General features: G+C 49.3%; 4 protein-coding genes across 13 annotated transcripts in view; 3 read left to right on the top strand and 1 right to left on the bottom strand.

Annotated features, from left to right (window-relative positions):
* The first annotated feature begins 6,533 nt into the window (after positions 1 to 6,533).
* On the top strand, positions 6,534 to 74,269 carry MICU3 (mitochondrial calcium uptake family member 3). The gene is made up of 16 exons (XM_029076679.1): positions 6,534 to 6,572; positions 6,621 to 6,830; positions 20,942 to 21,095; positions 22,638 to 22,669; positions 28,549 to 28,627; positions 31,762 to 31,809; positions 35,531 to 35,613; positions 40,284 to 40,355; positions 43,657 to 43,695; positions 50,162 to 50,257; positions 57,419 to 57,519; positions 57,939 to 58,110; positions 66,223 to 66,331; positions 67,173 to 67,330; positions 68,981 to 69,049; positions 72,136 to 74,269. Exons 1-15 carry the CDS (start codon positions 6,534 to 6,536, stop codon positions 69,047 to 69,049), a joined length of 1,461 nt encoding a protein of 486 aa, XP_028932512.1. The 3' UTR covers positions 72,136 to 74,269.
* A 3,440-nt stretch (positions 74,270 to 77,709) lies between these two features.
* ZDHHC2 (zinc finger DHHC-type palmitoyltransferase 2) lies at positions 77,710 to 113,390 on the top strand. 5 transcript variants are annotated; one of them, XM_039913710.1, is made up of 14 exons: positions 77,710 to 77,955; positions 90,502 to 90,528; positions 91,516 to 91,610; positions 93,368 to 93,488; positions 93,960 to 94,029; positions 95,311 to 95,343; positions 97,750 to 97,870; positions 100,297 to 100,429; positions 100,753 to 100,879; positions 101,302 to 101,394; positions 103,365 to 103,463; positions 104,030 to 104,142; positions 106,846 to 106,919; positions 110,716 to 113,390. In XM_039913710.1, the coding sequence occupies exons 1-13, from the start codon at positions 77,775 to 77,777 to the stop codon at positions 106,884 to 106,886; spliced, it is 1,254 nt and encodes a 417-aa protein (XP_039769644.1). In that variant the 5' UTR covers positions 77,710 to 77,774; the 3' UTR covers positions 106,887 to 106,919; positions 110,716 to 113,390. The 5 variants fall into 5 exon arrangements, with proteins under 5 accessions (XP_039769644.1, XP_039769645.1, XP_028932699.1 ...); XM_039913711.1 differs by having other exon boundaries at positions 112,829 to 113,390; XM_029076866.1 differs by lacking the exon at positions 110,716 to 113,390 and adding an exon at positions 109,061 to 109,239.
* Positions 113,391 to 114,684: 1,294 nt separating this feature from the next.
* CNOT7 (CCR4-NOT transcription complex subunit 7) lies at positions 114,685 to 129,846 on the bottom strand. Of its 4 annotated transcripts, none has more exons than XM_029076991.2 (7): positions 129,763 to 129,846; positions 121,631 to 121,833; positions 119,990 to 120,183; positions 119,323 to 119,484; positions 117,535 to 117,679; positions 116,806 to 116,931; positions 114,685 to 116,355 (listed from the first exon to the last, which is right to left on the bottom strand). In XM_029076991.2, the coding sequence occupies exons 2-7, from the start codon at positions 121,745 to 121,747 to the stop codon at positions 116,227 to 116,229; spliced, it is 873 nt and encodes a 290-aa protein (XP_028932824.1). In that variant the 5' UTR covers positions 121,748 to 121,833; positions 129,763 to 129,846; the 3' UTR covers positions 114,685 to 116,226. The 4 variants fall into 4 exon arrangements, with proteins under 4 accessions (XP_028932824.1, XP_028932823.1, XP_028932826.1 ...); XM_029076990.2 differs by having other exon boundaries at positions 129,710 to 129,837; XM_029076993.2 differs by having other exon boundaries at positions 116,806 to 116,916; positions 129,710 to 129,835.
* Positions 129,847 to 129,937: 91 nt separating this feature from the next.
* VPS37A (VPS37A subunit of ESCRT-I) overlaps positions 129,938 to 141,577 on the top strand; it is a 24,629-nt gene continuing 12,989 nt past the window's right edge. For 2 of the 3 annotated variants that reach the window (XM_029077067.2, XM_029077068.2), the window contains exon 1: positions 129,939 to 130,159. In XM_029077067.2, coding sequence (XP_028932900.1) covers positions 130,044 to 130,159 — 116 coding nt within the window. In that variant the 5' untranslated portion in view covers positions 129,939 to 130,043. Of the gene's footprint in view, positions 130,160 to 141,577 lie in introns of all 3 variants that reach the window. The other variant, XR_003763423.2, reaches the window with a different exon arrangement.

Consider the following 141,577-nt stretch of genomic DNA (forward strand, 5'->3'; position numbering starts at 1 on the left):
GATCTCCAAGAACTCTGCAAACATGAGCTCATCAAGCCACTGGATGCTCCCATGGGGAATGGGCACCCTGTCAGAATAGCATCTGCAGGAGACTAACTGTCACCATGGCTAAGCTTATATTGTCATACTGGTCAATCATCCAAGTCCACAGATGTCCTTCCTCCCCACGAAGCCACCTCAACCCTGATTAGCAACAGACAGCATGCCATTTCTTCTCCCAGTCAGTATACCAACTGCAGGGGGGCGGGGAGAAGAGGGAGGAGAGGAGAGAGGTAAGGGAAAGAGAAAGGAGGAGAGGGGATGGGAAGGGAGGAGTGGGAAGGAAAAGGGGAGGGAAGGAAGAGGAAGAGGGGGGTTCAATCCCCCCCAGGTAATGATAATCACAATAAAAATAATAGTATTTGTTAAGCACTTACTAAGTACCAAGCACTGTATTTATTCATTCATTCATTCAATCATATTTATTGGGTGCTTACTGTGTGCAAAGCATGGTTCTACAGCTTGGGAGAGTACAATATAACAATAAACAGACACATTCCCTGCCCACACTAAGTTCAGCAGTTATAAGATATTTAGGCCAGAAAGAATCCCTAATAATAATAATAATAATGATATTTGTTAAGCCCTTACTATGTACCAAGCACTGTTCTAAGTGCTGGGGTAGATACAAGGTAATCAGGTTGTCCCATGTGGGGGTCACAGTCTCAATCCCCATTTTACAGATGAGGTCACTGAGGCACAGAGAAGTTAAGTGACTTGCCCAAAGTCACACAGGTGAAAAGTGGTGGAGCCGGGATTAGAACCCACGACCTCTGACTCCCAAGCCCGTGCTCTTTCCACTAAGCCGCATTGCTTCTCAAGCCCACATGGGGCTCGCAGTTTAAGGGGAATGGAGAAAGGGTATTTCACCCCCATTTTACCAAGGAGGACACTGAAGCATAGAAAAGTCAAGTGACTTGCCCAAGGTCACAGAGCAGGCAAATGCTGGAACAAGAATTAGAACCCAGGTCCACTGACTCCCAGGCCTGTGGCAGCTGTGTGATTTTGGGCAAATCACTTAACTTCTCTGGGCCTCAGTGAAAAATGGGGTTGAAGTCTGTGAGCCCCACGTGGGACAACCTGATAACCTGGTATCTACCCTGGTGTTTAGAACAGTGCTCGGCACATAGTAAGCGCTTAACAAATACCATCATTATTAAAATTATTTCCACTAGGCTACCCTACTTCTCAGATAGGAAATGAGGTGGGTCAGTTGGGGTGAACATTAGCAGAGCTGTGTAGGGGGCCTGAAATTGACTCTCCCTGCAGATGCAAGGCCAACCTCTTGCAGAAACCAGTTGGGGCAAGCTGGCTGGAAGTTCAGGATTTCCACAGTGAGTGCCAGCTTTGGGAAGCCAGAGGAGAGCCCCATAAATGTCCCACGAGGGAAGACTTTCCTCGACTGGGTCGACAGCAAGGCCAGGGCCCTGCCAGTTCTGTCTGGCTGCCCATCGTGGACCAGGACTGGCCCGGTGGGTCAGTGGCACACACTCACTCCCTGCCCACGGAGTCTGAGAGAATATCCCCAAGACACCTAGGGAAGCCAGAAAGGGTTCAGGGGGTCAGGGCTTGGGAAAGAGGGCTCCTCAGGTCCTTTTCTGGGCAGAGCACTCTGCGGAATCACTAGAGAGTTCTCACTGAAACTGCGCAGTGGACAATGATTTTGGAGAGAGACAGAGCGAGAGCTGGTGAGGAAGGGTGTGTGTGGAGGAGGAGGAGGAGGAGCAGGAAGACTGCTCTGCAAACAGTAAGTACTCAAAAAATTTGATTGACTGAAGAGGGAAGAAACAGCCCAAGAGTGAGGGGAAGATACCAAATCACACGGTCCGTTTTGTGGCATTGTCAGGCAAAGCTAGCTGGGTATGATGCTTTTTCTTACTGAGGCAACCCCTGACTGCCACTCCTTTTCTGACCCTTCTCCTTCCTTGCCTCTGTTCTCCTCACTCCCCTCATCCCCACCCCTCTATCCCCTTTCTGGCTTTACTCTCCCCAACCCCCTCATCCCCACTCTGCCTTCCTCCACTCTTCAAAATTCCATTGATGCTCCTTTCCTGTCCCGAGCTCACTCCCCACCCACACCTGTTCCAGAATCCCCCTTAATCCTCCTCTAAGAACAAGGAAAGTGGGTATAGGGGAGATAGAGGCTGGGCAGGGAGGGGCCGGGGTTGGGAAGGGTGGAGTGGGGGCTCCCTCTGCCTCCAAACATGCTCGTCTCCTCTATATTGAAAAACCCTTTTCTGGATCTCACATTCCCCTCCAACTATCTCCCTCCTCCCTCTCCTTATCTAAAGTCCATGAAAGGGTTGTTGTGTACACCCATTGCCTTCACTTCCTCTCCATCAACTCTCTTCTTGACCTCCTAGAGTCAGGTTTCCGTCCCCTTTCACTCCACTACGACTGCCCTCCCTAAAGTCACCAGTGACCTCCTCATAAACAAACCCAGTGGGCTCCCCTCTGCCCTACTCCTCCTTGGCTTCTCGGCTGCCTTCAATACTGGAGACCACCCCCTTCTCCTTAAAAAGCTATCGGATCTTGGTTGGTCGGCTTGGGATTCTCCTGGTTTTCCTTCTACCTCTCCAACAACTCCCTTTCAGGCTCACCTAACCTCGGTTATCCCTTGAGACTCAGGAATAAGTCCAGTGCTCCTGTCTACACCCACTGTCTTGGGGAACTCACATACTCACGTGTCTCCAGCTACCATCTCTAAGAGGACGACACATTAAGCTACCTCTCTGTCACTGATTTCTGCCCCATTATCCAATTCCACAATTCTTCTTGTCTCCAGGATACCTACATTTGAATGACCGATCAGCACCTCAAACCAAATATATACCAAACTTCCCACTGTCCACTAACCTCCCCCCAGCCCCTGCCTCCCAATTTCCCTATCTCTGTTCACACCACTGTCCTCCCTGTGACCGAAGCCCCCAAACTTGGCATCACCCTTGACTCCTCCTTCTCATTCTGCTCTCATTTCCAGTCAGTTGCTAAATCCTGCTGACTGGTCCTCAAAAACAATTCATGGACCCATCCAAGCTCCTTGAGGGCAGGGACCATGCCTAGTAATTCTGTTATATTCTCCCAATTGCTGACTACAGCACTCTGCACACAGTAGATGCACAATAAATAGTACGGATGGAGGGATTAATTGGTCCCTCTCCACCCATACAGCTACTATCCTGGTTCAAGTGCTTATCCTAACACGATGGGATGGTTGTTTCGGCCTCCTTGCCTCTCTCCCTTCCAGTTTACACTCCATGCTACTGCCAGGATCATCTTCCTGAAGTGTCGGCCAGCAAAACTTATCTCCTCTCTCCTCAAAATGGAAGTTTCGGTAAGAGGTTAGGTTGAAGAGATTGGACTCTGGTCTGAGAGAGGGGATATGACTGAAGTTTATCCAATCCTGAAGGGTGTGGGCAGGACACAAACAGGATTGTTGTCCATCAGATCCCACAACACCGGGGTGCATGTAGTGGGAAGTACCTCTTCTACTAACTTGGAAGGTGATAGGCTCAAGACAAGTAAAAGGAAACAGGTCTTTATGCAGTCCGTGGTAAGTTATTCATTCTTATAGAATGAATTCCATTCAACATGGAGAAGCAGCATGGCTCAGTGGAAAGAGCCCGGGCTTGGGAGTCAGAGGTCATGGGTTCGAATCCCAGATCTGCCATTTGTCAGCTGGGTGGCTGTGGGCAAGTCACTTAACTTCTCTGTGCCTCAGTGACCTCATCTGTAAAATGGGGATTAACTGGGAGCCTCATGTGGGACAACCTGATGACCCTGTATCTACCCCAGCGCTTAAAACAGTGCTCGGCACATAGTAAGCGCTTAACAAATACCAACATTATTATTATTAGAAGGTCAACAAAATCAGGAGGAGCTGGTATCAACTCGAGGATGTGTTATAGTAGGAAAGTAAGGGATGTAGAAAAAATTGCTGTACCGGAAGGTTTGAGAAGCATTTCCACAGATCCAGGGGGGGCACGAAAAAGAAGTATTAGGAACGTTGGAAGGTCCGTCTCTAAAAAATGAGCTGTGTTAGCACGTTTGAGAAACTTTTTCACAGATCCCTGGGGTACCACGGAAAGGAAGTGTTAGGAACACTGGAAGGACCGTCTCTAAACAAGAGGTTGAATGTGAAGGTAGGCAAGCAGCCTTCTGTTCCTCTATGAGCTCCGTGGCCTCTTTGGGGAATAAAAGAACACTAGGCTGGAGGGATCATGGGTTTAACCTCGGATGGCCTGTAGTGCCTGGGTTTTTGCATACGCAGTCCCTAGAGGACTGTTGGGTGGAGATGGGCAAGATTCCTACCACAAGCAGACCTGGTATCCTCCTTCAGAGACATCAATCTCGCTACCTTAATGAGGACCTGGTGTTTGGAAACAGTAACTCCACGGCCTAATCTCCTCTAAGATAACAGATCACGTGGGCTTTTGTCAACATGCTTTCAGATGCATTTTGACATACTTTAGGGCTCACTTCCCATAAACACAATAAAATGTTTCTTTCCTTCTCCTAAAAGGGACAGATACACAGTCTCGCCTTGGGGGAGGAGGAGGAAGGAAGGGTGTGAGGGAGAGATGGTGAGCGGGAGTAGTGAATGGGAGAGAGAGTCTGTGTGTATGTGAGAGACACTAAGGCCTCCTGAAGAGGGAGAGAGTGTGTGCGTGTGTGTCACATTCATTCATTCATTCGATCGTATTTATCGAGCGCTTACTATGTGCAGAGCACTGTACTAAGCGCTTGGAATGTAGAATTCGGCTAAAGATGGAGACAATCCCTGCCCGACAACGGGCTCACAGTCTAAACAGGGGAGACGGACAGTACTAATTGCCTCCTAAAGAGGGGAGGGAGAGAGAGGGAGAGAAAGAGAGAGAGAGAGTGTGTGTGTGGGTGGGGGGGAGAGACAGAGAGAGACAGACAGACCATTCATTCATTCAATAGTATTTATTGAGCGTTTACTATGTGCAGAGCACTGTACTAAGCGCTTGGAATGAACAAGTTGGCAACAGATAGAGACAGTCCCTGCCGTTTGACGGGTTTACAGTCTAATCGGGGGAGACGGACAGACAAGAACGATGGCAATAGAGTCGAGGGGAAGAACATCTCGTAAAAACAATGGCAACTAAATAGAATCAAGGCGATGTACATTTCATTAACAAAATAAATAGGGTAAGGAAAATATATTCAGTTGAGCAAACGAGTACAGTGCCGAGGGGATGGGAAGGGAGAGGGGGAGGAGCAGAGGGAAATGGGGGGAAAAGAGGGTTAAACTGCGGAGAGGTGAATGGCCTCCTGAAGAGGATGGGGCCCGAGAAGCAGCGTGGCTCAGTGGAAAGGGCATAGGCTTGGGAGTCAGAGGACGTGGGTTCTAATTCCGACTCTACCACTGGTCAGCTGGGTGACTTTGGACGAGCCACTTCACTTCTCTGGCCCTCAGTTCTCACATCTGTAAAGTGGGGATGAAGACCGTGAGCCCCACGTGGGGCTGATGACCCTGTCATAATAATAATAATAATAATAATAATAATGTTGGTATCTGTATCTCCCCCAGCGCTTAGAACAGTGCTCTGCACATAGTAAGCGCTTAACAAACACCAACATTATTGTTATTATTATTTCCACTAGGCTACCCTACTTCTCAGGTAGGAAATGAGGGGGGGGTCAGTTGGGGTGAATATTAGCAGAGCTGTGTAGGGGGCCTGAAATGAGGGACAACCCGCCCCCTGGCAGACCCCGCCCCTCTGATTGACAGGTCCCGCCCCCTGACAGACCCCCCGCCGCCTCTATGATTGACAGGTCCCGCCCTCTGGTAGGCCCCGCCCCTCTGATTGACAGGTCCCGAGCCCTGACAGACCCCGCCCCTCCGATTGACAGGCCCAGTCTTCTGACAGGCCCTTTCCTCCGAAAGGCCACGCCCCCTGACAGACCCCCCCCCGCCCCTATGATTGACAGGTCCGGCCCTCTGACAGGCCACGCCCCTGACAGACCCCGCCCCTTTGACGGACAGGCCCCGCCCTGATAGGTCCCGCCCCTCTGATCGACAGACCCCGCCCCTTTGACCGATAGGCCACCGTCCCTATCAGGCCCCGCCCCCGACGGGCCCCGCCCTCTGATAGGCCCCGCCCCTCGGCGCACCCCGCCCTCTGATAGGTCCCATCCCCCGACAGGCCCCGCCCCCTGACGGGCCCCCGCCCTCTGATAGGTCCCGCCCCTCTGATTGACAGATCCCGCCCCGACGGGCCCCGCCCTCTGATAGGTCCCGTCCCCCGGACAGACCCCGCCCCTCTGATGATGGACAGATCCCGGTCCAGATGCGGGGACCGCGCTGGTGGTGGCGGGGTGTCGGGCCCGGCGTTTCTCCCCCTCACGGCCCCCCCCCCAGTTCTCGCGAGGCTTCGTTGGCTCCTCCTTCCCCCCCCTCCCCTCCCTGTCCGCTGTCCGCGGGCCGTGTTTGGCGCGCGTGGGGCGGTCCGGCTGGGCGTCCGCCGGCCATGTCCGGCGTGCGGAGGCTCCTGCGGGCCCGGGTGTCGGTGCCGGCCCGGCCGGGGCCCGGGGCCCGGCTCCTGTCGGGGGGCGAGGAGGCGGCGGGGGCGGCGTGCCGGCGGTGGGGGCGGCTGTGCGCGGCGGCGGCGGCGGCGGCGGGCGGGGCGCTGGTCGGCCTCCTCCTGTCCTACCGCCCGCACGGACCCCCGCGCCCCCCGGACTCCCGCGCCCGCCGCCCCGGACTGCTGCCCCCTGCCGGCCGGGGGCTGCTGCACAGCCCCGTGGCGGCCGCGGCCGAGGAGACGGTACGGGGGCGCGCCCGCGGGGGGGGCGCGCGCGCGCGCGGGGGCGCGGGGGGGCCTCCTCCAGGAATCAAATAATACTAATAATGTTGGTATTTGTGAAGCGCTTACTATGTGCAGAGCACTGTTCTAAGCACTGGGGGAGATCCAGGGGCATCAGATTGTCCCACGTGAGGCTCCCAGTCTTCATCCCCATTTGACAGATGAGGGGACTGAGGCACAGAGAAGTGAATAATAATAATCATACTCATTTTGGTATTTGTTAAGCGCTTACTATGTGCAGAGCACTGTTCCAAGCACTGGGGGAGATCCAGGGGCATCAGATTGTCCCACGGGAGGTTCCCAGTCTTCATCCCCATTTGACAGATGAGGGGACTGAGGCACAGAGAAGTGAATAATAATAATAATGTTGGTATTAGTTAAGCACTTGCTATGTGCAGAGCACTGTTCTAAGCGCTGGGGGAGATCCAGGGTTATCAGGTGGTCCCACGTGAGGCTCCCAGTCTTCATCCCCATTTGACAGATGAGGGGACTGAGGCACAGAGAAGTGAATAATAATAATAATCATACTAATTTTGGTATTTGTTAAGCGCTTACTATGTGCAGAGCACTGTTCTAAGCACTGGGGGAGATCCAGGGGCATCAGGTTGTCCCGCGGGAGGCTCCCAATCTTCATCCCCATTTGACAGATGAGGGGACTGAGGCCCAGAGAAGTGAATAATAATAATAATAATGTTGGTATTAGTTAAGCACTTACTATGTGCAGAGCACTGTTCTAAGCACTGGGGGAGATACAGGCTGATCAGGTTGACCCACGTGGGGCTCACAGTTAATCCCCATTTTACAGATGAGGTCACTGAGGCCCAGAGAAGTGAAGTGACTTGCCCACAGTCCCACAGCTGACAAGTGGCAGAGCTGGGATTCGAACTCATGACCCCCGACTCCAAAGCCCTTGCTCTTTCCACTGAGCCACGCTGACGCTGAAATCAATCAATCAAATCAATCGTGGCCTTTGTTCAGCGCTGTCGCTATGCCGAGCACTGTTCTAAGGGCTGGGGGGCTCCGACGTCATCAGCTCCCAGTGGGGCTCCCAAGCAGCGTGGCTCAGTGGAAGGAGCCCGGGCTGGGGAGTCAGAGGTCGTGGGTTCGAATCCCGGATCCTGCCCCTTGTCAGCTGGGTGACGGTGGGCAAGTCACTTGACTTCTCTGGGCCTCAGTTACCTCATCTGTAAAAATGGGGATTAAAAAATGCGAGCCCCACGTGGGGCAATCTGATGACCTACCCCTAGCACTTGGAACAGTGCTCTGCACATAGTAAGCGCTTTACAAATACCATAATTATTATCATTATTACTAATACTGTACTATCCTCCCTCAGACTTGGAATTCCCTCCCCTTTCATATATGACAGACCACTACCCTCCCCACCATCAAAGCCCTCCTAAAATCCCTTTTCCTCAACGAAGCCTTCCGAGACTAAACCCATCCTTTACCCTTCATTCGTTCATTCATTCATTCACTGAATTCAGTTGTATTTATTGAGTGCTTCCTGTGTGCAAAGCACTGTACTAAGCACTTGGGAGAGTACAGCATAACAACAGACACATTCCTGCTCACAACGAGCTCACAGTCTAGAGGGGGAGACAGACATTAATATAAATAAATAAATAGGTAAATACATTACAGATATTTCCATATGTGCTCTGAGGCTGGGAGGGAGGATTTATTTCGCTAATGAGGTGTCCATCCCCTTGATTCTATTTATCGTGATTATGTTGTCTTGTTTTTGTCCGTCTGTCTCCCCTGATTAGACTGTGAGAAGCAGCGGGGCTCAGTGGAAAGAGCATAGGCTGGGGACTCAGCGGTCATGGGTTCAAATCCCAGCTCCGCTGCTTGTCAGCTGTGTGACTTTGGGCACGTCACTTAACTTCTCTGTGCCTCAGTTCTCTCAACTGTAAAATGGGGATTAAGACTGTGAGCTCCATGTGTCTATTCTTCACTCCGCTGCCCGGCTCATCTCCCTGCAGAAACGCTCTGGGCCTGTCACTTCCCTTCTTAAAAACCTCCAGTGGTTGCCTATCGACCTCCGCACGAAACAAAAACTCCTCACTCTAGGCTTCAAGGCTCTCCATCACCTTGCCCCTTCCTACCTCTCCTCCCTTCTCTCTTTCCACTGCCCCCCCCCCCCCCCCCGCACGCTCCGCTCCTCCGCCGCCCACCTCCTCACCGTCCCTCGGTGTCGCCTATCCCGCCGTCGACCCCTGGGCCACGTCCTCCCGCGGTCCCGGAATGGCCTCCCTCCTCACCTCCTCCAAACTCATTCTCTTCCCCTCTTCAAAACCCTACTTAAAGCTCACCTCCTCCAAGAGGCCTTCCCAGACTGAACTCCCCTTTTCCCTCTGCTCCCTCTCCACCCCCCTTTAGCTCTTCGCAGCTAAATCCTCTTCTCCCCCCTTTTCCTCTGATCCTCCCCCTCTCCTGTCCCCTCCCCTCAGCACTGTACTTGTCCTCTCAACTGTATATATCTTTATCACCCTATTTATTTTGTTAATGAGATGTACATCACCTTGATTCTATTTATTTGCTATTGTTTAATGAGATGTTCTTCCCCTTGATTCTGTTTATCACCATTGTTCTTGTCTGTCCGTCTCCCCTGATTAGACCGTAAGCCCGTCAAAGGGCAGGGACTGTCTCTGTTACCGATTTGTCCATTCCAAGCACTTACAGTGCTCTGCACATAGTAAGCGCTCAATAAATACTATGGAATGAATGAATGAATGACAACCTGATGACCTTGTATCCTCCCCAGTGCTTAGAACAGTGCTTTGCACATAGTAAGCGATTAACAAATGCCATCATTATTATTGGGCAGGGATTGTCTCTATCTGTTGCTGACATGTACATTCCAAGCGCTTAGTACAGTGCTCTGCACATAGAAGTGCTCAATAAATACGATTGAATGAAGGCGGAAGTAAGAGCGGCACAGAAGGGAGTAGGAGAAGAGGAGAGGAAGGCGTAGTCAGGGAAGTCCTCTTGGAGGAGATGGGCCCTGACCACCCTCCCCTTTGCATCTACTACACACTTGGTCGTGTATCCCTTACCTCATCTGTAAAATGGGGATTAACTGTGAGCCTCACGTGGGACAACCTGATGACCCTGTATCTACCCCAGCGCTTAGAACAGTGCTCGGCACATAGTAAGCGCTTAACAAATACCAACTTTATTATTAAGCACTTTGATACTCACCTCCGCACCATAGTACTTATGTCAGTATTCTCATATTCTACTATTTCCCCTATCCATAATCTATTTTAACATCTGTCCCCCCCCTTTGGACTGCAGAGATCACATCTACCGACTCTGTTGCATTGTGCTTTCCCAAGTTTAGTACGGTGTTTTGCATGCAGTAAGTGCTCAGTAAACGTAATTGCTTGATTTGTTGGGGACTTTGGCGGTGGAGTCACTGATTTCAGTGAGATCACAGGTCAGGGCACCGAAGAAGCAGCTGTGACGCTAACAGAAAAAGCAGCCAGGCGAAACACTGTGAGTCTCAGGACAAGGAAGGAACAAGAACAGATATATGGTAGAGTGTAGTCTCCCAAATGTTTAGCGCCGTGCTCTGCACACAGTAGGTGCTCCATAAATACCATCAGGGAAGATTTATTTTGGGGAAGGGGAAGAGGAATGAAATCAGAGTCACTATCACTGTAGTAATCCATGTTTTTAAATCTTTCATTTTCAGACCAATATGTGCTTCATGAGGCTATATTACTTTTACACCTTCTTGAGGTGACCCAGAAAATTCTTTATCCTATTATCAGTTTTCTTTCATTCATTCAATCATATTTATTGAGCGCTTTACTATGTGCAGAGCACTGTATTAAGCATTTGGAATGTCCAATTTGGCAACAGATAGAGACAATCCCTGCCCAACAGCAGGCTCGCAGTATAAACGGGGGAGAAGCAGCAAGGCTCAGTGGAAGGAGCCCGGGCTTGGGCGTCAGAGGTCATGGGTTCTAATCCTGGCTCCGCCACTTGTCAGCTGTGTGACTTTGGACAAGTCACTTCACTTCTCTGCCTCAGTTCCCTCATCTGTAAAATGAGTATTTAGACTATTAGCCCCATGTAGGACAACCTGATCGCCTTGTATCCACCACCCCCAGCGCTTAGATCGGTGCTTGGCACATAGAAAGCACTAAACGAATACCATCATCCTCATCATTAAATACTTTCTATGTGTTAAATGGGAGGGTAAAAAAAAATGAGGAGTACCATGGCCTGGAGGAAAGAGCACAGGCCTGGGATCCAGAGGAACTGGGTTCTAATTTCTGCACTGCCACTTGCCTGCTGAGTGTCCTTGGGCAAGTCACTTAACTTCTCTGTGCCTCAGTGTCCTCATCTGTAAAATGGGGGATTCAATACCTGTTCTGCCTCCTACTTAGACTTTGAGCCCCACCTGGAACAGGGACTCTGCTTGGCCTGATTAACTTGTATCTGTGCCAGTGCGTAAAACAACACTTGACACATAAGTGTTTAACAAATACCGTAATAATAAATATCATAACAAGTAAACAACTTAGATCCACAAGGGACTAGTAATCTAAGAACAGTGAAAATAAACTGCCACCGTAAATTACAAGCAAAAATAAAAGCAAATTTATGATCAAATAATCCAAATTCAAGATGTTAGCAGACATTATAAATTATTTATACATATGGTCTGTCTCCCTCTCTAGATTGTAAAGTCATTATGGGCAAGGATCCTGTGTGGTAATTCTGTTGTGTTCCCCCAAGTGCTTAGTACAGTGCTCTGTACCTCGTAAACGCTCAATAACTGTGATTGATTGATTGGTTAGCTAAGTAGTGAAAACAGTGCTTGGAGAGGTGAGTGCTCAGGCAGTTCCCAAACAGAGTCCAAGTGGCTCCAACTGTCCCATCATCCTGACTGGAGATCCAGGGCTGATTTGACGGGGTCTGAGCGGAAAGACTGCCCGGGCCCCGGGTGGCCTCTGGAAGGCCCAGGCTCCAGGGGACCCGGAATCCCCGGGCTTTCAGATTTCTCGGGGTCAGAGAGAGGAAGCTGCCCCGCATCGGGATGATTGGTGCGTGCAAAGACAGAGAGCCTGATTTTACCCTTTGAAGTGTCACCAAAGCTTATCAGGCCGAAAGAGCTCTTGGAGTCACTTCGGGACCTAAAGGAGGATGACTAGGGCCCAGGCGCGACTCTGGGAGCTCCGGGGACTCCTCTGTCCCTGATTTAGGCCTGGAAGCCCCCACTAAAAGCACACCAGCATTTCAAGTTTGTGTCTTTTGCACGCTAAGTCTTTTCATGAACTGGCTTCTTTATCCATTCTTCTGAGCAAGAAACTGAGTTGACAGGCTATAAGATTTAGCCCAGTGGCCTGTGGAGTCATCAGTAGAATGCCTGAGGTCTGCTGCCCGAATTGGCTTCCGTAGGAGGTTGGGGGCTGGGCTGCAGTGATAGAGAGGAGGAGGAGGAGGAGACGGGGGAAGGAGGAAGAGGAGGACTGGGATCGTTTTTGGTCAGGTCTAAACTTGGTGGGTTGGGTTGTCCTGGGACAATCCAGCCCAGTTTTTTCTGTTTCCATGGTGGGGGGCAGAAAAGATGGGGCGGAATGAGAGGGCAAGGTTGGAGTGGATGGATCACTCACTTGGGACTCGCTCTGTGGCCTTTACAGAAGACACTGCAAGTTTGCAAGAAGTTTTCCCAAATGGTGTCTGAGCCCGCCAAGCTTACCTCTGCTGGTTGGCCATTACCGCTTTCTTCTCAGTGTATCACCAGGATAAGAGAAGACAAGAATTTGCCTGAGGCATGGATGGATTTCCCCAGGAAACCAACCCAAAAGTTGCCGAAGGGAGTGGCCAGCTGCCAGCCCACGTCAGCGGGTTCAGCCTCCTCAGCCAAGTGGGACAGCGTCATTTTTTTCCATCCCTGGGACGTCCCCCTCCCACCCCGGGCCACCGCCCCCTGTCCACGGTTGGAAAACGGCTGGCGATGTCACCCTTGGTTTCCCCACTGCAAATGAGGAAAGTTGTGACAGACTTTAGTTGTGACTGACAGGTTCCTTGAAAAGCGTTGGGAAGAACAAACTGGAACAGGAAGTCGGGGGTCCATGGTCCTCGGGGTGGCAGAGGTGATGTTACTGATGGGGCGACGGGTTAGTCATTCCCTTTTTGTCTCTACCAGAGGAAAACCTCTTGACAATCAGTCAATCAGTGGTATTTACTGAGTGCTTACTGTGTGCAGAGCACTGTACTAAGCACTTGAGAAAGTACAATAATGCAGAGTTCATTCAGTGTCATTTACTTTGTGTGGAGCACTGTACTAAGTGCTTCGGAGAGTACAATATAACCATAAGCAGACACATTCCCTGCCCACAGTGAGCTTACATTCTCGAGTTGGCACACGTAATCGATTGGTTTATCTCCAGTCATGCATTGGGCCCGGCAGGGAAAGAATTGCCAGGCAGCCAAAGAGTTTTGTCTCCAGCGCTCTGGGGTTTTCCCACATTGGGAACTTGATGTTAACCTCTGGACCACCCAGTGTGAAAACAGCATTTTACCACTTTTATCTACTTGGAAGCCAATTTAATAAGCTTGAGGCTAGAGGTCAAAGCCAAGCACAGTACTTTCCTAAACATCTTTCAGCAGTTTGAATCCAGTATCAGGCACTTGTCTAGAAGAAATTCAGTGAAATGGCAGATTTAAAATATACTTTCCTTTGTAAGACTTCTAGTACAGATTCTCGTCCAAGACATTATTCAGGAGCAAATGACCATTGCTGCTCTTCAAATGCTAGGTTCCCCCCACTCTCTTTTCCTCTTGCACTCCCCATGTCTGTTGAAATATAAAATATACAAGGCATAGCTCCGTGGTTTAATATAGAATGCACTGTTCTTTACATTGAAGAGCCATTTAAGCTAGAGGTATAACCTTTTCTTCTTCACTTGACTCCCATTATCACCTAGAAGGTTGCTGGAAGGTTATGTTATCGTAATAATAATGTTGGTATTTGTTAAGCGCTTACTATGTGCAGAGCACTGTTCTAAGCGCTGGGATAGACACAGGGGAATCAGGTTGTCCCACGTAGGGCTCACAGTCTTAATCCCCATTTTACAGATGAGGGAACTGAGGCACAGAGAAGTTAAGTGACTTGCCCACAGTCACACAGCTGACAAGTGGCAGAGCTGGGATTCGAACTCATGAGCCCTGACTCCAAAGCCCGTGCTCTTTCCACTGCGCCACGAATGCGTTATTCAGGAGCAGTGTGGCCTAGTGGAAAGAGCCCGGTCCTGGGAGTAAGGAGACCGGGGTTTTGATCTTCTGGTTCTGTCATTCGCCTGCTGTGTGACCTTGGCCGTGTCACTTCACTTCTCTGGGCCTCAATTTCCTCTTCTGTAAAATGGGATTTCAGTACTTGTTCTCCCTCCCCCTTAGACTGTGAGCCCTCTGTGGGTCAGGGACTATGTCTGACATGATGATCTTGTACTTTCCCCAGTGCTTAGTACTGTGCTGGCACATAGGAAGCACTTAACAAATGCCACAATAATAATAAAAACAATTATTAGGATGTATTAGGCAGGTTTGAGGCCCTTGATAATAGTTTCAGGTTACCTCCTTAGTGCATTACCACCTCCTAGGCCTCCCTTTCCCTATTATTCAACTGGGCAATCCTTTATTTGACACATAACCTTGTCTCCGTGGGAAAACTAGATTTTTGCCACATGGTGAAATTTTTGAATTACTGACCTCGTGTAACCTGAGACAATACCTCAGTGATGAACCTTTGCTTATGTTCTTCTTTGGAAGGCTAATGATGCGTATTGCCTGAGGGCCCTTGTTTCACTAAACTTGAGAGGGCATTTAAATGCTAGTTGCAAATGTCTGAGTTTGGAAATTCCAGAGACAGTAATTGGCATTGTTTGGGTATTTAATTTCTTCTGGCTAGATAAGGCAATTGTATATAGTTGTCTTTCAATCAGTCAGTCAGTGGTATGTATTAACACTTGCTGTGTGCAGAGCTTTGTACTAAGTGCCTGGGACGATACAATACAATAGAGTGGATAGACAGGAACCCTGCCCTCAAGCAGTATACAGTCTAATGGGGGAAGACGGATATTAAAATAAATTACAGAGAGGGGAGGTGGCTGGAGTATAAAGATGTGAACATAGTCTCTGAGGGGCTGGGGTTGGGGTAACAGAGCGCTTAAGGGGTACAGGCTCAAGCACGCAGACTATGTAGAAGGGAGGGCAAATAAGTAATCTCATTGTGGGCAGGGAACATGTCTGTTTATTGTTGTATTGTACTCTCCCAAGCCCTTAGCACAGCGCTCCACACACAGTAAGCGCTCAATAAATACTTTTGAATGAAGGAAAAGGTGGAGAGCGAGAGACCACTCAATGCAGGACCCACAATCAGTCGATTGATCCGTGGTAGGTATTGAGTGCTTATTATGTGAAAGCATTGTACTAAGCCCTGGGGAGAGTTCAGTACCACAGATTAGTGGACACTTTCCATTCCCTACCCATAAGGAGCCTACAGTCTAGAGGGGGAGATGGACCCGACCATCCTGTGCCCTCACCTACAGCCTGTCCTCTGTTGTATTGTGTTTGCTTGTTTGCAGTGCCTGGCACTGTTTTCCCATTTGTCTTTCTAATCCACCATCTAATGCATCTCGAAGCCCCTGCTCAAAAAGAACTGCAGCTTTCTGGATTTCAGTGCATCATCCTGGTCTGTCAGTCATCACTGTCTCCCAGCTTTCAGCAGAGATGCCGCATTGCCCGATGCTTTGTGTGGCCGTATCCTTAAGCAATAATACTATTAATAATAACTGTGGTACTTTTTACGTGCTGTGTGCCAAGCGCTGTGCTAAGAATTGGGGTCGATATACCGTAAGCAGTTTGGACACAGTCGCTGTCCCACATGGGGTTTGGTCCACCTGACTTTGGGTTTCTCAGTCTGTTAGACCCTCATTTCCCCTGTTCACCCTCTGGGTCACCTGCGCACTTGGATCTGTACCCTTCAAGCACTCCACCCCAGCTCCCCAGCACTCTTGCACCTTTTCTGTTCAGTTTCATGTACTTTTTTAGTTAAATGATCCAGACTTTAGTCCAGGTAAAAATAGATTTATAGCACTACATTTGGCCGTATATTTTTATAACATGCACCTACACACATGCTTTTTTTGAAGATTGCAAGATTTGGAAAAGTCACATTTCAGAGTGACCTTCTTCCTATCCATTGTATTTTGATTAACAAGTGCCTGGTACAGTGCTTTCTTCATTGGGGAATCAGTAAAAGTTGACCCCCAGGAAGAATGTGGATTCCTTTATTTGTTTATTTGTGGCTGTTGGGGGAAGTTAAGGATTTTAATGTCAGGGTAGCCATGGTTTTCATGGGAATCTGTTCTCTTCCTCTGAATTTCTGTTGGTGGAACATCAGGGAAGGTTCATGTTCCCAAGTGAAAATGAGCTCACGATGACAGCTTGATTTTGTCCTTGTCAGAGATTCACTGACCCACCAAAAGCCATTCCACTCCTCTACAAGCGCAGTCCCTGACACGTAGGGACAGTTCCCTTTACTTGGCCATTTCCCCTCTCTGTAATTTATATTAATGCCTGTCTCCCCCTCTAGACTGTAAGTTCACTGTGGGCAGGGAATGTATCTACCAACTCTCCCCAAGCACTTAGCGAAGTGACTTGCCCAGCGTCACACAGCAGTCAAGTGGCAAAGCTGAAATTAGAACCCAGGCCTGTGCTCTCTCCACTGTGCCATATTCAGGTCCTTATTCTGATATGTCATCTTTTTATATTTTTGCTATTACCCTAGTCTATTATTTTCTTCCTGCCTCTCTCACCATTTGGAAGTATTTCTTTTTTCTCCCTGTAAAGTCTGTGTGCACAGGGTCCATGCAAGTCTCGCTCCTATTGTACGCTATCAAACACTTAGTTCGGTGTATTGCACATGGTAGGTGCCCAGTAAATACCCTCGAGTGGGTGACTGACTGCCAAACCAGGTTCCTTCCGTCTTCAAAGCGCTCCCCACAGGCCACCTCCTCCATGGGGAATTAGCCAATTTCCTGACCTTCCCTGGGCTGGCTCAGCAGCTGCCCTCACAGCTCTCTCACCCAGGGACTAGCTGCTTAGTTGTTATCTCTTTGCTCAGCTATCTAATTGCTTTTGATTTTTATCTTGGGACTTACTCTTTTATCTTGTGAATTTGGGGCAGTATATGTTCCCCTAATTCCAGCAGATGATAAAGTCTTCTAGAGCAGGACGATGTCTTGCACTTCCCTTGGATTTTTAAAGCCCACCAGGGACAGGCTCTGTTTTTGTGTATGTGTGTGTACATACATATATGTGCCTGTCATTCATTCAAACGCAATTATTGAGCACTCACTGTGTGCTGAGCACTGAGCTAAGCGCTTGGGAGAGTACAAAACAACAACAGACACATTCCCTGCCCATAGCAAGCCTTCAGTCTAGACGGGGAGACAGATATTAATATAATTAAATAAATAAATTACAGATGTGTATATAAGTGGTATGGAGCTCAGAGGGGAGATGAATAAAAGGAGCATTTCAGCATGACTCGGAAGGGAGTGGGAGAAGAGGAAAGGAGAGCTTAGTCAGGGAAGGCCTCTTGGAGGAGATGTGCCCTCAATAAGGCTTTGAACGGGGAAGAGTAACTGTCTGTTGGATTTGAGGCCAGAGGTCATTCCAGGCCAGAGGCAGGACGGCGGCAAGGGCTCAGCAGAAAGATGGATGAAATGGAGGCCCAGTGAGAAGGTTAGCATTTGGAGGAGCAAAGTGTGCGAGCTGGGTTGTAGTAGGAGAGTAGTAGTAGGTGAGATAGGAAGGGGCAAGGTAATTGACTGCTTTGAAGCCGATGGTTAGGCGTTTTTGTTTGATGCCGAGGTGGATGAGGGACCACTGGGGTTTCTTAAGGAGTGGGAAAACATGGACTGAATGTCCTCTCCATCTGTTCATCTGTCTGGATGCATGCAGTGTGGCTTCGACTGTGGGTTCCTGCTTTGGTCTTTTCAACCACACACGCACACCATCTCTGAGCACTTGGAGCTTGCCCGCTGTGTGACTTCGGGCAAGTTGCTTCACTTCTCTGTGCCTCAGTTACCTCATCTGTAAAATGGGAATTAAGATTGAGTCCCATGTGGGACATGGGCTGTGTCCAACCTCGTTTAGTGTATTTCCATACCAGGAGTGTCTGGCACATAGTAAATGCCTAAAAAATACCATTAGAAAAAACACAAAAAACCCAGCTCTGTTGTTCTGACTGTGTATATAAATATATAAAGAGATATATTTACTCTGTACAGATAATGTAGATTAAAAATATGTTATCCCCAAGACCCTAGTACACAAGAATAGTATTTTTCACTTAGTTTTAAAATGTGCTTTTCATACCCTCTAATCATGTGCTTCTGTACAGTCCTAAGCATTTTAAATCAAATCAGTCATCATGCCTATAGTCCAAGTTGAGCACAGTTGTCTAAGTCCAGCCTCTTCCAGATTCCCCTGGACCCCCACTGAGGTTGAACAGGTGTCCCTGGAGAGATAACCCTGGCGAGGTAACGTGCCCAGAAACGATCTGGGCATGTCACTCCCCTTCTTAAACAACTTCAGTGGTTGCCTATCGACCTCCGCTCCAAACAAAAACTCCTCACTCTAGGCTTCAAGGCTCTCCATCACCTTGCCCCTTCCTACCTCTCCTCCCTTCTCTCTTTCTACCGCCCACCCCGCACGCTCCGCTCCTCTGCCGCCCACCTCCTCACCGTCCCTCGGTCTCGCCTATCCCGCCGTCGACCCCCGGGTCACGTCCTCCCGCGGTCCCGGAACGCCCTCCCTCCTCACCTCCGCCACACTGATTCTCTTTCCCTCTTCAAAACCCTACTTAAAAATCACCTCCTCCAAGAGGCGTTCCCAGACTGAGCTCCTCTTCCCCCTCTACTCCCTCTGCCATCCCCCCTTTACCTCTCCGCAGCTAAAGCCTCATTTTCCCCTTTTCCCTCTGCTCCTCCACCTCTCCCTTCCCATCCCCACAGCACTGTACTCGTCCGCTCAACTGTATATATTTTGTTACCCTATTTATTTTGTTAATGAATTGTACATCGCCTCGATTCTATTTAGTTGCCATTGTTTTTACGAGATGTTCTTCCCCTTGACGCTGTTTATTGCCATCGTTCTCGTCTGTCCGTCTCCCGATTAGACTGTAAGCCCGTCAAAGGGCAGGGACCGTCTCTATCTGTTGCTGACTTGTTCATCCCAAGCGCTTAGTACAGTGCTCTGCACATAGTAAGCGCTCAATAAATACTATTGAATGAATGAATGAATGAATAACCTAGCTCCAGCTGCAGGGCGAGTGAGGAGTGAGGAGGTGGGGGCCGGGGAACCCTCCGTCCCGGGGGCTGTGCCTGCTGCGGCCCAGCTCCCCAAGCCTGATCCAAGCAGGACCCGGGCAACCCCCCCGGACACCCCAACCGGCCAGGCTCGGAAGCCAGAACGGCCGACCCCAGGCAGGGCCAGATGCAGATGTTGCCGTCGAGCCCAGGGTTAGGGGCTTGGGGCCCAAAGCAAACAGCCCAAGGAACAATTTCTATTTGAAAATGGCCAAACTGTATGTATTAGAAATTAATTTTCAAAAGACACATTGAACTTGGATGCCTGGATCTGGACATTCTGGGCATCAGTGCTTTTATCTGGAAAACCGTTGGCTGGTGAATGCAGGTGCTCCCTTGTTAATCTGCGGCCCTAGCCCTGGGTGGAGCAGCAGCTGAGATCTGCCCCGGGGAGCCGGAGGGGGAGGAGGAGGAGGAGAAGGAGGTCTTAGCACTCCAGGGAAATGCCAGCTTTGAAGAGCTCAGCCCTAACCTGATACAGGAGCCTTGTATTTACCAGGCAAGTAAGATCGTCAAGGGGATTAGGAAAGGGAAGGCTGAATAGACTTTATATACCCTTCATTTGGTAGGTGTTTTCTGAACATTGGCAATACAGATTTTGAAACTTCAAAGGGCCTAATTTAGGTGAACTTCCTGCAGTTCAAGAGCAAATCGTGTCCCTCCTCCAGACCCACAGTTTCTTCAGACCCCGGAGTAATCAAGTGGTCAAAGTCGCCCCTTATCTTTGAGTTTCAATGAGTCCACTGTCCTAACTGACCCTCAGGCCCGGCTCCAGGTCAGCTTCCCCTGCTTTGAGTCCAGTCTGGAATGAGGAGCACCAGAGATTAAAATAATACAGGCTAGAGCTCCATCACAGGCCCAGAGCCTACAGAGAGAATCCAAAGCTCACAGAGATGCTGGGTCTTTAATTAAAAAAAAAACCGCAAAATTCCCACAAACCTCATTTGAGGTGTGTACAAGTCTCATCCAATGGGAGAAGTATCATAAAGACTGAGTATGTGCCAGTGTCACTCCATGGCAAATTAGGAAGGAGAAGGGAAGGGCATGAAGGAGTCGGGGCAGGGAGTGGGAAGGAAGTGAAGGAGGATTGGGAAGGCTTTAAGACTCTCCTATCATTTCTCTTCCCTCCACTCTGTTCTCTCAGGCTTCTTTCCTCTTAAGCTCACAAATTCCCTGGGCCTCATTGTCGTCTCTCCCACCACTGGCCTCCTGCTCATGTCCTCTCCCAGCCTGCGACTCCCTCCCACTTCACACTCAACAAGCCACTATGATCACAACTCCTCCAGGAGGCCTTCCCCAATTCATTTCTCATCTCCCCACTTCAGCGTTTCTGCACCACCCAAGAACTTTATGTGCACATTTTTGTACTATGTACACTCTTCATAACTGTTCCTCCTATCTGTAATTTATTTTAAGGCCCGCCTTTCCCACTAAATTGCAAGCAGGGACCATGTCTATTAACTCTGTAGGTCATGCAAGCACTCAATACTGTGCCCTTCATGGGGTTTCTTCCGGTGGCCGGTTGCCACTGTCGCTGATGCGGCAGTTATTTTTCTGACCTAGTGGCTTTTCTTATGTCCTTACCTGAAGTCATTTCACTTTCAGGGCATTTAAAAGTTCTGAAGGTGGAAAGGAGCCAAGTGAAGAAATCTGTCCTCATTTTCACTGTCATTTTAGGGGTCTGTGGACAGAGCAGTTCCTGAAGATCTAGACCTCTATGCCACATCTCGAGAGCGGCGGTTCCGTTTATTTGCATCTCTAGAGTTTGAAGGCCAGTTATTTATGACACCATATGACTTCATTCAAGCCGTAACGACTGATGAGCCCAAACGTAAGTAGCCTTTACAGACCTTTAAACCACTCGATAGCTTGCTCTCATTCTCTCCAAAGCATTCATTTTGGGTTTTTTCCATCACTTCCCAGGAAGGACCCTGATTTCCTGGAGAATTATTGGAAAGATTGACTATTTTATATGATTGTGGTGAGAGTGAGGAGGAGTGGAGAAGGGCTGGGGTAAGCATCCAGGGGGCCCACAAGGAAGAGAGGGCCACTGCAGCCCAGGGGATGCTTGACATCTGAAGATCGGCCAGTCGCATCCTGGGATCCGGACTGGCACAGACCAGGCAGCTTTCTGGGAACGGCACAGACCAGGACATTAAAGCTGTCAATGGTTCCTCTCACGGAGAGGAGTGTGAGATTGAGCTGTGGGCAACAGAGAGAGAGAGAGAGAGAAGCCAATTTGGTCGCAGTCACCGGAATGGATGAGGAGGGATGGAAGGGGCAGGCAAAACATGGAAAAAATCCCCTGCTAATTTATGCCATTTATTTCTGCTTCTGGTTTTAGTGCTATTTGATTCTTGATGTTTATAAATGATTTTATTGAGCACACCCGAAAGTCAAGGCTACAAAAAACCCCCAAAGAAATGAGTGGTCTTAAAGAGAAAGCTTCCTCTTATTCACCCCTATTATCCTGTCCAAATTCTAATTTGCAGATAAAAAGGCAAAATTTAAAATTTGTGTATTTCGTTGTTAATTTGAAGCATGGCTTAAAGGAAAAAGCATAGGCTTGGGAGTCAGAGGATCTGAGTTCTAATCCTGGCTCTGTCAGTTCTTTGCTGTGTGACTTTGACAAATCACTTTACTTCTCTATTCCTAAGTTTACTCAACTGTAAAATGGAACTGTGTCCAACCTGGACAACCTTTTTTTGCAGGGGGGGTGTGCATTTGGTGTTGGTTAAAGCACTTATTATATGCCAGTCACTGTACTAAGTGCTGGGGTAAATACAAGGTAATCAAGTTGGAGACAGTCCATGTCCCACATGGGGCTCACAGTCTTAAAAGAAACAGTGGCCTATTGGATAGAGCACGGGCCTGGGAGCCAGAAAAAACCTGAGTTCTAATCTGGTTTTGCTACCTGCCTTCTGTATGATGTTGGGCAAATCACCCAACTTCTTATTGTTATTAGTATTATTATTATAATCCCCACTTTACAGATGAGGTAACTGAGGCACAGAGAAGTTGTGACTTATCTAAGTTTACACAGCAGACCAGTGGCAGAGCCAGGAATTAGAATCCAGGTCCTCTGACCTCTGACTCCCAGACCTTTGCTCTTTCTATCTATGCCAGTGTTTAGAACAGTGCTGGACACAAAGTAAGTTCACAATAAATACCATAATGTTAATAATAATGTTAATTACTAACCTAGAGGAGAATTATTGTGAATATTCTAAACTGAAATAGAAAAAAAGTTTTTATTTTAGATTATGAAAATATTTGTCTTTTGTGCCATAAAAGGTCATAAATGATCACTTATGATTTCTTTACTGTAGCAGGTTTGGTCACCTTTCTTTAATTTTGCATTTTCTTATTTCAGGAGCTAAACAGTGGCGATCTCTTTCAAAACAAGTAAGAAATAATTCCGTTTTATAAATGACTTTGTGAGGAAAATTATGAATAAATGTAAATATGTGTAATTTTAGAGAGGGGAAACCAGGGCTATCAAATCAAATGGGATTGTGGGAGTATTTTAAAACCTTAGGCAAGTAACACATTGAATATTTGAAAATTGTTGTGAAGATGAGCACTAAGATGTATGTGTCAATGGTAGCCCTGTCATCCATTCAGTTGCCAGTGATTGGGGTACATTCATGGTTTCAGAGAAGTGCAGGTGCTCTCCAGGTTCACTGTATTACTGTTAGCAATTAATAATAATTATGGTATTTGTTAAGCACTTACTATATGCCAGGCACTGTTCTAAGCACTGGAGTAGATACAAGGAAATCAGGTTGGACACAGTCCCTGTCCCTCATGGGGCTCACAGTCTCAATCCCCATTTTACAGGTGAGGTAATTGAGGCACAGAGAACTGAAGTGACTTGCCCAGGGTCACACAGCAGACAAGTGGAGGAGCTGGGATTAGAACCCATGACCTCTGACTCCCAAACCCGGGCTTTTGCCACTAGGCCATGCTGCTGCTGTTGAGACAAGGGGCATGAATGGGCACAGTTGTGTTTCTCCCTGACCACGTCAGCAGCAGGATGGGACCAGAAAACAGAACTGGGGGATTTCAGGGTGGTTTGGTCCAGGCACTAATGACCCAATCCAGCATTAATCAGTCAATCAATTAATGGCATTTATTGAGTATTAAGTGCTTGGTACTCACGACCTGCCGGTTTCACCTCTACAATATCGCCAAGACCCGCCCTTTCCTCTCCACCCAAACGGCTACCTTACTATTACGGGCTCTCGTTATATCCCGGCTAGACTACTGTGTCAGCCTTCTCTCTGACCTCCCTTCCTCCTCTCTCGCCCCGCTCCGGTCTATTCTTCACTCCGCTGCCCGGCTCATCTTCCTGCAGAAACGATCTGGACATGTCACTCCCCTTCTTAAACAACTCCAGTGGTTGCCTATCGACCTCCGCTCCAAACGAAAACTCTTCACTCTAGGCTTCAAGGCTCTCCATCACCTTGCCCCTTCCTACCTCTCCTCCCTTCTCTCTTTCTACCGCCCACCCCGCACGCTCCGCTCCTCTGCCGCCCACCTCCTCACCGTCCCACGGTCCTGGAACGCCCTCCCTCCTCACCTCCGCCAAACTGATTCTCTTTCCCTCTTCAAAACCCTACTTAAAATCACCTCCTCCAAGAGGCGTTCCCAGACTGAGCTCCTCTTCCCCCTCTACTCCCTCTGCCATCCCCCCTTTACCTCTCCGCAGCTTAAGCCTCATTTTCCCCTTTTCCCTCTGCTCCTCCACCTCTCCCTTCCCATCCCCACAGCACTGTACTCATCCGCTCAACTGTATATATTTTCGTTACCCTATTTATTTTGTTAATGAATTGTACATCGCCTTGATTCTATTTAGTTGCCATTGTTTTTACGAGATGTTCTTCCCCTTGACGCTGTTTAGTGCCATTGTTCTTGTCTGTCCGTCTCCCCCGATTAGACTGTAAGCCCGTCAAACGGCAGGGACTGTCTCTATCTGTTGCTGACTTGTTCATCCCAAGCGCTTAGTACAGTGCTCTGCACATAGTAAGCGCTCAATAAATACTATTGAATGAATGAATGAATGGTAGAGTACACTACAACAGAATCAGCAGACACGTTCCCTGCCCATAGCAAGCTTGCAGTCTAGGGAGACAGACAATAATATGAATAAGTAATTTATAGTATATAATTAAAAGATATGTGCATAAGTGCTGTGTGTTTGTGGTTGGGGCAAACATCAAATGTCCAAAGGTCACAGAGCCAAGGCCATAGATGACACAGAAGGGAGAGCAAACCGGGGAGAAGAGGGCTTCACTAGGGAAGGCTGGGAGAGTCTCGGTCCCGAGAATGGGAGATGGAGAATCTGCATAAAGGAGTTGATGCCAGCGCTAGAGGCTTGAGCAGTGCCATTCACCCGCTTTTGTCCCTGCCGGTCAGGTTTCTGCTGGTACACAGCGTGCAGGGAGGGCTGGCCCATTGCCAAGTGCACAGGGTGCCACCTGCACCTTCATTAACCAGCTTCAGGCCAAACCAGAACTAGAACCAGAGGTCAGGTCTCCTGATTCCTAGATCCATTGCCCTACCCACTGGACCAACAGGAGCCCTCATGGCGGGCTGGGGGGAGAAACAAAAAAAGCCCCTGATTATGACGGAGAAAGATTTAACAAGTTGAGACTTGGAAGGAAACATAACTACTTCAAGACATAAAAATCCTTCAGTTGTATTGGGGGAAAGGAGGACTGGGAAAACAGCATCTTCCTCCTGACATGGCAAGTAAGGAAGACGCTAGGAAAGGGAGAACTGTGTGACGGTGGGCAAGTCACTTAACTTCTCTGTGCCTCAGGTCCCTCATCTGTAAAATGGGGATTAACTGTGAGCCTCATGTGGGACAACCTGATGACCCTGTATCTACCCCAGCACTTAGAACAGTGCTCTGCACATAGTAAGCGCTTAACAAATACCAACATTATTATTACTTACAGAGGTCAGAAAAAACCAGGACTTTAAATGCTTTTCTTCCTTCTGTTTATACAAAAATGATTAAGGATGAACAACTGTCTGGGACGGGTTGCACTTGGGATGGAAGGCAGGTTGGAAGGCCAAACCAGAATCAGAGAAGTCGGTGAGGGAGTCTCCTGATGGGCCTGGGGGATGAGTCCTGGGGAGATGAGCCAGAGGGCCCCGCGCCCAGGAGGAACCATGGTTAAAGATAATTTCAACAATCAATCCATCAATCAATTGCTGAGCACTGTGCTAAGTGCCTAGAAGAGTATACTATAGTAGAGTTGGTAGACGTGATTCCTGCCCACAAAGACCTTACAGTCTAGAGGGGAAGATGGAAGTAAAAGGGGAAATGGCAGGGCATAAGGCTTTGTAAGTAGGCGCTGTGGGGCTGAGGGTAGGATGGAGATCGAGTCCTTAAAGGGTACAGATCCAAGCGTAAGGGCGATGCAGAAGGAAGATGGAGGAGGTAAAATGAGGGCTTAGTTGGGGTAGGCCTCTTAGAGAAGGTGGGATTTTAAGAGGATTTTGAAAGTAGAGAGTGGTGGTCTGTCAGACATGAATGGGGAGGGAGTTCCCGACCAGGGGACAGGGTTTGTTGAAATCAGCGGGGCCTGCTGCCTCTCCTTCCTGCTTAGGGACCTGCCTTCTTCCCGCTGAGCCAGCAGCTACTGTTTTTGAAGAAGGACGTGAGCAGTCCCTGAGGTTTGAGAAAGGGCAGAAGCTGAGCCCACTTTTAAAAAGTGGGCAAAGGAAATCCCTTGAAATTTCAGGCAAAACAGTACCCTGTTGATTCCTGCAAAGATATTAGAAAAAACAATCCAGTGATGAACCCACAGCAGCCTAAAAGAGTGTAAACTATCAGAAAGCTAGCAGCAGGGCTTTGTGAGGGTCAAGTTGTTCTAAAAAAATCTAAGTGCCTGTAAAAAGTGACAGGCTGCAGACTGCAGGAAGTAGTGTAATGGAGCTGAATATCTGGGTGGTTTTGGATTCATCCTCACGTGGCCTCCTCCTTACTGCTAGTGGGGAGACATTGGACCACATTAAGGGAGGGGAGGAACCAGCTGGCTCAGGAGACGCCTACTCACGGGCGTCATCGACTACCGTCATCACCGTCTCACTGGAGCGGCGTGTCCAGCGTTGTTCTGAGTGGAACAGTTCTGGTACCGTTTCTCTTTGGTCAATTTGTTGGTGATCTGCATGAAAAATTCAAGTGCATTATAAAATCAACTGGCAATTTAAAATGAGGCAGGCCTGCTAGCACTTTGATCGAGTGGAAGCAGACAGTCACAGAGCAGTGCGCTTAGGGACAGGCATGCAGAGCCCACCCATTGATAACTACACTGTCTGTAGGGAATCTTTCAGTCCAAGAATATGGAGGAGTCACGAAGGCAGAAAAGAAGAGACCAAGCAAGAACTTCAGAGGAAGACAGAATAGAGATGTAGAGGCGGAAACAGGCAGAGAGCCAGTGTAGAGGCAAAGACACAGAAGCGTAGGGGACAGACCCTTATATACAGGCTCTCCTAGACACACAGACGCAGGTACACGTACACACACCCCTCACAGAGACACACAGCTGTGCTCAGTGGAGCAGAGCACACTGGCAGGCAGGAGGAGGCAAGAGCAACAACTAGCCAAGCATCACTGCTGCCACTGGCTTCCTCCAATTGCTGCTGTGCTGGGTGAGTGCGGGGCCCAGTGGGTCCTGTGGAGGAGTGAAATCTGGGCCAGCAACATCTGCCGCTGCCCTTGGCGTTGGTCTCTCTTTCCCGATTCTGCTGTTGTACTTGCTCCACTCTGGGTTCCCTGCTACTGCCATGGCTGCAACAGCCTAAAGCTGAATGAATGTTTGGCAGCCCCTGCTGGCCTTCTTTAAGGTGGTGGGACCAGGACGGGGCCAGGATGCGATTGTTGGCTTTTCCAAGCCCCAGGGGGTCTGGTGAAAACGCTTCCAGAATCTGAAGCCGAATCCACCGTGGCCGGAGACTCCGCTTCCAGAGCCTTGGCGCCGCAGCCAAGCTAGGAGGCCTGGATCTGGTTTCGGGCCCTGGTGAGAATTAAGTAGAGGGCAAGGGGAGGTGTTCCCTCAGGTCCGTGGCAAGGTTCAGCCAGGGGTCATAAAGAGGCATGTACAGGCCATGCCAGGGCAGGGGGGCAGGAAGTTGGGGGCTGGGGGAGCGGCACAGGCCCGGCCCCAGCACGGTTCACAGCAGTGTTGGCCTCCAGATACTACCACCCCTCCAGAATTGTAGATAGAAATGGATGTTTTACACATGTTAGAGAAGCAGCATGGCCTAGTGGATAGAGTGTGGGACTGGGAGTCAGAGGTCATGGGTTCTAATCCTGGATCTGCCACTTATCTGCTCTGTGACCTTGGGCAAGTCACTTTACTTCTCTGTGCCGCAGTTCCCTCATCTGTAAAATGGGGATTGAGAGTGTGAGCCTTCTGTGGGAGGGGGACTTTGTCTGACCCCATTTGCTTGTCTCTACCCCAGCGATTAGTACGGTACCTCACGCGTAGTAAGTGCTTAACAAATACCATTATTATTATTATTATTCAGTGGTATTTATCAAGGGCTTACTATAATAATAACAATAATGATGGCATTTGTTAAGCGCTTACCATGTGCCAAGCACTGTTCTAAGCACGGGGTGGGGGACAATACAAGGTAATCAGGTTGTCCCACATGGGACTCACAGTCTTAATCCCAAGCCCGGGCTTGGGAGTCAGAGGTCATGGGTTCGAATTGTGACTCTGTCACTTGCCAGCTGTGTGACTTTGGGCAAGTCACTTAACTTCTCTGTGCCTCAGTTCCCTCATCTGTAAAATGGGGATTAATAACTGTGAGCCCCACGTGGGACAACCTGATCGCTTGTATCCCCCCCAGTGCTTAGAACAATGCTTTGCACATAGTAAGTGCTTAACAAATACCAACATTATTATTAATCCCCATTTTACAGATGAGGTAACTGAGGCTGAGAGAAGTGAAGTGACTTGCCCAAAGTCACACAGTTGACAAGTGGCGGAGTAGGGATTAGAACCCCTGATCTCTGACTCCCAAGTCCGGGCTCTTTCCACTGGGCCACACTGCTTCTCTATATTCAGAGCACTGTTCTAAGGGCTCGGGAGAGTACAATACAACAGAATTAGAACAACGCTTGGCAGATAGTAAGCGCTTAACAAACACCATCATTATTAATTAGCAGGCATTTTTCCTGCCCATAATGAGTTTACAGTCTAGAGGATAATCAGATAATGACTCAACCAAGCATTCAGCCTGTGTGGTCATTTGCTTTACAGGAATTAAATCGAATGCTTATTGAAACACCACCAGCTTGGAAAGGATCCTCCAAACTTTTTCGTAACCTTAAAGAGAGAGGTAAGAATGATTTTTAGCTTACTTTATTAATAGTGTTCTATTTATTCTGATGCTACAGTCCAATATTTTGATTTTGTTGAGGAAACACTATGAGAAAGAGCGGGATACTGACTGTAGGTAGCCAATAACAGGAGCACAGGCACTGCTTACATTCAGCCTCTTTTCTTGCTCCTACTCACATTCCTACAAACCCACAAAACACAGGCACCCAGGATACCGAAACACATATGCGCGTTTACGTACAAAGGATGTGGCTAAGGTGAACACAGAATGGTTGTTCACCAGATTCCACAACACAGCATGAAGGGCACCTGCTGAAACTTGAAAGCGACAAGTTCAAAGCTAACAAGGAAACACTTCTTCACACAGCAAGAGGTGAGCATATCGTCACCACCTTCAGGGTTTATCGAGCATCTACTTGTGCAGAAGAATTCCCCCAAAATGGCAGCAACATTTCAGTATTCTCCTCAACACAACTTTTACTATCGAAAATAAGTCCTTTCACAACATAGGAAACCTTCCAAAATGCAAAACCACAGTACTTATCCCAAATGGGCCATGTTCTCGTCTCTCCTGTCACTCTCAGGCTTCCCCACACATCCCCTACCTCGAATTCCCTCCCCTTTCATATCCATCAGAACACAGCTCTCCCAATCTTCAAAGCCCTGCTGATTTACAGGAGGCCTTTTTTGATCCTTTTCTCATCACTTCACTTCATATGTTCTAACTCCCACATCAGCACTACTGCACCATCTAAGTTAAGCACTCACCACCCCCGTTAGCATTTAGGTACATCTCTTATATACATACTATTACTATATACACTATGTATCATAATTAGTTCAGCACCTATGTCCTCCCTGAGATTATAAGCTTCTAGAGAGGAGGGACCTTGCTGTTAACTGTTGTCCCGTCCCAAGCACTTAGAGTTCTCTGTACACAGTACGTGCTCAAAAAATATGATTGATTGGCTGATTGAGTTGGGACCATAAAAAATGTACTATGTTCTAAGATGGAATTAACTCTGGAAATATGGAAAATTAACATTTTTGAAAGTGTTGTCCTTCTTCCACTCATCACTTACCAAGTTCCCCCCAACCCATTTTTCTTTGCATTTTCCCGAGTGATCCCTGCGACTTCTTGGCAGCCTACATGCTGGATGTTCTTTCTGTGGACCGCCCTTTCAGAGGTTATTTCATGGTATTCTCAGGACAGACAGACAGATGGTCAGGCAGGACTTCGCGTCCAGAGCAGTGTCCCAGGAGTCTCCGTGCTGATGAAGGCGGGAGGGCTTTCACAGCTTAATAATAATAATAATTGTGATATTTGTTAAACACTTACTATGTTCTTGTCTGTCCGTCTCCCCTGATTAGACTGTAAGCCCGTCAAAGGGCAGGGACTGTCTCTATCTGTTACCGATTTGTACATTCCAAGCACTTAGTACAGTGCTCTGCACATAGTAAGCGCTCAATAAATACTATTGAATGAATGAATATGTGCCAAACACTGTTCTAAGCACTGGAGTACATAATAATATTGGTATTTGTTAAGCGCTTACTATGTACAGAGCACTGTTCTAAGCGCTGGGGGAGATACAGGGTAATCAGGTCGTCCCACGTGAAGCTCACAGTTAATCCCCCTTTTACAGATGAGGTAACTGAGACACAGAAAAGTAAAGTGACTTGCCCAGGTTCACACAGCACACAGGTGGCAGAGCCAGCAGTAGAACCCACTCCCAGGCCCGTGCTCTTTCCACTAGGCCACATGACTTCCTTGATTACTCAGCCCTGCATACATGCTGACCCACCCTCACCGACAGAGGCTCTTCCTTCCTTGGCTTTATGACTAAGAACAAAAATATGAAATAGGGATGGAAGATTATAGACTGTTTATTTGGACCCTTTATTCCAGAAACTTTTGGAATATCTGGAATCCAGGCATGTGTCCAAGGCTGGCCCAAGATTTAACTTTGCTCAGCACTCACTTGGGACATCGGTTATGGTATTAATTCTCCATTTCTACCTATTGATTCGCTAAAGGCGGAATCCCCTCACCAATGAGTAGGATTATATTTACAACAAAACTTCTGCTTTCACAGCTCCAGCAGAAGCGGAAGAAGTAAAATGCTGCTTATAATTATTGGCCTGAACTGGGTCCCATTGGAAGTATCCAAAAAGTTAGTTCAAAAATAACCTTTCCTTCAAAATAGGGGACTGTGTGATTTTAGATTACATTTCTTATTTTTCAACTTCAGGAAAAATCAGTGATAATTTAGAAACTGTTGGGTCTGGGGTGATAACTGCACTCAGAAAAATCTTACGTTTTGGTATGCTTGCCACATCAGACTTCTTAAATAAGACATCTAACAAATAAATGTTTCATTTAAGTTCTTTTCATCTTCTCCAGGGTATTTTCCCTGATTAATCTCTTATCACCCCATCCTGTACTCCCCGAAACTTCCACTTCAGCACTTGGTTGCTCACATCCCATCATTGCACTTACGTAGAAATTTTTATACTATTACTTCCCTGTAATGGACTTTGGTGTTTTCCTCCCCTCACCTCCTCAACCCCCACCCCTAGTAGATTTTAAACTCCTAAAACTACTAACTCTGTTGTATGCTCCCAAGTGTTTAGGACTTCAGTGAATACTATTGATTGAATTTCTAAAGGACTCAAACAGCTTTGGACCAAATTATATTTCATTTGTTTCTTTTTAAGTTAGTAGTCTGGAATTGCTAGAATACTAAGAAGTCCTGAAGAAGTTATATGACTGATAAGAGTACATTTCTGTTTTGTTCCTTTGTGTGAGAAATTAAAGATAGCTTGGTGTTTAGGGTTTTCTGGAAGATCAGATTTGAAGGAGAATTCATTTTGTTTTCACTTCTGACACCACCTCTTCTAGCACACATTTTATAACCACTAGGAAATATACACTCCTTGTTTTTCTACTTAGAAATAGTTTTTCACTCTTAGATGCTTTTTAATAGATAATAATAATTGTAATAATGGTATTTGGTAAGTGCTTACTATGTGCCAAGCACTGTACTCATTGCTGGAATTATGAAAATAATTGGAAACAGTTTTCAGTTATGAATCACAGCTCATGTAATTTTGTGTTTGGTTTTCCTCTAGGAGTCATTTCTTATACAGAATACCTATTTCTTTTATGTATTTTAACAAGTAAGTATCTCATTTAAATCTATTTCTATTGGTTATTTTATTTTGAACCTAAGAAAATTTTAAAATTACATCTTAAATTGCTCATCGAGAAGAATCGCCGTCAAACATTTGACCGCGTGACCCAAAGGGACTACTCGAGATGAGGCCATCAAAATCAAATGCTGCTAGGTCAGTAGGATAGAACACTAAGTTGTTTGATGAACTGTTTTACTGTTTTAAATGGTAAATTCAAACTCCTTTATTAAACTTCATTTTTAAGGAACTGTGTTATTTACTCTGTGTTTTGGGGGTAGTGATGAAATATAATCTTCACTGGCCGGGGGTAGTCAGAGTACCTAACAGTCTCAAGCTGGGGTCGGTCTGGAAAGGGAGTAGAGGGAAGAGGGGAGGGATAACAACATTAATTGAGCATTTCTATGCAAAACCCAGAGACTTGAGTAAAGGGAGTAATCAGAAAGGGCAGGCCCTTGGGGGGGGGGGGGCTGGGCTTTGGGGGCCTGAGGCAGTGTGAATATAAAGGACATGGTGAAGGGGTTTGGGGAAGTGAAACCACAGGTGCCAGGGAGCCAGAGAAGGTGGAAAATGGAAGGTAAACTGGGAAGAACGAAGCCAGGTAATAGTAATAATAATGATTATGGTATTTGTTAAGCACTTACTATGTGCAGAGTACTGTTCTAAGCGCTGGGGTAGATACTGGGTAATCAGATTGTCCCACATGGGGCTCACATTTTTTAATCCCCATTTTTATAGATGAGGTCACTGAGGCACAGAGAAGTTAAGTAACTTGCCTAAGGTCACACAGCAGACAAGTGGCGGATTCGGGATTAGAACCTATGACCTCTGACTCCCAAATCCATGCTCTTTCCACCAAGTCATGCTGCTTCTCTAGATAGAGGCCGAGACAGGGCATAAATTGGCAGGGAGTGAGAGAGAGACAGATAGAGCAATCCATAATCTTGAACTTCACACACATTCTCTGCGGGTTTCAGCTGGTTTAGGTATCCTTTAATTTTAGATTTCCAACTTTTGAAGCTGCGAAAGGTTTCAGGCAAATAAGTACTTCAAAGTGTAGTGTGAATGGGAAGACCTCTGTACTTCTCTTGCTACTGTGTCTTTAATTAATAAATAATTATCTTGAGAATTAATCTCCCTTTCTTATTCATTTTCACCTCAGGCTTGACGTTTATTGTTTGTTTTGGGTGTTTTTGTTTTGTTTTGTTTTTTTGCAGCTGGGGTCCAGATATTTTTGCATTTACAAAGGATCTTTTTTCAGAGTTTTAAAAAGAATAATTTGGAGTCATATATTGCAATTTGTCATATATTGCATTTGTCAGTTTGGAGAGTTGTTTCCATAGATTAATTTGAGAGTCAAATCTCAATAATTTGGACAAGTGCACAGTCTAATTTTTTCCTCTCTCAGTATGATTTGTTCTAAATCAGGTATCCCAAATCTTCCAAGAAACCTTGCCCTGTTAGTCCACAACTGCAACCCAACACTACCCTTAGACAATATGTATTTCATCTCTATCCTCAACACTGACATGCATGTGTATGTTTTTATTGATTTATGCATTTTATTCCTATTTTCATCTTGGTAAATTTGTACTATTTGAGGCTATATCCTTAGATTTCCTCATATTTTTCCCTATATTTAAATGATTTTTGCCTCTTTCCCCCATTGTAAATTCCCCAAGGGCTGGGAAAGTTCTCTTGTCACTGGTATACACCCCCAAGCACTTAGTACGGAATTTACAGAAGTGCTCCATAAATACCACTGATTGATTGATGAAGAGTCCATCTTGGGCTCCGGTGGTCACGCCAGTGACGGTAGCAACACTTCTGCAACTTTTTACAGGATTGGACCATCATTCATTCTGTTGTTTTGTACTCTCCCAAGAGCTTTGTACAGTGCTCTGCGCATAGTAAGTGCTTAATAAATGCCACTGATTGATCGATCGATTGGTTCAGTCATTCGTTCATTCAGTGGTATTTCGTGAGCCCCCACTGTGGGTGTGCCGAGGATTGTACTGGGCCCTAAGGAACATACAGGAGAAATCCGAGTCACGTTCCCTGCCCTTGAAGAGTTTACAGTGTAATCTGGGAGCTTTCACCTTCCTCTCCATAGTGTCCTTGTTGCTTTCTCTCCTCTTGTTGTGAGGCAGGGACACTGGGCCTCCCAGAATCACAGAAAGGATCACCTAGTGGCTCTATGAGCCCAGAAGACAGCATTTTAGGGAAAGGGGGCAAAAGGATAGGGGGAGGGGCCATGCCCTGATCAGTGTGGCTACCATTTTGGTTGCCAGTGTTTGTTCCAAGTGTTAAGATTTTCTTGATCAGGATAGCCACTGACTTAACTAAGCATTATTCAAAATCTCTAATATTTGTACTTACTTGATTTAAGAATGCTTTTGTCTAGGAAGGCACTAAAACTGCAGACCATTTTGCTCTTGTGCTGCAAATTTGGAATGGGAAAATTACTTTAAATTTACTTTGAAATTCCATTACCTCACCTTTCTAGGTTGGAGTCAAGCTTCCTAAATAAAGAATATAAAAATTTCACCCTTTAATTTTCACTTCTTTAGTTCATTTTTTCTCTAAAGAAGGATTCTTTTTTACCTAAATTAAAGCAGGTTATGTTTTTCTTTTGCTCTCCTTTCTGCAAGTGTAATAAATATCTCAACCAAACAACCAGTGTTTGGCGGGAAATGCAGTAGCACCTTTCTGTGTACATTTGGGTGACTACACACTCCGGAGAGACTGTGTAGGGCTTTTTCGAAAGTTGGATCTTCAAAATGGAAGTAGGCCCTGCCCTTTGCCTTGAGCTTTTGGTTTTTTATTTCCATTTTCATTATCCTTCTGGGGAAAGAAGTGGAGGCAGGTAGACAAACTGATTCTGACTAGGTTCATTAGCAAGAAAGCCCTTTGAGAAAGTCTGAGCTCAAAAACCTTTAAATCTTGGAAACAGAGCAAGAAGGAGGGATTGGGGATTTGGGAAGCTCTGCTAAGTACTTAGTACAGTTCTCTGCACACAGTGAGCCTTCATCGAATACGTCTGAATGAATGAATGAAGCTGCAAATCCTGTAAGTCTGATTCATATGGGTCATAATTAGAGTTCTGATATTGTTCCTTACCTGCTCATTGAACCCCTTCAGGAATACTGATGGGAGTCTGGCCCCTGGAATCAGTCATAATAATAATATTAATAATGATAATATTTGTTCAGCACTTACGATGTGTCATGCGTCGTGCTAAACTCTGAGGTAGCTAATAATAATGAAGCTATTTATTAACCACTTGCTATGTGTCAAGCACTGTATTAAGCTCTGGTTAGACACAAGGTAGCCAGTCGCTTCCCCACAAGGGGCTCACACTCTAAGGGGAAGACTTCCAGATAAGCAGGCTGATGCACAGAGAAGTCAAGTGAGTTGTCAAGGTCACCCAGCAGGCAAGTGGCAGAGCTCAGATTAAACCCCAGATGTCCTGACTCTTAGTCCCGTGCTCTTTCCACTAGACCACCCCTGAGTCCGTTCCTCAATCCCAGGGGTGGGTCCAGGCACCACCCCGAGTTGCCCTCTTCCAACCCAGGGGTGGGCACAGACTCAGATTCCCCTGGGCTCAGAATTAGGCTGACCTGCCACTTGAGCAGGGACAGAGTTTTTGGTAACTGGTTTTAAAGCACGTTTGTCATTGCATTGACATTTTGCATACTTCTTTGGGCAGAGCCTCATGCAGGTTTTAAAATAGCTTTCAACATGTTCGATACCGATGGCAATGAAATGGTGGACAAAAAGGAGTTTTTGGTGGTATGTATACTAACTATTGCTTTTGACTAGTGATTAAATATTTGAAATTATTTTTCCAGCTGCTCTCTTTCTGTTTTAATATCCAATGAAGACATGTTACTTTTACATTCCCTTTGAAAGAGATCGTTCCAAATTGTGGATAAACTCTACAAAGCAAGTGGTTTAGCTGAGCGAAAACTGTGAAAGTGTGCATTATAGTTTTTTAAAAACTCACCAAAGTCTAGATAAAGAGAGAGGTAGTTCTCACGTAATGTTCCGAAATGTAGAGTAGATGTTATTACACACACCTGTTTACAAACACAACTGACCTGGCTGTCAGCACTGTAAACAGGAGAACTCCATTCAGGTCACAGCCTCCCAGTAATCCAGGTCTCTGGTCAAGCTGGTCCACCTGAGGGATCCAAGTGCATGAAGCCCCTAAATCCCAGTCCTAGCCAATCAGTCAGTCCATGGAATTTATTGAGCACTTACTATGTTAAGAGCACTGTACTAAGTGCTTGGGAGAGTACAAGCAGCGTGGCTCCGTGGAAAGAGCATGGGCTTTGGAGTCAGGGCTCATGAGTTTGAATCCGAGCTCTGCCACTTGTCGGCTGTGTGACTGTGGGCAAGTCACTTAACTTCTCTGTGCCTCAGTTCCCTCATCTGTAAAATGGGGATTAAGACTGTGAGCCCCATGTGGGACGACCTGATTCCCCTATGTGTACCCCAGCGCTTAGAACAGTGCTCGGCACATAGTAAGCGCTTAACAAATACCAACATTATTATTACAATACAACAGAGGTGGGAGATGTTCCCTGTCCCAAATGAGTTTGCAGGCTAGAAGGGGAGACAGACATTAATATAAATCATTTATATAATTTAAAGAAAGGTACATAAGTGCTGTGGGGTTGAGGGTAGGGTGAATATCAAATGCCCAAAGGTCACAGATCCAAGTGCACAGATGACACAGAAGGGAGAAGGAGCTGGGGAAAATAGGGCCAAGGACCCTGGCCTCCACACAAGGTCCACCAGCACCGATCCCAGGCCCCCATGTCCCTTCCCTTTAGTACCAAGTGCTAACTCTTCTAGACTGTGAGCCCACTGTGGGCAGGGATTGTCTGTCTTTATCGCTGAAGTGTACTTTCCAAGCTGTCCCTTCTCTCTTTCTACCACCCACCCCGCACGCTCCGCTCCTCTGCCGCCCACCTCCTCACCGTCCCTCGGTCTCGCCTATCCCGCCGTCGACCCCCGGGCCACGTCCTCCCGCGGTCCTGGAACGCCCTCCCTCCTCACCTCCACCAAACTGATTCTGTTTCCCTCTTCAAAACCCTACTTAAAACTCACCTCCTCCAAGAGGCCTTCCCAGACTGAGCTCCTCTTCTCCCTCTACTCCCTCTGCCACCCCCCCTTTACCTCTCTGCAGCTAAACCCTCTTTTTCCCCTTTTTCCCTCTGCTCCTCCACCTCTCCCTTCCCATCCCCACAGCACTGTACTCATCCGCTCAACTGTATATATTTTCATTACCCTATTTATTTTGTTAATGAATTGTACATCGCCTTGATTCTATTTAGTTGCCATTGTTTTTACGAGATGTTCTTCCCCTTGACTCTATTTATTGCCATCGTTCTTGTCTGTCCATCTCCCCCGATTGGACTGTAAGCCCGTCAAACGGCAGGGACTGTCTCTATCTGTTGCCGACTTGTTCATCCCAAGCGCTTAGTACAGTGCTCTGCACATAGTAAGCGCTCAATAAATACTATTGAATGAATGAATGAATGAAAGTGCGTAGGTCAGTGTTCTGCACACAGTAAGCGCTCAGTAACTATGACTTAATGAACTGAATGCATGAACTCTCAGGTTCAATTTCCTATCCAGGTTCCCTGCTCTGTAATTAATCATAATAATAATAATGTTGGTATTTGTTAAGCGCTTACTATGTGCCGAGCACTGTTCTAAGCGCTGGGGTAGACACAGGGGAATCAGGTTGTCCCACGTGGGGCTCACAGTCTTAATCCCCATTTTACAGATGAGGTAACTGAGGCACCGAGAAGTTAAGTGACTTGCCCAAAGTCACACAGCTGACAAGTGGTAGAGCCGGGGTTCGAACCCATGACCTCTGACTCCAAAGCCCGTGCTCTTTCCAGTGAGCCACGCTGCTTCTCATAAATCATAAAAAGACTGTAGCAACCTCTTTCTGCCAGAAGATACTGAGCGGCTAGCCTTCCGTCAAGGGCTAGCTGTCCATCTCGTAATTACTCCAGGAAACCCATCGCAATGTTTGGGGATAGACCCAAGTCGATTTGGCTCAAAACTGATATTCTCAAGGACTTTTGGTCCTAGTTCAGGGAATTCCCGAGTAGCTGAGCTGCCTTGTTAGGGACCCACTGCTCTCTCTGAATTGGCGAGGGGCTAGAAACGTGTCCTAAACACTGCCATTTTACTGCTAATCCATCAAGTGTACTTTTTGAGCACTTAATCTGTACACAGGACTGAAATAAGAGCATGGAAGAGTACTATACAGCTAGTAGATGGGATCTCTAACCTCAAGGAATGAACAGTCAATTACAGGTAGGAAGAAGCAACAGAGTTTAAAGAGGGGGACATAAGTGCTGGGCTCTGGGGTGGCGACTACTCAGATTATTAGGGGATCCATAAGTGCTGAAGTGGCAGAGGGAGAGAAATAAGGGAGAGATAAGAGATCAATCAGGGAAGACCTCCTGGAGGAGATATCATTTTAGAAGGTCTTTGCAGGTGGATATGGGTTTTGCAGATGGGGAGAGCAGTGGTCTGCCAGAGGTGAGAGGGAATTCCAAGCTGGAGGGAGCGTGCGAGCAAGAGATGAGAAAGAGGTATAGTAAGTAGATTGGCTTGAAGGGAACAAAGTGTGTGAGCTGGGGGGGCAATGGGAGAGGAGCGAGGATAATGGGGAAAGAAAACTGACTAAGTGCCATAAAGCATTAGTCAAGGATTACTACTAGTAATACAACCATCCAGTCCAAACTCCAGTCTCTCCCAGTGAACCCTTTACATTGGCATGTGGATAATAATAATAATAATTGTGGTATTTGTTAAGTGCTTACTATGTGTCAAGCCCCGTTCTAAGCACTGGAGTAGATTCAAGTTAATCGGGTTGGACACAGTCCCTGTCCCATATGGGGCTCGTAGTCTAAGTAGGAGGGAGAACAGGTATTGAATACACATTTAACAGTTGAGGAAACTTTAGGTCCAGAAAAATGAAGTGACTTGCTCAAGGTCACGCAGCAAGCAAGTGGCAGAGCCAAGATTAGAACCCGGGTCCTGCGACTCCCCAGGCCTGTGCTTTTCGACCCTAGACTACACTGCTTCCCGTGGGAGGATCTTACCTTCTTTAGAGGAATGACAGCTAAGATTGGGTGCTTGCAAATGGTGGAGTGGATTTCCTTGGCAACCAGCCTGGAGCCACGGACAGTAGGTAGGGAATGCCTGGTTCAGCTCCTGAAACAACCCATGGAAAGCCCGGGCTCTTTGGGCCTGGACTTGGCTGCAGAACCTGAGTCCGGCCCCCCGGGAGCTGAGTTGAACAACGGAGCCGCCGGTGCTCTGCCAGGTTTGGACACCAGCATTCCCAGCTGTCCTCTACCCAGGTGAAGAGCGAGCTCTCCCTCCTGCAGCCAGCCGTCGGGCAGCTCTCGGGCATGGCGGGCTCGTTCTCCCTTTGCTCCGGGTCAGCCAAGGACCATTTCCCTCTGCATCAGGCAGAAACTCCTTAGCAATTGATTTCAGGACTGCCCACTAGCTTTCCCCATCTCACCTCTCACCTCCCTTTACCCACTCTACCCTGGGTTGCCCTCTTTGCCTCTCCCAAGCTCAGCTTCGACCTGTCCTCTGTTCATGATTCACCTGCCTCTGACCTGATGCTCACACCGTCCCCTCTGCCTAGAACTCCTTCCCCATCCAACTCTGTTAGACAAGAAATATCCACATCTTTAAAGCCTTCCTAAAACCCCACTTCCTCTCAGAAGGTGTGCCTGATTCAGCCCTAGTGCCCCAAGCTGGGTCTTCCAACAGATGCCCTGAACAGTTTGCATGTGTACACAATCTTAGCCCTATTTAAATTGATTTGGAAGTTTATGTCTGTTTTCCCTTTTAGATTTTAATTCCTTGAGGGCAGGGAAATATGTCTTTTATTTCTCTTCAACTCTCCCAAGCATTTAGTAGAGTGTGCTGTTCACAGAAGTGCTCAATAAGTACCACTTTACATTTTGAACATTTTATTCTGAATTCACCTAACATTTTCTTTTCCTCCATCCTAAGAAAATAATTGACTTTGAAGTTGATCATAATCTCATATGTGCCCAAACCACTCCTAAAAACCATAGATGTAATTGAGGTGATGCTTGTGAATGTAAGTCAATTATGGTAGCCAATAGGGGAATCTTGGAGGTCTAAGAAAGAGGGAGAACAGGTATTTTATCCCCATTTAAAGATGAGGAAACTAAGGCACAGGAAAGTTAAATTACTTGCTCAAAGTCCCTCAGCAGCAAAGTGGTGGTCAGGACTAGAAACCAGGAGTCCTGACTTCGTGCCCCAGCTCTGTTTACTAGACCACACTGCCTCCCCGAGCTCCTTCTTTGGGCCATGCCTAAGGACAATTTGTCTCTGATATTTTTATTTCAGATCGACTAACTCAGAAATTATTGCTTATTTTTCAGCTTCAAGAGATATTTAGGAAGAAAAATGAGAAGAGAGAGACAAAAGGAGATGAGGAAAAAAGGGCAAAGCTGGTAAGACTGATTGCAGTTTTTGTGGGGTGGGATGGGATTCTTCCTTTATCAGCCCTTTTAAGCAAGGAGGGGAAGTTCATGCTCCCTCTCTGCCTTCCCAGGTCACTCCCTCATGTCTACTTGCTCCTAACTGTGTCTTAGGAGCAACCGCAGGATTTAATCTATCAGTCAGTGGCACCAATTGACCACTTACTGTGGGCAGAGCACTGAACTAAGCGCTCAGGGACTACAGTACGAAGGAGTTGGTAGACATGATCCCTGGCCACAAGGAGCAGAGAGTAACAGTGCTGAGCACTCACTAAGTGCCCCATAGAATCTATTGATTGATTGGAGTTCCCGGCTCCTCACCACCTTGGGAGGCTTTGTGAAGGCTCTGGCCCAGACCCTCCTCTGCTTCTGGGAGGGAGAGGGGCAAGCCCAGCTCAGCTGGGGACTTTCCTTTTCACCCAGACTTAATTGTCAGAGACAGTGCTGTTATCGTCCACCGATTCATCTTCATCTCCTCCTATGTGGGAATCCGTGGGTGAAGCCTAATACCGTTTTGTGTAAATATGCTGCGTTTTCCTGGAACTGTCCAATTGTTAAGTTTACGCCGTGACCAAATGTAAATACAAGAAGGATAATCGTCTCCCTTCGGAGTCTGGGCTGTGGGGGTTCGAGTCTGGGCTGTGGGGGTTCCTCTGCCAGGGTGAATGTCCTCAGCTGCACGCCACAGATGAAAACTCAACGAGCCATTTCTTTCTAATTTCTTAATTAGCCTCCTTTCAACATACAGAACCTCATTACTGATGTTTATGTTGCCAATCTTCCAAATTGCTCCAAGGAGTCTGTGGAGCTTGTTCCCAAGATACTGATGTGGAAAATGGGCCCGCATCACACCAATTGGAAGGGAATGAAGCTAAAGATGGCTTGCCTTAGTATTTCTAATAACAGTAATAATAAGTTATTCCATTTACCAAGCCCTTACTGTGTGCCAAGCATTAGGGTAGGTGGATTTTCTTATCACAGGGAGTTGTGCAGGCAGAAACGATCGATACATTCAAGAAGGATTAAATTCACTTCATAGATGAGAGGTACATAAAGGGGTTTTTAAAGGGAAAAAGGTCTCTAGGCCCAAGAAGTGGTAAGAGATGAATGGATGCTGTCCATGAAGGGTTAAGGTTCACACACACCTGCCCAGTGCCAAGACCCATGAGGAGGACCAGAGGACAACCATCCCACCCACCGTTCCTCTGAGCTTCCTCAGGGCTCCTGTCAGAGAAGAGATGCTGCTTGGGGCCTTACGGACTTGATCTTATTCAAAACCAGTGGGAGATATAGTAATAATAATAACTATGGTATTCATTAAGCACTTGTTAAGCCAAGCACTTTTCTAAGCACTGGGGTAGATACAGGGTAATCAGGTTGTCCCACATGGGGTTCACACTTTTAATCCCCATTTTCCAGATGAGGTAACTGAGGCCCAGAGAAGTGAAGCCACACTCCTTCTCTGCACATTTAGTCTATCTTCTTTACAAAAGGGTGAAGATGTCAGAAATGTCCAGGTGAATTTAACTCGTGGCATATCCAAGAGTTGCAGAATCATCATTCAGCATTTTAGGTTTTGAGCCCCCGAGGGACAGGAAATGGGCCTAATTCTCAACTGTGTATTTTTTCACAGGGTTTAGTATAGTGCTCTGCCCCATAGTAAGTGCTTAACAAATACTATCGCTACTACTACTACTAATAATGGTGATATCTGTTTACTCTTACTGTGTGCCAAGCACTGCACAAAGCGCTGAGGTAGATACACGGTAATCGGGGCCCAGGTAGGACTCACAGCCTAGACAGGAGGAAGAACAAGTATTGAATCTCTATTTTGCAGCTGAGGGACAGAGAAGTTAAGTGATTTGCCCAAGGTCATTCAGCAGGTATGAGGTGGAGTCGGCTTGATGACTGAGGTCGTCTGAGTGCTGGTCCTGTGCTCTTTTCACTGGGCCCTGTTGCTTCACTATTACTACTACTGCTTTGCATTTTGTGAAAGAACTCTCCCCTTGCAGCTCCAGAAGTCTTCTTGCCCTGCCCTCCCAAGTTGTAAAGGGAGAGCAATCTCCTTCCATCCCTCCGTGGTGTGGGGGAACCAGGATCTTGCCCGGGAATTGTTCCCTATTCCTGCAACACTCCTTCATCTCTCCTAGAGCACAGCCCAGGCAGGGGTCTTGTTCCTGTGATCCCACGTTCAGGAGACCTCAAGCTGTAGCCCTCATCCCTAGTCTGCCGCCACACAAACACACACAACTGTCACGCCGCATAGCATGCATCCAGGCAGATGGGCTGTATTGAAAGAACGCTCCCCAGATGTGTGGTTGATGTTCTACCAGAACCTCTAGAGACACTCCCGCTGAGGTGAAAGTGAGTGTGTTTCCCAAACCACTGGTGTGAGACTTGGTTGGGTGCCATGGCCACAACGTTCCTGGGAGCTGGGCCCTGCTGGCCCTGCCCCACATGATCCGGGCAGGGGAAACCAGGGTTTGTACAACCCCAGGTAGCCGTGGTAGAGTGGGTGTCCGCACGTTGAGGGAAGCGACCATTTCCCCTTCCCCCTCCCCCAGGTCCCAGCCAACCCCACTCGATGAAGCCACTCAAACCTCCTAGGGTTTTCATCAGATCATTCTCTGGTCTGCAGGAAACCTCTGTAAACAAATGAACCAATTTTGCCATGAATTAAATGTGTCTGGATCCATTTATTCCATTTCTCATAACCTGGAAAAATTAGTTGAGTTAAAAAAAGAGTTTCTAGCTAATGTCAACATTAAAGAACCCTACAAAGTCAAATGAAGCATAATCTGGGATTGACAAATTAGGGCACTGGCTACAGCTTGAACTGTAGACACAGTCATCATTGCAGCATCTGCACCGTGAATCTACACTGTAATAGATTTTGCTTCTATTTACCAAGCTTTTTAGGTTTTAAAGGAGGAGCCCCAGCATTTCCTCAAACCGAGGCCCAAACGAGCCACCCCCACATCTTCATGAGTCGGAAGTAACGTCAACCAGAGACCAATGCAAATCGTGCTTTGAATCGGGTCTATCTAGCATGTGCCTATGGAATGGCACTGTTGTTTGTGTAGTCTAGGTGGGAAGCAGAAAACCCTCCGCCACCCATCTTTGCCATTCTCCCCTGTGCTCTGTGACTGCAGAACTGGAGCAATGGTTTGCGCCCCTCTAATCTATTCTTTTGTCATCTCTCTTTTTCCCTTGCTGTTCTGGGCTTCGTTCTGAAATGTGGCACTTCCCTTGGCCCTTTCCCCTGAATTGTCAGCGTCTTCAGCTTTACGGATACCGCGCTCCTCCCGAGAGTGTATGTACAACACCTTACTGTAAGCATGGGGCGGGGGACTCAACTGGGATACCTGGCAATGTTGATTTTGGTGACAACAGTAGCCCCTGGAGCTGTTAAAATATCAAAGGGTTGATTACTGCTAACTAAAGAGCCTACTGAATTAAATCGTTTCCTTCCTTCCGTGCAGTTTTTTGACAACTCTGTAAAGGTAAGGAAGGAACACTCTTTATGCTAACTTCACATCAGGCCAGGGCCAAGGTCAGCTGTTGAGAGAGGCTGTTGGGGGGAAAAAGAAAGCGAAGGATTCACGCACCAGGGATTTCCTGGGCTCTTTTGTACAAGTAGGGAGACTTCCTTCAGTGAGCTCACTGGTGGCCTCTTTGTGTTAAGGCTGGTTCGGGGAAGGGCATTGTTGACTAATCCACTTACCTGATACCCAAGCCTGCCCTGTCCCTGTGGGAAGAGAGTGGGTGGGTGGGTGGGTGCGGGCCGTTCCTCTCAGGTCAGTTAAAGCAAGACATTATCATGTGACTCTCCAGCTGCTCATAAAATAGTAAAATCACCCAGCTTCTCTAGTCAGCTGGCCAACGAATCCCTTCTAAATGGTCTCAGTCTCCATTTTCACATGAACTCCTAGGCAGATATCAATTAAAAGAAATGCCACCATAGAAGCAGTTTCCCCTTCAGCCAGAAAAGTCTTTAAAGGGATGTAAACCTCCTGAAACTGCTGAGCTAAATACGTCTTCTGAAAAGAGCCGCTCCCGGAAAGATCTAGTTTCCCAAAGGCTAACGGTATTATATTAAAGTCATCTTCTTCCACATTGTCAATAGACTGAAAATTTGCAGTGTTCAGTGGGGGTCATTTTTGGCTTTCTTGATATGTGATAAAAATTAGGTTTAATTACGCAGTTTTTGGTTGGAGGATGGGGTCATTTTAGTTTTAAAAGAATTGATTCCCAATTCCAGAAACCCCTGCCAAAAGAACCAAGAGAGGGGGTAGCAGAAATACCAGGTACCCAAGGTGGGAGCAGTTGGGAAGATGCTAGTTGAAATAGAAGCCACAGAACCTTACAGAAGGGCTTTTGGAGGCATGGGAGCCGTATGGGGAAGGAATTGGCTTTCTTTAGCATTAATGCAACTGCCACCCTTCCCGCCTTCCCATCGTGTACTGGTCTTTCTCTGGCTCCCTACCCTGGGGACTTCTTCTATCAGCCACCAAAGTGGAGAGACAGGGAGAAAAAGAAGAGGGGTGGGAGGGGGCCGAGGAGAGGGCAGATAACAGAGAAGAAGTGCTTCATATTTTTTTTTCCACCATTTGGGAAGATTTAAGAATACCAGCCATTTCCAGGGGAAACCAATGGCTTGTCCAGGCTGGGGTTTGCCTCTGAGGGTGGCAATGGGACAAGAGTGTAGAAGTGGCTGGCAAAGAAATTAGCATTCTTTAACTTTTCCCTCTAATATAGTCATCCAGGTACCATTTTAACCCTTCCCTCGCTTTCTAACACCTTTAACTCTTCGCTCTCGAACCCCATTATTGACTTCTTGTCCACGAATCTCTAGTCAAATAGTCTGCTTGACTCTAAGCTCCTTGTGGGCAGGGATTGTCTGTACCTATTCTTCTGTATTGTATTCTTAGTACAGTGCTGTGTGCACAGGAAACACTCAATAAATCCCATTGGTTGAGTGATTGTTTCAGTGTAGAAGACAAGAGTCCTGGAGGTCCAGAGAGCCCAGCCCAGCCCCAGGGTCACCCCTGGAGGATAGAGCTATTCTCAGTCTGTCCCCTCACAGAAAGGTCCACCATCTGGGAGACCCTGAATGGATCCAACAGATTCACTTCCCTGGATCAGCCTTTTTTTTTTTCAAATTTGTTAAGTGCTTACTATGTGCCAGTCACCGTACTAAGCGCTGGAGTAGATACAAGCTAATCAGGTTGGACACAATTCCTGTCCCACATGGGGCTCAAAATTTTAATTCCCATTTTACAGATGAGGTAACTGGGGCACAGAGAAGTTAATTGTCTTGCCCAAGATTACAGAGTAGACAAGCGGAGAACGAGGACTAGAGCCCAGGTCCTTCTGAATCCCAGGCCCAGGCTCTATCCACTAGGCCACACTGTTTAACATTGATCATCTCCCTCTCAGCCAGGAATGACTGCACACTGGAAAGCCTCCTTTCCCCATCTCTTTCCCAAGCCCCCTGAGTCTACTTCGTTCAGGCCTTAGGCTCTTCCCCAATTCCCTAGGCAGGTCAACATCCTGCCCTCCTCACCCCATCACTTCCCCTTCCTTAGCTTTCAGGGAACCAGGATCAAGGAATAGTTTCTCAACCCATTCACCCTGCGGCCATTTCCTTCCTAGGCTGCTTCTCTGTCTAACTAGGAGCCCAAAAGGCTGAGACAGTTGATTCCATTTCCAGGTTTTGCAAATAACTTCACAACTGAGCTTTCCTGCACTGAGAGAATGTGGTTCTGTTCTATGTCCACAAGCCAGTGCATTCGTCTTTTATTTCTTAAGCTACTTCCATTTACTTAGTCTGTATCCCATCCTCTGAGATTCTTATAAATTTTAGGTAAGCAGTTGGCAGCAGGTTTTCCTTTTTACTGAGTACTGACTGTTGTCACAATTTAATGTCCATCGAGGCCCATGGCGACTCTCAGCAGAACAGTTAGTTTCTGTTTGAGTTCAAGTCTAACAGGGTAGCATTTCACCTTAAACTGGAACCTCTCAGCTCTACATTTCTGGAGAGACAGTCAGGTCTCAAGCCCCAAGAAATTTTCCTCTTTTCCTTTTTTTAGATTTTTCATTTGCACTAGGTTGCATGTTTCCATATTTGCCAGTCTGCAGAACATCTTTTAAAAAAGATGGAGAAACGACCTTTAGTGGTCTAATATTGAGGGAAAGAAAATAGGCGTTAAAGATGGAGTTTCTTGCCTCTCCATTGCCCCTACCTAGCCTCTAGACCCAGTCCCTTGAATGTCAGTGACAAAAGAGTTCAAAGGAAGCCTTCTGAACCCCATTGTACCACCTAAAAAGGAATATTTTCATTTCTTAGTGTTGAGATTGACCAAAACCCTTCTCTCTTTTTTCTTTTTTGATGGTATTGGTTAAGCACTTACTATGTGTTAGCCACTGTACTAAGCTCTAGGGTAGATACAAGATAATTACATTGATCACAGTCTCTGTCCTGCATAGGGCTCACATTATTAATCCCCATTTTACAGATGAGGTAACTAAGGCACAGATAAGTTAAGTGACTTGACTAAAGTCTCACAGCAGGTACATGGTGAAGGCAGGATTAGAACCCAGCCCTCTGTTTAGACTGTGAGCCCCATGTGGGCCCTGATTATCATGTATCTACTTCAGTGCTTAGTGCAGTGCTTGACATATAGTAAACGCTTAGTAAATACTATTATTATTACTATTATTATGACAGTAAACAGAGGTCATTTCTCTGTTCTTTGACATGTCATTAAATTATACACTTTCTAATCATGATATTTTTCCTTGAGGCAGAAAGGGAAATAATTAGCACACAGTTCTTTTATATGATTGTTGTTTAATATTTACCTCTCACTTTTCAGCAAGCATCCTGTTGAATAAAAATCTAGACATGATTATTTCTCTTAAACAGGAATCGATGGAGTGTAGTTCTCTAATTTCGACTGATCTTCAAATGGTAATTTAAGATAGCCATATGGGTATAAGACATATTTAAAAGTTTCATTTAGTCTTGTACTTATGGCTAGATTATTTGGCAAGGCAAGAAATTTAAAGTCAATTAATTTGCTCATTATTATTAAAACTGTACATCCTGTATTACTAGGGAATTAATACGCACTGAGAAAACTTATTATAAAGGAAAGATGTTCCCCTTGTTCTAAGTACCCCAAGGGCCTAGGAATTGACTGCCCAAATAATATATCCTCCTTTATTTTCCTCCCTGAGGAAAATTTCTGTCTCTAGAGGAATGGTTAGTCTCACATGATTCAAATTTACTGAAAAAAAGTATATTTTATTTCTGGGCTGAAGGCTCTCCTCTTCCTCCTTCATTTTCTTTTCTTTTCCTCCTCTTCCCCCTTCTTCTTTTCCTCCTTCTCTGCCTCTTTCTCCTCTTGTTCCTCCTCCATAAAATCCAATTTCATCTACTTAGAAATACTTATCAAATCATTCAGGGTTAATCCCGCTCCTTTAGCCTTTTCTCTTAAGAACTGTTTTCCTCCCTTAAATTGGCTTTGCTTCTCTCCATTCTCTCCACATCTCCCTTGAAGTGCAGAGACTAAATGGAGTGACCTCCAAAAATCTTGGTTAGTGCTTATTAAAGTAGAAGTAAAGTAACTTCCTAACCTGTGCAGTTGGTAATCTCCTGACAACATAGCCGGATGTTATGTGAGATTACTCGAATGATATCATGATGTAGCTGACATATTTAATTTTATCATCCTTTACGGCTTCACCCTTTTGGCTCTGGTTATGCCTCTCTGGCCTTTCCCCAAGTTTCGAATGAAGAATTTATTTCTATCTGGAGAAGCAGCGTGGCTCAGTGGAAAGAGTCCGGGCTTGGGAGTCAGAGTTCATGGGTTCAAATCCCGGCTCTGCCACTCGTCAGCTGTGTGACTGTGGGCAAGTCACTTAACTTCTCTGTGCCTCAGTTCCCTCATCTGTAAAATGGGGATGAAGAATGTGAGCCTCACATGGGACAACCTGATTACCCTGTATCTACCCCGGCACTTAGAACAGTGCTCTGCACATAGTAAGCGCTTAACAAATACCAACATTATTAACATTATTATTCTATCCCTAAGAGTAGTACCTTGACCTTGCCCTACTGAAATTTGCCTTAATTTTTGGTAGACTGGGTCTGACATCCATGTTGCTCCTTTGCATTCTATTCCAATCCTTGCGGACGTGACTATCCTCTCTCCCAGTTTAGTGTCATCTCCCCTCAGTTCCGTCCTCTGGATTATGGGGCCCAGGATTGACCTTTGTGTTACCAACTGTGCTCCTTCAGGCTGAGGTTGAGGAATTCAGTATGTTCTTCACGGGGCAGCGTCCTGCCAGTCCCCTTGGGCTGTCAAACCGTGTCCTTGTGGCCTCTGCTGCAGGTCCTGCTGGAGGTGCAGTACCCTCCATTGCTTTTCTTCCCCCACCCTGCTCTCATTCATAAATAAGCAAAGGCCTTTTTACTAATTGAAGGAATTTGATTTTTTTTTGAATAGCATTGAAAACGTTGCCACCACATACTTCTGTCTTAGTGGCATTGTCCAATCTTTTTTTGTTTTTTGTTTTTACCAGAGTTAAAGCTCACTTATTTATCTTCTTCGGGCTGTAATTATAATAATAACTGTGGTATTTGTTAAGTGCTTCCTATTTGCCAAGCACTGAACTAAGTGCTCGGAGAGTGTTACTTGGTTTCTAGGAGGGATAATAAGCAGATTTCCTGCTCTGTGATTACACTGAAGTTCATGTTCCATATGCTGTCCTAACTGAGTTTCCATGAATATTTTAAACCTTCCAGATCATTCAAACAGAGCATGAAAAATCCAAGAAATATGCTCCATAGGTCATTTACAAATCAAGTAGTGAAATCAGGAACTGGTAAATGATCTTGAGGTTCTGTTCAGTGAAGCACATTCATGCTATTAATAGCAACTACAGCTTAAAAAAAAGGAACCCCTCCTCATCCATTTCTATTTCTACCCCCCAACACCGTCTATACCTACCTCCCAACACTTTCCTTCACCCCCATTTGCTTCTAATTCACCAAAAATAAAGCAAATCTAAGATCTTATGAAATCCTTCTTAGGCCCGAGGGAAACCATATCTCATTATTCTATTTTTGGAAGACCTGTTGGACTGTCAGTTCTACATAGAAACATTAAAATTGGAATTTCTTTGCTTACGCTGGCCAAAACTAGGACTTCTTTGAGATCTCAGTCTGTCCTCGGAGGGAGTTTCGTTGGCATAGAGGGAAGGGAAAACGTGGTCTTGATCTAATGTGGAGTATTTGAAGATTTTTGTTTTTCTGTTGTATCCAGTTATTTTGACTAGCTGACGTAATGGGATTTGCTGGGGCAGGGACCAGGGGAGTCGCAGCGATTCCCACTGAAATTATACCAGATTTGGACGACCAAATAAATGACAATAAATTACTAACATACTGTTGCTCCACTAGACCTTTATCTGTTAATAAAATGTTCACCTTGCTTTCTTAGAGATTGCGTTCCTTTTGCTATAAGTAGAAGGCCTGACCGTTTCTGACACCACCACATTGTGCTTAGTAAAGAATTAGAGATAATGTACCATTAGAACTTTGAAAGTATTGTGAGGTTACCAGCAGTGTAATTTGATACTTGTTTTGTTCAACCAAAACCCAAAGGTAAACTAATGTGGTTTTCTTCCTTTTGAGAGCTACTTAGAAGACATTTACAGTGCATAAATTCCCAATCTTTGGAATTCAGTTGTGCTTCTTGAAACTTCTACAGGTCCTTAAAACGGATGTTGGGGAACTGGTCTCCAGAAGCTACTGGGACACTCTGAGACGTAATACAAGTCAAGCCCTCTTTTCGGACCTGGCAGAGGTATAAGCAAGCCTCACTCAGGTCCATGAGCTGTTTTCTATTTTGTTGGCTTATCCCTCATTTCATCTTAGATCTGCAATGGTAGAACAAACACCAATTTCCTAAGCCTGCTTTTCCATGTGGTTTGTTCAAGTTCACAGTGAAAATGATGTTGTGTGTGAATGAGATGTCTGCCTGTCTGAAAATGATAAGTCCGTTTGTCTGGCTGCCAGCTACAATATTTCTTTTGCTAGAATTAGAAAATCTAGTTCTGTCATCGACAAGGTTAATCAGAGTCTCACTTGTAATTGAAAGCTAGGACATTTTACAATACCTCTGAAATTGGTCACTAAACATAGATTCAAGTTTACTGTTACATTAGCTAATAACTGCTTTTTATTGAAATTAATAATGTTGGTATTTGTTAAGCGCTTACTATGTGCCGAGCACTGTTCTAAGCACCGGGGTAGATACAGGGTAATCAGGTTGTCCCACGTGAGGCTCACAGTCTTCATCCCCATTTTACAGATGAGGTAACTGAGACACAGAGAAGTGAAGCGACTTGGTCACAGTCATACAGCTGACAAGTGATAGAGCTGGGAGTCGAACTCATGACCTCTGACTCCGAAGCCCAGGCTCTTTTCCAAAAATTCATATTTAACTTGGCAGAAATGACCGCAGCGTGACTCTGAGCCCATTGTTGGGCAGGGATTGTCTCTTTCTGTTACCAAATTTTACATTCCAAGTGCTTAGTACAGTGCTCTGCACATAGTAAGTGCTCAATAAATACGATCGAATGAATGAAAATGGTCTACTTAACCTTGTCCATGCTGAACATTTTTAAATATTCAAGACTTTTCTTTTAAAATTCAAATTTATGTCTTTGATTGTGAGGAGTTTTTGTTGGGTGCAGAGGGTCACAGGGAGCCGCTGGAGAGATTTGAGGTGAGATGAGATGAGGGCTGAGTGATGCTTAAGAAAGTTGATTTGTGCAGCAGAAAGTGTTAGTGGGATAGTAGCATTTACTGAGCGCCCCTTTGGTGAAAGGCACTGTACTAGGAAATGTTCTGTCTACAGAAGGTGTTTAGTAGATACTACTGATTGATTCGATTATCCTGCCATGCCTTTTGGCATTCTGTCACTGGAGCAGACCCTTATAGAGGCCTAATCAAACCTAGCACCAAAGCTGAAGAAGAACAAATTCAGTAGCACAGCAAAGTCATTCGGTCAGTCGTATTTATTGAGGGCTCAAAGTCAGTCGGTCAATGGTATTTATTGAGCGCTCACTATGTGCCGAGCACTTTACTAAGTGCTTCGGAGAGTTCAATATAACAATATAGCACATTCCCTGCCTACAACAAGCCTACAGTCTAGAGGGTGAGGCAGACATTAATATAAATAAATAAAATTACAGATATGTTCATAAGTGCTATGGGGCTGGGAGGGGGGATGAAAAAAAGGGAGCAAGTCAAGGTGATGCAGAAGGGCATGGGAGAAGAGGAAAGGAGGGCTTAGTCAGGGAAAGCCTCTTGGAGGTGGGGTGCCTTCAAATAGGCCTTTGAAGAGGGGGAGAATAATCATCTGTCAGATATGAAGAGGGAGGGCATTCTAGGCCGGAGGCAGGATGTGGGCGAGGCCAACGGCAAGCTAGGTGAGATCGAGGTACAGTTGAGAAGGTTGGCATTAGAGGAGTGAAGTGTGTGTGTTGTAGTAGGAGAGTAGTGAGGTGAGGTAGGAAGGGGCAAGGTGATTGAATGCTTTGAAGCTGATGGTAAGGAGTTTCTTCTTAATGCAGAGGTGGATGGGCAACCATTGGAGTCCCTTGAAGAGTGGGGAGGGGAGAATACAGTTACACATACATTGGTATACACACATGCTCATTGTTTATAGTAATTGTCTTATTGGTTAAATGCTGACTAAGGACTGTGGTGCTAAGCCCAGGGGTAGAGACAGGAAAATCAGATTGGACACAGTCACAATCTAAGAGGCAGGGAGAGCTGGGATTTTATACACAGAAGGAAATTGAGGCCAGGAGAGGTTAAGTGTGTGCTCCAGTCTCCCAGTAGGTCAGGGGCAAAGCTGGAACTAGACTGTGATCCTCCTGTCTGCCAGTCTGCCTGGGCTCTTTCCAACTTGTCCCACTACCTCCTTTTATGATTCAGCATCCAGATACTCTCAGGGTTGGAAATCATGAGTGATATATCTGTAACATACCCATGTGTGTCGCTGTTCTTTCCCCAGTGTCAACAGTGTTACTCTCAACACCAACTTCATGGTGGCCTTGGGAGCTATTGCCCCCACACTTCTGAGGCAGAACGGGCCACTGTAGGTAGCTTGTCCCCACCTCAGAAAGGGGTCGGAAAGGGGCCGGGGTGGAGCCAGGAAGATGTGCCCCCAGCGGTCTGAGGCTCCCTTCGCCACCTCCGTGGCTTCAACCCCTGGGCTCAATGATTCACCTGCCCCTAGCCCACCTGAGCCCCCCGGAGAGATGACCCTCTGGGACGATGCAGGATCGGCCCCTGAGTAGCTGCCAGCACCTCCACCGAAGCTGGTGCAGCAGTGATTGGCGCGGGCTGGGAGACGGTGTGAACTCTGACCCCACACCCTCAAACCCGGGGCCCGAGCTGCACTGGCCGACCCCACCTCATCCCGGAGAACCCTCCGGCCAGTCTGAGAGGGGCAGTTGAGGTGGATGGATGGGGGCAGATGGGGACAGATGGAGGCTGACCCTGGCCAGCTGTTAACCTGCTGGCTAGCCCCAGAACCCATTGAGGGCAATTGAAGCTGCACCGTGGATCCTGAGCTCCACTCCCTTGCCCCCAAAATTTGTTCTTGGGTCTTTAGGGTTTCTCTGGTTAGGGACTGGCAGGGACAGCTTGGTTAGCCCCCAGCATGTTGTTAAACAAATTTTGTGACTGCTACCCCTTTCTGACCCCATAGTTCTCCCTCAGGTTTCTCCTTTTTCACATATTGATATCTGAATTGAAGCATTTAAATTGAAGCATTCAGTTCTTGGACAGACAGAGCACGTTTTACTTTTTTGTTCAAGGGACTTTTAGAGAAATTAAGCCAAAACAGTGTTAGATAATTGCCTGTCATGAAAATGGCATTTTGCCTTCTATAGTTGCTTTGTTAACTTCTTTTGCTATGAAAAAGGCCAAACTCATTCAAAATGGAGTAATGAGGAATGGAATCAAAGAAGCAAAGCCTCTGCTTTTGTCTCTGTCTGGGAGATCTGGTATGTAATTTCTGGGAGGGTAGAGGAGCTATTGGTAGAGTTTACGGTGACTCTGAACTGTTCTTCGGTTCCCTCAATGGAAAAAATGTTTTCACCATTCCCACTTTTTTGGGGTTTTTTTTTCATTATTTCTTTTTTTAAAGGCAAGTCAGAGAGGTTCTTCTGGCACCCAGGATCCGGATTATCAGGATCAGTGCCACCAAAATCTAATAAGATTGTGATGATGAAAGTCTGCGAGTGAAGATCCGATCTTCTCAGGAGTCATGAGAAAAACTGGTTGAATGAGGTCATTGTTTAAAAGTTGTAGGAAAAAATCCTTCTACATTTCAGTATATTATATCCTCAGTAATCACAGCTCATTTACCTTCTGGGTGCAGGAAGGATAAAAAGCCCTTTCTCCAATTTACACATCAGGAAAGTTTTCCTGTAGTGAAAGGAAGAAAGTGAGAGTATACCTCTGAAAGTACTGAAAATATTAAACCATTTTTTCATGAAGCTGTAACAAAAAATATTTTTCTTCTGCCCTTCAACCTTTTCTGTCATCAAAAATATTGTGTGGAATTACTGGAATCTACTTGCATTTATCTTCTAAATCTTAATTCATTTTTCTTCCCAACAGAGCAAAAACTATTTGTTTTTTTCCTCCTGAAAAAGTGGACTTTATAAAATTATTTGGTATAATCGCAATTTTGTTTCCACTCTGAGGTAGTGTAATTAAAGTTCTGTATGCTGCCATTCAGTAGTCTTTATTGAGCATCTACTGTGTGCAATAGGTGCACTTACATGGCCTGATGGAAGGAGCCTGGGCTTGGATATCAGAGGGCCTGGGTTCTAATCTCCACCCTGACACTTGCCTGCTGCGTGACCTTGGCCAAGTCATTTACTACTCTAAGCCTCAGTTTCCTCATTTGTAAAATTGGGATTTGATACTTGTTCTTCCTCCCTTAGATCATGAACCCCATGTGGGACAGGGACTGTGTCCAGTGTTCTTATATAATGCTCGTAGGACAGTACTTGACATATATTTAAGTGTTTAATACTACAAGTACTAAGCGTTTGGGAGAGTACAATGGAGGTTGAAGACACGACCCCTGCTTTCAAGTAGCTTGGTGCAACACTGAAATACTACTACGACTAACTGGGGAGGGAAACAAAAATAATTTACAGAGCGGGAAAATGATGTTTGACCCTAAATGTTTCTATTTGCTCACCTTGGGCATAAAAATTCAACTTATGAAGCTAGCTAGCTTCATGAAATGCAAATTCTCAACATGAAGTAAAGCTTCCCCAAGTAGGACCATGAGAGGGAGGAAAATCACCATTCTGAATCAGTGAAAAGCCTGGATTGAAGATGTGTCTTTAAAATGCCCTTTTATTGCTATTTGTTCCTCTCATTTTCATTGGGAGACTCCGGGCTGCATAAAGATCATTCAGTTGGAGAGGTGCCTTAATGTGGAACTCAGGAGCCAGGGAGTTCTCAATGAGAAAAACGCATCACCCAAAAATATTGAGGAGAGCAGACTCATCCTGGTCAGCATGTAACTCCTTCTGACAAAATCCAGACCCTCAGCATTGCACTCAGCAGTAATCGGGGCAGGGAAGAAAGAGTAGCCAGTGGGGAAGGGCATGAGTGGGTTGAAGAGGATGCAGGTGGCCTATGCCCTGGGCCCCTCATTCTAAAGGCCTCCAGCAAGGGTGAGGGGTAGCTAGTCTACCTTCCCTTCTGGATCCTAAATTGAGGCGAGTCCCTTTGCCTTTCTAACCCCATCCCTTGGACTTAGAGGGGCAGGCAGAACAGCACCAGAACCTGGAGGAATTTCTCTCATCGCTGTTGTTTGCCCAAGGCCACATCAGAGGCACATCTGTCCCCTGACCCCGCAGCCCAATGGGAGGCACTGAGATCCTGTCTTTCTTTCTCCCAGCCCATCCGGACGGCCTGCTGGATGCTCAGGGAACAAGCCCGTGTCTGGGCTTGGCAGCCACTGTGGCCCCAGGTTCCTAGGTGGCCATGAGGTCATTGAAACTGGGGCCACCAACGTGCCAATGGCAGAGCTCAACCCAAGATGGGGGCTCTCAGAAACATCATTTGCAAGTCTGCCACCAACTATAGGTGCCATTGTGTACCTATACATACTCATGGGCCTATACATATTCGGGAAGCAGCGTGGCTCAGTGGAAAGAGCACAGGCCTGGAAGTCAGAAGGCCATGGGTTCCAATCCCGGCTCAGCCACTTGTCAGCTTTGTGACTTTGGGCAAGTTACTTCACTTCTCTGTGCCTCAGTTACCCCATCTGTAAAATGGGGATTAAGACTTTGAGCCCCACGTGGGACAACCTGATCACCTGGTATCCTCCCCAGCACTTAGAACAGTGCTTTGCACATAGTAAGCGCTTAGCAATGCCATTATTATTAGTATGGACCACTGTACATTTCTACAGGTCACTGTACATGCCCATGGACCACTGTACAGATCATAGCAGCTGCTGCAGCGTGGCTCAGTGGAAAGAGCACGGGCTTTGGAGTCAGGGCTCATGAGTTCGAATCCCAGCTCTGCCACTTGTCAGCTGTGTGACTGTGGGCAAGTCACTTAACTTCTCTGTGCCTCAGTTCCCTCATCTGTAAAATGGGGATTAAGACTGTGAGCCCCACGTGGGACAACCTGATTCCCCTATGTGTACCCCAGCACTTAGAACAGTGCTCGGCACATAGTAAGCGCTTAACAAATACCAACATTATTATTAACATTATTATTGGCAGTAACAACGATAAGACCAAGCAGCTTGGTGGGAAATTGCTCTCCCTGCCTTCCCCTTCCCCTCTCTTTCTCCTCTTCTTCCTTTCTTTCTCTTCTCCACAAGGGAACGCCCAGTGGGGCGAGGAGGAGAAGGCTTGATTGGGTTGGAAGACAAGGAGGGGCTCGCCACAGCTGTGATGGGGGCTGAGGATGCAGGGGGAACCAGATGGGCAGGGGAAGATTTGACCTATTTCTCCTGTTGAAGTTTGCCCTTAGGTTGCTTTAACAGGATGAACTCACAGTTTTTGCCATAAATTTTCCATCTAAAGCGCTGCAGATTCTGCATGGGTGGAGCCCGAATTTATAAGATTATATTGTACTGAGTTCAAGTGTAGCGCCATGTGAGGCTGGAAGCAGATTCAAATGGGCCTGGGAACCCAGCCCCACTTGACAGAGGCTGCATGAGGACCGACCCTCAGCAGTGCCGAGCAGTGGTGGTCAGGCTGACTTGGGCAGATGCAACAGACGTGTGTGGTGCCAGCTGAAATTAGATTGAGTGAGCCTAACAAAGAATTTGCCACCCTGCCCCTGTCCTCCAGATTCCACCCACTTCTGACTCTGCCCCTTCCTCCCCTCCGAGCCCTAGGGCAGCCCTCGCTGCCACCAGAGCCTGGTGGGGAGTGCAGCGCACCACTCCCCCCTCCAGTATACTAATCAGTCAATCATTCAGTCAGTCAGTCAGTAACTGGGCCCGGACTGGAGCTGAAGGGAAAGTGGCTTCTCTGGTTCCTGGAGAGGAGCTAGGAATATCATTCCAAGAATCATTCCAGAGAAGGCCCCTGCCAGGCACACGTTGCCTGAACACAGCAATACGTGAGCCCAGCAGTGTGCATGAGCTTCAGATTAGGTCACCAGAGGATGCCTCAGGTCCGCTCAGCTTTTTGGGTTTTTAATTGATAAAAGTTACTATTTTCATTGCAATAATGTGACTTTTTTTCTAACTATTTTCCATACTTCGAATCTTTCTCCACATGGCTGTTTCCATTAATGCATCCTCATTCTTTTCTGTTGGGCAAGATATCCTGAAGGTATTTCTTCACAGGCTTCTAATTTCTCCTTCACTGATGCATAAAATTGTTTGAGACCTTTGGTGTGCATTTCTGTTTCAGGTCGGTTTGTCTCGGAACTAATCTTTTTTCATTGTTTTAAGAGAACTGATGACATCACAAGTTTGGTATCGGACACTACTCTCCTTGTGCACTTCTTTGGGAAGAAAGGAAAAGCAGAGCTCAACTTTGAGGATTTTTATCGGTGAGCCTCCTTTTTGACTGTAACAAATCCCCCCATTCCCATCTTATAAATCAAATGCTTCAAAGTAAAGAAATCCTCAGGCTGGTTTAAATATATGAATTGAATGTTAATTACAGCCCACTCTAATGTGCATTTGTTTCATTTAATTTCCATCCATTAGAAATGTTTATGTGTCATTTTGAGCTTTTCATATGATGGCAAGCACGCTTTTGTCTCATTAGCCAGGAACCTTGGGGTTTGTAATCCTGGCTGCTCTGTGGAAAAGCAACAGAAATCCAGTGAACGGCTTGCTAGCAAGGCCACCGTGGGCCTCTGTCCCCGCCCCAGGAAGCCAAGTCCATCCCTCACTGAATCCATCCCCGGGGCTGTCGTGCACCCCAGCCCGCCCCGCCCCCAAATCTTTTTGTCACTTGTCGTAGGTTCATGGATAACCTCCAAACCGAAGTCCTGGAAATCGAGTTTCTTTCCTACTCCAGAGGGATGAATACCATCAGTGAGGAAGACTTTGCTCATATTCTTTTGAGATATACAAATGTGGAAAATACATCCATATTCTTGGAAAATGTGCGCCACAGTATGCACGAAGAAAAGGTATAAATATCTATGATCTCCAGGCTTAGGTTTTATTTTTAGAAACACTTTGCTGTGGATTCAGTGCCACAATTGTGATCTGGGAGTTGTGCATGGAGCAGTGAGGTCTGTTTTGAAGTGGTTTTCAAGGTTCATGTACAGTGACCATAGGCTTCAATTGCGGAATAAACCAATGCCTTCCTCCCCCCTGCAAAGCAGAGGCAAAGAGGCCTTCAAGCCTGGAAGCCCATTTCTTAAAGTCTTCAACATTCCATGAAGTAAACAGTCTGTCAGTCTTCAGTTTTGAGTGAATGCCTACTGGGTGCCTAGCACTGTAGCAGGCACTTGGAACAGACAGTAAAAATACAATGAGAAGCAGTTTGGCCTAGTGGGGAGAGCATGGACCAGGGAGTCAGAGGACCTGGGTTTTAATCCCAGCTCCACCACTTGCCTCTTGCGTGACCTTGGGCAAATCACTTCACTTCTCTGTGCTTCATTCCTTCAGCTGCAAAATGGGGATTCAATACTAGTCTCTCTTCTACTTAGACTGTGATCCCCACGCGGGACCTGATTATCTTGTATCTACCCCAGACCATAGTGCTGTTCATGGCACATAAGCACTTAGCAAATATTATTATAATTATACAAAATTGTTATCGCTTTTATTATTACAAGAGAAGATCATTTACAATTGAGTGGGAGAGTCAGGTAGATTGTACACAGAGAATGAGAACAAGAGAAAAGGCCAATTTATACTTAGTAATGACAAAAGTAAGCAAAATCTCCCGGAGGCAAACCACTATGCCTCTGCATGAGTGCTAAGGGTAGCCAATGGAATGGCATGACCAAAGAGATGGATATTCATCAGGGAAGTCCTCATGGTGGTGAGGGAGGGAAGTTAGGAGGGATTGGGAAGTCGGGAAGAATCTGGCTGGGTGGATATGAAGTGGGAGGAAGCTTCAAGCAGGGGGAAAGATGTGCAGCGTGGATCAGAGGAGCAGCGGCAAGAACAATGGATCATTAGGCAGTTGTTTTGGTAAGAGCAGATCAAGTGAGCTAGGGTGAGGTGGTTAGGGCTGCAAGTCCATGAGAGAGAGAAAGAGAGAGAGCCTGAAAGAGCATGAGCGTGCACAGGAGTTTCTACTTGCTGCAGGGGAAAATGAGTAGCTGCTGGAGGAATTGGGCAAGAGAGCGAAATATTTTGAATTGCATTTTAGGAAGATGATCTGGGCAGCAGTGTGTAGCTTTGACTGAAAAGGAGAGACGAGAGGCAGGGAGACTTGGTGGTAGTGGTGGCAAAGGGTTGGGCAAGTTGGGAAAAGGAATGGGTTTTGGAGGGAAAATGAATTAAGCTTTTGCCTTAATGACTTTATGTCTTTGGGGAAGAAGAATTGTGAGACTAGGGCAGAAGAGCAGTCAGGGCTGGAGGGACCAGATTGGGGAACCATCCACAGAGTGATGATAGCAGAAGCCATGTGAGGGGTTGAGTCCCCCGAGAGATTAAGCATAGGGCTAGAAGGGTAGAGGACTCAGAACAGAGCCTTATGGGGTACCCAGAGTTAAAGGCTGAGAAGGGAAAGAAGAGCCAGCATTGGGCCGGCTCCTGGTGCCCGGTGTCCAGTACCCAGCACCCAGTGGTGCTGGCTGAAGCCTAGCTAATTGGGTCCATCTCAGGGGGCAGGGAGGAGCGGGGAAAACGGGGCGGGGCAGGCAGGCAGCAGATGATAACAGCTCCCAATCAGTCGGACACTCCACCCCTCTGCTTGTGGCAGCTGAGTCCTGCTATTCTTTGCGGTGTGTCAGTATTACACCTTCCGTCCATGCATGCGCAACTCGCTGGAGCCCCACTGCGATGGGGTTTTCGGGTCTGTAGGACCATTCTTAGTGCCCTGGTAAGCATATCCTGCCTGGATTTGATAGGAAGCCAGCATGACTTACTGGAAGAGCATAAGCCTGGGAGTCTGGAGTCCTGGGTTCTAGTCCTGGCTTTGCCCCCATCCTGTTTTGTGAGCTTGGGCATCCCTCTGACCCTCCGTTTCCTCATCTGTACAATGGGGATCAGATCAACTCCACACCCAATAAAGCATGAGGTGTTTTGGAGGGCTTTCTTCTATACACAGTGTGGGAAACCATGAAGCCTAGTGGAAGGAGCAGGGGAGTAGGAGTCAGGGGACATGGGTTCCAACCCTGGCTCCTCCACTTGCCTGCTATATGACTTTGGGTGAGTCACGTACCTTCTCTCTGCCTCAGTTTACTTATTTGGAAAATGGGGGTTCAATACCTGTTCTCCCTCCCCATTAGATTGTGAGCCCTGAGTGGAACAGGGACTGTGTCCAACCTGATTCTCCTGTATCTCCACCAGCACTTAGGACAGTGCTTGTGTCATATTTGCATTTCTGGAAGGAAAACCTTGTACTCAGACTGACTTACCTGGACCTACCTGGACATTACTGATGGTTCAGATTGAGAATGAGAAAATGGTACCAGAACTTTAGCAATTCCCTACCCTGGCAATGTTTTCAGAGTTCTCACAATAGATCAGAGAGCAAGAGTGCCTGACACTTTTAAAAACTGCCTTCTCCCACGCTCTCGTCACCAGGGTACAATTCAATGGGTTGCCGTGCCTGGGGCCTTTCTTACGTGAGATCTGGAAACATTGACATGTCTGCTGTCAACCAGGCGCCGGTCTCTGAGCGTAGCCCACCTGACAACAGTCTGCTATTTATTCAGCACCTTCTGTTTGCAGTACACTGTACTTAGCACTTGGGAAATCACAGTAAAGTAGAGTTGGTAGACATGATCCCTAACCACTATGAGTTTCCCTGACTAAGCCCTCCTTTCCTCCCCTCCCACTCTCTTCTGCATTACCCTGACTTGCTCCCTTTATTCATCCCCGCTCCCAACCCCACAGCGATTAAGTACATACCTGTAATTTATTTATATTAATGTCTGTCTCCCCCTCTAGACTGTAAGCCCGTTGTGGGCAGGGAATGTGTCTGTTATTGTACTCTCCCAAACGCTTAGTATGGTGCTCTGCACACAGTAAGCACTCAGTAAATGTGATTGACTGACTGGCGGACAAATTGAACATTTCAGATCGGCACCCCACTTAACTCTAATCCTACTGGAACTCACGGTGGATACTCTAGGTTTGTTTTCTTTTGGGGGGTGGTACAGTCTCATATTGGGCCTGGCACTGGCTTCCTTTTGGCATGATAAGAGCCAGATGGGCTGGGATTGAGCCGCTGGGGTCTGTGAGCTGCCTGTGAGCAGGAATCGTGTCTGCCAACTCTACTGTCTTGTTCTCTCCCAAGTGTCTAGTCCAGTGCTCAGAACATGATAAGCGCTCAATAAATACCGTTGATTGCACATTGTGGGCAGAGAATGTGTCTACTAACTCTTATATTGTACTCTCCCAAGCGCATAGTACAGTGCACTGAACACAGTAAGTGCTCAATAAATGCCCTTGATTGATTGATTGATTGAGCCAGCAACAGGACTTTATCCTTAGCAGCAGCATCTGTACATTCTAGAGCAGCAGCATGGTTTAGTGGAAAGAACCCAGGCTTGGGAGTCAGAGATTGTGGGTTTTAATCCCGGTTTTGCCTCTTGTCTGTTGTATGACCTTGGGCAAGTCACTTCACTTCTCTGTGCTTCAGTTACCTTATCTGTAAAAGGGGGATCAAGACTGTGAGCCCCACGTAGGACATCCTGATTACCTTGTATGTACCTCAGTGCTTACAACAGTGCTTGGCACATAATAAGTGCTTAACAAATACCATCATTAGTATTATTATTATTCAGACTCCTTTATTCCTTATTCCTGCTTCAAAGCTCTCCATCACCTTGCCCCCTCCTACCTCCCCTCCCTTCTCTCTACTGCCCACCCCGTACACTCCGCTCCTCTGCCGCCCACCTCCTCACGGTCCCCCGTTCACGCCTATCCCACCGTCGACCCCTGGCCCACATCCTACCACTGTCATGGAATGCCCTCCCCCCCACCTCCGCCAAACTAACTCTCTTCTCTTCAAAGCCTACTGAGAGCTCACCTCCTCCAGGAGGCCTTCCTAGACTGAGTCCCCCTTTCCCTCTGCTCCCCCTACCCTCCCCCCCACCCTCTGCTCTTCCCCCTTCCCCTCCCCTCAGCACTGTGCTCATTTGTATATATTATTTATTACCCTATTTATGTTGTTAATGAGGTGTATATCTCCTTGATTCTATTTATCTTGATGATGTTGTTTTGTTTTGTTCTGTTTTGCTTTGCTGTCTCCCCATTTAGACTGTGAACCCATCACTGGGCAGGGATTGTCTCTATCTGTTGCTGAATTGTACACTCCAAGCGCTTAGTACAGTGCTCTGCACAGAGTAAGTGCTCAATAAATACTATTGACTGAATGAATATTCTATGTCAATGACCAAATTGACTTTTAGCCTAAATCTACTATTGACAATCCCTCCCCAGTTTTGGATAGCAAATACACTGCTGGAGACAGGCAGCACACTAGGCACATGTTGTTTGGCATATTGCTTTGTGAGCAGGTTGCAAGTTCCTTTGCGGGTTGCATTTCTGGGTGCATGCTTTCATTGAACAATACATTGTTGGTCGTGTGTTATCAATCAGTTGCGTGTTGCAATGCTGCAGGCAGTATGAGTGGAGGAACAGAGTGCAGGTTGGACTCATTTTCTGTTGGCAGGACAATACATTTTGGCCCCAGCTCTCTGCTGTCATGTTGCCCATAACTGACCATGTCCTCATTTGGAAGCTGCCAGAGCTGAATTCTGGGCCTGCAATGAAGCACGGTGTTCTCATAAATGCTGCATTCTCTTGAGCTGTGGCTCAGCATTCTCGGCTTCCTTGATTTGACCTCAGAATTGAAAATATTTTTTATCGGATTGCTGTTAACCTGTAAACTACTTTTTAGGATTCATTGCCACTAATTTGGAGTTACGAAAAGGGGTTTTCCATATATCACTTTGAATTTCCAAGTCCATTCACACAACAAGTTCACTGTTCACTAGTATGTTGTTTTTTTACCTTGTTTCTGTCAGTCAGTCATACGTATTGAGCACTTACTGCGCGCAGAGCATTGTACTAAGCCCTTGGGAGAGTACAGCATAACAATAAACAGACATATTCCCTGCCCATAGTGAGATTAGAGTCTGGTAGAGGGGAGATAGACGTTAATATATACCAATAAATTGTAGATATGTACGTAATTGCTGAGGGTCTGGGAGGGGGAATGAATGAAAGGAGCAAATCAGGGCGATGGAGAAAGGAATGGAAGAAGAAGAAAGGAGAGCTTAGGGAAGGCTCATGGAGGAGATGTGCCTTCAAAAGGCATTGTAGCGGGGAGAGTAATTGTCAGATTTGAGGAGGGAGGGCATTCCAGGCCAGGGGCAGGACGTGGCTGAGAGGCTGACAGCGAGATAGATGAGACTGAGGTTCAGTGAGAAGGTTGGCATTAGAGGAGCGAAGTGTGCAGGCAGGGTTGTAGTGGTAGAGTAGTGAGATGAGGTGGGACAGGGCGAAGTGGTTGAGTCCTTTAAAGCCAATGGAGAGAAATTTCTGTTTGCTGCAGAGGTGGATGGACAACCACTGAAGGTTCTTGAGGAGAGGGGAAGCATGGCCTGGGCATCTTTGTAGAAAAATGATCTGTGCAGCAGAGTGGAATTGGGAGAGACAGGAGGCCGGGAGGCCAGCCTTACTGAAGGCTGATACAGTAATCAAGGCAGGATGAGATAAGTGATTTGATTAATGTGGTATTAGTTTGGATGGACAGGTATGGCTGGATTTTAGTTGTTTCTCTTTTAAATGTCACAGGGAAATCCACCCTTGCAGGATTGGAAAGTTTTCAAATTCTGATCTGTAAACAAAATGATTTCTGGCATCTTCTTACCCACCCAATGCTCCATGTAAAGGTGCTGGGCCTGCCCCCGGACACCAAACCAACCACCCCCCTCCTCCTGGCGGTAGCGTCATCACGCGCAGTCCTCTGGCAGAGTTCTGGTTGCCAGGGCAACTGGTCACAGCTAAGCAGATCTCAGGCCTGAGCAGGGCTGGCAGGTTGCTTGGGAAAATGAGCTCCTCTTTGAAGGGGGGCCCTCCTGGCTCCTTGCCATATCACTGCCCTGGCCGACTTCTCAGGAAAAACAGCAAGCCAGATGGCTGAGGCCAGGGGACAGACTGGGGACCAAAGAGAAGAGAGGCCAGGACCCTGCAGACCCCCAAACTGGGGGTGGGAAAATGGCTAGGAATCAAAGTGGGTGATCTCAGTTGTAGAGCATTCTGCACAACTGAGCTTCTAAAAATAGGCTGCCATATAAGTTAATAGCATTTTTCCAAGCACAGCCAGAAGTGAAATGTTATTTTACAGGGCAAAGTCAGTAATAAGAATAAAATGGTAATAATAATAATGGTATTTGTTTAGTGCTTACTATGTGCCAAGCACTGTTCTAAGCACTGGGATAGATATAAGGTAATCAGGTTGTCCCAGGTGGGGCTCACAGTCTTAATCTCCATTTTACAGATGAGGTAACTGAGGCCCAGAGAAGTGAAATGACTTGCCCAGGGTCACACAGCAGTCAAGTGACAGAGCTGGGATTAGAACACACATCCTCTGACTCCCAAATCCATGCTCTTTCCAGTAAGCCCTGCTGCTTCTCAATGGGAAACTAAACTGCAAGTGCAGATTAGTAGTTGTTTCAAAAATGGCTGTGGTCTGTTTTCCGAATGCAGTACCCACCCTGGGTCCATGAGCTTAAAGTCCTCACGGACAACCTGGCTGCGGGGTGGGGAGCCAGTCCCTTGGCCGCTATTGCACATGTTTCACAATGTGCTCTCTAGAAAACACGTATCGCACTGTGGTTCGTGTTCCATCACAGTGTTCCATGCAAAAATGTGGATCGGCTTCCAACACTATGCACTTGGGTCAGAATCAATCCATCAGTATTCAATCAATCATATTTATTGAGCACTTACTGTGTGCAGAGCACTGTACTACAGAACCTATAGAGCTTGGGAGAGTACAGTCTAGCAGAGTTGGTAGACCTGCTCTCTGCTCACAAAGAGCATACAGTCTAGAGGGGTAGACAGACATTACTATAAATAAATTATGGAACTGTGCATAAGTGAAGTGGGGTTGAGAGTGAGGATTAAACTGTGCAAATTCAAGTGTAGGGGTGATGCAGAAGGAAGTGGGAGAATAGGAAATAAGGACATACTTGGGGAAGGCCTCTTGGAGGAGATATGCCCGCAAGAAGATTTTGAAGGTGGGGAGAGTGATTGTCTGGAGGATATGAAGAGGGAGGTAGTTTCAGGCCAAAGGCTGGGCGTGGTGAGAGGTTGGTGGTGAGACAGACGAGATCGAGTTACAGCGAGTAGATTGGCATTAGAGGAGCAAAGTATGTGGCTGAATTGTAGTAGGAAATCAGAGAAGTAAGGCTTTCCCCTATTAATGTGGAGGTGAATGGGAAATCACTGGGGTTTTTTGAGGAGTGGGGTGACTTGGACCGAACGGTCTTGTAGAAGAATGGTCTGGACAGCAAAGTGAACCATGGACTGGAGTGAGGAGCGAAAGAAGGCAGGGAGGGCAGCAGGGAGGTTGACGCAGTGATCAAGGTGAGTTAGGAGAGTACTTGGATTAATGTGGTAGCAGTTGGGATTTTAGGGCGGATTTTAGGAATATTGTGAAGGCGTTTACCGAGAACTTACTATGTGCAGAACCCTGTACTAAGTAAGTGCTTGGGAGAGTACAGTACAGCAGAGTTGGTAGACACGATCCCTATTCATGAGGAGCTTATAGTCTACAGCCTTACCACTTTAGCACTTTGATTCTAAAGCGCCCCCCGACACTTATGTTTCTTCTATCTTTATTTTCATGCCTTTCTCTCCCTCTAGACTGTAGTCTCCTTGAGGTCAAGAATCATGTCTACCAACTCGATCATACTGTATTCTCCCAAGTGCTTAGCACAATCTCTGTACACAGTAAGTGTGCAATAAATACCACTGACTGATGGATGGACTGATGATACACTGTAGGCTCTCTCATGGTAGGGTAGGGAATGAAACCCTCCCAGGAATCATTTCAACCCCCAACCTTGGCCAAAGTAAATGTGCATTTTCTTTCTCCACAGGGTATCACATTTGATGAATTCAGATCATTTTTCCAGTTTTTGAATAACTTAGAAGACTTTGCAATTGCGATGAACATGTATAACTTTGCGAGTCGTTCTATAGGGCAAGGTGGGTCCTTCCGATTTTTTATGCTTTATTATTTTTATCATTATCATTTATTATTATAAGTAGTAGTATTCGAGATCAAAAGTGAATCTACATCTACTTATTCCCATCCTCAGGGCGTCTGTATTTATTTATAATGAATTGGACAATCAGTTACTTATTCTGATTACACTTTCTGTCAAAATGTCTTTGCCTTTCTTCCTTGTCAAGAGTGTAAGCTTCTTGTGGGCAGGGAGGGTGTCTCTGGTTTTGGTTGTTCCTTCCCAGGTGCTCAGACCATTGCATTGCATCCAGCAGGTACTCAGTTAATGACATGGCCCATGATACTTTGAGACTTTAGGGCAGGGTTAAGAAATAAATGATTTTGGAGAAGCAGCATGGCCTAGTGGATAGAGCACAGGGCTGGGAGTCAGAAGGAAATGGGTTCTAATCCCAGCTCCTCCATATGTCTACTGTGTGACCATGGGCAAGTCACTTCACTTCTCTGGGCCTCAGTTACCTCATTTGTAACTGTAATCCATTTTTGTCAGTGTTAGAGTCATCCTCTGCCTTTTATGCTATACATTTTCCATTTTTATGGGATAAATATGTAACATTAACATCATTTTGGCACCTACTACTATGTGCCCTTTCACCTGGAGAAATATCTGACCGTGGGCAGAGATGACCACTTGGAGAGCAAAATCTTGTTTGTCAAAGGCAGAATGAGCCACCGAGTCACCAGATGGGATGTCCGAGTTGGTGCTTCCGAAAACTTCTTGCACAGTATTTCAGGTAATTAGCGCCTGTTACAAAGGTATTGCTTTCATTCCTTCATTTTCCCTTTCCTTGTGCACTGCCTCAGATGAGTTCAAAAGAGCAGTCTACGTGGCTACAGGTCTAAAGCTATCGCATCACTTGGTGAATACCATCTTCAAGATTTTTGATGTTGACAAAGATGATCAGTTGAGTTACAAGGAATTTATCGGTATTATGAAAGACCGACTCCATCGTGGCTTTCGGGTAAGAATATGAATTTCCTATTTCTTGACTGTTTTTGAAAACTCAAAGAGAAAGGGGCTGAACAACGATGGTATTTGTTAAGCGCTTACTATGTGCCAAGCACTGTTCTAAGCGCTGGGGTAGATACAAGGTAATCAGGTTGTCCCACGTGGGGCTCACAGTGGTAATCCCCATTTCACAGATGAGGTAACTGAGGCAAAGAGAAGTGAAGTGGCTTGCCCACCCCAACATAACTGGTAAGAGAGCAGAAGAATTGAAATTGGCATTGCTCTTTCAGGTGCAACCCTAAAAGGGAGATGCTCTTTTTCTTCAAGTTTCTGTACTCATTTCTTGATTTTAGATAGTTAAATTAGCTGCCAGAAAAGATGTTTTTAGTCATTTACTCTTGGGTCGGGTGAGTTTGAAGTCTTCCTGCCTGATATAAGAAGAGACAAGGGAGACCTGCTTGGAGCCTCTGGATGTTGAGTCCGCAAGGAGTGTTGGTTGCGGGCTCCTTCAGTTCAACCGTGCAGATTCTTTGGCCAGGGCCTCCACCCAGAAGTCCTCTTGCCCCTTTGGCTCCTTCCCATTTCAGTTGCCTTGTTCATACCTGACCGGCCTTCCTGAGCCTCCTAATTTCCTCCGTGTCCACAGACTCGGAGGAGGCATGGCAGCCCTGGTTTTTTTTTCATGGGTTAACTTGTTTCCCGGGCTGGGTGAAGCTTCACATTTTTTATCGTACAGAAATTCCCAGAAGTGAAGTACTTCACTTCCTCTAAGCATGTCACAAAGACTGAAATGCGGCATGAGCCAGTGAATGTTCAGAAGACCTACTTCTTTCTGGGAATGCCAAATTAACACGAGAGAGTCAGGGAAGAAAAACAAAAACCCTCTGTTACCATCTGTCTGTCCTGGATAGTGGGTTAGAAGGCTCAGTGGAAAGAGCCTGGGCTTCGGAGTCAGAGGTCATAGGTTCGAATCCTGGCTCTGCCACGTGTCTGCTGTGTTCCCTTGGGGCAAGTCACTTCACTTCTCTGGGCCTCAGTTCCCTCATCTGGAAAATGGGGATTAAGACTGAGCCCCACGTGGAACGACCTGATTCCCCTGTGTCTCCCCCAGCGCTTAGAACGGTGCTCGGCACATAGTAAGCGCTTAACAAATACCAACATTATTATTATTATTAGCCATACGGGTTGGCATCACGTGGTGTCATCCTTCCTGGAATGCAGACCAAAATGAGAAAACTTCGGTTGGAGCGATTAGGGAATTGGAAGAGGAAAAACAAAGTTTCTCTGTGTCTCTTGGGTCTGTTAGTGCCACCCAGTGGCTAGGCAGTAATGTACTGGATTCCTTAAAGACTGTAGGAAGAAGTGACCACTTAGAAAGTACCCACATTTTCTTTTAATTAATACGTGGAGATATGCATTTTTCTTTATGCATATGCCTGTGGGTCCTGAAGAATAAGGTTGACTTTTTTTCCCCCCAAGACCAACTTAGCAAGATGAGGCAAGAGCGAGAAGGAAATGATAAACTGGATTGAACTAGAAAATGACTAATCTCTGCCACCTGTCCTTCTTCTGTGGCATTTTTGAGCCTTTGAGCTTTTCCTTCTTTCTGGTTGCCTTCACATTCTATTTGCATTTGCTTTCTGCTCCATCCTCTGCTCCACAGGGCTACAAAACTGTTCAGCGATATACCACTTTCAAAGCCTGCCTGAAGAAGGAGCTCCAGACCAGATAAGTATGTTAGCCTCTCCATCTCTCAGCGGGTGGCCTCGGGGAGAAAGGGAAGTGTATTAAACAGCTATGAGTTCCTTTGTGCAGCCAAATTCAGCCAAGGAGCTGGAAGAAAGTGTAATTACCCCCTGCCATTTAAATGTCATGATTTTGCTTTCAGACTGTTACCACAGCAAAGAATTAATTACTCTGGTTCTAAAACTGCTCATTTCTCACTTCTCTGAGCATTTTCTAAGCCACATAGCATTCAAAAAGAAACTTAAATTTGGATGTGTGAATGCTTCTGGGATCTTACCTATAATTCAAGCTAAAAACATCAACCAGTAGTTCTGCATTGAGCACCTAATTTAACTTAATCGTGGTATGTCTTAAGCGCTTACTGTGTGCCCAGTAGATAGAAGATAATCAGGTCCTGTAGGGGGGTCACTTTCTAAGTCGGAGGGAGAACAGGTTTTGAATCTCCATTTTGCAGAAGAGAGAACTGAGGCACAGAGAAGTTAAGTGACTTGCCCAAGGTCACATAGCAGGTAGGTTGTGGAGCTGGGATTAGAACCCAGGTCCTCCGACTCCCAGGCCTGGGCTCTTTCCACTAAGCTACGCTGCTTCTTCTGTGCCAGAGCACGATACTAAGCACTTCAGAGATCCCAATAGAGTTAGCAGATATAGGCCTTGACCTCAAGGAGTTTACAGTCTAGTGGGGGTTGGCAGACACTATGAGGAGTAGTATGCCTTAGTGGAAAGAGCCCGAGCTTGGGAGTCAGAGGTCATGAGTTCTAATCTCGGCTCCACCACATGTCAGCTCTGTGACTTTGGGCAAGTCACTTCACTTCTCTGTGCCTCAGTTACCTCATCTGTAAAATGGGGATTAAGACTGTGAGCCCCATGTGGGACGACCGGATTCCCTTGCGTCTACCCCAGCGCTTAGAACAGTGCCTGGCACATAGTAAGCGCTTAACAAATGCCATCATTATTACTATATTTATTGCTATTCGTTCACCTTGGCACTCCTGAATTCACCTATTCATTGGTTTATGATAGAGCCATTAAGCCACTTGTTTATTATAAAGAGCTAGTCTCTCCCTTTCTGAATGGTTGGATAGTCATCCCTGGAGGACCTCACCCCTCAGATTACATGGTCCTTGAGAAGGGCATGGCGTATCTTTTTGACTTCTCTGGTGTGTCGTTCCCTAAGTACCGGCCACCCAGGAGGAACGCAGTGGGTGTCTAAGACCACCCTGGGATGAAGAATGCTGTCCACTCACTGAAGGAATCATTTGCCTGCCCGGGCCGCTGCCCGGACTGCCCCTGCCTCTTGGCCCGGGAAATGCCTACCCTGCTTTAAAGGTCTCCAGGGCATCCCAGGACATAGCGCCCTTAATGGAAATGTCTCCCTCGGGTCCGACCAGAAGGCCTTCTGCTGCCATCTGAACACGTGTTTTCTTCTTTGCCAGTGCTGAGGAATATATGGAAATTCTCCTTGTGAAGACTTGTACCCGAAGGGTTTTTTTCATGCTTTCAACATTTATCATCTTCATAACTGGGGAGGAGCTGTGTGGCCTACTGGATAGAGCACAGGCTTGGGAGTCAGAAAGATCTGGGTTCTAATCCCAGCTCTGACACTTGGCTGCTGTGTAACCCTGGGCAAATCATTTAACTGCTCTGTGCCTCAGTTACCTCATCTGTAAAATGGGGATTAAGACTGTGAACCCCATGTGGAAAATGGTCTGTGTCCAACCCGATTGGCTCGTATCTACCCCAGTGCTTAGTATAATGCCTGGCACATAGTAAGTGCTTAAGTACCATAAAACGATCCTAGATGTTCAAAAGCAGCCTTCTGTTGCAGGTTACCTTTGCTGATTATGTGTGTGCGTTTGTCTTTGTATGTGTGCAACTGTGTGATGTCATTCATCCCCATAACGACGTTAAACAGAGCAAGCAATAGAGAAAAATAAACTAATATACTTGCATGTGGTTTCTCTATGGGCAGGGAATGTGTCTGTCTATTGCTGTACTGTCCCAAATGCGTAGTGCAGTGCTCTGCACACAGTAAGCACTCAATAAATATGATCGAATGAATGAAGGTGGTCAGAAAGGGAGCGGTGGAGCTAGCATTTTAATTCAGGGCTCTTTACCCCACGGTTCTGCTGCCCTAATTAGAGGGATGGGAGGAATGGGAGCCTCAACCAGGCCTGCCCAACTCCCCTGCACGAGGCCTGGCCCCAAGAGTGATGGTTAAACTGGCCTGCAGCCAGTCATGAAAGGAATTGTATCTACTAACTCTATTGTCTTTCTCCAGTGCTAGCACAGTGTCCTACCCCGAGGAAGCACTCCATAAATAGTATTGATTGATGGACTGAATATTATTTTGCCGACAGATAAAATAAGTCTTCCTCGAGCCAAGGCTGGACTTTGCTTGGTCCAGAATGGTAGTTGAAGCTGGAGGAAGATTAGATTTTATATGGTGACTGAGCACGATTGTGGGGTCAATTCAGGGTTCGGATAAAGTCATCCCACGTCACCAACAGGAAAGTTAGGGATGTAGGGGGAAAGATTAGGGAGGCTAGATGGTCCATCCTTAATCTTCAGGAGAATTTCAAGGTTTAGGCTGGAAGCTCCAGAAAGCTCCATATTTATGTTGGTGTGTGTATGTCCTTTAGGCTTACATTGAGCACCAATTTGAGCAGAGCACTATGCTAGAGATCTACGATATTCACGGCACCGTACAATAGAAGTTGAAGACTTGGGCCCTGCCCTGGAAGAAACGATGATTGATAGAAAGGGCAGCATTCAGTGATGCCGTTGTCCCAGGCAGAATGCTGAATTGGGCTCGTCATTTGTGTGACCCAATCTGATACTGTTTATGTTCTTAGGAACACCGTACACAAATCCCCATGAAAATGTGGTACCTCGAGAAGAAGGAAGTGGAGGAATCGTGGGTTCCACTGCATGATGGGATATGAATGTTGGGCCCTACGGGTTCATGGAAGAATGAGGGCTCTTTATTGCATTTTATTTCAAAACTGGGCGGAACCCGTGGCAGCTGAACATTCCTGAAACAGATTGCCAATTCTATGTTTGTTTTCTCAACAGGAACTTCCAAAGCATGGCTTGCTGGGTTTCTTGGTGTGTGTAACCCTTCCAACAAGCAACCACTTCAGAGAACTTAGGGAGCAGTTTCAAACCAAGAACACGATGAGTTCAAACAGAATAACTGAAATGGCAGTAGAAATGTTTTCCTGACTACTAAAAATTCCTCTCAAACTATATATGTATGAAAGGCGACTATTACACAGAGAAAACTGTATCTTCACCTCGTTGCAGAAACATTCTAGTCCCTCAGCTTGAACTCGTGGCCTGGAGTTGTAAACTGACTGCCGACCCACTCTTCCCATTCCTTCTGGAGTACGGAGTTCTTTGAGCGGCGTACTTCCTCTTGGTATCTATTTTAATCATGTTCAATAATGTGTATAAGGCATCTGTTATTTTTATTTATTAGAAATTTGCCTCATTTTCAAATTATTTGGGCTTCGTGGTCAAATGCCGTTTGTAGTGGGGAAAAAATGCCTTTATTTGTTTTTCAATACAAACTTGATGTCTGAAGACAGATATCATTGGAAGTTTTGCCTGAGGCAGAGGTAATAGCACTTACTTAAAGACTATATGAATGTACTTATGTTGCCACAATGTTTGACCACTTGTGGATAATAAAGAAGGAGCAGTGACTGTGAGACTACGATGTTGTTTAGGAAGAGATACGTGCTGGAAGCTTCTCACCTGTCATTCACGTGAAGGATTTTTCTTATTTATTGTAGTTCCTAATAGCTGCAGTATGTAAGGTGTTATGTTTTGTCCCAGATATGAGATGACACATGTCCCAGCCTGCGTGTCATTCTAATCAGAAAATGTTGAAGGAGTCTCTTTGACACAATACCGTTTCTATATAAAACTGTGGGTACTTCATCCTTGTTCACTACTTTAGAAGTAGATGATGGCAAAGGTTCAGGAATTCATGAGGCAAAGTTTGAGTGGATCTAGGTTTCTTTGTGACCTAGGGTGGACGTGGGAAAGGACAGAGCAGAGGAATAATTAATCCAGCAAGATGCCTGTCCATCTGCCTGTCCATCTGCCTGTCCATCTGCCTACCTGCCTGCTCACATGCCTCCTGCCCGCTGCCTGCCAGCCTGCTTGCCTACCTGCCTACGAGCTAGAATCTAGAAGAATCTAGATCCAGGTTATTGTATGCTGACTTTTCTCAATCTAAAAGTTTTTAGTAGACTTAACTCGTGTTGTCGTTGCTCTAGATTTCCAGCTACACCTGTAGCTGTTATCCATGGGAATTAGCAGAAAAATCTCATTATTCGTCCGCCTAGCAATTAAGAATCAAAAATGAGCCGCCCAGTTCCCCCCTCGTCGTCTCCCACCTCCTCCGTCCCCTTCCCCTCGTGAGGACGTACAGAGTTCCGGAGGGAAGGGAAGGGGGCAGAGGGGAAGGGAGGAGAGAAGGGGGAGAGGGCAGCCGGTCCGGTCTCATCTGTCCGGGGTGACTGGTCTCCCCAGCCGGCCTCACACTGCCACCTCCTCCCAGTCCTCTCCGGGCCTCGTCTGGTCAGGGAGACTGAGGCAGTGGGGCCCAGCACATCCCTGGCCTGGCAGGTAGGGCTGTGGCGACGATGCCGAGCTAGCGCCAGCACTCTCCCGGGACCAGGAGTGGGGGCGGGAGGCCACGGCTGCCCTGCCCACCCTCCCCTGCCCTGGAGCACCGGGGAGGTCCCGACACCCCAAGAGTCGTGCACGTGCTGGAGCTCCGGCAGTTCGGGAAAGGAGCCTGGGTCCTGGTCGGAGAGAGAGCCCCGTCAGCCCAGTGCCGGGGGTGTGATGAGTATTTAGAGCAGATTCAACTCTTCCTGAGAAGAAACACCACAGACCGACACAGACCGATAGATCAGATGCGGCTGCAACCATCAAAAGCCTCCTCGCTTAATATACTACTACGGTACTGCACTAAAATAGTATGCGTCACACTGGGTTTTTGTAGGAAGTCTTGCTGGAGACTTTGGCATGAAATTTATGCATAAAATTACTTTGCAGAATTTCTCCCGGCAAACTATTTTTGATTTCTCAAGATACCAATTTTTTTATTATTTCTCTGAAAACGGACTAGTAAGAAAAACATGTAGCTTGCATTGCATTCTTGTTTTCTCCTATTAAATGCACTTGCACTTGAGTCAAAAGAATGTTGTGTCCTTTTTGCACTTAGAGCTGTACCTTTTTAGCACTTTAGATATTCACCCCACCCTCAGCCTCACAGTACCTATGCTTATAGCCATAATATATCTATATTAACGTCTCCCTCCCCCTCTAGACTCTAAGCTCACTGTGGGCAGAGAACGTGTCTACCTGCCCTGTTGTATCTGTACTCTCCCAAGCGCTGCGTAAAGTGCTCTGAACACAGTAAATGCTCAATTAATACCCTTGAAAATGATGATCCTCCCTATAAACCTTCTTGGAAAGACTGACGTGGAGATTTGCTGTCAATAAGTGGGACACTCCCCCTGTAAAATGGAAGAGGAGAGGAGGGCTGTTCCCGTGAGCAGTTGCCGGTTGGCTCAGCTTTGCTCAGAGAGCAAATGGCTGGGTGGACTGGGCCTCCCCAGTTCTAAATTGGTGTAGTAGGTATAGCAGCCACAGTGCTAGTAGCATTAGTGCTTGGCACATAGTAACCGCGTAATAATAATAATAATGTTGGTATTTGTTAAGCGCACCGCGTAATAATAATAATAATGTTGGTATTTGTTAAGCGCTTACTATGTGCCGAGCACTGTTCTAAGCGCTGGGGTAGACACAGGGGAATCAGGTTGTCCCACGTGGGGCTCACAGTCTTAATCCCCATTTTACAGATGAGGTTACTGAGGCACCGAGAAGTTAAGTGACTTGCCCAAAGTCACACAGCTGACAAGTGGTAGAGCCGGGGTTCGAACCCATGACCTCTGACTCCAAAGCCCGTGCTCTTTCCAGTGAGCCACGCTGCTTCCCTAACAGTGTAACACATACCATCATCATCATTATTATTATTATTGGGGTGGTGCACTGCACTAGAGGTTGGGAAGTACAGAACAAAGAAGTGATACATCCTGGACTCATAAGGAGCTCACACTCTAAGGGGGAAGGTGACAAACGTAAAAATATTCACCACTCAAGTGGTAAATTATTTACTAATTTATTAATAAATAAAGAATATATCTATGCACCTCAAGCTTCATCCTTTGGACAGTTGTTATTCACCCCATCGCCAACCCCACAACACTTAGGTGCGTATCTTTAAATCATATATTATAAATTATTAATATTAATGTCTGTCTCCCCCTCTAGGCTGTAAACTCGCTATGGGCAGGGAACGTATCTGCTAATTGTGTTGTATTGTGCTCTCCCAAGTGCTTAGTACGGTGCTCTGTAGATAGCGCTCAATAAATAGGATGGATTGACTGATCTATACATGAATGCTAAGGAGGGTGGACTTGTGCCCTTTCTCTACCTAGCCTGCTGCAGGACTAAACTGGGAAACATAGGGGTTTGGCCCCAGAGCTTCTGGAGGAGCTGGTTTCCACCGTATATGGCTGAGATTCAGGGAAAGAGAGACAGAGATTGAGACCGTGAATTCTTTCATTCATTCAATAGTATTTATTGAGCATTTATTGTGCAGAGCACTGGACTAAGCGCTTGGACCATTTGGCAACAGAGACCATCCCTGCCCGATGACGGGCTGACAGAATGGGACTATGTAAGATGGACAACATCCATCTGTGTAAGTGTGCAGTGGCTGGGCTTTTATAATAATAATAATAATAATAATAATAATAATAATAATGTTGGTATTTGTTAAGCGCTTACTATGTGCCAAGCACTGTTCTAAGCACTGGGGTAGATAGAAGGTAATGAGGTTGATCCATGCGGGGCTCACACTCTTCATCCCCATTTGAAAATGAGGGAATTCGGGCCCTGAGAAGTTAATAATGATAATGCTGGTATTTGTTAGGGGCTTACTGTGTGCCAAGCACTGTTCGAAGCGCTGGAGGAGATAGAAGGTGATGAGGTTGATCCATGCGGGGCTCACAGTCTTCATCCCCATTTGACTGACAAGGTAACTGAGGCACCAAGAAGTTAAAAATGCTAATGTTGGTATGTGTTCAGTGCTTACTGTGTGCCAAGCACTGTTCGAAGCGCTGGGGGAGATAGAAGGTGATGAGGTTGATCCATGCGGGGCTCACACTCTTCATCCCCATTTGACTGATGAGGGAATTCGGGCCCTGAGAAGTTAATAATCATTCATTCATTCAATAGTATTTATTGAGCGCTTCCTATGTGCAGAGCACCGCACTAAGCGCTTGGAATGGACAATTCAGCAACAGATAGCGGCAATCCCTGCCCACGGAGGGGCTCACAGTCTAATGGGGGGAGACGGACGGACAAAAACAAGACAACTTAATGACGAGAAATAGAATGAAGGGGAGGGACACCTCGTTAACAGAATAAATAGGGTCATAAATAAATAATCTCGTGGCTCAGTGATAAAAAAGAGCACGGGCTTTGGAGTCAGGGCTCATGAGTTCGAATCCCAGCTCTGCCCCTTGTCGGCTGTGTGACTGTGGGCAAGTCACTTCACTTCTCTGGGCCTCAGTTCCCTCATCTGTAAAATGGGGATGAAGACTGTGAGCCCCACGAGGGACATCCTGATTCCCCTGTGTCTATCCCAGCGCTTAGAACAGTGCTCGGCACATAGTAAGCGCTTAACAAATACCAACATTATTATTATTAATCTTTCCAGATGAGCAGAGTGCTGAGGGGAAGGGAGAGGGAGAGGAGCAGAGGGAAAGGGGGGGAAAGGGGGGCTTAGCTGAGGGGAGGGGAAGGGGGGAAGGAGGGAAGGAGGAGGGAGCAGGGGAAGGGGAGTGTGGGAAAGCCTCTTTACATTCAGTAGTATTTATTGAGCGCTTACTATGTGCAGGGCACTGGACTAAGCGCTTGGAATGAACAGGTCGGCAACAGAGGGGCCTCCTGGAGGCCGCAGGCCCCGCCCTCCCCTCTGGCTCCGCCCCCTTGCCAGACCTGCCTGCCCATCGATAAGGTCGCAGGCCCCGCCCCCTGGCCAGGCCCCGCCCCCTCCCGGCCCTGGCCACCCAGAAAGTCGCAGGCCCCGCCCACTCCACGCCGCAGGCCCCGCCCCTGGACGCGGCCCCGCCCCTCCCCGTCCTGCTCACCAATAACGTCTCTGGCTCCGCCCCCGCAGCACCGCAGGTCCCGCCCCCGACGAGGCTCCGCCCCCTCCCCGGCCCTGCCCGCCAATAACATCCTTGGCCCCGCCCCTTTCCCTCTGGCTCCGCCCCCCACCCGGCCCTGCCCACCAATAACATCCCTGACCCCGCCCCTTCCCTCTGACCCCGCCCCCTCCCGGCCCTGCCCACCAATAGCATCCTTGGCCCCGCCTCTTCCCTCTGGCCCCGCCCCCTCCCGGCCCTGCCCACCAATAACGTCTCTGGCTCCGCCCCTGCCCCGCCCCCCGCGCCGCCGCAGGCCCCGCCCCTGGAGCCGGCCCCGCCCCCCGGAGGGACGGTCGGCCGGCCGGCCGGACAGACAGACGGACAGACGGCCGGACGGACGGACAGCCAGCCAGCCAGCCAGCCAGCCAGCCAGCCATCCGTCGGTGGGCCCTGCGTTTTTGGCGGCGGTAGAAGATGGCGCCGTCGGGTCCTGGTCCGGGTCCGGGTCCGGGTCCGGGTCCGGGTCCGGGTCCGGGCCCGAGGCCGGGGCGGACGAGGCGGCGCTGGCGGCGGGCGCTCTATTGGGTCCCGGTGCTCTTCATCTTCCTCCTTCTCGGCTGGTCCTACTACGCCTATGTGGTGGAGCTGGGCCTCGGTGAGTGTCCGGACCCGGACCCCGCCCCGGCCCCTCCCGGCGGGCCCCGGCCGGACTCCACACCCTCACGCACCCGTCCCCCTCTACCTCCGGTCAGTGCTGGCCTCCTCCCCCCAGGCCCCTCTGGTCAGTGCTGTCCTCCTCCCCCCAGGCCCCTCTGGTCAGTGCTGTCCTCCTCCCTCCATCCCTCTGGTCAGTGCTATCCTTCCCCCAACCTCTCTGGTCAGTGCTGCCCTCCTCCCTCCATCCCTCTGGTCAGTGTGGTGGTCCTCCTCCAAACCCTCTGGACAGTGCTGCCCCACCCATCCCCACCCCACCTGTCAGTGCTGTCCCCCCCCCCAGCCCCTCTGGTCCCCCCCCCCCAGTCCCTCTGGTCAGCGCTGTCCTCCTTCCCGCCCCTCTGGTCAGCACTGTCCTCGCCCTACCCCCTCTGTCAGGGCCGCCTCCTCTCTCCAGCCCTGCTGGTCAGTGTTGTCCTCCAAACCCTCTGGACAGTGCTGCCCCACCCATCCCCACCCCACCTGTCAGTGCTGTCCTCCCCCCCAGCCCCTCTTGTCCGTGCTACTCTCCCCCCAGTCCCTCTGGTCAGTGCTGTCCCCCCCCCCAGTCCCTCTGGTCAGTGCTGTCCCCCCCCCCAGTCCCTCTGGTCAGTGCTGTCCTCCTCCCCAATCCCCCGGTCAGTGCTGTCCTCCCCCCAGCCCCTCTGATCAGCGCTGTCCTCCTTCCCGCCCCTCTGGTCAGCGCTGTCCTCGCCCTATTCCACATGTCAGGGCCACCCTCCCTCCAGCCCCGCTGGTCAGTGTCGTCCTCCTCCTCCAAACCCTCTGGACAGTGCTGCCCCCCCCATCCCCCCCCCCACCTGTCAGTGCTGTCCTCCCCCCGCCTCTCTGGACACCGCTGCCCCCCCCCCCCAGCCTCCTCCCCTCTGGTCAGGGCTGTCCTCAGAGCCAGCCTCGCCCTAGCCCACCTGTCCGGGATGTCCTCCCCCCTGCCCCCTCGGACTCCTAGGCAGCAGCATCATCGCGTCCGTTTCGGAAAACGGCTTCCGTCTGCCTGCCTCACCCTACTACCGCTCCCCGCCCCCGCTCAGCACCACTCCGGGCCGCCCCTCACCCCCGGCCCCAGCGAACGGAACCGGCGGGACCCCGGGCCCCTTCCACGGGCACCCCGACTGCTGCAGTACCCCCATTGCGGGCCCCTCTCCGTCTGCAGCCCCACTGGCGACGGCATCCCCTACATCCGCATCCTCACTGCCCACACCCCTCCGTCGGCAGCATCCCCTACGACTGCGCCGGCACTGCCCGGGGCCCCTCCGCCCCTGTGCGGGCAGCAGGATGCCAGGCCCCGGGGCAGGAAGGAGGCTCTGGGTAGCAGGAGCTGGCTCCAGGCTCCAGGCCCCAGGCCCCCGACTCCAGGCCCCCGACTCCAGGCCCCAGGCCCCAGGCCCCAGGCCCCCGACTCCAGGCCCCAGGCCCCAGGCCCCCGACTCCAGGCCCCAGGCCCCAGGCCCCAGGCTTCAGGCCCCAGGCCGTTTTCTCTTCCTCTGGGACTCCCAGCCCTCCCACTCATGGGGATCAGGGGACCCGAGCAGGGAGGGAGCAGCAGCGGTGGGATGTCCTGGCCGAGGGGACCGAGGTGGGCCCTGCAGGCCGGAGACTACGTGGAAAAAGAAACCCATAGGAGTCATTTCTATACTCTAGTCAGAAGCCCGGATTGGCATTTTCGTGGGAAAAGCTGCCTTCCAGGCGCGGTGCTAGATGGCTCGGGGCCAAGCTCCGTGGGGCCCCAAGGTTGCGGGGGTAAATCAGCTGATGTCGTGGCTCGTAGCCGGGCAGAAAATTGTGCCCCGGGTTTAAACGCGGCTGCTGCCTGACGAGTTTGTGTGGTTCCGTTGAACTGGGGAGGGGTTAAGAAAATGGGTCTTGCCTCTCAAACTGGGAGGTTGAATTTGACCCCGGGCTGACTTCTCTATGGATGGCACCGGCCCCTAATAGTATTTGTCAGTCGATCAATCAGTGGTATTCATTGAGCCCCTACTGTGTGCGGAGCGCTATTCTGAGATCTTGGGAAAATGTAGAAGAAGAGGAAAAGAGGGCTTAGTCAGGGAAGGCCCCTGGGAGGAGAGGTGCCTTCAATCAGGCTTTGAAGGCATTGGAGAGTAATTGTCGGATATGAAGAGGGAGGGCGTCGCGGGCCCGAGGCGGGACGTGGGTGAGAGGTCTCGCGGCAAGGTAGACGAGATCAAGGTACGGGGAGGCGGTTGGCATTAGAGGAGTCGAGTGCGGGCTGGCTCGTGGTAGGGGAGTAGCGAGGTGAGGTAGGAGGGGGCCAGGTGATGGACTGCTTTAAAGCCGACGGTAAGGAGTCTCTGTTCGACACGGAGGTGGATGGGCAACCGCTGGAGGTTCTTGAGGAGTGGGGAAACGTGGACCGGACTTTTGTGTAGAAAAACGAAATGGCCAGCAGAGTGACGATTGAGTGGGGAGAGACGGAAGACAGGGAGGTCGGCAAGGAGGCTGATACCATAATCAAGGCAGGATAGGATTAGTGCTTGGATTAACATGGTAGCGCTTTGGATGGAGAGGGAAGGACGGACATCAGCGAGGTTGTGGAGACTGAACCGACAGGATTTAGTGACGGACTGAATATGGGGGTTGAATGAGAGAGATGATCTGAGGATAACGCTAAAGTTACGGGCTTGTGAGACGGGAAGGATGGCGGCCCTGTCTACAATAATGGGAAAGTCAGGGGAAGGACAGGGTTTGGGTGGGAAGAGATGAGTTCCGTTTTGGACATGATAAGTTTAAGGTGGCAGCAGGATATCCAAGTAATTGTGAAATTTATTGAACGCATACTATGTACCAGGCGCTGTGTACTAAGCGCCGGGATAGATACATGGCGATTGGGTTGGGCGTAGTCCCTGTCCCACATGGGGCTCACGGTCTTAATCCTCATCTTACAGATGAAGTAACTGAAGCACAGAGAAATGAAGTGACTTACCCAAGATCACGCAGCAGAAAAGTGGCAGAGCTGGGTTTAGAACCCAGGTCCTTTTGACTCCAGCTGGGATTAGAACCCGAGTCCTTTTGACTCCCACACCTGAGTTCTATCTACTAGGTCACATTGCTTCCCAAGGGGAGATGTCTTCCCAAGGCAGGAGGAAACACTGCAGAGAGCGGGAGAGAGATCAGGGCTGGAGACGTAGATTTGGGTATCATCCGCATAGAGGTGGTAGTTGAAGCCATGGGAATGAATGAGTTCTCCAAGGGAGTGGGTGTAGATGGAGAAAAGAAGGGGACCCAAAACTGAACCTTGAGGGACCCCCAGAGTTAGGGGGTGGGAGGCAGAGGAGGAGCCTGTGAAAAAAGCTGAGAATGAGCAACCAGAGAGGTAGGAGCTCATTGTGGGCAGGGAATGTGTCTGTTTATTGTAATATTGTACTCTGTCAAGCACTTAATACAGTGCTCTGCACGCAGTAAGCGCTCAATAAATATGTCTGAATGAATGAACAGGAGAAGAACGAGGAGAGGACAGCGTCAGTGAAGCTGAGGTTGGAAAGTGTGTCCAGGAAAAGGTGGTGATCAACAGTGTTGAAGGCAGCTGAGAGGAGGATTAGGATGGAGTAGAGGCTGTTGGATTTGGCAAGGTGATCATTGGTGACCTTGGGTAGGGCCGTTTCTGTGTAGTGAAGCCGGTGGAAGCCAGATTGGAGGGGGTCAAGGAATTGGAAGAGAGGAATTTGAATGTGTATGTATCTATGATTCTGTTTATCTTGATGATGTTGTCTTGTTTTGTTCTGTTTTGTTTTGCTGTCTGTCTCCCCCGTTTAGACTGTGAACCCGTTATTGGGCAGGGATGGTCTCTATCTGTTGCCGAATTGTACATTCCAAGCGCTTAGTACAGTATTGAGCACATAGTAAGAGCTCAACAAATACTACAGAACGAATAAGGTGAGAAGGGATGGGGTCAGATGCTCAGGTGGAGAAGTGGATTTTGAAAGAAGGCAGGAGATTTCCTCTTGAGATACTGCTGGAAAAGATGGGAGAGTCGAAGGGAGGGGTAGGAGGAGGGAGGGACTGGGAAGGGGCAAGGGAGGTTTTAGGGAGCTCACGCCTGATAGTGTCAATTTCCTCAATAAAATAGGTGGCCTTGTCAATTAGGGGCAAGAGATGGGGGAGGCGGTGGGGAGCAGGAGGCCCGAGGAGGGAGTTGAACGTCTGGAACAACCGACGAGAGCAGCGGGCATGGGTGTCAATAAGGATGGAGAAATAATTTTGCTGGGCAGAGTTGAAGCACATCCCAGAGCACTAAAGTGCATATCCGTAATTTATTTATATTAATGTCTGTTTCCCCTCTAGCCTGTAAACTTGTTGTGGGCAGGGAATGTGTCTGTTATATTGTACTTTCCCAAGTTCCTGGTACAGTGCTAATTGTACTCTCTCAAGCACTTAATACAGTGTTCTGCCCCCAGTAAGTGTTCAATAAATACGATCGATTAAATACAATTGATCGGTTTAATAGAGTTGGTAGAAATGATCATAAGGAGCTTACAGTCTAGAGAGGGAGACAGACATTAAAATAAATTAGAGGAAGGGGAAATTGTAGTGCATAAGGATATGTTCATAAGTGCTGAGAGGGAATGGGGTTTCAAAGTGCTTAAGGGTAGAGAAGCAGCGTGGCTCAGTGGAAAGAGCCCAGGCTTGGGAGTCAGAGGTCATGGGTTTGAATCCCGGCTCTGCCACTTGTCAGCTGTGTGCCTGTGGGCAAGTCACTTCACTTCTCTGTGCCTCAGTTACCTCATCTGTAAAATGGGGATTAACTGCGAGCCTCACGTGGGACAACCCGATTACCCTGTATCTACCCCAGCGCTTAGAACAGTGCTCTACACATAGCGCTTAACGTGTACCAACATTATTATTATTATTATTACCCAGCCTAAATGTATAGGTGATGCAGAAGGGAGGGTGGGTAGGGAAAATGAGGCTTAGCCTGGGAAGGCCTCTTGGAGAAGATGTGATTTTAGGAAGGTTTTGAAAGTGGGGAGAGTGGTGGATCATAATATATGAAGGGGTGTCGGTTATTAAGCATTTACCGTGTGCTGAGCACTATACCCCTCCATCACCTTTCCAGCTGCTTAAGTATCTTCACAGCTTCTCTCTGGATCAGGCAGAAGAGCGTGGGTAAAAATCACCTGCCTGGTGGGGTGAGCCATTGTGGGCTCATAGAAGGAGAGGTGACGGTGGGAAAATGCTGTGAATGGTAATTGTCAAACTCTTCAGAGAATCCACAATAACTCCCCAATCCCTCTGCTTACATGTAGATAAATGAAAGTATTCTGAGCCTGTTTCTTGGTTTTTACTGCCTGGGTTTCATATTGGGAATAATCTTCAAGAACATGATAATAATAATTTTGGTATTTGTTAAGCGCTTACTATGTGCAGAGCACTGTTCTAAACGCTGGGGGAGATACAGGGTAATCAGGTTGTTCCACGGGAGGTTCACAGTCTTAATCCCCATTTTACAGATGAGGTCACTAAGGCACAGAGAAGTTAAGTGACTTGCCCACAGTCACACAGCTGACAAGTGGCAGAGCTGGGATTCGAACCCATGACCTCTGACTCCAAAGCCCATGCTCTTTCCACTGAGCCACGCTGCTTTTAATGTTGGTATTTGTTAAGTGCTTACTATGTGCAGAGCACTCTTCTAAGCACTAGAGTAGATACAGGGTAATCAGGTTGTCCTGTGGGAGGCTCACAGTCTTCATCCCCATTTTACAGATGAGGTAACTGAGGCACAGAGAAGTGAAGTGAAAGAGCCTCGGCTTCGGAGTCAGAGGTCATGGGTTCGACTCCCGGCTCTGCCACTTGTCAGCTGTGTGACTGTGGGCAAGTCACTTCACTTCTCTGGGCCTCAGTTACCTCATCTGTCAAATGGGGATTAAGCCTGTGAGCCTCACATGGGACAGCCTGATTACCCTGTATCTACCCCAGCGCTTAGAACAGTGCTCTGCACATAGTAAGCGCAGAAGAAGCAGCGTGGCTCAGTGGAAAGAGCACGGGCTTTGGAGTCAGGACTCATGAGTTCGAATCCCAGCTCTGCCACTTGTCGGCCGTGTGACTGTGGGCAAGTCACTTCACTTCTCTGTGCCTCAGTTCCCTCATCTGTAAAATGGGGATTAAGACTGTGAGCCCCACGTGGGACAACCTGATTCCCCTATGTCTACCCCAGCGCTTAGAACAGTGCTCAGCACATAGTAAGCGCTTAACAAATACCACCATTATTATTATTAGTAGTAAGCACTTAACAAATACCAACATTAATCCCGGCTCAGCCACATGCTTGCTGTGTGACCCTGGGCCAGTCTCTTAACTTCTCTGTGCCTCAGTCCCCTCACCACCAAAATAAGGATTCACTGCCTGTTCTCTCTCCTACTTAGACTGTGTGAGCCCCACGTAGGACCCGGTTATCGTGTACCTACCCTAGTGCTTAGTACAGTACTTGGCGCACAGTACGCATTTAACAAATACCATTATCATTATATTACTATTGGCATTATTGGTGAAGTAAATGATCGACTGCAGCGAAGCAAACAAAGGCCCGGCCTGGCTGGGCCCGGGCAGGCTGGCGTGCATCTGAGCAGGTGTGCCTGGCCACCACGCCAGTGGACTCTCCCGAGCGCTTGCTTAGTTCAGAGCTGTGCACGCGGTAGGCGTTCTCTCAACAGATGCCACTGATGCCACTGGTTGGCAGGCACTGTGCTGGCCAGGCTGGGCCTACCTCTTGGCCCGTGGCTTCCCTGACCCGACCAGATCCCAGAAGCCTCGCCGGGGGCAGAGGAAAAGTACCGACCCGTTCATTCCCCTCTGATTTTCTTTCTTTACCGTGCGCCCTGCTTCTTACTGTATTTGGAGATGCGATAAGGCCAGGCCCACTGTAGGGCCAAGTGGCATCAGGAAAGCCAGGAACTTCGAAATGTTTGGCAGCTTCTAAATCGGGGAGGGGAAAAAACATGAAAAGCAATGTAAAAAGTGAGTCGACTGCCAGCTCCTCAAAGTGCAGAACCTCTGTCTTGCGCCGTTGCTCTCTCCCGAGGGACTGTGTCCAACCCGAGTAACTTTCGTCTACTCTGTCACTTAGAACAGTGCTTAACACATAGTAAGTGCTCAGTAAATGTCCTTATTATTATTATATCATTCGAATGGTGGGGCTCTGCCCTCAGTAGATACCAGGGATGGTTTGGTCGATCGATTTGGTTGATTAATTGAAATAGCAGAAATAATTTTACTGTCTAAATCAAAGATTTGGACATAAGATTTTTCCCCACCCCAGCAATGAATTTGTTTTTATTCATTAAGGTAAATATCGACTATCACACCTTATATCGGCATCTCCCATCTGAAGGTCTCACATTTAAGGAGGTGTCTCTATTTGTCCTCATTTTAAAAAGCAGCAAATTTCTTTCTTTTTTCTACCCAGTTGGTTTATGCAGCAAACCTTGCTGCTGGGTGCCCGGGGCCACCGCCCCCAGCGGTCCGCTGGCTCTGGGGGCTCCTGTTCCCCGGTAGCAGGCACTGCTGCTGCTGGGCTGGACACCAGGCCCGGGCCCAGCCCCAGCCCAGTCAGAGGCATCTTCTTGCAGCCCCGGGTGTGTATGGCAACTGGTCCCGAGGCACCGTTGCATCACCCTATCATGGCCATCTATCAAGGAGGGCAACGACCACCCAGTTCCTCCGCGCACGGTGGATCCGCGATCTGGCCGAGGTGCGACTTTCCCCAGTATCGACGTTTTCTCTCAGCCTGATGGTTCTTAATCAGGGGTATTAATTGAGCACTTATTGTGTGCAGAGCATTCATTCATTCATTCATTCATTGTATTTATTAAGCGCTTACTGTGTGCAGAACACTGTACGAAGCACTTGGGGAAGTACAATACATCAATAAACAGTGATAATCCCTGCCACAGAGAGCTCACTGTACTGAGCAGTGGGGAGAGGACAACCTATAACAGAGTTGATAGGCATGTTCCTACTTAGTCTAGACGGGGAGTCGTCCATTAAAATAAATCACAAGTATGAATATGAGGACTGCGGAGCTGAGGTTGGTGCGAATATGGGATACATATCCAAGTGCAAGGATGACACAGAAGGGAGAGGGAATAGGGGAAATGAGGGCTTAGTCGGGGAAGGCCTGTTGGAGGAGATGTGTTTTTAATAAGCCTTTGAAGCTGGGGAGGTGATTGTCTGTTGTATATGAAAGAGGAGAGAGTTCCACCTCCGCATAAAACGGAAAGCCCTTACCACTGACTTTCAAGCACTCAGTCATCTCAGCCCATACTACCTCACCTCACTATTCTCCTACTCCAGCCCAACCCGCACACTCCGCTCTTCTAGCTCCAGTTTACTCTCTATGCACCAGTCTCTTCTGTCTCACCACCAACCCCTCTCCCACATCCTCCCCCTTCGATTAGGCCTGGACTCTGGATGACCACCTGAGTGACAGGCCCCAGAGGCCCCTACCACCTTCCCTGCCCCCCCAACCTCCCTCTCCCCCAGACTAATTGGGTTTAGCACTTTTATGTTGTTTTGTTTTTATATGATTTCAGCTTCCCTATTGTGTCTGTCACCACCTTATCTCTTAGACTAAGAGAGAATAATAATAATGTTGGTATTTGTTAAGTGCTTACTATGTGCCGAGCACTGTCTAAGCACTGGGGTAGGTACAGGGTAATCAGGTTGTCCCATGTGAGGCTCACAGTCTTAATCCCTATTTTACAGATGAGGTAACTGAAAGCACCCAGGGGGCCAGGGCCCACGTGAACTCTTACCTGGGCAGTTTTTCCCATTGCTTAGTACAGTGCCCTGCACACAGTTAGGACTTAAGAAATGCTATTACTACTGCTACTGCTGATTTTTCTTAGGAGACTCACCATTATTGAGATTCCCCAAGGGGCTGGCACCGACTGGCAAACGCCAAAGCTCCAGCCCTCAAGGAATTTTTGTTCTTGTACCCAGAAAAGACTGCACATTGTAAAATGACACTATAGTGTGCAGTATGGACTAGTGGAAAGAACATGGGAGTCAGAGGACTTGGGTTCTAATCCTGGCCCTGCCACTTGCCCGCTGTGTGACTTCAGACAAGTCCTTTAACTTCTCTGGGCCTCAGTTTTCACATCTGTAAAATGGGAATTAAATACCCGTTTAAAATGGTGAGCCCCATGTGGCAGAGACTGTATGCAACCTGATTGTCTTATATCTACTCCGGTACTTAGTACAGCGCTTGGTACAAAGTAAGTGCTTAACGATTCCACTATTATTACTTTTAGCACTCTTCACCTATATTTTTTTTCATCCTCTTTCCTCTCTGTCTAGGCATCATGCTGCTGTGTTCTTTGCTCAAAATAAATTCTATATTTTGGTTGATGCCTTGACAAACAGAGGAAAGTAATTACAATAGTCATTTTGTACACAGTTCCCTCCGATATCCACGCCATTCTGGCGGGAGCATGGAATTTTCCCATTTATGATCCAGTCAGCTGTACTTATCCTGCATTTTCTGCTGTCCCTTGGTGATAATCACTCAAGCTTTCTGGCCTCTGCTTCTTCTGGAAGGAGGCGATCGCAAGAAAGAGTTGTGGGATGAGAAGAATCAATCAGTGATATTTACTCAATCATATTTATCGAATGCTTACTTTGTGCAGAACACCGTGTTAAGTGCTTGAGAGAGTAGAGTACAGTGGGGTTGATAGACACATCCCCTGCCCACAACAAGCTTACAGTTTAGAGGTGGAGATAGACATTAATGTAAATAAATAAATTATGGATAAGTACATAAAGGCTGTAGGGCTGAGGGAGAAGTGAATAAAGGGGGCGAATCCAAGTGCAAAGGTGATGCAAAAGGAGAAACAGCATGGCATAGTGGATAGAGCTCACCTCCTCCAGAAGGCCTTCCCAGATAGAGACCCCTCTTTTCTTCTGCTCCTCCTCCCCTCCCCATTCTCTCCTCTCCTGCCCTCAGCTCTTCCCCCTTCCCTTCCCCTCGGCACTGTGCATATTTGTATATATTTTTTATTACCCTATTTATTTTGTTAATGATGTGTATATCTATATGATTCTATTTATCTTGATGTTGTTGTTTTGTTCTGTTTGCTTTGCTGCCTGTCTCCCCCATTTAGACTGTGAGCCCATTATTGGGCAGGGATTGTCTCTATCTGTTGCCGAATTGTACATTCCAAGTGCTTAGTACAGTGGTCTCCACATAGTAAGTGCTCAATAAATACTATCGAACGAATGAATTGAATGAATGATAGAGCATAGGCCTGGGAATCAGTTTCCATTGGCCCTTCAGGTGGCCTTACCTAGCAACTCTCAGCTTGCCCTTCTCCCATGGTATCTTAGGGAAGAAATGTGGCCTTGGGGAAACAGCATGGGCCTGGGAATCAGAGGACCTGGGTTCCAATCCTGGCTCTGCCAGTTGCTGGCTGTTTGACCTTGGGCAAATCAGTAACTTCTCTGTGCTTCAGTTTCCTCAACTATAAAATGGGGATCCCTGTTCTCCCTTCTACTGGAACTGAGAGCTCCATGCAGAATAGGAACTGTGTCCGACCTATTTAACTTGTATCAACCCCAGCTCTTAGAACAGTGTTCGACACCCAGTGAGTGCTTAACAAGCACCATTAAAAAAAGGGAGTGGGAGAGAAGAGGAAGTGAGAGCTTAGGCCGGAAAGTCCTCTTGGAAGAATGTGCTTTTAATAAGACTCTGAAGGTGGGGAGAGTGATCGTCTGTCGGAATCCAAAGGGGAGAGAGTTACAGGCCAGAGGCAGGATGTGGGCAAGGGGTCAGCAGCGAGATAAATAAGATCGAGGTACAGCGATTAGGTTGACAGAGGACCAAAGTGTGCAGGCTGGGTTGTAAGGAAATCAGAAAAGAACATAGGAGGGGAAAGGTGCTTTAAAGTCAATGGTAAGGAATTTGATGTGGAGGTGGATGGGCAACCACTGGAGGTTCTTGAGAAGGGGGGGAAACATGGACTGAATGTTTCTGTAGAAAAATGATCCAGGCAGCAGAGTGAAGTATGGATTGAGTTTGGAAGAGACAGGAGGCAGGGAGGCCCACAAGGAAGCTGATGTAGTATTCAAGGCGAGATAGGATAAATGCTTGGATTATCATGGTAGCAGTTTGGATGGACAGGAAAGGGTTGATTTTAGCAATGTTGTGAATGTTGAACTGACCGGATTTGGTGAGAGATTGAATATGTGGGTTGAGTGAGAGAGATGAATTGAGGACGATGCCAAGGTCACGGGTTTTGAGAGAGGGAGAATGGTGGTGGTCCTCTAATGCCAACCTACTCAGTGTGCCTCCGTCTTGTCTATCTCACTGCCAGCCTCTCGTCCACGTCCTGCATCTGGCCTCCTTTCTCGTAACCGAAATACAATTTACTCTCCCCACCTTCAAAGCCTTATCTCCTCCAGGAGGCCTTCCCCGACTAAGCCCTCATTTCCTCTTTTCCCACTCCCTTCTGCGACACCCTGACTTGATCCCTTTATTCACCACCACCACTGCATCCAGCCCCATAGCACGTACGTACATATCTGCAATTTATTTATTTATATGAATGACTGATTCCCCCTCTAGGCTATAAGCTCACTGTAGGCAGGGAATATGTCTGGTATATTGTTGAGTTGAGGTCACTGAAAGGCCCAATCTGGTCTTGCAGGAAGAGTGGAGGCGAGCTGCCAGCCCTGGCTCCTTCCAGCATCCTTTGGGCTATAGTCGGAGACACCCTGGGTTGGCTCTCTGGGTGGGCCTGACCCAGCCAGACACTGCTTGTGGCGTTGTTCCCGCGGGGGTCCCAAAGCCAAGGCCCACCTTCTGACCTAGTTAGGAGCAGCAGAACCTTGGAGACCCCCAGCGAAGTGGGTAGCATGGCTTTACCCAGAATTTCCTTTGCTCTTTCAGGCTCTTCTGTCCCCGCCCCACTCCCAAACAATCCTCAGTGGATTGACTGAGCATTTCCTGTGTGCAGACCACAGTACTAAGCTACTAAGCACTTGAGAGTACAGTATGGTAGGTAGAGATACGATCCCTGTTCACAAGAAGCTAGCGCACCCTTCTTCTCTCCCTCCACCCCTTTTACCAGCCCCTTGACCTTGGCTACTGCGAGTTGAAAGTACTTTGTTCAACGAGCTACATCGTCAGAGTGGAACCAAAATGAACAGAGAATATTATCCTCGATGAATAAAGTGATTGGCAGGAAGCAGCTCGTCCTGGGAGCACTGGCCTCTCCAGTTTGGATTTCCACTCATCCTGGGGCGGCCCCTGGGCCACCAAGGGGTGGCCGAGGGAGAACCAGCCACCTCCAAGTTCCTGAGTCTCCTGGTCTGATGTCCCCATCGGGCCTGCTTTCTATCGTTTAAAAGAGTTGACCCTGGCTTTGAAATTTGTTTGTGAACTAGCGTAAATTTAGAACCGTTAGGATAAAATTGTTTCCTAGCAGGAAGATGTCATTGCTTCCCAGAACCAGGTCTCATCAGCTTTCTTCCTTTTCAGTGTCCATGGGAAATGTGGGAGAAAAAGGTAAAGGATTTTTATTACATCCTAGCAGAGTGTGGGTTTTTTAGTTTTTCAAAGATTAAATTGCTTTTTTGGTGCAAATTGAATTTCACTTTCATTTAAAAAAACCCCACTTCTTATACCAGGACTTCTTATATTCTTGGGATATAAATTGGGTCATCTGTGAGGGGCCATAGTTTTGGGGGGAGGTGTATGTGTGTGGGTGCGCAAATGCACGTGCGGGCTGATTGGTATGCTTACCCACTGTGAGGGGGTGGCAGAAATCATCAGGGCACAAGCAAACTCACTGTCCTTTCCCCCTTTGCATGGATGATGAGGCTAAGCCGTGCCGAGTGTTCCACCCCATTGGGTGCCCTGCCCTGATCTTGGCTTAAAATGATGTGGGGGAAAAAACTTATCCTGCCCTGGCACATGGCAGATCCAGGCCCAGCTTGGCCAAGCAGTCAGAGAGCAGTCGGCTTCCCACATCCGGGAGATTCTCCCGGAGCACGGGGATTACGTTCACGAAGAACCTCATGTGAAGAAAAAGTCAAGTTAGAGTATTCACGCCTTGACAGATGTCCCTGACTCTCTGGGCTTCGTGTGTGATGACACGTTCCTTTCGTTATCGGATCACGCTGTGAATGTCCTTGAGTCAGTGAAACTCAGGCGAGAGGCTCCCGGGGGCAGAGAGGAGCCCTGTCCAAGCACCAGGCACGCCGATGGAAAGATCAGTCAATCCATAGATAGGGAAATTGGAATTAACTCAATCAATGGAATTTATTGAGTACTTACTGTGTGCAGAACACTGTAATAGACATTTATTCTCCAGAAGAGCTGGGAGGTCCAGACTAGCCTCAGTCCCGTGCATGCTGAATTCTTCAGTTCACTAGAGTTCCGTTTTTGTTTTTATTCCAATAGTCTGTGTAGCTATTTTGCGTATCAACAGACACTTTAGATAGTAATGTATTCTTTATCTCTTTCCAGCACTAATGGTTTCTCTAATTTCAGTTGTGTGCCTGATAGCTTATCACCTGTTTTTCATGCTGTTTGTGTGGTCATACTGGAAAACTATCTTCACGCTACCAATGAATCCGTCAAAGGAGGTAAGTGGAAACTGGAATTAGGCATCCTTGCTGAAAGTGGAATTTTCACCACCAGCTTTTGAGTTCATGAAGAACGATTTCTGCAGACCAGAGCGAAGTCATTGAATGCATTCGTAGTTCAGTGGGGGAGCGCTCTGAACCCTCTCGTCTGGATACAGGTTACTGCCAGAACTGGGGATCAGTCTTGCCCACTAGCTCCCCGTCTCGCTGATCTTTTTTATATCCCTTTGATTCTATTTATTTTGAATATGTTGTCTTGTTTTTGTCCATCTGTCTCCCCCGATTAGACTGTAAACCCATCATTGGACAGGGATTATCTCTATCTGTTGCCAAATTGTACAATCCAAGCGCTTAGTACAGTGCTGTGCACATAGTAAGTGTTCAATAAACACTATTGAATGAATGAAAACCAGGGGATGTCGGCCTCCCCTCCCCGCAGTGAGTTGGTGGCCAGTACAAGCACTGATCACATCAGAAGTGCCAGGCAGGACCAGCCAGACCCAAGCAGCAGGGGAGTCAGCCCCGGATCCCGGCCCCAACAGCAGCGCCCAAGGAGCCTCGGCGGACACCATGGTGGTTGTGTCCCGTGGACCTCCAGCCTTTCCTTTCTTCCGGCAACCTCTCTCTCTCTGCACCTGGCTGGAAACGGCTTCCTCGGCCTGATCATTTCAGTGCCCTGTCCGGGCTCTGACTGTGGAGCTGTAGTCGTCTGTACCAAAAGTCCTAGAATGCTGTAGGAACTAAATTGGAATTAACTCAGTTGAGAATTTCAGGGATTGCTCTAGCAGGGAATTCTTCTTGTCTGCTAGGCCGGGGATCCCTATTAGAACACTTCTTTTAACCCATAAGGTGGAGCTAAAGGACACCCACCCTTCCATTCCCCAGCGGGCTAGTGACGGGTGAATGCAAACCCTGCGGAGCCCAGTGGGCCACCCGCGGGAAAGGCATTAACCGGTCCGTGGTCTCATCAGTTCCACTCCCAACACGGGCCCTGCTAGCCAGCTGGGGCCAGTGGAGCATCTTCCCAGTTAATATGCAAGACTGATTCCCTGGGGATCCCACTGTGATTCCTGTGAGTAGGGACCAGCCTGAAACCGGGTCAAACCCAGGCCCCTCCTCATTCCATCTTGGAGCCACAGCTGCCTTGCAAACCCCTGGAACTCATTTCCAGGTTGCCCGGTTCAGCCAGAGCAGGTTTCACTACCCATCCTGGAGGGAGTGGGGTGAATCCGTCGATCTATCAACAGTGAATTAGGGAATTAGGGGACCTTCTTCTGACAGGACCAGCCTATTTGGGGACTCATCATCGAGCTGAATTTCCAGACATATTTTCTTTAATGATAATAATAATTCCTAATAATTATAAGCCGCTGAGCCAGGTCAGTGTGAATGTTTCTCCCTGTCCAGTGGAAGCATTCCCAGCTTGACTCAGAGCCCGTCGCAGAGTCTGTAATTCTCACTTCCGTCTCCATTTTCTTCACACTTTTCGAACTGATCAGAATGATCAGGACCAGGGTAGTGGGAACTGCCTGGCCCAGGGCACGTGGTAAATGGCAAGTGGGTTTGTTCCTCTTCCAGTGGGATTCAAGGAATTTCCCGTGGATTCATCAGGCCTCCAGAATCTGGAGGGAGGCCTGCCAGAATGTTCTGCCCATCCTTGGGATCGATTCTGTAATGACTATCTTTTCTTCTGTGCCTGTCGCGGTGCCATTTTGGGAGGCCATGCTAATGCAGTTGTACATTTAACCTCCCTCCAGTTCCATCTGTCCTACGCAGATAAAGAGCTGCTGGAGAGAGAGTCGAGGGGCGAAGGCCAGCAGGAGGTTCTGAGGCGTGCAGCCAGGGACCTCCCTATCTACACCAGGACGATGTCCGGAGGTGAGTGAGGCGGCTGGGCTGGCCAGGCCCCGGGGGTGGGGACCGGGGCCGACCTGGGCGGTCGAGAACAGCAGCGCGGTCAGGGCAGGTTGAGGCTCTAGTGCCACCCCGGTAGCCAAGTGTGGATGTTAGCCTGAACTTGGGCACCAGAGACCAGGAGAAAGTGGGCCAGGAGGTGCCCAGCTCCCTGAAGGAGGCCCTGCCACGACCCAGCTGCGGTTGCCACTCCCGCTGCTCCCCACCACCGTTTCCCTCCAGAAGCATCAGTCCCCCAACCTGGAGGGCAACCCTTCAAAGGGTCTGACTGCCACTGAAAGAATTCGCATGAAATCTAATTGTCATCGGTGTAAAAGCAAGAGAATTCAGAAGGCTTTTGAAGCTTTCCAGTTATGTTGGGGTCAGTAATAAACTAGCTCAGTAAATATTTAATTAAATGTCGAATCTAAGTTTAATGGAGATTTTTCTTTTTAGCAATCCGATACTGTGACAGATGCCAACTTATAAAACCAGATCGCTGCCATCACTGTTCCGTCTGTGATAAGTAAGAAAACTTTTTGTTTTGTAATTTTATAAAATGTTTTAAATTTTATGAGAAGCAGTTTTTCCAAAAATAGGAGACAGAGATTTTACATTTTTCTGGCTGTGGAATGATTTGCATTTAACGTTTGAGAAACCATTCAGATACTGTATAGGTATCTTGTCTCTGTTGTACCGCTCCCTGGTTCCCATGTTCACACCACTGTGTGTGTGTGTGTGTGTGTGTGTGTGTGTGTGTGTGACCCTGGGGAATAGCCCCACAGTGTGTGTGGTGTGTGACCCCGAGGGTGGACATTTGGAGAAGCCTGTCCTCAGGGAATTGCCCTACAGTGTGTGTGGTGTGTGTGACCCCAAGGGTGAATGTCCATAGAAGTTGGACCCCAAGGAATTGCCCCACCGTCCACAGAAACCCGACCCCAGGGAATCACCCCACAGTGTACGGTGTGTGTGACCCTGGGGTCGGGAAAGGTGGGGGAAACGCATCCAGGGAATCCAAACCTCAGGGAATCGCCCCACGGTGTGTTGTGTGTGTGATCCCAGTGGGGAAGCTTGTCCAGAGGAACCAGACTCTGAGGATTCGTCCCAGGATGTGGGGTGGGGGTCCCAGAGGCCCTGGGAAGTCCGACTCCGGGGGTCTTCGCAAACAGTTCCGATCAGTCTGGAAAACAAACACGAATAGCAAAATATTCATTAATGATTCCAAATTGCTATCAAGGAAAAAAAATGAACTTTTATTCACTTTACTGCTCTGTATCATCTACATAATGCAGAGGGTCTTTAAAGAGTAACTTTTTTTTGTTTGACTACGATGAGGAAACATGCTATTGATTAGATTTTTCATGGAGAGGGGCTTATGTGAATATGGGTGGTACAACTGGATAACTCCCATGATGTTTTATATGTTTTGGATCAACACTTTTACTGTTAAGCAATTCGTTCAGTGGTATTTCAGATCAGGTAACATGTAGAATTGATAGAAATTCTCATCATTACCAAGGCGGACAGTGACAAGGGTAAAAGCTATCAAGCCGGTTGATCCGATCCCAGCTATCCCAGCTGTTGTGGATTCAGTCTGGTAGAGGTGTAGACCAAGCCATGGCCGGCAGAGATTCCCCTCCCACCCAACTTCCTTCCCTAAGGAATATGATGACTTGTCACTGGAGGCCAGAGAGCAGCAGTGATTCTATTAGTCATCATACCTTGCTGCCCGTGTGCTCTTCAGAGTTTTATGAGAGGTTGCAATGCAGTTGTTGAGTGCTTCTATGTTTGTGTTTGGTTTTATTAGGTGTATTTTGAAAATGGATCATCATTGTCCTTGGTGAGTTCAACTGAATTTTTTCTTTTGCATCCAAACAAATCTTAAAATATGTGATATAAATACAGAGGTGCTACATTTAGGGTGCTGGTTTCCAAATGTCTTAATCCCTCAGGCCCCATCCCCTAGGTCACCCCTCCACCAAGATAAGGTGGAGTTTCAGAAAAGAAGAATGGTATTATTTATTAAGTGCTTACTATGTGCCAAGCACTGTGCTCAGCCTTGGGGTAGATAAAAGACTCAGATCTGACACAATGCCAGCTCACATTAGGCTCATGGTCTGAGAGGGAAGGCAAGCAGGGATCTCATCCCCATTTTACAAAGGGAAACTGAGGCACGGAGTAGCTAAGGGACTTGCCCAAAGTCACTCAGCAAATGAGTTGCAGAGCCAGGACTAGAACCCTAATCTCCCGACTCCCAGTTCAAGGCTCTTTCCACTAGGCCAGGCTGTTTCTCGTCAGGGAGAGGGGAAGGAGAGGGGAGCAGAGTTGGGATCTAGAAGACGAGGAAGGCAGCAGAGATGAGGATTGGGAGTGGGAGTTGTGTGCTTCCAAACTGGGTTTTCGCCCCTCCCACTTGGTAGTTTGAGTCTCTGCAGCTCCGTCGTCCAGGCACCCCAGGGATTTCCCATTGACCTCTGACGGGGGGCCGGTGCGTATCCTGATTCAAATTCTGTAGAAGGGCGTGACCCCTGGCTGGCCCAGAACCACCCCGTTGAGGCAACACCCAGACACCATGGCCCACGGCTGGCGGAACTAGGCCCTGGAGTAGGCATATGAGATGAAATGAACGCCTCCCCGCAGAAGTTTATTTCCTCTCGAGGGATGGCAGGGGCCTGGCGGGTGATTGCGAAGTCCATATGAAATACGTATTTACATAGATAATAACAGATAAAATAGCCTCTAAGCTATAGGTCCAGAATGGGTTGAGGGAGAGGGCTCCCATATTTTTTGGCTGGTGGAATGGGGAGGAAAACCGAGGGAAGCTTCCGGAGGGAGGGAGGCCTTATCAAATCACCAGTCAGTCACTCCGTGGTATTTATTGAGCGCTTACTGTGGGCAGAGCACTGTACTAAGTACTTGGAAGAGTACACTGCAGCAGAGTTGGTAGACACATTCTCTGCCCACCAGGTGCTGAAGTCTAGAGGGGGAGACGGACACTAAAATAAACTGCAGATATGGACAGAAGTGCTGAGGGTGCGGTGACTCAGGTGCTCAAAGGGTACAGATCCACGAGCCCACAGAGGTCCAGGTGCAGAATGGAGAGAGGGAGTAGGGGAAATGAGGGCTTGTTTAGTCAGGGAAAGCCTTTTATAGGATATATGATTTTAACAAAGCTTTGAAGGTGGGGAGAGTTGTCTGTCCTACATGGGGAAGGAGGAGTTGCAAGACAGAGATGAGGAGATGGGCAAAGAGCGGGTAGCGAGGTAGACAAGATCGAGGTATAATGACTAGGAGTAGAGGCCATTGGATTTGGCAAAAAGGATGTCACTGGTGACCTTAGAGAGGGTAGTTTCCATAGTGAGAAGGGGACGGAAGCCAGATTGTGAGGGGGGAGCAGTCAAGGAGAGAATTGAAGGTGAGGAACTTGAGGCAGTGGGTGTAGATGACTCGCTCAAGGACTTTGAAGAGGAATGGTAGGAAGGAGATGGGGCATTAATTGGAGGGAGCCATGGGTTCAAGGGAGGGTTTTTTTAGGATAGGGGAAACATGAGCATGTTTAAAAACAGTGGATAATAAGCTGTTGGAAAGTGAACAGTTGAAGCTGCAGGAGGTCCAAGGTGCAGGTGGATGGGGACCAGGGAGGCAGACTTCAGGGCGATCAGGAAAACACAGTTCCCTCTGCAAGAACCTGGGAACCATCATCGACCATACCGGGCAATGGCAGGGAATGCTGGCCAAGCAGACATCTGGGAGGAGGAAGAGGAGGTAGAAAACAAACCAGAAGCATCATTTTACCCTCATTTAGCCACTCTTTAAATCATGGATACGCTGGTGCCTGGTCACCGCAGCTCAGGTGGAACATGAGAACGTGGGGGTGTATAGAAAAATGCACACGGAACAGCGCGGAGGATGAAGCAGCTTCCGTCCAAAGACCGGTGGGAAAGGCCTATCCGGGACCGGGTCCTGGGCCGCCTTGGACCTCGGGCCTAGGCCGGGACCCACCCGGATACCGTCCCTCTGTCTCCTTGCCTCCAAGGAGGGAAAATGCGAAAAGATTCTAGAAGGGGTGAGAGGGATATTGAAAGGGGCAGGAGAGATGAGGGCCAAAGAGAGGTCTGTCAGCTTGGGAGTAGAGGCTTGTGAGGAGAGTCATAGCAAGGAACCACAAAAGAAGAAAGGGAGGGGGCAAGAAAGCAAAGAATGTAAAACTCATCATTTTCCGTGATTTTTTTTGTTTCATTGACAGGGTGAACAACTGTGTTGGCTTCTCAAATTACAAATTTTTCCTCCTTTTCTTGGCTTATTCTCTGCTGTACTGCCTTTTTATTGCTGCTACGGACTTGCAGTATTTTATCAAATTTTGGACGGTGAGTCTTTCCAAAGAATTTCCAAATTTGGGAGCTATTCTTCACTAAGGGTTTTCATGCTCTTCTAGTAGTAGAGTAGTAGTGGTGTTGCGGTACTTGTTAAGCACCTTCTGTGGACAAAAATGAATGGATGAGAATTGAGTTCCAGGCCAAGCCCCCAACAGGTTCCCACTCTCTGAGTAAGGCTGGGAAGGAAGGAATAGTTGCCCTCACATGCAGAAGGAAAGATGGGCTCTCAGTAGCTAACCATTTGGGACAGTCGTGAGCTATGAACCGTAGCTGTTGTCGATGCAGGGGAATCCGAAAAAAGGACAAAACTTGGGCTTAAAGCTTAATGTTAAGGAGATATGAACCAACCATGGCATAAACCATTTAAATGTTCACTGTGTCTGTTTTAGCTTTCCTTTTCTAGGTTGAACAACTTTTTCTAGGCTAAATAACTGTGGTATTTGGTAAGCGTTTACTCTGTGCCAAGCACTGTACTAAGCGATGGAGTAGATATAAGATCATCAGGTCCCTCATGGGGCTCACATTTTAAGTAGGAGGGAGAATAAGTATTGAATCCCTATCTTACAGATGAGAGAACTGAGGCCCAGAGAAGTTAAGTGACTTGTCCAAGGTCACACAGCAAGCAAGGGGCAGAGGCTGGGATTAGAACCCAGATCTTCTGATTCCCAGTCCCCGAGATCCTTCCATAGGCTATGTTTTAAAAACATAGTCCACATGGAACTGCAATTTAATAGCACATTTCATTAGCAAGTGGCAAGTGAGGGGAATTTTCAGTTACCTGGCCACTGGTTGCTAAATTCTCTTTTCACTCTATGGTTTTCTTCCCAACTACACAGCACTTCTGTGGGACCAGAATTCTCAAGGTGGGTTGGTGGGGATCGTGGCGGCAACTGCCCCAATGACCCTGGCTCTGCCCTGGCCCTGCCTTCAGGCTGCCATCCTGGTTCAGAGCCATCCCAGGGTCCAGTGGAGCCGGCGGAAGAGTCTCTGGGATGTCGTGGTGGGGCCGGCTGCTAAGTCACCCCCTCTAAGTCCTTCAGAGGGAAGCGGCGTGGGGAAGCAGCGTGGCTCAGTGGAAAGAGCCCGGGCTTCGGAGTCAGGGGTCACGGGTTCGACTCCCGGCTCTGCCACTTGTCAGCTGTGTGACCGTGGGCAAGTCACTTAACTGCTCTGTGCCTAAGTTAGCTCATCTGTAAAATGGGGATTAACTGTGAGCCTCACCTGGGACAACCTGATTACCCTGTATCTACCCCAGTGCTTAGAACAGTGCTCTGCACATAGTAAGTGCTTAACAAATACCAACATTATTATTATTTCAGACCAGGGTCGATCCAGGCCCACCCCAGACTTAGACCTGGCCCCCCTGGAGCCACTCCAGCTGCTCCCCGTCCCTGTTAGCCTCTGCCTGCCCTAGACATTGAAATTGACCGGCTGGCCCTGGGGATGGGAAAGGGGCATGGTGGAGGAATCTGAGGCTCACCCTCATCTTGCTCCTTCCCCTAGGCGACTACCTCATCGATTACCTCTGCAGTTTGTGGTGTCTCAGGCCTCGGAGACCAGTTCTTCCTCCCAAAAGTTCTCGCCCATTAGTTTGTTTTTCAGTTACTTCCGAGTAAGCGGAGAGCGATGGCCAGGGAAAATTGAATTGTAAAGCTAACCAACACTCAAGAACTTTTGGCAGGAAGAAGAATGAATGAATGAATGAATGAATGAATGAATGAATGAATGACTCCATCAATAGTATTTTTTGGTTACCCTCTGTACCCTGAGATGCCTGAAATGTCCGGGTAAGGAAAGTTCTCACAAGACCGTGTTGCCCAGGGTTCCAGAATGGAAATTGGGAGGAAAGGGGCCGAGGAGCACAATTAACACTATCGTGGATCTGATCTGAAGGGTCACGGAATCTCTCCTTCCCTTCCTGATCGCACACAAGCAAGACAGAGCAGGACCGGGGTGCTCTTAGACGAAGGAGTGTTTGGAGAAAAGTATTCTGAGGAACGAAATGTTTGGATCACTCCTGTCGGGGGTGCGTGAATGTGCTGTGGGTTGGAAAATTGAAGTCAGTGAACAATTCTGTAGCGTCAGCCTCTGGCCCCTGTGACACGCTGCCCTAACACTGTTTTCCTGTTAATGTCCCGCACGGGAGATTCTGGGCTGTAGGATATACAATCTGGGCTTTGATTCACTAACATGCCCTTGTCTTTTCAGTATCTGGGCAATTATTGAACTTGAGTTGTGAATAAAATGCATATTTGAATCTAAACTGTTTTAGCTGAAAGACTTCAGAATCATTTCAGACATGTCCTCTAGGGTCACTAGGTAATTTTTCAAAAACGGCCTTCAATCACCTCTTCCATATTGCCCAGCTGAGAACGCAGCTACCTCCTCACCAAACATTTTCATGTTTTTTGCCGTAGAATGACCTTCCGGATACCCAAGCCAAGTTCCACATCATGTTTTTATTCTTCGCCGCGGCCATGTTTTCGGTCAGTTTGTCATCTCTCTTTGGCTACCACTGCTGGCTGGTCAGCAAAAATAAATCTACGCTAGGTAAGTTCCCTGCCTGCCGTCTGTGTAGCTTTCTCCCCACCCAGAGTCCAGCTAAGAGTTGATTGAATATTCAACAGAGGAGCTGGGACGGTGGGGAGGGGGATAGTGGCACTGCAGTTTGGGGTTTTAACAGTGGCGTTGGCACAGACTTATTAGTCTTGTGTGGAGAAAAGATTGGTCCTTACTACTACCCTGACATCAAAGTAAGATGACTTTGAACTCTCAGTGACCGGACCCGATCCCAGCCGCCCTCGGTGACCGGCACTGGTGGTCGTCAGATGATCAGACGGGTCCTCTGACTCACATGCGTCTGGTTTTCTCAGAAGCATTCCGAGCACCTGCTTTTCGGCACGGCACGGACAAGAACGGCTTCAGTCTGGGCTTTAGCAAGAACATGCGACAGGTGTTCGGGGATGAGAAGAAGTACTGGTTGCTGCCCGTTTTTTCGAGGTATTTGGGGGGTTTTCGCTATCGAAGGTAAAACAGAAGATAGTTTCAGAAAAAATTCCTGCCTCTGCAGGTCTCATCCTTGCAAAAGTCAGCATAGGCCTATCTCGAGCTGTTAGGATGTGGAATTACTTTTTGGTCAAGTTAACAGTAGCAATCACAAAGTCCCTTGAGAGTGTGAGTGCCCACAACACGGAGCTCGGCCCAGCCCTGTCCTAACTTGGTATCTCTCTCATGGAGTTGGGCCAGAGGTGGGGCTGGCCCATACCCCCCCATCCAGATCCAGACTCTTGGGACACCACCCCAACCCTCAGCCTTTCCCCAGCCCCTCATAGACCCCCAGAACTGAGGTGAATGTGGGAATCGCTTGGGATGCTTGTTGATGGCGTGCTTGCCGCTGATTCCGAGTTGCTCTGTTTCTGCAGTCTAGGAGATGGTTGTTCCTTCCCAACCTGTCTCGTGAACCAGGACCCCGAACAGCCTTCCACACCCGCAGCGCTGACTTCCACGACTAGAAAGTAATCACCACCTGGGTTCCATTTGGGCTTCACATGTGTGTTTCATGTTATGGCTTCAGGTGGTCAGGCCTGCTTGTGCATTTCTTCATCCAGACTCTCGTTATGTATATAAATATGGAAAAAAACATACAATTTTTCTGGTCATTCAAATGTCACTCATACAAATAGAACAGGAGATCGCCAGGCGACTCCAAGAGGCTGAGTCAGATGTTCATTGGGCCTTGCGTCACCTCACCTCGCCCAGGCTTGAGCTTCACTGGTGGCCATGGGTGTCCCTGTCCTGCAGAGAGAGAGAGAGATAGCATGGGTGGACCAGCCTTCTGACCAGTGCGGTTCTGGTTGGGGGATGCGGGACGCCAAGAACCCTGGCTCCATGACTTCTCCCAAGTGGTGTGGCTTCAAAATCTCCAACCCTGCCAAAACTTTGCTTTAGAGCTCACCAAAGGTGGGGACCATTGATCTGGACCGAGTCTGACCAACTGCATCGTGGCTGTGGGGGTCACGTGGTGCGCCAGACCTTCACCTCCCTGAGGTGCGGGATCCATCTTGACCAGCACTTCCAGGACTGGGCGGTGGCGGAAATAACCTCTCACAGGCTGTGGGGAGCCTTTCCCTGAAGGTACCGCAAACCTCAGTGCAGAGCAGAGGACAACTCTGCTAGCCACCATTCCATGTTGGAGCTGGTTTTTTCATTTGTTTGTTTTGCTATTTTGTGTTTTTAAGATATATGTTAAGTACTCATTATGTGCCAGGCACTATACTAACTAAGTAAGGGGTGGAGCTGGGACTAGAATCCAGGTGCTGTGACCCCCAGGCCTGTGCTCTTTCCTCTAAGCCACGCTGCTTCTCATGCTGGTGCCAGTAACTGAAATTTTGACCCGGCCTGCTCTGGCCCCATGAACTTTTCCTCCAAGGGCAGTGTAAATAAATAGAGCTTCTGCCCGGAAACTGGTTCAGGGTCCCCACCGTCTAGGCTAACGGCGACCTTTAGCGGTCGTGTCGGCTGTAAGCACCGGGTATTACTGTGAAGAAGAAGGATCTCTGAGGCTTCTCTTCACTAATGCAGCAGCCACTTCCCTAGGCAAGGTTTCTGTCATGGGACGGGGCCCCTGCTCCGTTTCGCCAGGCATCACCTGACCAACTCTGCACTTCAGGCCAACCGCCCCCACATAAACCATCACCAGGGCAGGGGGGTTTTAATTAAGTGTAGAATTTGGGGAAATTACCAGTTCGTTACGAGTGGGTTTAGCTCTCCAAAAGGTGGTCGTGCTCAAGTTTTGTCCCCCAAAATGGGCACCTGACAGAGCAGGGCAGGCATTTCTAGGACAATATCACTCCCTTTGGGCATTGCCAGAGGCCCAAGGAGCCAGATTCGCTCTCTGGTTCCAGATCCCAGCTAGCAAGTACAGCAGAGGTGAGGCCACAGCCCTGCTCAACTTGGAGGGTCAGATCCCGGCACCAGTCCAAATAAGCGATATCTCAACTGGGGCGTGGAGGGAGATCTTGTTGCGAGGGGGAGGGAGGGAAGCGAAGAGGATGGTGACACACGAGCTCAGAAGAACTGACCCCAGGTCCAGTCACCCCAGGAAACCGGTGACCCTCTATAGAGTCGGGGGATGGGAAAAATCCCCGAAACAAAGGCGGGTCTCGGCTACTTCTCCAAATTACTGGACCAAACCCTCCAGTTAACAATTATTATTTTGTAATAATGTACTTGTTAAGCGCTAACTATATGCTAAGCACCGGGGTAGATACAATAGCTAATCGGATCAGACACAGTCTCTGTCCCTCGAGGGGCTCACAATGTGAAGAGGAGGGAGAACAGATACCTTATCTCCATTTCAACAGAAGAGCACATTGAGGCCCGTAGATGTTCAGTCACTTTTCCAAGGCCACAGCAATAGGCCTGTGGCAGATCTGGCAGTGGAACCCAAGTCTCCTGACTCCCAGCTTCCTGCTCTTTTCACTAGGTCACACCGTTCTAGCAAGGCAAGATACGTCACTTCTGCTGAGGTCAATGGAGTCCACAGATGTGCTCCATCGGCTCAGGCTGGCCGCGGAAGGGTTAGGTGCGTTTGTAAATTTACTTTTCCAAATTAGTTAAAACCGAATAAAACCCAAATTTTCTTTTTTAAGAAAAGTTCTTTGTAAACACCTTGAGGAGAGGGATTGTGTCTACCGACTCTATTGTGTTCTCCCAAGTGCTTAGTATAGTGCTGTGCACAGAGTAAGCACACAATAAATACCATTGGCTGATGCAGTGAGACCAGGCCATAGACCAGGCAAGCACAAAGATATTAAGGATGCAGGGAGGAGAGGGAGTTGGCATGCAGGCATGCGTGTGTGTCTCATGTTGGGGGAGGGAGGAAGGAGATGGAATGGTATGGACAAATGCTCTTCTCTTGGAGAGCTCAGAGAGCTTTGGGTGGCCGTGATTTTAACCCTCTGAGCATGATTTTAACCCTCTGAGCATTCTGGAAGTTGAGCGAGCAGTTCCCACTGGGAGGCTTGGGGGAAAACTGTAACCACCGACCAGCAGAAGAGTTGAGGATGCCCGGGCCTGTGTCTTGTGTCCTGACTGCTTGCACGTCCCCACTCTAGTCAATCTTTCTCTTCTTTTCCTTTGTCTTCTCAGCCCTGAGAGCCACCATTTCCCTGCAAAGCCGTTGAGAGAGTCCCAGAGCCACCTTCTCACGGACACTCAGTCTTGGGCCGAAAGCAGTACAAACTCTGATATGGACACAGTTGGTAAGGCACAGTTCCACCAGAACTGTTTGTGGGAAATGTCCTTGGGAAGCCCTTTTGGTGCATGGAACCAAGAGTTGCATTCAGAGCCAGTTTGGGGCTTATGGGTGTAGGGTGGCAGAGGGGACATGGGACTTTACATGAACTTTTCAGTGTGGCCTGTTCCCCCAGAAGCCTGTCTTCTCTAGTTCTTTGGGTAGAACCAACTGGGGAATTGGGGAATGTTCTTCCTTTTCCTCATTAATATCCTCATTAATAACATTTATAACGCACCTTCTGTGTGCAGACCACAGTACTAAGCGCTTGGGAGAGTACAAAAGAGTTAGATCCAGTCCCTCTCCTCAGAGAACTCACAGCCTAGGAGGGATGACAGACACTGAAATAAATTACAGATGGGAGGTGTCGTAGAGTATATAAAAAATGTAGGGAAGTGCTCAGCTCAGGTGACTCAGCAGAAGGGCGGAAGAGGCAATGGGAGAACATAAAGTGGGAAGTTGAGAGGTGATTGGGGAAGGCCTCCTGGCGGACCTGCAATCTCAAAAGGGTTTTGAAGACAGTAATGACAACTTTAAGCAGAAATGAGTCTAACTGGAATAATGAAACTAATAAGGGACATAAGGGAGGCTTATAGGGTGGTGTCGGTGAGAAGGTGGGAGGTCAGTCAGGGAAACCTCCCGAAAGTGGCTTTTCAAGGGCCCTTGAAAGTGGGAAGGGCCAGACTTAGAGCCAGACTTCTACCCTTGGATCTTACACAATGATTTCTCCAGAGAAGAACCCGGACCCTGCCTCATCTTACCCCATCTCCTCATCTGTGCATTCAGCACCATTCTTCTTACCCAGATGCTGCCCACTCCCTCTCCCCCTTTCTCGCTGCTCTCTCTTCTGACCCCTCCCCTTAGTTCTTCCCACAACTCAGGCTTGGGTTCTTTGCTTGGAAACCAGTGCTCCAATTCTTGTGAGACCGGAAGCTCTTGGAGACAGGGACCGTGGCTTCTCCCTCTATTGTACTCTCCCAAACGCTCAGCGCACATAGCACTGCCCACGGGCAGGGTTGGATAATTCCCACAGCTGGATCGATTGGGATTCCTAGCGTTTCTTGGGGTGTTGGAAGAACAGAACTTGGTCTTTAGTGAGGGGGAGATGGTGACTGGCTAAGAAGCAGCATGGCTCAGTGAAAAGAGCACAGACTCGGGAGTCAGAGGTCATGAGTTCGAATGCCGGCTCCACCGCTTGCCAGCTGTGTGACTGTGGGCCAGTCACTTAACTTCTCTGTGCCTCAGTTACCTCATCTGTAAAATGGGGATTAAGGCTGTGAGCCTCATGTGGGACAACCTGATGACTCTGTATACCCCAATGATTAGAACAGTGCTCTGCACATAGTAAGCGCTTAACAAATACCAACATCATTATTATTATTATTATTCATGTGCAGGATCCCGGCCGCTTGGGCCTCAGGCACACACCGCTGTCTGGACAACCACCGGACTGACCGATTCGGTCCCGAGTGGCAGATCTGGGAATCTGGGCATCTAGGCCTAGGAGTGCTTCCGTCTCAAGGACAGAGTGGAGATGTATCCATCCACCATCACCCACCCATAGCTGGTTACCCCACGGACCCCATTCACCCAAAATCCGGGGGCTGCCGCCCGAGTCTCTCACACCTCATCTCCCAAACACTTTTTTTTTTATGGTATGTGCCAGGCACTGTTTTAAGTGCTGGGATAGATAGAAGCTGATCAGGTTGGACACAGTCTGTGTCCCTCATGGGGTTCACAGTCTTAATCCCCAATTTACAGATGAGGGAACTGAGGCCCAGAGAAGTGAAGGGACGTGCCCAGGGTCACCCAGGAGACAAGTGGAAGAGCTGGGATTAGAACCCAGGACCTTCTGACTCCCAGGCCCGAGCTCCATCCACTAGGCCACGCTGCTTCCGCCAGGAGTTTAGGCTGAGACAGGCTCTCCGCAAAGGGAAAGAGCTAACTGCTTTTCCCAGTTAAATCGTATGATAGAAATCAAAAATCATGAACATGAATTCCTCATTCTTCACCCAGCATTTCTTGCAGCCTTTTTATGTCCGCTCCGCTCCTTCTCCTGCCCTCGCTGCCGACGAGCGGCTTAGTAGCCACCGATGGGTTTCCTGAAGGGGCAGGGGCGCTCTATGCAGCGGGCAGTTTCAGGTCTCCCGGAGATCCGCCAGCAGCATGCGCTTCGGTCCCCCTCCAGGCTCAAGGAGCTGGCGGCCTCCAAGCCTTGGGGTCCCTCTCTGGCCCCCACGCCCGCCATCGGCCCTTCGTTACCCAAGCCGCTTTCCCCCGAAAATAGCAGGCTGTCCCCTGGCCGGCTTCATGCCTTCGTGGACTAGATGTCGGTGACACAGCCGGGTGCGAGTTGGGAGAGGCTGTGAGCCTGAGGAGGCTCAAGCTGGAAGACTAAGCAAGAGGGGATCGGATTCAGGGTGGGTCATAGGGTGGGAAGGGAGGGAAGGAGGGAGGGAATAAGAGGGGGGCATTCAGGGTTTGAGTTAGCTTGGAATCGTCCCACCTGGGCCTCCGGGGTCTGCTTTCCACCTGTTTCTGAGAGCTTCGGCTACCGGGGCCCTTTCGACAGAGGCCAACTACGGCCTACGTTTCCCGGGTTCCACAGGGTGGCCTCGTGCGGCACCACCTTTGATGTCCGGTCTTCCGGTACTGTTGTGTCTCCCTCAAGGTATGAGCAATCCTGCGCTAACCATGGAAAACGAGACCTAGACATACTTCCGGTAAACCCCTGAGTGCTGAGAAGTAAGTTCATTTCTTTCAACCGTGACCTCAGGACCGTTTCCCCCGCACAGTCTCCCAGGGTGCACGCTGTCTGGAGGGGCAGGACTTTGGAAAGAAAAGTTTGGCTTTTTGTAGAAATGTTGAGTGGAAGGAACGGTGCTTTCGCTCTCTGTTGCAACCGTTAGATTTCTTGGTTTTTCTTCCCACACGTGTTTGCTCTAGTTGTAGGATTTCAGATGAGCAGGCTCAGGCCAGTCTGCCTCCAGCCTGACAGTTCTTACATCATATGAACGAACGAATGATTGAATGAATGAATTTGTCAACCAAGTAGTCCCTGTTACCTGGAGAAATAAATGATTCTTCAACCAGCTCCGGCCGTGAGGCCCATCCATCGGAGAGGCCCCCGGAGCATGCTCGTGGCAAAAGAAGGCTTAGCTGCTTGGTCCCAATTTTTATTTTATTTAATGAGATTTGTTAAGTGCTTTCTACATGTCAAACCCTGTTCTAAGCGCTGGGGAAGGTACAGACCCAGTCCCTGTCCTGCATAAAGCTCACAGTCTAAGTAGGAGGGAGAGCCGGTATTTAATCCCCATTTTACAGTTGAGGAAGCTGAAGCACAGAGAACGTAAGTGATTTGCCTAAGGTCACACAGCAAGCCAGTGGCAGAGCTGGGATTAAGACATAGGTCCTCTGACTCCCAGGCCCATGCTATTTCCACGAGGCCATGCTGCTTGTACAATTTCTGTGAGTCAGAGCCTCAAACCATAGAGCTGCTTGGGACCGCTGGGAGACCTCAGTGGCCGGCCCAGAGAGGCGTGACTGTAAACTCGTTGTAATGTGACTATTGTTAAAATATAATCTACTCTCCCAAGCACTTAGTACAGTGCTCTGCACACAGTAAGTGCTCAATAAATATGATTGAATGAATGAACGAATGAATGAGAGAGGCGGGACCAGAGAGGCAGGCCAGCCTGCGGAGGGAGTCTGGGACGATCATTACGCTCTGCAGCTCCGCACTAAATGCTGGGGTTGATAGAGCATAATGAGATGGGCTACAGCCCCTGTTCCACATGGGGCTTAAATTCAGCTAACTTCAGAGTTGTCATGATCACATACCGGATGCCACCTGAAAAACCACTCAGACACTGCAAATAGCAAAGTGTGTCAGCACAGCAAAGGACACTTTCTCCAGCCAAGATAAATCAAATGATGAAGATGAAACAAATTTCCCGAGCTGTCTACGTTCTGTGTTGACTAGGACGCGCCTGGGTTTTGTTTTGGGCAACTTCAGGGAAGTAGATGTGACCAAATCGAGTCGTCCCTGCCCGCTGGGCACCGACCCCCAGCCGCTCCGGCTGGGTTAGAACACGCTCTGGCCAAACTCTGGCTGTGCTCTGCCTGTGCTCCATCCTTGCTCTCTGGAGACCTCTAGCAATTGTCCAAGCATCCCGGACTGCTGAGCGACCCGAGCAGCTGCATCCAGCCTGATCAGAGATCTGAAGCCTCAGAGACCCCTCTCCCGGGCTGCTGCTTTCAATCTCCGCCCCCCTTCCTCCTCCACACTTTGTTGATCAGGGAGACCAGGGAGATGGTAACCCCTGGGCGCGAGAAACAGGGTGGAGTCCATTGTGGGGGAGGGCAGGGCCAGATCCATCGGGCCCTCTCTTACCACTGCCCAAAAACAGAGACATGAAAAGGCAGGGGAGGGGAGGGCCGAAAGGAGAACTCCTGGGAGAGAAACAGAGGAGGAACACAATCTGGTCCGGGCGGGGACTTGCGGGAAGGGTGCAGGGCAGAATTTCACAAGCGTTGGGCTTTGTGGGTCTCATCTCCTGGATTCTGTGGGTTTGAGGGACGGGGGAGAAGATGCTGGGAAAACCCTCCCCATCATCAAAAGAGAGGGAAGGGAAATCGTGAATTGGGCTCCAGCAGGGGTTCAGGTCCCCACAGCCCTCTCCCGCACCACATACATTTATGACTGGCACGGGACCCTGGAAACACCCCCATTCTGACCCCGAACTGGCCGGCGGGGCCTCCCGGGACCAGTGAGCGAAGGTGCTGGCTGCTGGGCTCTGAGCCCATGGGAGCCACTGGGTTCTCGATGTGAGATGGTGAACTTGCTACTGTCTGTGGCCCGATGGGCTTTCTGCTTTACCTTTCAGTTCCAAGTCACGGTGCTGCGGGTGAGAGGAAAGCAAGATTCCCACCCCCATTGCCCACTACTCCTGTTTGTTCCTGGCCAGACAAGTCAGAGGAGAGAGCCCGAGAGCCTAGATGCTTCCTTCGGGTCACTGCTTGAACTAGAACAGCCATGTTTGTATCATAAAAACCGTTTCAGCTAGCAGCAATTCCTGCTGAATGATGAAAGGCGATCTTGAGTTAGCAATTGGGGGAGAGAGGCGTTCCCTCATCTCGAGCTGCGGAGAGAGAATTTGCGATTGAGCTGACTCCCCGCGGCGGTGGTGGGAATGCGAGTGAAATCCCCCTCTCCCTACCTCCGACACGCAGCAGATTTCAAATTTGGGAGTCTTCAAATCTGATCCCAAGTACTCTGATGGTGAAAACGGTTCACCTCGCTCCACTGTCGCTTAACAATAAATGATAATGGTGGTATCTGTTAAACTCGCTCCATGCCAAGCCCTGTCCTCAGCGCTGTAACCGTAGTTCCTCTTCAGGGCGGGGCCTAGGGACAGGAGCAGATCAGACAAGTGTGAGCTGGAGGCGAGTTTGAATTCAGAGTGAACCTGAGAGAGCTGAGATTATTCTGATTTGTAAAGTGCCAGGGTCTGCCACAGGTGACTAGCGCCCAGTTTAATCAGAATCGAGTTCCTTCCCACCTCCACTCCCCGCCCCCCGCTCCGAGGTGGCTCTCGGGTTCGGCCCTGAAATTGGATGCCGTCAGCTGTGCACTTCCGGCGAGTTAGGTATTTTGATCCCGATCGGAACTTTTGGTTTCCTGAGTTTCGAGGTGGCGTCGGTGGGAGTCTTTGAGTCTAGGTGCCTGCATCTTTAATTGTGGCTTGAGTGATTGAAATTGAATCTGATTTTTAAAGGGTTTCCCAGTGATTCTTTGGAGAAGGAATCCCCTGACACCCAGGGCTTTTTATTTTCTTCCCGCCGCACGAGTCCACCCCATCACCAACTGGATCCCGCCCGTGTTCCGCCTCCCCCGGGGACGGGCACTGTCATCTGGCCCGGTTCAGATCTCCCCCGGCCAGTCTAAGCCTCCAGGGCCACCTCAGTGCTGCTCAGGCCAGGAGCTGTGGGCCGAAGGAGGCCACGTGACCCTGGCTGGGGCTTTAGGCAGCTTCCACTGGAGAGGTGACGAGGGGGAGCATCTCCCGCTGGTTGTCCCGGGGCTCCTGGATCCCCCATGAGGGTCCAAGGGACCGAGCTCAGCTGGGGAAAGCACGTGGGAGAATGACGGTCCCGCACATCCTCACTGGGTTTTTCGGCCGGACCTGGGTTGGGGATCCGGCCAAGGCCGGGGGCTGGGAGAGGCATTTATTTGGGCTGGATGCTGACAGGAGCCAGAACTCTTCTGTAACACAGTGAGTTTGGGTTAAACCGTTCCTTCTCATATCCGACGGTCTCTCCCTTGTCAATCCAGCTTCCGGCTCCACCCGGCACTAGGGTTCCTGGGCTCCAGACCTCCAGTTTGACGATGGTGTAAGCATCCCAGTTATAGTTGGATTTGGCGCGACGACCCCTCTGTGACAAATGGCTTGGCCTTTGTCTTTAGAATTTGGCCTGGAAGGGCATGTTTTTGGAGCAGTCTCATCACTGGCATTCAGCTTTCACCCTCCTCCTTATCCAGCTACACCAGAGGAGTGGTCGGTTGTATCCCGGAAGCTTGGGACTTTGCCTCACGGATTGCTGGTCGCTGGGAAGAAGAGGAATTTTGACTTTTTATTTTTTGCTGGGCCCAAGGTTTCCCAAGCTCGAGGACTTGTCAAGTACCCAAAAGCCCAAATGTTAAAACTCTGAAGTAAAACTAGATATCGAGCATTCAGTGGCTTCTTTTAGTTCCAAAATCAAAAGAGAGGATTAATATCCCAAGTGGAAAAATGTGATTTGCCCCCGCATGTGATCTACTGCGAATGTGGCCTCGGCTACAGTGATCTTTGCACATCGCACCAGAAGCCCAGGGGATAGATGCCCTAAAGTGCACTAACGGGTCACCCCCATCGATCAGCATTCAGTATGTCGGAGCAGTGTGACTTGATCGGTTTTGTTGAACTCAAACTTGAGAGATGTTAATGACCCACTTCGTATAAGTGATTTGTTTCCTCCCACCTTCAGTGGCCCCCTTACTGGGGGCTTTTGCCTGTAGGCCGACACCCGTTTTCTTCTCTAAAGGATGTATCTGGTGCACTTTTTGAATGCTAGCTCACAGTTGGCTACCGTGCGAGTCCCAGGATCTGAGCCTTTAAATGGTAATCGAAGAAATTCTGCAATGACTCCCCAGCCAGGGAACTGCCTTAGCGGTGAAGACATTTTTGTTGCATAACCAAGTCCAGTCAGTGAATTGGGTTGCACTTCCGTGACATTTGCTTGCCATTTTGAAATTGCCTTAATGAGAATTTCCCTTCTCCGCAAAGACAACAGATTCTTAGGAATCCCAGAGAGCTCTCAGTTAACGACAGCTCCGGATGCCCTGGGAATAGACTTTCCGTGGCAGGACTGCTGCCGCTGGCCACGCAGGCGGGGCGGCGATGATTTAAAAAGGGTCCGGCGTTAGATTGGCTGTGCGAGCCGACGGCCGAGTTAGGGACAGGTAAGCGTGATGGGGGACCGGACTGGACAGCTGCGAGGAGGCCGAGGTGGGCCCTGGGGTTTGTCCGTCCACCCGTTGCCGTCATGCTGCAAACCGACTGAAATGTCCAAGGGCCAAATGGGGAAGAGACAACATTGGAGAAAATCTGACTTGTGCTTCTCAAAAATCTGCCCTGTGGGCAAGATCAGAGTCTCCTCTGGGACAGGGACGGTATTTTGCCCAGCTGTGGCAGGACAGAAAATCTTGGAGCTGAGGTTTGACCTTCACGTGTTCTGCTTCTTTCAGATAGTCCCCCTCCTGCCCTCTCTGCCTTCTGTCGGTATCTCAGCAAACCCAGCCCCGGATCATGGGATGAGGCTTCTCTCCACCCCAGGGCAGGAAAGCAGGGGGGCGGGTCATGCAAAGAAATCAATTTTAAATGCAAATTCTCTCACAAATACAAAACCCTCAGAAGGTAGCTTTTTTATATTTGTTAAATGCTTACTATGTGTCGGACACCGTTCTAAGCACTGGGGCCATTACAAGTATATTGTTGCACACAGTCCCTGTCCCACATGGGGCACAAAGTCTAAGCAGGAGGGAGACCGGAGCAGGAGTTCTGCACCAAGTTTCCTTTAGGAACTGCTGGAGGGCGGCAGTGGATTGAACCGGCCTGTCGCCCAAGTGGCCGTCGCCCGGAGGTATCCGGGTGCTGCAGCCGCCGGCCACGCTTCGTCCCCTTCTCGATCTGGAAGGGCTCTCTCCCGTCTAAGACAGGCAGCATCAAAATCACCCACCCTTTCCAGCGACGTCCTTGGCCGACATCCAGACCTCTGGCCATCCTCCGGACAGAGCGTGTCCACATTTCGTTTGGACGGTGTTTTGACCCCCAGCAATTTGCTTGTGAGGCATTTCCACACTTTACTAACGTTGTTGGCAACAACATCCGTATCTGCTATTTCAAATCTAATTCCGCCCGCCGGCCCCGGGGCGGAAAGGGCCCCCGCCGACCAGCGCTCCCGGTCCGGCTGGGTCGGGGGAGCTGGCGGACCTCCGGGCGCGGGTTCCGGTGAGGGCTGGTCCTTTGGGCAGTTAACTTTCTTGGACACGTTTCCCGACTCACCAGGGAGCGGGTGAAGCAGAAAAGAAGGGAATTCAACTTGGTGCCTTTCAGAGTGAAACTTGAGCCGTGCAGTGGCAGGGCAGCTGCGGAGTGGGCCGAGGGGCTGGATGCCGGCACGGAAGGAGCCGCTCCGGCCGGCGAGAATCGGCAAAGGGCGGGGACCGAGAGTCGCATTCTGTCTCCTGAAGAAATCCAAACGTGACCCTTGCGGGAGGCACCGGTGGGTCTACAGGCTGAACTGGGGTCCGCTCGGCACTCGCCGGGAGGCTGAGGTATCCGCCCTTTCAGCGAGACCCTTTCTCCCCACGCTCCACCCCCCAAATCGAGACCCAAGGGCCCAGGTGCGACAGAGCAGCCCACCGGGACGACTCCGGCAGTCCTCCGGCTCCTTGGTCGGCACCCTCTACTGCAGGCGGATCGGGTGGGATCGGGCCGTTGAAGACGGCGCCGCTCCGGGACCACGCGAGGGCCGCCGCCGGTCGTTGCCACTGACATTGCGCGGAGCCCGGAGCTTGTAGCTTTGATGTTTTGTTTGTATTCCGTAAACAGTATCGGTATTTTTGTATTGTTGACTTGCAGCTGGAAGAAGTATTCTATAAAGTCATTTATCGTATTTTGGGTCGGCCCTCGTTTTTTGCCGCCTCGCCTAGCAGGAGGAGACGGTTCCCCCGCCCCCGGTGGGGAGCGGACCCCAGCTCGCTACGGGGAGGCCGGCGGGAGAGGAGTCGACGTTACCAGGGAAGTGGGGGGGGGGCAGCCTCTAGACTTGTTTTTTAGTCTAAGCCTCAGCTCACCACACCCTGAGCCAGGACAGAAGACTCCCCCTGGGGTAGAACTGCCCCGGGAGGCGAAGACTCCTGTTGAGGTGTCCAGGGTGGGCACGGGATGTGGCCAGGGGGTGGGGGGAAGCTGTGCACTCTCTCCCCACTACGGCACCCTGCCGCGGGACAGGCCTGTCTAGAAGGACCTCAACCCACTCCAGCTGTGAGACGGAAGCCGAGGGCCGCGACCCCAGCCCGCAGACCTGCCTGAAATTGGACCTGGGCGAATTTGAGGGGCAGACGTGCACTGAGGATGGAGGTTAAAGTTCCGGGGGGCGGGAGGAGAGGCCGAGTAGACTGGATTGGCCGGAGGCTATCAGCCCAGCTGCACAGTAGGCTCCTGGGCCACTTCCCGCTTGAGACCATGCTGAGGACACACGGGACTTTCCCCTTGCCGGGTACTAAAGAGCAGCAGCCCAAACCATTCAAGGGTGGGCCCGGTGGGCTGCTGCTGCTGATCCTGGTAGAACCCGACCTGCATCACTCCCAACTCAGAGAACGAAGAACAGGCCACCTGGGGCCCCGGCCCCGGGCACCCAGGGGCTGGTGAGCTGAACCAGGCTCTGGCCGGACGGAGGGGCGGACCAGAGCCAGGTACAGGCCCAGGCAGTCCCGGCCACTGAGTGCGGAGACTGGGCCGGTACCGGCTTGTGTGTGGGGGCGCTGGCCAGTGAGTATCATACAGAAGATAAGGGCCCAAGACCTTTCTGCTTTTTTAACCCGGGGCCCGACCTCGGCCTTGGTCGTGGCGAATGGGGGCCGCACTTTAAAAAGCGTGTGGAGAAGCCGGAGGGGGCGCAGCCTCCTAACAAGAGGGTCCCCAGCTGCACACGCGCACCAACGCCCCCTCCCCCCCATTGCCAAGCCACCCCTCAGCCACCATTCCGCGCCGGGGGCAGGCGGGCGGGGGAGAGGCCCGGGGCATCAGACCCGCAGGAAGTGAAGCACAGGCCTCTCCCCGTGCACGATCCCGACAGCGGACGCCCTTCCGGTCAGTAGACCGCTGCGGTCCGGGGGAAGCGTGCCGCTCGGGTTGCGGCCGCGGGCCCGGGAAACTTTTCCCGACACACACCGCCAGTCAGGGAATATGTAAGAAAACAGTTCTGAAGCCTTTATTTACAAAAGCTTTAAAAACAAATAATACCCTCTGTTTTGCAAATAGTTTTCTTCTTTGTTTTAAAAAGGACCGCCAGTTACAGCAATGCAAAGAGATTGTGAAAGTACAAGGGAAACGGATCAATCGGAGGAACTTCTGGGGAATTCTCGATATTGCTGATTGAAGTGTTGACGCTCCTCCAGCGCAGGGACCCTCCATTCGGGCCAGCAGCGGTCAGCGGCTGACTGACACTCCCCCGCCGTCGGGACCCTCCCTTCGGGCCAGCAGCGGTCGACATTCCAATGCTCCCGGACTCCGCCACTCGGGCCGGCAATCGGTGGCTGCTTTCTTCCCTAAGGGGTGCCCGGACAGACGATCCGTCACAGGCTCTGCCGGGACGAGGGCTTCCAAATCCCCTGGGACGAGTCGGCTGAAATATATCGCCAGATATACCCGAACCGTGAAAATAAACCAGCGTTCGCTCCCGGGCTCGGGCGACTGCCCTGCTGCCCGGTTGGGGGCCCGCCGCGGTTCGTCACGGCACACCGGGGAGGGGTGTCTCTTTGTAGCCGCTACAAAGGCAAAATCTTGTCTTTTTTCAACTTGATGCCGGGCCAGGGAGCCCTAAGGTGACGTGCGATCTTTGGGCGTCGTCGGTAACGGCGTCAGCTTGGAGAGCCGGGCAACCGAGTTCACCATCGACGTGTCTTTACGAGCGGGCAAGCGGGAGTGGAGCCGGGGCTGGCCTCCGAGGACTCCGGCTTCCGGGCAGAAACCCGGTGCCGACCCCGCGGGCTTTCCCGAAGGGAGCGTGGAAGGAGCGGGGCGGTCAGCCAGCCCCAGGCAGCTCAACCTGCCAAACAGAAGCCAGTGGCCCCTGGGGTCCGCGGGCAGTCGGCAGTTTTCTCGGGTTCGCGCTGCTCTACCGGGCGACGGAGTGACCGACCGACCGAGTGCCAGGCACACGTCCGGCTCCGCCCGGCTCCGAGGCGAGGAAACGTGGGGGGACAGCTTGGCTGATGGTTATTTTTCAAGCTAAGAGCAAGAAAAACCAAAACTTCCAATAAAACAGAGGAGCTGAGTCCGAGTCACTCTCTAAAGTGCAAAATTGATGGGTCACAATCTCGAGTAGCTAAAACTTCGCCTTCTGGAGGGGAGAGACGTGAGATGGGGAAATAAGTTACAGTCAGTGCTCGTTCACTGGGAAAAAAACTAAGACCGACTAGGTACTCCGACCAAATCCTCATTCCGACTCAGCTCTTCCCCGCTCCCTGCCGCTGCCGCGGGGCCGGCCCGACGGGGTCAGGGTCGGATCGAACCGGAAACTCTTCTACAGGTCGAGACCCAGATCTGGGAGCGGGGGCTTCCGATTTCGCTCTGAGGGGAGACCGTGGAGCGCGGGGGAGATGGGAGGCAGGAAGCGGGAGAGGGGAGCCCGGGGGGACCCGAACACGAAGGCTCCCCCGCTGTCCGGGGAGCCGACCACGACCCTGAGGTAAAACCGAGGACGAGCGTGAACGGCCCCGACCCGGTCACGACTGCTTGTCGGCTTCCTCCTCGTAGGCGCTGCCGGTGCCGTTCTGCACGTAAGATGAGCCGGAGCCCAGGCCGTACAGGTGCCCACAGTATTTGGCGTCGTCGATGTGATCCTCAAAGAACATCTGAAACGGAATCGGAAACCTCGACGCGCTGACCCGAACGGGGCGACCGCCCGCCGGCCCACTAGGGGCACATACGGGAGCAGGATCCCGCCGCCCCGAAGACGGCTCGGGCTGCCCGTTCTCGGCCCAGACCGGCCGCCGCTCCGGGGAAAGGGCTCCCCCGACCCTCTGGGCGAAGACTCCCCCGCTCACGGCCCTGCGATCCGGTACCCGCGAGCAACCGAGGCGGAACCGGGTCCCGGAGAGACGGCGATCTGGCTGCCGGCAAAGGTTAAGCCAGTGGATGTGAGGGGGGGGAAGGGAGGACCCTCCAGAGCCTCTGCACCGACCCCCTGCCGCCCGGCACTCGGGCCCCTAACGGCCCCCAGAGTCCCAGCCGCCATCGGCTCACCGCCCCGATCCTCCGGCCGCTGGCTGGCCCGGACAGGGGCACCGAGGGTGCCCGCCTACCTCTCTCATCTTGAAAAAGGCCATTCCGGTGAGCAGCGAGTCGGAGCCGGCCTGGTGCTGCGGCCCGATCCGCTCCAGCTCCAGCTGCTCCGCCACCTCCTGCAGGCCGCCCTGCAACACAGCGAGCTGCGATCACTGGGACCAGACGCGCCCGACCAGCCCTTCGACGGACCACGCCGCCACCCTGGGCCCCCGCCGCATTCCCCCGGCCGCCGGCCCCGGGTCCCTTAGCCCCAAGCAGGCTCCGGGCACGTGGCCCGCAACCGCACCGGTCCCGGGAAAAGGCCGACGCGGCGGCCTCGGCTTCGTCGCGGCGGCCCGGGCCCCTCCGAGCCGGCCCACGCTGAAGAGGTCCTCGGGCCGGGGGAGCGCTCCGGGGCTCGATCCCACTACTCCCAGAGTAACAACAAAAACGAGGACGCTACTTCTTTGACGCTTATTCCTCGGGCCTCCTCCGACCCCGACACGGCCTCTCGGAGACGCACGGCCCCTCGGGAGGCCCAGCAGTCAGTCGGCCAGTGCCCTGCTCTCCTGCCCTCCTTCCCCCCCTCTCCACACCGTCCACAAGGACCACCAGCGTTCGATCTGGAACGCCAGGGCGGCTGGGCTGAACAGACCAGCGTCGAAGGAGGACCTCAGCCCCATTTGGAGGACCTCAGCCCCATTTCCGGGCAGAAGGAGGGGATTCTGGGTAATAACGGGCACCCCCCCGCCCCGTGGCTCGCTTACCTTGAGATTTTTGCAGCTCTTCATGAGGTACTTCACGTCATAGATGACAGGGAAAAACAACCGGAGGATCTCAAAGAAATCAAGTTCTTCCTCCGGCAGGTTGGAGTTGGTCAGGATTTTGATGAGATAGCCGAAGTCATAGCCACTGGGGAGAAAGAGAGAGAGGAAGGCCCACAGGTGAATGGAAAACCAGTCACCCTCGCCTCACCCATGATCCTCCTCTTTCTACGGCATGTCCACGGCAACACCAAGAACGCCGCCCCCAGCCCTTCCCACCCCCGGAAGCCGCTCCGAAACCCACATCCCACCGGGGCTCTAACTCCGGGACCCATTCCACCTTACTGAGGCTCCTCCCCGTACCCTTCCCCGCCCCCAACGGAATCGAGTGAGTCCCCGGGGCGGGCTCCAGGCCCAGGTTAAAGGTCAAACACAGCCCTAAGACTTGGAAAGGGTCCACGGGCACAACGGACCGAACCCGGGGCCGGTTGGCGGAGGGGATCTGGTGCGGCAATGGTGCCGACTCGGAGGTCACATGGAGGTCAGGGTACGGGAGTCCATTCCTGACTCCAGTTTGGGGCAAAAGAAGACGGTCCTGGCAACCTCCTCCACCACAGACCGGCCCCCAGGGGCCACAACCAAGACAGCATCAGGAGGGGTCGGTATCAGGAGCACGAGCCTGTCCTTGTCCTCCCTGCCTGGGACGGGCAGCAGGAAGAGCTGTCCTTCCCCACCAGGCTCCATCCCTGGGGCTCCAGGGTCCTCCCCTCGGCTCACACACTGCCAAGCTTGAGCTCAATAGAACACGGTGGCCAATCTTGGCCCGACAGGAGGTTGGCATGAGCAACGGTGGATCACTGAGTCGGCAAAGCGTCACGACCCAGCCCCTCTTGCCGAAGATGACTTAATTCAGCACTTACGTACATCTCCGTAACTCATTTATTTACGGTAACGTCCGTCTCCCCCTCTGGACACCTTTGTGGGCAGGGAACGTGTCTACCAACTCTGTTATACTGTACTCTCCCAAACTTTAAAGCACTCGATCAGCTCGCCCCATCCTACCTCATCTCCCCAATCTCCCGGTACGGTCCAGCCCTACACTCCAGCCCGCACACTCCGCTCCTCTAGCACCAGCTTACCCATCTCCTCTATCTCAGCCCTTTCCCACGTCCTCACCTTAGCCCGGAACTCCCTCCCCACTCCACATCTGCCAGACCCCCACTCTCTGCACCTTCGAAACACAATTAAGGTCACGCCTTCTCCGTGAGGTCTTCCCTCATTAAGCCCTCTTTTTCCCTGCTCGCTCTCCCTTCTGCATCATCTATGCAACTGTATCTGTCACCTTTGGACATTTCATATTCACCCTACCTACAACCCCATAGCACTTCTGTACACATCTTCAAATGTTTTATTAATATAAACGTTGGTCTCCCCGTCTCTAACGTAAGGTCGTTATGGGCGGGGAACGAGTCCGCTAATTCTCTTCTACTGTATTCTCCCAAGTGCTCACAACAGTGCTCTCGACGCAGTAAACGCTCGATGAATACCATCGATCGACTGATCCCAAGCGCTCAGTACAGTGTTCTGCACACCCTAAGTGCTCAATAAATCCCACTGACTGACTGATTTCAACTATGTCGGTGCTCCTAGACTTGTTCGTTCCTGACCTCCGAGAAAGCATAATCAATACCTAAAAAAACCTGAAAACCAGCTTGTTATCCACAGTCGAGGCAGTACCCGCCGGCCAAGAACAGGGTAAGCAACCCCAGCAGGCCTCCCCAGGACGCTCACCTGTGAAACGAAAGCCACTTCACCCCTTCACACAGCACCACGCCGGAGGTCATGAGAAGTTCTGCAAAGTACTGGGTTTCGATTCCTTCTTCCTCATGTTTTTTGAACTGGATGCCAGAAGTTGTTAGGAGTTCGATAGAATCCTGGGCGTACATGTCCTCCCTGACAGGGAAGACAGGAAAAGAAGGGTCACCTCCCTCTGAAGAAGGAAATGTAGCACCGATTCTAACTCTTTCACCGATCCAAATATCCAAACATCCGATGCCGAGATACAGGGGTTGAGATAAGTCCTTTCCCATTTTCCTCACTGGCTGGGGCTCTTCCAAATCTTTCTCCAGAGAATGGAAAAGTCATTCCTTCCATTCAAAGTAGACCACGCTTAACCACAGCCTTTGGCTTTATCACTAAAATGCCCGACTCTCTTAATGCCAGAGGGGAAAAGGAAGGTTTATTTTTTGAGGGCCAGCTCTAGATTGTGAACTCGCCTTCGGTAGAGTACGTGTTGCATCGTACTCTCCCAAGCGCTCAGTACAGTGCTCGGCACACAGTAAGTGCTCAGTCGATCGATTGGTTGCTCTCCCGGTGGTCCACGGAGAACATGCGGGAGTCAAGAAGACAGTTCCCCACTAAACACTGAGGCTTAGTGTGGGTTCTCATTTCCACTTACGTTAAGTTAAATTTAAAATTAAACTGCCATGTCGAGGTTCCCGGCGGGTATTCGCCCTGTTCGTTCATGAACGTCAATCCCAGCTGAATGATCTTGAGCAAGTCTACGTTGCAGCGCAGCAACTGGTACTGATAGTCCGCGTTGCTCCTGAACTCTCCGATGGGCCGAGCAACCACGCCCGGAAACTCCGTGTCCTGCAAACCAGGGCGAAATTCGTGAATGACAATCACAGGGCCCTGGTCCACTGCCAGACAGTGGAGTTTTTCCCATAACAGAAGTCAAGGAACTCACTACTTTGTAGATGACTTTTAAACACTGTGTGCACGCGCACACATACGCACTCCACAAACCTCTCTTCCTCCCTCTCTGGAAATATTCTTGCCCTTGCAATCTTTCAAAAGGGTCACATGGAAATAGGAAACGTATTTTTGGTTCTTTAAACCAATTGGAAAATGGGGCTCCTCCTTGGGAAGTTCCTTGGATTTCTCAAAAGCAAGTGAATGTTTTGCCCTGCAGAAAGACAGGAAGGAGAAAGAGAGAGGAAGGGAGGGAAGTGTCCCTGGGGTTTGCAGCTGCCTCTCAGTGATAATTATAATTTTGGTCGTTGTTAAGCGCTATGTGTGAGGCACTGTACTAAGCGCTGGAGTTGACAATAAGCAAATTGGGCTGGCCACAGTCCCTGTCCCACGTGGGGCTCATAGTCTCAACCCCCATTTTACAGAAGAGGTAACTGAGGCACAGAGAAGTCGACTGGCTTGCCCAAGGTCACACAGCAGATAAGTAACAGGAATTACAACCCGTGACCTTCTGACTCCCAGGCCCGTGCTCTAACCACCATGGCCAACCAAGGGCCAGGTTCTTCTAGGACTCAACCTCCAGGAGGAGGAGGAGAGGATAAAAAGCCCAACGCTTCCAGTTTTGTATTTCCAATGAAGGCAATTCTGAGCTCACTCCCCACTTAACTCACGCAGGCAGGTGATCACAAACAGCAAATTGGGCACTCCCTAAATTTTGTCCACCTCAAGGAGGCCCGTCCGCTCTGACGAGAACCGGAAAAGCATTCCAGGCCCGCCCACCCACCCAACCCTGGGAACGTTTACAAGGTTCCCACTGCTTGCTGGTCAGGAAGCAGAAATCCCGCTTCGCCTTGCAACAGCGCATGTCCCTGGGCTGGAAATAACCCACATTTCTAGTCACCAGTGAATCCCCATTTATTAAGTGAAGTACTTTCTCTATTTTGACCCAGAAGGCCATTTTGCTTCTCCTCTCCACTCCTCCTCCTGCTGAGGGAGTTCATTCTGTAGGCTTCCATGAGAAAACCATGAAAAAAATGACCTTCCAAGGTCACGCGAAAAACTAGAGCAATGCTGAGTGGACAGATCAGAATTTCAAATGGACAGCCAGGGATGGGGCCGGCAAGAGGGAGGGGGTTCTTGAGACCCCGAAACTGCCGGCTGGATGAATGCCGAAGCACCACGTTCCCCTAGGGAAAGTTTCACGTCTATCCCTGCTCCCTCTCCTGCCGCCACCCAAATGAATGCCGACCTCACCGGGTCAAAGCCACCTAAGGGCTGGGATTCGGGGCCTTTCAGAGGAACCCGCGTGTAAAAATTGTGTAAAAATGTGGTTTTGCTCATATACCATAGCGACATAATTGTACTTCCGAATCACTTGACGAATCTTCTTCATCTCTTCATCCAGGTTGCAAGCCCAAACTTCACAGATTCTTTGGCTATGATCCACGGTGGCAGCTGGCATAGTGAGGAGACGGGCAGGTCTGGGGGCCAGGCATCCAATGTAACACTTGGGCAAAGAGAAGTTTCATAAATCCTTTATTTTTGAACCTAAAATAGTCCAGACAAAAATGGATATGGTAAATTGGAATTCCCATGAGTCGTAATTGTACCTGTCCCTCGTTACCTCACTGTGTAACCGTTCACGGCGAAAAGGAGTGGAAAACCAAGATCCGGCCTGGCATCCTTCAGAGATTTCAAAACGCGAACTGGCATCTATCTGCTTGTCAAAAGTTGCTCAACTGACCGCAAGGCTGTATAACCTTCAAACGTCCTCCAGCACATATATATCTCTTGGCCCAGTGGGCCGTGCACGGATCTGGCAGTCAGAAGGATCCGGGTTCTGATCCTTGCTCTGCCACTTGCCTGCTGTGTGACCTCGGACGAGTGGCTTCACTTCTTTGTGCCTCGGTTACCTCATCTGTAAAATGGGGATTATTCATTCAATCATTCATTCAATAGTATTTATTGAGCGCTTACTATGTGCAGAGCACTGTACTAAGCACTTGGGATGAACAAGTCGGCAACAGATAGAGACAGTCCCTGCCGTTTGACGGGCTTACAGTCTAATCGGGGGAGACGGACAGACAAGAACAATGGCACTAAAAGACTAAGACTAAGATTAAGACTAAGAGTCCCATTTGGGATAGAGACTGTGTTCAACCTGATTTGCTTGTATCTACCGCAGCACTTGGTATAGTGCCTGACGCATAGTAAGCACTTAACAAATACCACAGTTATCACTATTATTACTGTCAGTATGCAAGTCCTTGTGTGCTTATGTATGTAAGTTTAGTGGCCTTCTTGCCTCATGCGATCCCACCTCAGGCCCGGTCAGCTGTGTCCTAAGGCCAGCAGTCTGTCTCCAACCACAAAGGCTCAGTGGGTGGATTAACACTGGGCTCCTCCAGAATGTAACCCCCGAGGTAGCGGAGAACTGATGCCACTGGGATCTGGCTAATGCACACTCCAGTCAATAAGGCTAATTTAGAAAACCAACGTATGGAAAAGATGAAAAATGAGTACAGTCACACCCAGTTTACAGCCAGCCCATGACAGAGCTGAGGGGCAGGGTGGTCTAGTAAACGGGAGGCAGAAGTTCCACGTTCTAATCCTGGCTCCTCCATTTCAGTCAATGGTATTTCTTGAGTGTTTAGTTTGTGCGGAGCACTGGACTGAGCATCTGGGAGAGTACAACAGAATTAGCAGACATGTTCCCTGCACATAATGAGCTTACAGTCTAGAGGGGGTGACAGACATAAATTTGAATAACTTTATAATCAATCAATCAAAGACACGTACGTAAGTGCGGTGGGATTGCAGGTGGGCAAATAACTGTCCAAAGGTCACGGATCCAAGTACACGAATGATGCAGCAGGGAGAGCGAGCCAGGAAAAAGAGGGCTTAACTGGGGAGGCCTCTTGGAGAAGATGTGGCTTTAGTAAAGCTTTAAAGGTGGAGAGAGCGGTGGTCTGGCCTATATGGAAGGTGGGAAGGCGGTCGCCGACGAGATAGATGAGATCGGGGCCTGGGAGTGAGCTGGCCCTAGACGATGCCAGACTACTTGTTTTGTTTTGTGGTCTGTCTCCCCCGTTTAGATCGTGAGCCCGTTGTTTGTCAGGGACTGTGTCTATCTGTTGCAGATTTGTACATTCCATGTGCTTAGTACACTGCTCTGCACTTCATAAACGCTCAATAAATGCGACTGAATGAATGAATGTGGGCTGGGCTGCAAAAGATCGGGGAGGTGAGGTAGGATGAGGCGAGGTGATGGAGTGCTTTAAAGCCAACGGTAAAGAATTTCCGTTTGATGTGGAGGTAGATGGGCAGCCACTGGAGGTTCTTGAGGAGTGGGGAGACACAGACTGAACATTTTTGTTGACAGACGATCCGTGCAGCAAAGTGAAACATGGCCTGGAGTGGAGACAGACATGAGGCCGGGAGATCAGTGACGAGACAGATGCAGTAGTTAAGGCGGAACAGGAAAAGAGCTTGGATCGGCACGGTTGCAGTTTGGATGGAGAGGAAAGGGCAGAGTTTAGCAACGTTATGCCTGCTGTGCAACCTTGAATAAGTCGCTTAACTTCTCTGGGCCTCGGTTTCCTCATCCGTAGAACGGAGATTAAACACCCGTTCTCCCTCCCGCTTAGACTCCGGACCCTACACGAGACAGGAACCATGTGTGACCTTATGGTCTAATCTCAACCCCAGGGTTTAGCATAGTGTTTAGCATAGTAGCGGTCAGCACATAACAAACATGTAACAAATACCCGCCGTTATTAATATTATCATCACCCAGCTTGATGCACCTGAAGTGCCGTTACCTTCCTCACTAGGTTACAATCACAGAGGTTTACACCCATGCTGTTTGCATCTCTAGACCATAAATTCCTTGTGGGGAAGGACAGTGCCTACCAAACCCATTGTACTGCATTTTCCCAAGCGCTCAGTACTGTGTTCTGCACACAGAAACCACTCAATAAATAGGACTGATTGATCCCGACCCGTTTTCTGCTCACAGGGAAGGAGGCAGAGCTACAGGTAGGTAAATCGCTCCCCGGCGCGGGGCTGAGATTAAGCCATTCACAGTGCCTGGAGAGCTACCCAATCTGGGCCAGATTTTCTAGACTGTAAACTCGGTGTGGGCAGGGATTGTCTCTATTGCTGAACTGAAATCTCCAAGCACTCAGTACAGTGCTCTGCGCACGGTAATCACTCATTAAATACGACTGAATGAATGAATTTTCGAGACACCCCTTCCGTCCCTCACAGGGCAGATAACCAAGGAAGCTATTCAAATGGGGAGGCAAATCCATTTAAGCATGGAAGATGTACTCTACCAAGCGCTTAGTACAGTGCTTGGTACACAGTAAGCACTCGATAAATACGAGTGACTGAATGAATGGATACGGGTGAGCTACAACACTCTTCTTCAGACTCTGAGGCCCCCTGTGGGGCAGAACCACATCCAATTTCCACCCGTGTGTTCTCTCCCAAACACTCAGTACAGCGCTCTGCCCACAGCAAGTGCTTAATCAATGCTATTATTTCCCATTCAGAGGAATCACTGTCCAAGGAGGAACTCATCCATCCTTAACGATCCAATGCCTCACGACCCGAAGAGGCGGTGTGGGGTTACCCCCGGCCCAGCTGAACTCTTGGGATTGCAACGACTTTCAAGGAAGCTGATGAATTCAGAAAAATGATTAAAGAACCCGGATGGAGCGAGGAGTTCAACAGCATGCAGAGGTGTTCTGAGGGATTTAGCCTGCCATGGGGTACTATGAGATGACAAGAAGAAAGCTGCAGCTGTTCAACCTAAATTGGACACTTTCTTCACTAAAGCTGAGAAACCACTGCCAGTCAGCAAAACAGACAACTCTTTGCAGCCTTCGGCTAACGACTCACAATCATATCGCATTTCCCGTTGCGCTATTATACTCTGAATTTCTTGAACAAAGATGAAGCGGTGCTTAACGTTACACTATTTAGGCCGCCAAGAAGCTTCATATTCTCTTCCTGGAGGTTCCCGGGCCGATTCTGATTTATAAGAGAAATCCCTGGGAAAACGTACCCCTCGATACAACCGTTCGCAATTCAACCTAATTTCTGAGGGCCATAACCCACACAGAAGATCCTTGGGAGGAGGGACAGCTGGGGAGACTCCTGGCCCTTTCTGGAGCCCGCATCGGACAACGAAAATCGAAAGACCCGGGTTCAAGGAATAAAGGGAATTAACTCCTTCATTCCCCCCCACGAAGCAGCGTGGCTCAGTGGAAAGAGCCTGGGCTTTGGAGTCAGAGGTCATGGGTTCGACTCCCGGCTCTGCCACTTGTCAGCTGTGTGACTGTGGGCAAGTCACTTCTCTTCTCTGGGCCTCAGATACCTCATCTGTAAAATGGGGATTAAAACTGTGAGCCCCACGTGGGACAAACTGATCACCCTGTATCCCCCCAGCGCTTAGAACAGTGCTTTGCACATAGTAAGCGTTTAACAAATACCACCATTATTATAAAGGCCCTAAAGGGTTTCTTGGCTCAGTTCTTCACGTTATCCGACGAGGTCACCACAGCTCCCCAAAAGGGCTCAAACGCTAACAAGGCTTGGGCTACGTGACCGGAAAGAAGGATCTGACATACCATGGGATAAACCGCTCAGTTCATGAGGAGAGCAGGGGAAGATGGAGACACTGCTCTACGTTTCAGACAGGGGTGCAAGACCCTCAGGAAACTGACAATCCAAAGTCCCCTTTCCTTCCCGGAACTCCTCGTACTCCGACCGTAGGCAGAGCCCCGGGGAACCCCACCAGAGCCGCGGCCTCGACGCCAAGACTGCCCTCCTCGGCCCGGGGAGGGCAGTTGTGGCCAGGCAGACCGCCGGGGGGCCGGAGGGCTGACCGGCTCAGCTGGACACATCTGGGAAATTCCACGGCGGGACAGGGTGGACGGCAGCAGGGTGGACGGCAGCAGGGTGGACGGCAGCCCCTCCGGGGGAAAGGGGTGAGAAGCTGGGCCCCATGAGGGCCAGTGAACCTCTATAAAGCGATTCATTCATTCAATAGTATTTATTGAGCGCTTACTATGTGCAGAGCACTGTACTAAGCGCTTGGGATGAACAAGTCGGCAACAGATAGAGACAGTCCCTGCCGTTTGACGGGCTTACAGTCTAATCGGGGGAGAAGGGATGAGGGGGGTGGGGAGCTTGGGCCCTATAAAGAGGTGGGACTGAATCTTCATAATCAATCAATGGTTTCTATCTTGTTATATTGCACTCTCCCAAGTGCTTAGTATAGTGTTCTGCACACACTAAGCGCTCAATAAATATGACTGAAGAGTACAATACAAAAAAGTGTAGACAGTTCCTGCCCACGAGGAGTCTAAAGACTACAGGAGGAGGAGGCAGACTTAAAATAAATTTCAGAGGGATGTGTACAAAAATGCTGTTGGGCTGGGTGAAGAGTGAATATCAAAGTGCTTAAAGGAAACAGACCCAAGTGCACACATAATAACACTTGTTAAGCGCTTACTATGTGCCAAGCACTGTTCTAAGTACTGGGGTAGATACAAAGTCATCAGGTTGTCCCAAGTGGGGCTCACAGTCTTAATCTCCATTTTACAGATGAGGTAAATGAGGCACAGAGAAGGGAAGTGACTTGCCCCAAGTCACACAGCTGATAAGTGGCAGAGTCGGGATCAGAACCGTCGCCTTCTGACTCCCCAGCCCGGGCTCTTTCCACTAAGCCACACTGACACAGAAGGGAGAGTTTAGTTAGGGAAGTGACGACTTAATCGGGGAAAACCTCTTGGAGAAGATTTGATCTGAGGAGGGCTTTGAAGATGAGGAGGTGGGCTGCCAATTATGAAGGGGGAGGGAGTTTCAGGCCCGAAGGAGAAAGTGGGCAAGGGGTCGGCGATGAGAAAGTTGGCTTTAAAGCAGCAAAATGTGCAGGTTAGGTTGTAGTAGATTAATAATAATAATGTTGGTATTTGTTAAGCGCTTACTATGTGCAGAGCACTGTTCTAATCGCTGGGGTAGATACAGGGTCATCACATTGCCCCATGTGAGGCTCACAGTCTTAATCCCCATTTTACAGATGCGGTAACTGAGGCACAGAGAAGTTAAGTGTCTTGCCCAAAGTCACACAGCTGACTAGTGGCAAAGCTGGGATTCGATCCCATGACCTCTGACTCCCAAGCCCGTGCTCTTGCCACTGAGCCACGCTGAAGGTAGAAGGGGGTGAGCTTTAAAGCCAACGGTAAGACGTTTCCGTTTGCTGTGGAGCTGGATGGGCAACCTTTGGAGGTTTTTCAAGAAACAAGAACTGTGGACTGAGTGCTTCTTATAAAAACAATCTGGGGAGTAGAGTAATAATAATAATAATATTGGTATTTGTTAAGCGCTTACTACGTGCCGAACACTGTTCTAAGCGCTCGCGTAGACACAGGGAATCAGGTTGTCCCACGTGGGGCTCACAGTCTTAATCCCCATTTTACAGATGAGGTAACTGAGGCTCCGAGAAGTGAAGTGACTTGCCCAAAGTCAGACAGCTGACAAGGGGTCGAGCAGGGATTCGAACTCATGACCTCTCACTCCAAAGCCCGGGCTCTTGCCACTGAGCCACGCCGCTTCTCATGAACCGGAGAGGGAAGAGACAGGAAGTAGGGAAGTCAGCAAGGAGGCTGATGCAGTCATCAAGGCAGACTATGATAACTGCGGTATTTAAGTGCTCACTATGTGCCAAGCACTGTAATAATAATAATAATGTTGGCATTTGTTAAGCGCTTACTATGTGCAGAGCACTGTTCTAAGCGCTGGGGGAGATACGGGGTAATCAGGTTGTCCCACGTGAGGGTCAAAGTCTTCATCCCCATTTTCCAGATGAGGTAAAAGGCACAGAGAAGTGAAGTCACCTGCCCACAGTCACACAGCTGACACATGGCAGAGCCTGGATTCGAACCCATGACGTCTGACTCCCAAGTCCGGGTTCTTTCCACCGAGCCCAGTGTACTAAGCGTTAGGGTGGATAGGTGTCGTTACGAGTCGGACACGGCTCGCCGGCATAAGGCAAGAAAAGATAAAAGCGGAGCGGTGTGGCCTATCGGTTAGAGCACGGGCTTGGGGAATCGGAAGGACCCTGGCTTCTAATCCCGGCTCCGCCGCTTGTCTGTTGCGTGGCCTTGGGCAAGTCACTTCACTTCTCTGGGCCTCAGTTCCCTCATCTGTAAAATGGGGATTGAGATTGCGTGCCTCATGAGGGATATGGACTGGGCTCAATCTGATTGGCTTGTACCTACCCTAGCGCTTAGTACAGTGCCTGATACATAATAAGCATTTAACAAAAACCATTAAAAACGAAAAAATCCAGTCCCACATGGGGCTCACAGTCTAAGTAGGGGGAGGACAGGTACTGAATCCCCATTTTGCGGATGAGGGAGCTGAGGCACAGAGAAGACTTAACTGACTTGCCCCCAGATCACGGAGCAGTCAAGGGGCGGAGCCAGAATTAGAATCCAGGTCCTCTGACTCCCAGAGATGCTCTTTTCACCAGATTATGATGCGTCTCTCTGTGGTAAGCGCTTGGATCAGTGTAGTAGCACTTTGGGTGGATGGTAGAGATGTTGCGAAGGAAGGACTGACAGGATTTGGTGACGTGGGGAAGATGTGGGTTGAATGAGAAAGATGAGCGGAGGACAACGCCAAAGTTAGGGGCTCGTGAGATAGAGAGAATAATTGGTATTGGGTAAGCATTGGGTTGGTATTGGGTAAGCATTGACTATGTGCAGAGCACTGTTCTAAGCGCTGGGGGAGATCCAGGGTCATCAGGTTGTCCCACGTGAGGCTCACAGTTAATCCCCATTTTTCCAGATGAGGGGACTGAGGCCCAGAGAAGTGAGTAATACTAATAATGCTGGTATTTGTTAAGCGCCGACTAGGTGCAGAGCACTGTTCTCAGCGTGGGGGGAGATCCAGGGGCATCAGGTGGTCCCACGGGAGGCTCACAGTTAATCCCCCTTTTCCAGGTGAGGGGACTGAGGCCCAGGGAAGTAATAACAACACTAATGATGTTGATATTTGTTAAGCGCTTACTAGGTGCAGAGCACTGTTCTCAGCGCTGGGGCAGATCCAGGGGCATCAGGTGGTCCCCCGTGGGGCTCCCAGGCTTCGTCCCCGTTTTCCAGATGAGGTCACTGAGGCCCAGAGAGGTGAAGTGACTCGCCCACCGTCACCCAGCTGACAATCCCTGCGGACAGGGGGAGCCTCTGCCCCCCCCCCGCCCTCGGGAGCCCAGCGCTCTGACGTCATCACCCCGCGCCGCCCCCTCCCCCCCCCCCCGGGCTGCCGCCCTCCCTCCCTCCCTCTTCCCGCCGCCTGGGCTTCCCTTCCCGCCGCGGCCCCCGCGCGCGCGCGCGCGCGAGCGAAGAACTACTTGTGCGTCCGAGCTCGCGCTCCTCCTCCGCCTCCTCGCCATAGAGACAGTACCCGGCGGCCGGCGGCGGGCGAGGACCCCGAGGCGGCGGCGAGGGGAAGGGAGCGGCCGCCGTCCGTCGCGCGTCGTCCTCCGGCCGGGCGGGCGCGCGCTGATGACGCGGCACGCAGCGCGGCGGGGAGGGGGGAGGAGGGAGAGAGAGGGAGGAGGCGGCGGGGGCGGCGGCGGCGGCGCATGCGCGCTCCCGGGCGGGAGCAGCCGGGCCTGGGCCTGGGCCTGGTCCTGTCGTGTCCGTCCTTGTGTGGGTCCTTTCGCCTCCCCTGGTCCCGGGAGGATGAGCTGGCTCTTCCCTCTGGCCAAGAGCGGCTCGTCCCCCGCGCCCGGCGGCCTCACCAGCCTCCAGCAGCAGAGGCAGCGGCTCATCGACTCCCTCCGGGCCGCCCACGCCAGGTGACCCCCCCCCCCCTCCCACCCCGACCTCTGACCTCTGACCCCTCCCGGGCCGTCAGAGCTCGGACCTTCTCGGTCTCCCCCTTCCCCCCCCCCCCCCCATTCGGTCGCATTTATTTCATTTTCATTTATTCATCTAATAGCATTTATTGAGCGCTTACTATGTGCAGAGCACTGTACTAAGCGCTTGGAATGGACAATTCGGCAAAAGATAGAGACAATCCCTGCCCACAGCGATAATAAGGGTGGTGCTTAATAATGATTAATACTAATAATAATAATAATAATGTTGGTATTTGTTAAGCGCTTACTATGTGCCGAGCACTGTTCTAAGCGCTGGGGTAGACACAGGGGAATCAGGTTGTCCCACGTGGGGCTCACAGTCTTAATCCCCATTTTACAGATGAGGGAACTGAGGCACCGAGAAGTTAAGTGACTTGCCCAAAGTCACACAGCTGGCAAGTGGCAGAGCTGGGGTTTGAACCCATGACCTCTGACTCCAAAGCCCGTGCTCTTTCCAGTGAGCCACGCTGCTTCGTAATGTTGGTATTTGTTAAGCGCTTACTATGTGCCGAGCCCTGTTCTAAGCGCTGGGGGAGACACAGGGGGATCAGGTTGTCCCCCGTGGGGCTCCCAGTCTTCATCCCCATTTGACAGATGAGGGAACTGAGGCCCCGAGAAGTGAAGTGACTCGCCCACGGTCACACAGCTGACAAGTGGTAGAGCCGGGGTTCGAACCCATGACCTCTGACTCCCAAGCCCGGGCTCTTTCCAGTGAGCCACGCTGCTTCTGCTGATTGTGAGGAGCTGCGTGGCTCAGTGGCAAGAGCCCGGGCTTGGGAGTCGGAGGTCATGGGTTCGAATCCCGGCTCGGTCACTTGTCAGCTGGGTGACTTTGGGTAAGTCACTTCACTCGTCGGTGCCTCAGTTCCCTCATCTGTAAAATGGGGATGCGGACTGTGAGCCCCAAGTGGGACAACCTGATTCCCCTGTGTCTACCCCAGCGCTTAGAACAGTGCTCGGCACATAGTAAGCGCTTCACAAATACCAACATTATTATTAATAATAATAATGATTATTAAGCTGGGTGACTGTGGGCAAGTCACTGCGCTTCTCTGGGCCTCAGTGACCTCATCTGGAAAATGGGGATGAAGACGGGGAGCCCCGCGGGGGACCACCTGATAATAATAATAATGTTGGTATTTTTAAGCGCTGACTATGTGCCGAGCACTGTTCTAAGCGCTGGGGTAGACACAGGGGAATCAGGTTGTCCCACTTGGGGCTCACATTCTTAATCCCCATTTTACAGATGAGGTAACTGAGGCACAGAGAAGTTAAGTGACTTGTCCATAGTCACACAGCTGACAAGGGACAGAGCTGGGATTCGAACCCATGACCTCTGACTCCCAAGCCCGGGGTCTTTCCACTGAGCCACGCTGCTTCTCTGATGACCTGATGACCTTGGGTCTACCCCAGCGCTTAGAACAGTGCTCTGCACATAGTAAGCGTATAACAAATACCAACATTATTATTATCATTATTAAGCACTTACTGTGTGCAGAGCACTGTTTTAAGCACTGGGGGAGGGAGGTGACCCCCGCCCCCCCGTGGAGCTCACAGCCCTAAATCCCCATGAGGGAACTGAGGCCCGGAGAAGTAATAATAACGATACCAATAATGGTGGTATTGGTTAAGCGCTTGCTATGTGCAGAGCACTGTTCGAAGCGCTGGGGGAGTTACAGGGGCATCAGGTGGTCCCACGGGAGGCTCACAGTCTTCATCCCCATTTTACAGATGAGGGAACTGGGGCTCAGTGAAGTGACTCGCCCACAGTCACCCAGCTGACAAGGGGCAGAGTGGGGATTCGAACCCATGACCTCTGACTCCAAAGCCCAGGCTCTTTCCACTGAGCCACACCGCTCCCAGGCCTGGGCAGTCAGAGCTCGGACGTTCTCGGCCACCCCCCATCCTTCATTCGGCCGTACTTATTCATCACAGTAATAATAAGGGTGGTATTGGCTAAGCGCTTACTATGTACAGAGCACTGTTCGACGCGTTGGGGGAGGGAGGTGCCCCCCGTGGGGCTCACAGCCCTAAATCCCCATGAGGGAACTGAGGCCCGGAGAAGTAATAATAAGGGTGGTATTGGTTAAGCGCTTACTATGTGCCCAGCACTGTTCGAAGCGCTGGGAGAGGGAGGTGGCCCCCCCCGTGGGGCTCACAGCCTTAAATCCCCATGTGACAGTGGAGGGAACTGAGGCCCGGAGAAGTAATAATAATAATACTACTAATGGTGGTATTTGTTAAGCGCTTACTGTGTGCAAAGCATCTTTCAAAGTGCTGGGGGAGGGAGATGGCCATGTGGGGCTCACAGCCTTAAATCCCCATGTGACAGTTGAGGGAACTGAGGCTTGAAGAAGTAGTAACAATAATAATAATAGTGTTGGTATTTGTTAAGCGCTTACTATGTGCCAAGCACTGTTCGAAGCGCTGGGGGAGGGAGGTGGCCCCCCCGTGGGGCTGTGAGAGTTGAGGGAACTGAGGCCCGCAGAAGTAATGATAATAATAATGTTGGTATTTGTTAAGCGCTTGCTATGTGCCAAGCACTGTTTGAAGCGCTGGGGGAGGGGGATACAAGGGGTTGAGGTTGCCCCCCGTGGGGCTCACAGCCTTAAATCCCCATTTGACAGTTGAGGGAATAATAATAATGTTGGTATTTGTTAAGCGCTTACTATGTGCCGAGCACTGTTCTAAGCGCTGGGGGAGATACAGGGGAATCAAGTTGTCTTGATTCTATTTAGTTGCCCTTGATTCTATTTAGTTGCCATTGTTTTTACGAGATGTCCTTCCCCTCGACTCTATTTATCGCCATTGTTCTCGTCTGTCCGTCTCCCCCGATTAGACCGTAAGCCCGTCAAACGGCAGGGACCGTCTCTATCTGTTGCCGACTTGTTCATTCCAAGCGCTTAGTACAGTGCTCTGCACATAGTAAGCGCTCAATAAATACTATTGAATGAATGAAAAGCTGTCCCACGTGAGGCTCACAGTTAATCCCCATTTTACAGATGAGGTAACTGAGGCACAGAGAAGTGAAGTGACTTGCCCACAGTCACACAGCTGACAAGTGGCAGAGCCGGGATTCGAACTCATGACCTCTGACTCCCAAGCCCGTGCTCTTTCCACTGAGCCAGAGGCCTGGAGAAGTAAGAATAGTAATACAATAATGTTGGTATTTGTTAAGCACTTACTTTGTGCAGAGCACTGTTCAAAGCACTGGGAGAGATAACAGGGTCATCGGGTTGTCCCACGTGAGGCCCACCGTCTTCATCCCCATTTTACAGATGAGGGAACTGAGGCACAGAGAAGTGAAGTCACACAGCTGACGAGGGGCACAGCTGGAATTCGAACCCATGACCTCTGAGTCCCAAGCCCGGTGCCAATACTGCACACTGCCAATAATAAGGATGGCGTTTGTTACGCGCCTACTACGTGCAAAGCACTGTTCGAAGCGCTGGGGGAGAGGGATACAAGGGGATGAGGTTGCCCCCCGTGGGGCTCACGGTCTTCAATCCCCGTTTGACAGTTGAGGGAAGTGAGGCCCGGAGAAGTAATAATAATAACGATGGTGGTATTTGTTAAGCGCTTACTATGTGCCGAGCACTGTTCTAAGCGCTGGGGGGATACAAGGTGATCAGGTTGTTCCACGGGGGGCTTGCAGTCTTCATCCCCATTTTACAGGTCACCGAGGCCCAGAGAAGTGAAGTGACTTGCCCAAAGTCACAGAGCTGGCAAGCGGCGGAGCCGGGATTGGAACCCATGACCTCTGACTCCCAAGCGCGGGCTTTGTCACTAAGCCACGCAGCTTCTCGCTTCTTCCCCGGGCCCCGCACACCCCACCCCCTACTCCCACGCTGATTACAGCCCTGCCACACACCAGCCGGGAGGACTCTGAGAGGTCATCGGCCCTCAGGGAGAGAGAGATGAAGACTTAATAATAATAATAATAATAATGATGGCATTTGTTGAGCGCTTACTACGTGCTGAGCACTGTTCTAAGTCATCGGCCCTCTGAGGTCATCTGCCCCAGGACCGGTGCCCGCCCCTCCACCTGGGACCTGCGGAGTTGGGGGCTCCACCCCCCAGGCAGCCCGGGCCATGAGTCCCCTCGACGGCAGGGAACGCGTCTACCTACTAATTATGGTATTTGTGCGGCGCTTACTATGTGCCCGACACTGTACTAAGCGTTGGAGGGGATACAAGCCCAAGGGGTCGGACACAGTCCCCGTCCCACACAGGGCTCCCAGTCTCCATCCCCGTTTTACAGATGAGGTGACTGAGGACCGGAGAGTTGAAGTGATTTGCCCAAGGTCACCCAGCAGACAAGTGGCAGAGCTGGGATCAGAACCCATGACCTTCTGACTCCCAGGCCCCTGTTCTAGCCATTACACCATGCTGCTTCTCTGATATAGTATGCTCTCTCACTGCTCTGCACACAGTAAGCACTCAGTAAATATCACAGACTGAGAAATCCTTGGGATTGCCATACCACTCCTCTCCCCACCTTTAAAGTCTTATTAAGGTCACATCTCCAAGAGGCCTACCCCGATTAAGCCCTCCTTTTCCTGGCTTCTTCTCCGATCTGCATCGTCTGTGCCCTTTGGATCTGTACCCTTTGGGTATTCACTATTTGCCTCACTCACTCCACAGCACTAATAGTAATAATAATAATTATGGTATTTAAGTGCTTACTATGTGCCAGGCACTGACCTAGGTCACATCTCCAGGAGGCCTTCCCCGATTCAGCCCTCTTTTCCCTGGCTTCTTCTCCCATCTGCATCTGGATCCTTGGATCTGTACCCTTTGGGGATTCGATATTTGCCTCACCCTCACTCCACAGCACTAATAATAATAATTATGGTATTTAAGTACTTACTATGTACCAGGCACTGACCTAGGTCTCATCTCCAAGAGGCCTTCCCCGATTCAGCCCTCTTTTCCCTGGCTTCTTCTCCCATCTGCATCTGGATCCTTGGATCTGTACCCTTTGGGTATTCGCTATTTGCCTCACCCTCATTCCACAGCACTAATAATAATAATTATGGTATTTAAGTGCTTACTATGTACCAGGCACTGTCCTAAGTGCCGAGGTGGATACAAGCAAATCAGGTTGGACACAGTCCCTTTCCCATATAGGGCTCACATTCTCAGTCCCCATTTTACAGATGAGACAACTGAGGTACAGAGAAGTGAAGTGACTTGCCCAGGGCCACAAAGCAGACAATTGACGGAGCTGGGATTAGAACCCATGACCTTCTGACTCCCAGGCCCATGCTTAATCCATCATGCCGTGCCCACTAGTTTACATTTCTATAAATATATTAATTAGTGTCTGTCTCCACCTCTGGACTTTCAGTTTGTGATGAGTAGGGAACATGTCTGCCAACTCTATTGTGCTCTCCCAAGCGCTTAATACAGGGCTCTGCACACAGTAAACGCTCGGTACCGCTGCTGCTGATGACGGTGATGACGGTGACAAAGACGTCGCCCGTCCTTCCTCCCGTTCCACCCGGCTCCGGGGCCCTGGACCCCAGTTGCCGAGGCCTCCCGAGGCTCTGGGAAATGACCTTCATTTAACAAACGCATGTGGGGAAACCGAAAGGAAACCGAAAGAGCTGTCAGAGGAGAGCTAGGAAAGGGGCAAGGAGCAGCCACCTCTGACTCCGGCCCCCTGACCCCCACCCCCGGATTCACAACGCCCTTAGGCCAAGTTCTGATCGCCCCATTGGGCTTCCTGTGGCCACCCCTTCCTCTTTTCTCCTCTCCCCTTCCCTTCCCCTTTCCCTTCCCCTCCCCCTCCTCCCCACGACCCCGCAGCCTCCCCATCCCGCTCAGCCGGGGGTCCCGCGGCCCTCCTTTTCTACCCCCACTCGGTGACCCCCGTGAAGCCTCTGACAGAGGGCCAAGGGACGCAATATGAATTCCGAACAGCATTTTTCTGGGGTGATGATTTGCGCTCCTGTGGCCTCTGAAGAGTTTGGAGGTCTTATTTAACTTGTGGAGTATCCAAACCCCAGAAACCTCTGTAAAGCCCTTTATTCAAAGGATCGTTTCTCTTAAAGAAAAAGCTATGATGCCTCCCTTCCCGTCATCACTAGTGAAATAGAGCTCAGGAGGCATTATTCATTCATTCAATCGTATTTATTGAGCACTTAACTGGGTGCAGAGCACTAAGCACTTGGAATGTAAAATTCGGCAACAGAGACAATCCCTGCCCGACGACGGGCTCACAGTCTAAAAGGAGGGGAGTTAAAATGTTAAATAAATTTGTACTGGATAGGCACCTGTCTCCTTGGGTTCATTTTACAGATTTTTAATTTTGTTTCCCAAAAAGACAATGAGACAGAGCAAGACCAAACAAGAAAGCTCGAGTAGACTGTGAGCTGTTAGGAACAGGAAACATGTCTGCTAATTCTATTGTACTCTCCCAAGCGCTTAGTCTAGGGCTCTGCACATAAGTGCTCAATAAATATGATTGGTGGCAGGATAAAATACATGGGATCTAGAGAGAGACACTGAAATTGCTGTGGTGTAACTGAGTCCTCAGCTGCCCTTAGTTGCCATTTCATTCAGAATTCTTTTTTTCATTTGTAATGATGTGGAACCAAGGTTTGGGAAGGATGAGGATTTTCATTTTCTAAATAAACGCAAATAGCTAAACAGGTCAGTTGAAGTACCCTTAGTTTTTTCTTTGGTTATTTGTGAGAGGGGCTAAGTGCTCCACCCACTTTTTTTTTAATTGGTTTCTGTCATAATGCATGCACACATAGTTCAAATGTGAGTGTTCTGATGCTGCGTAAAAGGGGTGGTGATTTTTATATGTTGTGATTGAGCTATATACTTTTTTAAAAGCATCTTTGATGTTGGACATTCGGGTGGCTGACTTGGAACCCTGGCACATGTATGATTTCAGTCCTAATCGGGAATTATTTGTTATCTACGTGTTGCAACAATAATTAATGATCGCGGTGTGTGTGAAGCACTGTGTGCCGGGCACTGGACCGAGCACTGCGATAGACGCAAGATCATCAGGTCAGGCACCGCCCCTGTCCCACACGGGGCTCATAGGCTACTAAGAGGGAAAGGGAACGGCTATTTTACCTCCATTTTTCACACATGAGGAAACAGGCCCAGAGAATTTAAGGGAATTTCCCTTAGGAAAGAGGCAGAGCCGCTATTAGATCCCAGATCCTCTGCATCCCCGGCTTTGCTCTTCCCACTAGTGCGCGCTGCTTCTCAGAGCTGATGTGGCCAAGCCAGCCTGTATGATTTTGTTTCTCCTACAATGAATATGTCATACATTGGTAATAATAATTCTTTTGTTAAGCGCTTACTGTGTGCCGAACACTGCACACAGTCCCGGAGTAGGTGCAAGGTAATCGGGTCAGGCTCAGGTATCCAGCTTTCTAGTGGAGGAGAGAGGTTTCATGAATCCCGGCTCTGCCCCTTGTCAGCCGTGTGACTGGGCAAGTCACTTCACTTCTCTGGGCCTCAGTGACCTCATCTGTAGCGTGGCGCAGTGGAAAGAGCACGGGCTTTGGAGTCAGGGCTCATGAGTTCGAATCCCAGCTCTGCCACTTGTCAGCTGTGGGACTGTGGGCAAGTCACTTCACTTCTCTGTGCCTCAGTTCCCTCATCTGTAAAATGGGGATGAAGACTGTGAGCCCCACGTGGGACAACCTGATTCCCCTGTGTTTACCCCAGCGCTTAGAACAGTGCTCTGCACATAGTAAGCACTTAACAAATACCAACATTATTATTATTATTATTAAAATGGGGATGAAGACTGTGAGCCTCACGTGTGGGACAACCTGATGACCCTGTATCTCCCCCAGCGCTTAGAACAGTGCTCTGCACATAGTAAGCGCTTAACAAATACCAACATTATTATTATTATATAATGTTACATTTTTAAAATTATTATTATTATTATATAATGTTAATAATATTACCACAGTGAGAGATGTCTCACATAGTCTGGACTGTGGTTACGGGGTCTCACCTTCCCTGCCTCTTCGGTGGGAATGGATAAAACTCCGGGTTTTCACTGTGCTCAATTAGGGCTCCCTAAAGGTGATTTATTCCTGTTAGTGCTCCTGGAAATCGGAGACAACTCCCCTCCTAGCCCTTCGGTCACCGTTCTTTCAGTCACTGCAGTTTCCACTAGACGCGACTGGCAGCTTGTTGTGGGCAGGAAACACATCTACCAACTCTGTTATATCGTACTCTCCCAAGCGCTTATTACCATGCTCCCCGAGTCTGCTGTGTGACCTTGGGCAAGCCACTTAACTTCTCTGGGCCTCAGTTCCCTCATCTGTAAATTGGGGATTAAGACTGTGAGACCCAAGTGGGACCACCTCATTACCTTGTCTCAACCCCAGCGCTTAGAACAGTGCTTGGCAAATAGTAAGCGCTTAACAAATACCATCATTGTCGTCACACAGCACGGGCTCAATAAATACGATCGATCAATCGATCTCCCCCTTCACCCGCGTGGCCTAGTGGAAAGAGCATGGGTCTGTGAGTCAGGGGACCTGGGTTCTAATCCTCACTCCACTATTTGGCTGCTCTGTGATCTTTGGCAAGTCATTGAATTTCTCTGTGCCTCTGTTCCCTCATCTGCAAAATGGGGGTCCAATCACTGCCCACCCTCCTACTTAGACTGTGAGCCTAAGTGGGACTTGATTATCTTTCATTCAGTCGTATTTATTGAGTGCTTACTGTGTGCAGGGCACTGTACTAAGCACTTAGTATCTACCCCAGCGCTTAGTATTCATCGTATTTATTTAGTGCTTACTGTGTGCAGAGCACTATAGTAAGCGCTTTGGAAAATACAGTACAACGATAAACAGGGACAATCCAGCAGCGTGGCTCGGTGGAAAGAGCCTGGGCTTCGGAGTCAGAGGTCATGGGTTCGAATCCTGGCTCTCTCCCTGGTCAGCTGTAGAGAAGCAGCGTGGCTCAATAGAGAAGCAGCGTGGCTCAGTGGAAAGAGCATGGGCTTTGGAGTCAGCGGTCATGGGTTCGAATGCCGGCTCTGTCCCTAGTCAGCTGTGTGACTATGGGCAAGTCACTTAGCTTCTCTGTGCCTCAGTTACCTCATCTGTAAAATGGGGATTAAGAATGTGAGCCCCAAGTGGGACAACCTGATTCCTCTGTGTCTACCCCAGCACTTAGAACAGTGCTCTCCACATAGTAAGTGCTTAACAAATACCAGCATTCTCTGTGCCTCAGTCACCTCATCTATAAAATGGAGATTAACTGTGAGCCTCACATGGGACAGCCTGATTCCCCTGTATCTACCCCAGCGCTTAGAACAGTGCTCTGCACATAGTAAGTGCTTAACAAATACCAACATTATTATTATTATTATTATTATTATTATTATTATTGTTATGAGCTCACAGTCAAGAGGGGTCCAGTCAGTACGGTTCTTGACACACAGAAGGTGTGCAACGTATTCCACAATTATTATTTTGTTTCCTAGGCAGACTTGGGTGGAGGGATGAGGGGAAATCTCCTCCCTCAGCCTCTACTTCACTCTTCATGATTTCAGACAGAGTTCATTCATTCAATAGTATTTATTGAGCGCGTACTATGTGCAGAGCACTGTACTAAGCGCTTGGAATGAACAAGTCGGCAACAGAAACGGTCCCCGCCGTTTGACGGGTTTACGGTCTAATCGGGGGAGATGGACAGACAAGAACAATGGCGATAAATAGAGTCGAGGGGAAGAACATCTCGTAAAAACAATGGCAACTAAATAGAATCGAGGCGATGTACATTTCATTAACAAAATAAATAGGGTGATGAAAATATATACGGTTGAGCAGACGAGTACGGTGCCGAGGGGATGGGAAGGGAGAGGGGGAGGAGCGGAGGGAGATGGGGGGAAAAGAGGGTTAAGCTGCGGAGAGGTGAAGGGGGGATGGTAGAGGGAGTAGAGGGAGAAAAGGAGCTCAGTCTGGGAAGGCCTCCTGGAGGAGGTGAGTTTTAAGTAGGGTTTTGAAGAGGGGAAGAGAATCAGTTTGGCGGAGGTGAGGAGGGAGGGCGTTCCGGGACCACGGGAGGACGCGGCCCGGGGGTCGACGGCGGGATAGGCGAGACCGAGGGACGGCGAAGAGGTGGGCGGCGGAGGAGCGGAGCGTGCGGGGTGGGCGGTAGAAAGAGAGAAAGGAGGAGAGGTAGGAAGGGGCAAGGTGATGGAGAGCCTCGAAGCCTAGAGTGAGGAGTTTTTGTTTGGAGCGGAGGTCGATAGGCAACCACCGGAGTTGTTTAAGAAGGGGAGTGACAGGCCCAGATCGTTTCTGCGGGAAGATGAGCCGGGCAGCGGAGTGAAGAATAGACCGGAGCGGGGCGAGAGAGGAGGAAGGGAGGTCAGAGAGAAGGCTGACACAGTAGTATAGCCAGGATATAACAGCCCATAGCGGTAAGGTGGCCGTTTGGGGCCGCCCCTAGGAGTGGAAGGCGCAGGGGGGTCCTGTGATTTCCCAGAGGTGGCTGATGGGGAATCGTAATCGGGAGAGGGAGGAATCCGGGGGTGCATCCTGAAGTGCATCCTGGAGGAGTGGCCCTTAAAAAAGATTTTGGAGGAGGAGAGGGAAGTGGCTTGGCTCGTACGAAAGAACTAGAAAAGCAGCGCGGCTCAGTGGAAAGAGCCCGGGCTTAGGAGTCAGAGGTCATGGGTTCTAATCGCGGCTCTGCCACCTGACAGCTGTGTGACTTTGGGCAAGTCGCTTCACTTCTCGGTGCCTCAGTGACCTCATCTGTAAAATGGGGATGAAGACTGTGAGCCTCACGTGGGACAACCTGATGACCCTGTATCTACCCCAGTGATTAGAACAGTGCTCGGCACATAGTAAGTGCTTAACACATACCAACATTATTATTATTATTATGAGAACCCCAATCAATCCATGGCATTTTCTGAGCACTTTACTGTGTGCAGAGCACTGGATTAAGTGATTTGAAGCGTACCACAGAGTTGGTAGACACATTCCCCACCCACAAGAGGCTGACTGTCTAGACAGTGGAATGATTTGTGAGCCCTAACCTAATCGGTACTGACCTGTCCGCTCCATGGAGGGTCAGTCGTGTTTATTGAGCGCTTACTGTGTACAGAGCACTGTACTAAGCACTCGGGAGAGTACAACAATATGACAGACAAATTCCCTGTCCACAACGACCTTCACAGTGTTCCAGGATGAGTGTTCACAGCCAAGGCAGTGACCGTTGGTTTGCGGGGTGGGCCAGGGCTGGGACGAGTTGGGCCGGGCTTGAGGGCGGACTTGCCAACTCGAGCCTTTGCTGGGATGGACCCTGGGGGGCGGTCCCATTGTACCAGACGGGGTCTGGGGCTGG

This window comes from Ornithorhynchus anatinus, chromosome 12, assembly GCF_004115215.2.
Source record: "Ornithorhynchus anatinus isolate Pmale09 chromosome 12, mOrnAna1.pri.v4, whole genome shotgun sequence".
NCBI classification, from domain to species: domain Eukaryota; kingdom Metazoa; phylum Chordata; class Mammalia; order Monotremata; family Ornithorhynchidae; genus Ornithorhynchus; species Ornithorhynchus anatinus.

Excerpts from the sequence above, each read along its gene's own strand:
- MICU3 (XM_029076679.1), top strand. The coding sequence starts at position 6,534 with ATGTCCGGCGTGCGGAGGCTCCTGCGGGCCCGGGTGTCG. Across the intron at positions 28,628-31,761 it reads TCGTAACCTTAAAGAGAGAG|GAGTCATTTCTTATACAGAA; the intron begins GTAAGAATGATT and ends GTTTTCCTCTAG. Across the intron at positions 66,332-67,172 it reads GAGTCGTTCTATAGGGCAAG|ATGAGTTCAAAAGAGCAGTC; the intron begins GTGGGTCCTTCC and ends GCACTGCCTCAG.
- ZDHHC2 (XM_039913710.1), top strand. The coding sequence starts at position 77,775 with ATGGCGCCGTCGGGTCCTGGTCCGGGTCCGGGTCCGGGTCCGGGTCCG. Across the intron at positions 77,956-90,501 it reads TGTGGTGGAGCTGGGCCTCG|TGTCCATGGGAAATGTGGGA; the intron begins GTGAGTGTCCGG and ends CTTCCTTTTCAG. Across the intron at positions 100,880-101,301 it reads TTGCTGCCCGTTTTTTCGAG|TCTAGGAGATGGTTGTTCCT; the intron begins GTATTTGGGGGG and ends CTGTTTCTGCAG.
- CNOT7 (XM_029076991.2), bottom strand. The coding sequence starts at position 121,747 with ATGCCAGCTGCCACCGTGGATCATAGCCAAAGAATCTGTGAAGTTTGG. Across the intron at positions 120,184-121,630 it reads AGTACAATTATGTCGCTATG|GACACGGAGTTTCCGGGCGT; the intron begins GTATATGAGCAA and ends CCTGGTTTGCAG. Across the intron at positions 117,680-119,322 it reads AAGTGGCTTTCGTTTCACAG|TGGCTATGACTTCGGCTATC; the intron begins GTGAGCGTCCTG and ends CTTTCTCCCCAG.